The sequence below is a fragment of the Notolabrus celidotus genome, chromosome 7 (genome assembly GCF_009762535.1).
Source record: "Notolabrus celidotus isolate fNotCel1 chromosome 7, fNotCel1.pri, whole genome shotgun sequence".
Taxonomy (NCBI): domain Eukaryota; kingdom Metazoa; phylum Chordata; class Actinopteri; order Labriformes; family Labridae; genus Notolabrus; species Notolabrus celidotus.
In genome coordinates, this window is record NC_048278.1 from 22,423,074 (window position 1) to 22,557,345 (window position 134,272).

Here is a 134,272-nt window from a genome sequence, read left to right on the forward strand (position 1 = left end):
ACAAGCAAAGGGTGAAATGCACCATAATTGCCCTCTGAGGCAAATAGCATCTTGGTGCTGTCATATTATTCAAACATTATATTGTAATAATATTATCTTTGCTTTATTTTGTATATACATATTTAAGAACCACAGAAAAAGAAATATCAGCATATAAAGCGATGGATGGTTAGTAAAAGTATAATGATTATTACTACTTTTAGTAGTTATTGTTTATGTGGTAATATAAGTATTTTTTATCAAAGATGTTATCAAACACATAAGAGTCTAAATGGCATCCATATTCAATGCTTTTTTTGGCCTGTTGTTGCTGGAACATCATCTGCAGTGTCCTTTGCCAAGCCGACTTTGAGATGGGTAGTTAGTGCAGCAACGTTAAATCAAACTCCTGATGCTACCAGCAGCAGTAATCACCACTATTTTAAATTACCCTCAAGCATTCATATTCACAGTTCACTATTTTGAACAATATTTTGCATAAAAAACATATGATGAGGGGTACTGGTTTGGCTCGGTTGTTGGAGCAGAAACTCAATATGCAGAGGCTAGTCCTCACTAGCTGGTTGTACAATCAATTCCAGGTTCTGCCAGTATTTGGTACATGTCATCCAATCCTTACATTTCCTGTCTCTCTCAAGTTGTCCAATCAAATTCAGCCAAAAAGGCCCCAAAAAATCTTTAAATAAAAAACATGATGATGAAAATGTACTACATTGGAAACCAATGTGTAAACTGTTAGTCTAGTCTGACACCTCACAAAAAGACAGTTTCTCACTGGAGAACCCAATCATGTTTTAAATAAATGAATCACAGTCAAACCAAGGATATATTTCCTCTTAGAGTTATTATGGGGTTTGATTTAAATGAGTAGTAATTAAAATGTTGGGGAAAAGAAATCAAATGAGGATAGCACAAAACAAGAACATATTTTATACTTTGAAAGTGCATTTATTCTTCTCTTCTTTCCAGTTATTATCTCCTGACCCATCAAACTTATTGATTGACCTGGAAAAGAGGCCTGTTCACTGGGTTGGAAACCAATGGTGCTAAACTATGCATCTGTACATATGCTCACTCCAAATCACCAACTGTAACAAGTACATTTTTTCTGAAGGTCCAGTAAATTTTGACGCTTTTCAAGTATTTTCAGTTCTTATATTGGTACTTTAAAGAAGTGGAAACTTCTTGAACCACTGCAAATTAAGGAGGGTCCATGGTGTGTATCTGCTGTCGGCCTTTTGTGCAGAGTTTGCATGTGGCCATCTTGTATATGTCTTTCGGTCCAATTTTTCATGCAAATCCTAAACTCCAAGTTGTCCCATTGTGAACATAGTGTCTGTTGTAAGCCACAGCTGTTAAATACTCTTCACAGATCCCTAGGCTGTTTAAAAACACTTGTGGGATCTCCTCGAGAACTCAGAGAAGCTTTAAGTAATGTGATTGCTGACCCATCTCAAGAAAACATAAAAATTCACAAGTGAATCACAATGAGGCAATACACTTCCCATTTACGGAGAGGGTAGTAAAGAAATGGACAAATCCGGCCTCAAGCTACACCACCTGAGGCACATGCACAGCTCATCTCACTTTCAATTTGACCACCTGAATAAGTCAGTACCAGGACATTAATCTTCTTGGACTTCATTAGGCATTTATTCATTCAAATGCAGCAATAGCTGGGGGTATGATAGTGTAAGTATCTGCCATCAAATGCAGAAACAGAGTCAGTGCTTCTTAAAAAGGAGGCAGAGGAGTTACTTATTTTCTTCTGCTTCTGAAGATATGCTGCATCTTGAGCATCAAACCCGGATTTTACAGTTACGATATGTCTCAGTCCTGTTGGGAATTCTTTGTCTCTAAGCAGCAGGTCATGTCTTAACAAAGAAGAGCAATTAGTGATTCATGTAATGAAGAATTTAGATCAAACCACTACAGTATGATGCCGTTTTTTTCTAGTTTTTGTTTGCTTGAGAAAGGTCATCAATATCAGAGGCCAGATATTGAATGCTACTGTTAAAGCATGGAAGTTTATATTCTTGATTCCAAATGCTGTCTTCCAAATGTCATAGGGACACTGACATCATGTCTCATCAGATGTTTTTAAAGGTTTCTTGGGTTTAAAGTAAAAATCAGTAAACAAAGCAGCAAACTGCCTCATACTAATAGTGAGTCAAGGCGTAATTTTTCTCTGACTTGAAAGCTGCCACGTTTAGAATTCAAGTGTTTGTGAGCTTTTAACAAGCTGTTTGAGGTGATATTCTAGCTAAGGATGGCAGTATTTACAGAGGCCATAATCAATATTTTATAATAACAGTGTATTAAATAACAATGTGAGAACAATGTGAGAGGCTTCAGACATAGTGATTAACCCAAAAAATTGTAAGTCCTGAATCTGCTGCCTTCCTCGGCTTTCAGGAGCTTTATAGCGAGTTTCAACAAAATGTAAAACTATTGTGGTTCACTCTTGATACCCTCATATTGCTGTTTCTGGCCTTGGCAAGCAGCTATTTTTTTTAGCAAAAGGCTCTAAGGACCAATTGTATACCACCTGACAAGCACCAAACAGACACAATTAGCAACCATCTGGTGAACAAAGAAGAACTTTTAGCGCCTGAAGGGACAGTTATTTCCCGTGGGAGTCCGTTTGGTCCAAAAACTGCTTTCAAACAGAGCAATTGTTGGATCTACCAGTAGTGGACTGGAAAAAACATAAAAAGGATACCAGCTGCATACCACAGGGTCTAGTACCCAAAGTGGTGCAGGCTAGATGGTACTTTATCAGGTAGGTAGGGCACCCTACAGGGTCTTTTTTTTTGTTGAAGGGATGGTTTCCATTCTGAGGGTATAGTGCATGGAAAGTTGTCTGGACCCTGGAGGGTAATTTTCTTCACTGGACATGCTTCCTGGAGGACATGTTTTTTTCCACTGAAAGGAAGGAGAACACATGATTATATTTTTGAGCATCACCTTGGAGGGTACATTTTCAAGTTTTTCCCACTTGAAGGACCTCAGTGAGGATACAATTTGGGAGGCGGGTTATTTTTTTTAAATTATTCTCAGAAACATGAAACCCAATGAAAAACACAGCTCCTCTGTAAAACTGCTGGAAATAAACTTTATTTATATCTTGAAAATGGCACAAGTGAATATTGCTATCACAACCTGTTTCTGTGTCTGAAAAAGTCAATTACGGGAGATTGAAGAAAAGTCCACATTTACACTGCAACTTCAACTTCACAGTCTGAAACAGTTGTCTTTTAATTGTTCAAGTACTTAAACCCTGCAAGCTCTCATTTCTGTTCTAGCAGTCGGACAATATTGCAAAGCTTTTTACAGAGCAGATAAAAACTCTGTGTGATTCTTATGTCAGACTGGTTGACACAACACCACCCGCAGCAGCAGGAACAACTCTCCAACCAGGAGCGTGGGAGTCATTAGAAATTCTGTGTATTATTTATGCACACACTCGCAGCATCTGCCCAAATACACATTTTTCCGGTGAGTGTGGGGAAAAAACTGTCTGGCCACTACATGCTTGGCATCGATCCTGATTTAAGATAGCACTGAGACCTAATTTCACATTCACACTGGGACTCACAGCATCATCCAGGATCACTTACTGTAGGATTAAATCATCATTTGGGGCTCTGTGCGCACATCCACTTAACTGGATTTACTCTGATAATGCAGCGTAAGAGACCATAGTTAAAAGAAAATGCCTGGTCCAAGTAAACCCAATCCAAAGTAGATGTCACCCAAGACAGTAGACTTTGCCCTAAGATCTCATTATGTCATGTAAATGCATATATGCCTGTTGGCTAAAACAAAGTATGCATAACATGGAGAGTTACTACTTTGTTACAGACTTTGTTGCATTTGAAAACTTGTACTGAAATGTTACTGTTAAATAAGTTAGAGTGTTCTAAACAAACCCCAAATTTGGGTACAAACAGTCATTCAACAAGAAGACCTTGAAGCATTACTTTTTATGGATTACAGCATTGCATTCTGAAAATAGTCAATGTTTGGAATGGTCTGATTGTGCTAGGAAGCCATTCTTAAGCTTGAATACACATACCGACTGTGGGACATTATCAGCAAGACTGAAAGATGCAGACAAAGTCCCTCAACACAATAGGGAAATGGAATCAAAAATGTATTACTCTATGTGTTACTTGGATTTCTTTGTATCTGTTGTGGTCTCTTCACATGCTGGTTACGTCAGCCCAGGCTGGATGCTGGTTTGAGGCAACTTATTAAGATGAGTGACAATGAAGGGATGTGTCATAGCTTCAGAGGATAGGAGGGGAGAACTAGTACCTTACAATAGGAAAAATGCATACTGTAGCCTTAAATGTTCAGTTTATAGCTCAAAGGGACATCTGTTCGAGAGTTTGCTTTAAAAACTTTAGATTGTAGAGTATGTTTGTCCAAGTATGACCAAAGCTTGACTGAAAAAGCTTTATCCATGTGCTAAACTTCTTATTTTGAGTTATAAAAGCAATTTTGTGAGCCAAACAAGAAAAGGATGTTTACAATACAAATATTGGGAGAAAGCATCAGAGAGGAGCAAATATAGACAGAAAAAACAGCCTCAGAAAAGTAATATTAAACTTTGTGTGCAGATTGTCCAGAAAAAAAACATCTCAAGGCTGCTATTGTGAAGGTTCTTTTGAACCCGACCAGCACCCTTGGGCTTTTATCAGTGCGGCTACGTGTTCTTTTCACTGCAGTCCCTCTCTGTTGTGTTCTCACTCAGGAAAGCTAGAGGTACATTTTTCTATGCCGTAGCATTTATAAACCACCATATTTCAAAACAAAAGAGAAAAACTTTATGCAACAGTTAATTGCATGCAAGTTAGAGCCATGCCTTACGTATTTTGTCACACAAGCATGCAGAAAATCAATAATAACAATTGGGAGCATCATCACAGAAAGAGAAATGAGTGGACCACAGTTTCACTAATAGAGGGATTAATTTACCATTTAATTTGTATCAGAATAATTAGTGCTTAAATTTGTATTACATATTACTTCCTACACTCCTGTTATGTGGGACAGCACATTCCTGCATGAAACAAGTGCCTCTCTTCAGACCCAAACTGCAGCCAAACCCCACTCAGAAGTCCCCCCCCTCCAAAGATAAACACCAATGAGTGGTTTGAACATGTTGACTGGCTTCTTTTCAGGAGCTGGAAGAGAGACTGGCAGAGGATGAAGGATTCAACCCAACAAGTTTGACTTTAAATGTGTGGAATATTGGACGTGCACAGAGAGCATTGAATTTGTAGCTGTGCAGAGAAGGGGGCTGATCCACTTAGAAAAGCAGATGGGACCTGGGAACTGGGGTGACAACGTAAAAAAAACAAAACAGACCATGACAGATGACCTGATGATGGATATCTTGGCTATGAGGACTGTCAACCTGCAAGTAATACCTAAGTATGTATTTAGGTTGAACGGCCCTCATGCATCCATGTTGGTGAGTAGATAGTGAAATAAGGTAATGCACATGAGAAGTGCTACCAGTCTGATAGACCTTTGGGATGAGGTTGAGCACAAACAGCTGCTTCCCTTAACAAGTAAAGCGACCCTGGTGATAGTTCTGGGCTGGTGCTAGTGCTAGTTCAGAGTTAGTTCACTTGAGAACCTCCTAAGAACCAGTTTACTTTTCCACAGGCAAGGGCCACACGAGAGCCACTTCATGATAACCCCACCTCCACCCCCTGCTGTAAGCGGTTATTTCTTCTAACCCAGCAAGGAGTTGGTGCTACTCTGGAACAGTATTTTCTGGTTTAGGGCCAGCTCTAAGTTTAAATAATTGGTTCCAGATTAGGCACTGGCTCTGAACCAGCCCTGTAACAGACTTCGTGGAAAAGGGGTAAAAAGAGACTTGCACCAGCCCAACAAGATGCCCCACTTCCAACTTAGGGGTTGGAGGGAAAACGATTTCAAGATTCTTACTGTTAATTTGAGCTGGGAGTCTGGTAAAGCATCTATTACGGCTTAAAATCAAATTTAAGTCATTGGCTGTAAGACATATTTTAAGGAAGTATAAGCAAATGGAGGTGGAGTGGTGACCAAAAGGGGAGTCTGTGTAACCATAGTAAAAGTAAGAGTTTGTCTTTTCTGTGCCAAGTCATACACATGGATTATTTTTTTCTGAAATCAATTTACCTCAAAGTGCCATGGTTGTTATTAAATTGGAGAACTATATCTATTCTTTAAAAACTCCATGCATTAGGCCAACTATTGCACATTCAATACAGGGCAGAGAGAGGCTTGAGATGATCCCATCCTTTGTATACACCCTGAACAGATCACCAGTCTTTCACATTTCTGTTGAACAGAAACAGAAAACTACTTATTCCCATTTGTATACCCATGGGCTAGTTTGATTTGCCAATTTACCTAACCTCCATGTTTTTAGACTTTCTGAAGACTCAAGAGAATCTGGAGAAAATCCAGGCAAGCACTGGGGAAATATGAAAACCCCTCATGGAAAGGCCCAGGCTGGCGGACATATTCTTCTTCTTGCTGTGATGCCGCAGTGCTAACCACCGCATGTGGCGCAGAAGAAAATAGATCTTAAAGGGATTAAATTATTGGATAGTGACTGTTTTTTCACAATAAGTTTGTATAAAAAACCCCAGAATCTGTTTTTAGTTAGTATGTTTAGTTTTTTGGTTAATTTTGTGTAATTTGTTGTTAGCATCTGTGTTTTGGACCCCAGTAGGTTAGAGTTGTTCATAAAATGATACCCTGAGGGTAACATGCCCCAATTATTGTCATATTTTCCTATGACTTGGCTTCCTCAAAACTTTTTCACACACCACTTCACTGTTCTACCCACTTTGCCAATCAAGGCTGGTGTAGACTGTGATAAAAAAGACAATAAAAATAGACTTTGGAATAGAAAAAGAGGACAGCTACCGATCTCCTGATTTGCAAGCTGATTTCAAGAGCAATCAGAAGGCACTTGCAATAGTGTGGCAGCCTGACATGTGGTTCTAATCTCCAAGCAGGCGGTGAGCAGTAAGTAAACCCCCTTTGTGCTTTTTGCATCCACTTGCATCTGTAGGAGCCTACCTGTGTGGTGTCAATCACAAGAACGCATTAGATTAGATCTTGCCAGACATCATTCACAGGAGTGCAGCTGGAAGCAGCACTGGTATTCTCTCCAGGATTAAGCTGCTTTTAAATTGGCTTCCGTGAACAAGATGAGCCGTGGAGCAGAAAGTAAAGTAAGCCAGAGGATGGATGAAAAGAGAGGGAGGAAGAGAAAGCAGTGGATAATGAGCTTTGTTAAGGATAGGGGGAAAAAAAGGTGACGCCGTGTTTAACTTTGAGAATTATGGCCCTGGTTGTGTGAAATGAGGAAAACTTGAGGAAGTTATTCACTGAGTAGTAATTAAATTCAATATGAAACTTTAAATCAGCTAAATAAATTGCTTTTCTAAATTAGCTTTCTTGATTCCTCCTCTGAGCAGCTTTCAGGATCCTATTAGTTGTTTTCTTTACCTTAATTTTGCAAAGTGGGATGTTTCAGACACCTTTGGAAACTACTTTTTCAGCTACTGAGTTTTTGGAGGTTGGAGTATACTTGGTTCCAAAAACCGGATTTGATGATCACATCAAAATAAGAATTAAGCAGTATGTTCTTGTATGATTACTCGAGTGTTGCTCAACTAATCCTTGTATATCAAATATGCAGGAAAAGCCTTAATATTTACATGATCAGGAAGAGATGTACTATTTTGAAAGGAAAACGCTTGACCAGACTTGCAAGTTTTGGGTGTTGCGAAAGTTTGATATAGTTATAGTGTCTTTTTTTAGTTTAACTGTTGTATCTAATACCTAAATAAAGGATCAGAAGAGAAAGATCGTTATGCTTTATTCATATATTTATCTGCTGTAATGTTGCCAGAGATTTATGTCCCTTTACTTTTGTCTTTATGTACACTATTGATGTGAGGCAATACACTACTTATTAAAACTGTGAACAAGTTCACTTCAATATCTGTTCCATTCGTCTGTTTAATATTGTCTTGTAGAGTGATACTTTAATAGATACAGACATAACAACAAAGATGAATACACTGATAAGTTACTGGCTAAGATTGAGGTAGGTAGCAATTGGAGTATGAGGTAGCAATGAAAGGACCCAAATGCAAACTAAACAGGCATGATCAGATCAGTGGTTCAATGAAGATACTTAACCTTGCAGAATCACAAGGCGGGCAAGGGTCAAAACAGAAGACACAGTTAAACTACACTCATGGTAACCACGGTCTGGTGTGCAAAGTGTGCCTGTTGCTCAGGAGGCAGGTCAGGTCCTCTGCTAATTGGTAGATTGGCAGTTCAGTCCCTGGCACTAAGCCAACTGACAAAAGTGTATATACCATTGTGCTTCATACACCAACAAGTCCTCCAACCAATTCATCCAATGTGACCTTTGCTCTTAACCTGTCATACTGCCAAATAAGCACCTCTCAAATCTTAGCATCTACCAGGAGCTGCCAAATAGGACTTGAATCCAAATCAAGGTAGCAAAAGGTAGTAAAACACCCAAAATTAGCCAGTGCCACCAAAATGAAAAGTTGTGATGAAATCATTTGCGGCATAGTCAAAATGTACATATGCTTTTTCACCATGATGGTCGAAAAATTACAGTGTTTATGATTGCTACAAGATCACATCCTTGTGAAAAAGGAAAGAAATACTGGAAAAAATGAAAAACCTGTGGCAGTCGAGTTTAGAAAAACAGCAACTACAATTTACTGTGGCACAAATCACACACTCTACATGTCATAGATTTTGATAATTGGAAAATTTTGCATGTTTGCTCAAATGATGAAAGAATGTTAATAAGCTGTGAAGAAATTGAGAATTTAACTGAGAATTAACTAATCAGATCGACCAGTGAGGCGTATACAGGTGACTTTTGTGCAGATTTGTGGAGAATTGCACTTGTTCTTTCGCACACGTACCAAAAGAAAGCTTGAATGAGTGAGAAATTCTAATCTGTCGTGAATTAAAAACTAATTGTTGAGAGATTTCAGCTGAATGTTGTAAAAAAAAATCCTCTTCTCATTTGAGAATTGAGCCAAATGGAATGAAGAAAACTGTAATTATTGTGTCTGTAATGAAGGCTTTGACTTGCTACAATCATAAATGTGTCTATAATAGGCTGCTGCAGACAGAACTTTAATGGTTGTATTTTTTTGCTTGAGAGTCTTGTGTATACCCACCTAGCTCTATATTTATAGCTACACACATTCTCCTATGATTTTCATTGCTATCATCACAGCAGGTGCTTTTCTGTGATCTTTCCTCTGTTTTACTTGAAACATGAAAAGCCACAGAGTCAAAATATGGAGGTACTAGTTATTATGTAATGCACTAAGACATAAAACCGAACTATCATTAGCCTCAACGGAGCAAAGAACTTTGGAAGAGCACAGTATACTTTTATATTGAAGTTAAAATACAGAGACTGTGTTTGACTGAATATCATTAAAAATCATTGAAGGGAGACACATCATCATCACCAGTAAACCTGTGTATCAGGTATGCCTCACATTGTTTTTGAGATGTAGCAGCATGCTGCTCAGGTTTACATTATTTTCTCTTCATAATTATTTCAAAGGGTATTGTCAACTTCAAAGGGCCTGATGTCGAAAGACGTTGCCTCTCCCTACTGTTGTGTCTGGATTCTCCTGCACAAATATTTCTTCAACACAAATAGAATAGAATTAAATGCTAAGGAGACAGGCAGCTGGTAAGTTGAGGCTCAAGCAAAAACAAGTCCCAACATTTACAAAGAAGAATTTGTTAGTGTCGAAAGAAGATTTCATGTATCACTCAACAGTTTACTCTAGAATATATCTGTCATTTTATATCTGTCCATGTGTCCGCTTTGTTACAACCAGAATCACACACTCTAGTTCAGTGACCTTATGTTGCATAATAACAATGCTTCAGCGTTATCAAGTTAAGTGTTGCCAGGTCTGAAGCCACACTGAAACATAGATCCTCATTAGCATCAAAATCATAAATAGAAACACAACACATGGTCCACAACACATGAGGAAAAATATTTACTATGATGCATTGACATCTCTTTATTTTAGCAAAATTAAACTTCCTCCAAGAAGTGCATCTATTTCATGCATGCATGCTGGGTTATAACACCATGAAACTGATGTCCATTCAGGATGTTCTGCTCTGCCTAGCATGAAATATTTAATGTATCTGTTGTTTGTCAGAAATTCAAATGGAGGTGTTTCAATATTTATCACCTCTGCCAAGGAAGTTATTTTGGTGCCATGTGTTTGTGTGTTTGTGAGCAGGATTTCAGAACGACAACTGCTTGTAATCATAAAACTTATTTGAATAAACTTATTACATTTTTGACTGGATCAGGATTTGATATCCAAAATATACATGAACAATGCAATACAATCTCAAGACAGTACTATTTATACAGTACTTACTCTGCACTTGTCACACTAGTATTGACTACCATGGGTGTTATAGTGGGCGGTATAGCAGGACTTAGTTTTTGACTACTTATTTCTCTTAGTTCTAACTTTCAGAAGCAAAGTAAAACTGCCTAAATACATGACCATGGCTGTGAACTTTTCATCTGGAAAAATGTAGAGTCTCTTTTATAGACCCACCTCCCCACTGCTAAATGAACAAAACGGTTTGGACAGCCGTTACATGGGGGAGTACCATAGTTCCCCCAAAAAGAGCAAAATCAGGATATCAAAGAGGAAAGAGAGAAAGGCAAAGGAGAGAAAGCAGCTTGAGGAAATAGGTTTATAAGTAGCGTCTTATCTAAAGATAGGTGAGCACAACTGACACATTTTAGGAATAGTTTAAGTTAAAACCAGTGCTTTAGATTTCAAGTAGTCAGCCAGTAATCTTGCTTGAATCATCTTGACATTGTATTTATGACCATCCTCTGACAGGAGTGTAGAACAAGCTTCTAAATGATATACAATATATGCCTTTTTACAACCATACTTTACATGAAAGCAGATAAACCTGAACAATTGGCTATACAAAGTAGACACCAACGTGTGGTGGTAAGCACTGATGCATCATGTAGAATATACAAGAATAGTGGTGAGTTGTAGTCTATGTGCAGGAAGGAAAACTTCTAGCAATTCTTATCTCATGAAGCACCTAACTCAATGACACGCTCCTACTAACTTAGTTACATGAGAGCCCTGTGGTCCAATCAGTGACCCAGGTGAAGCTCAAGTTGGCTCCACAGACCAAGAAAGAGCCACTCCATCCAAACAACCAACGACTTCAAATCACTGCCAGCTCCAGAATCTGTAAGCCAGGGAGGACCAAACAGACTGTCTGCTAGGTATGTTGTTGAGGACATGCTTCCCATTTCAAGTGTTGAGTCTGCTGCTTTCCGAGAACTAATTAGCAAAATACCTGTGAGACTAGAGGCAGGGTACATTTGTACTGATGAAAAAAGAAGTACCACTAAAGTTACTTCCTCAAGTAACAAGTTACTTTGATACTGCAGTAACTCAGTTAGTAATTCTGTTACTTTTTAATATCAGTAGCAAATTCTTGGAACAAATGACTTGCCCAACATTGGAACTGATGCCTCAAGATGAGCAGGTTCCTTGCCAAAGTCATAATTGGGCTTTACCATGCAGAGCTAGAATGTCCCCTCAAAACCTCTGGAGAATGGACTGTGCCTTGGAATTGTACTAATGTACTGGAGAGTAGATAAACCTGAACTATATATCCCTGCAAAGTGGTACCATAGTGTGGTGGTAAGTGCTGGGGTCTCACATCGAACAGTGTGCCATTGAACGCACTGGCTTCTTACCCCTGGAGTGTGGACCATGCCTTTTAATCACTATGATGTATAGACAAGTGGATGAAGCCCTGCTAAGCAGCACTTTGGTAATCCAAGCAGGCGCCCACTTCTGTGGAGCAAGACTATTCTCTGGTTGCTCACACTGGAGAGTAGACTGCGCTTTTGGATCCCAACAATGTAATGGAGAGTAGTTAAACCTGAGCAAGTCAGCCATGTATAGCAGCACTGTAGTGTGGTGGTAAGTGCTGATGCCCCACAGCGAGCAGGTTACAGGTTGAATCATTGCAAAGGCCAACTAATTCTAGACTGAAATGTACTTACCTCTTATTAAAGCAATTTTATTTCTGTGAAAGAGTATTGTATTCAGGATCCTGTTGTGTTTTTTAAGTGTTTTGTTTTTGTCTGTCAATGAAAATGTTGACTCCTGCGGTCGGTTAAGTAGTCCAAAAGTAGATGCAAAGGTATATTTTTCTGTCATGCACAAAGCATCTGCTCTACCAACTGAGCAACTAACCAGCAACTTGCTACAGAGACCAACTTTGATACCAGTTTTATGTCAGTGTTTTAAATGTAAAAGCCCCATATTCAGAATACTGCAGTTCTACAAATGATTCATTATCTACAGCAATGGAGAGTGGGTTCATTTCACTTATCACACTCTCACATTTGGCATGGTTGTACTATGCATTTATAACTAATTGTTTTGACCCCCTTTGCAAACTGTTAACACATCCATACCACTCTTTACTGATTTTATGGACAAAACTAGTCATGCTGTTAATCCTTATATCAGCTGTCCACCCACCACTATCAGAGATAATTCCCCTTTTTTAAAAGCTTATTATCTGTCATCCTGGTGTTTTGGCATATATAGATAAACTAAGATGAATGTGGAGAATTTGCTTAATATGGGGGAATTTAAGTTAAATATCCTTGTTAATGTCGGATACACTCATCAGCCAATTTGCTTGCTGAGTCACATCAGTTTATGTGACATGACTGGTTTGCAGTTCTTTCTTTCACATTATGATATGATTCAACTGGTATTTTGTTTCTGTCTTCCAGCTGTGAATTAACAGCTGGTTTCCAAGACTGCTGCGAGGACAACTAACTGAGTGTTTTTACCTGCTCCAATCGTTTACCCATTGTTAACCAATATGGAAGTCACCAAAGTTGGCTCTATTCCAAATCATAAATGAATCACCAGCTTAGATTGCAGACAGCCAAGTCAAATCAAGTTGAAGTATAGCCCTCAATTACATCCTCAAACACAAAGACAGAAGACCACAGATATTCAACATTACAAAATTACCCAAAAAACTGTAGAAACTGCAGAAAGTGTCCAACAGAGAAGAAGCCATCTTCCAAAACAATCAGGCATAAAACTGGCATAGAGGGGGTAAATGGAGATTAAAGGCCTGGTACAACTGGGAATTTATCAGCAACATACAAATTAAAATACAGAGAGAAGACAGGAGAATACTTACTGATCGTGTTAAATATTACCCCTGCAGTATTCTTTCCAAAAATGTAGCGAGCAATGATATTATCATCCGTACATTCTGTTTGTCTATAGTCAGACGAGGAGTGTGACATGGCTGGAAAGAGGAGCTGGTAGAGTTTTGCAAAAAGGGATAAGATAGTGGGTTGAAATATTTGCTTGTGTCATCTAAGCAACTAAAAGATTATTCCCTAAAAAGTTATTCATTATGAAGAACTTCAGTTTTGCAGAAGGAAATAGACTCTAATACTTAGCCCGTCATTTTAGTGTTTGGACTGTTTGACAACTGGAAAAAGAAAACATTTTCATGCAAAATCGCCATAATTAGTCTGCCAGTGCTTTTTAAAATATTTATAATTAACCTTTATTTAGCCTTGTTAGTCCCATTAAGATCAGATATCTCTTTCCTAAGGGAGATCTGGTCAAGTATGGCACCAAAAAAAAGTTTCAACAACAGAACAATTAGACTCCTACATTCGAATTAAAATTTTCAATAAAAGAAGTCAGCAAACAGAAAGCCTTGATTACAAACTTTCACAAAGGACTTAAAAACATTTAAGATAGACATGTTTTGCAATCGAAAATCTGATTGTAGCAAAATATGCAAATCTTAAAAGCTTTCTTTTCCAACTCAGTTTAGACTTTGGGAATGACAGATTGCCTAATGTCCAACAAACAAAGCCTGTGAATTCCATCCTTAAATATTAAAAGGTAGGAAAGGTAGTCTTTAACTTTCCCCTAAATGGCTTTATAGATGAAATAATACCAATGACCGAGCTGACGTTTACTTCAAGCAGTCCAGTTAATTGGCAGTATAATGTAAAATGGTGAGATAGAAGGCCACAGTTTGTAATAAATCTCTGTGCACAATGATACACAATGTCTCGGCTGTGAAGACTTTGAGCAGAGGCATTCATTCACAGCACATCACCATAATCATGGACATGTAAAAAGGTAGACTCTAGTTTGTTTTTACATAAAAGGAAAAGCAGAATTTGTTTCTATGGTCAAATTTAAGTAAAACTTTCATCCTTTTAGTAATTTGCTCCCTGAAAAAGACAAGCTGTCGTAAATTACAAACATTAGGTATTTAAAAAGTAGATACCAACTCAATTTGTCAACCATCTTTTTAAACATTGTCTAAGACAATGCTGTTTCACTGTTCTTGAAATCGTAAAGAACATGTGTTTAGTTTTATCAGCATTTAGAGCAAGCTGCAGTAGATAAGGCTGATCTTATACTAAATCAAATATATGGAAGATTTGAAAAAGCTTGAGGATGTGTAGGTGCACAGCAATAAATGACAGTATCATTGGAAAAGAAGTGAAAAACAGAGTTTGGGACATTCTATCCAATATCTGACTCATCAATATATATCAGTACTGAAATTTGTGGTACCCCTATGTATTTCAAATACCTCTGGGGTAGCACCTTCTTATTGAGCAGCTTGGTAACTACCAGTGGGATAGTTAGCAAAACACCCAGCTGTATGCTCTGAAAACCCAGTAATTTAAACATGTTCTAGCAAGAGGCTGTGGTCAGCAGTAACAAAGGCCTTGGGGAAGTCAATAAACTTAGACAGATAACACCGCTTACTATCTAGGGCTTTAAGAATAGAATTTATAGCTTTCATAGCAACAGTGGGAGCACTACAGTTCTTTGGAGAGAGATGAAGAGAGTAGCTGATTATATATAATCTTGAGAGAAAAACAAAACAAAACTATCACCTTGCAGAGGATTGGGCTTGCAAAGTATGGTGTACATCTTTTAATGACAATGAAGAGGCATACTTTCATCAAAGTTGCCCTGGAGGTGAAACCTGTTTATACTTGTCATTGTCATTGCTTGTCACTTGCCATTGCCAGGGCTGCCTTTGTGATAGATGTTGTTTCACGTAACATCAGGGATTCATTCAAATAGCAGAAAGGGAGGACAATTGCACCCAAAATATGCTGCCTATGGTAAACCTATACATAAATATTCTAGGAATGACAGTGACACATCATTGTTATACTGACACCTTTTAAAAAAGTGGTGGCTATGACTGCAAACAGTTTCCTAAACCACACAGACAACTACACTGATGATTACTTTTTCTCTACTTTTGTAACCATCTTGTCCCGATCTTAAGTTTGTTGTTGGGAATTGGGAGCAATATGAATTGAGGTACACATTTTTCTGCCATTGGTTAGAATACAGGTACATCCAAATATGCCTTCTTTGACTGCATCCTTTGGCTATTACTTTTATTTTTTAGCCGTGGCACCTCATAAATCAGTCTTCTTCAGCGCCCCGTCTCCCTCACAGCGCTGAAAACTACCTCAAGGCCTCGGCACAGAGGAGTGGTCTTTCACCCTTCAACTTCAATCAAAGTTTGTAGAGCCAATGGAGCGTGAGAAGAACTTTTGAAGTATTTTTCTGAGAGTGTAGCAGCAAAGAATTGACCACAGAACACCTGTCACAGTGGATCATCAGGCATGTAGATCACATATTCTAGTGAGTGAAGGTTTACCTTTCCCTTGAGGATTCCACAGTCTGATATGGTTAGTGTATCACAAGATGACATCCTCCAGTTTAATCCAGAGGAGCTGTTGAGGGCTCTGCATATAAAAACCCCTCTGGTGTATCATGTCAGGACAATAGTTTTGACTGGCTGACTGCAATGACATTAAGAAAGGGAAGTCTTCAAACTTTCTGCTGCTCAGAATACTCTCTTTATTTCGCTGTTGCAGGTGGATTAGATTATTGAAATGTCCTCTTCCAAGTCTCCCCAAGCAGGCTGTGATACTGCTGCACGGGCTGAGAGAGAAAATCGCTGAGCACATCACTGCCCTGCCTGGACCTTTCCTTTGGCTCTCTTTAAGCCTCCTGAATTTACTTTAAGATTGCACTTCTGGTTTATAAAGCACCGACTGACCTGGCTTCACAACACATTTCTCACTCGCTCACTGTTTTTCAGCCACAGACCTCTATAATCATCTGGTCGGCAAATTTTAGTTGTTCCAAGAATGGAATCAAAATCCGGTGAAGCTGCTTTTAGTCACAAACTGTGGAGCAGCCTGTAAGATGACCTGAGATGTGGCCCTAATCTTATCAATTTAGAGAGGAGGCGAAAAACATCCCTCTTCTGCCAGGCTTTTTATTAGTTTTTATCCAAAGCCTGTGTGCAAGTGTGAGTGTGCACTCCGCTGTTGTTGTTGTTGTTATGTGTTGTGGTCATGGTGTGAGCGTGCTTGATTTTGTGTGTGTTTTGGCGGCAGTGAGGGGAATGGTTTAATCTTGTGCCATGCATTTTGGACTCTGTATTTTACGTTGGCAGTGTTGTCCTCATATGAATCTGGCTGGATAGCTTTGTATGAATGCACAAGGGGTGGACAAATTAAAAAGGCCATCTGAGGATAGCATGTATGCAGAGTGAAAAACGTTTGAAATAATACCAAGACCATCTTCTTTCTCTGGTCATCAATTACAGATGCTGTTCCACGCCTGTCTGAGTCTCAAACAGACACAAAAGTCCCCTTTTGTGCCTGTTTGAGGTGCACTGAGATGTAAACGAGCACAACTGTAAATGAACGTGCTATAATATTAGATGCTCACAGCACTTGCTAAAGCAGTAAGTTAGGTGATATAGTAATACAGGTGAGGAAACCTGTGTTATGATGTAATGTTGCAGCCCCATACCCAAACACCGGTCATCTCATTTCCCAACAAAAATTCTACATACACATGTGGAATAGTATCTTTAGCATGATAAGTGTTAGGACTTGTGTTTGTAGTATTTACCAATCATGTTTCAGCAAGTTTGGTGTATGCATGAAAAACAGTGGGTATGGAAAGCAAAAGCAAGGGGAACACCACCATAATGACAGCAGGAAACATGATTTATTTGCTCTGTAAACAGATACACCATAACGGAAGTTCAGTTAACAAACGGCTCTAGATTTAAAAAATGTAGATACTATTCTGCTTAATGCTGTTTTACAAAAGCCTAATAGCAGTTTGATTTCCCAATTACCAGGAATGCATCAGAAAATATTGATTCAACTTCAGTTCAAGCAACATGCATTTTGAAATTGGTCTATTTTCCTCTCAGGCCTAACCTGTTTAAGTTTTTATTTACTTTTTAACAATATTTATCATGATGTTGTTCTGTAAACTTAAGACCCTTAAATTCAAATTAAAAGACAAGAAAGTACTTTTTTTTTTGGCTGGTCATACCACTAAAGTGAGCCAGAATGAAGCGTCCGTGTGTCCACTGTTGAGCAGAGACCTACTGTTACTTGAAATAGATTGCCATGAGCTATCCCAGAGGGATGTAATGGACCAAGAAATGACAGTGTTTGTGTTTCAGATGTAAATGCTGTGCAGAAGAAGTAATGTTGGCTGAAATTCATTTTCATGACCACTTACACTGGAATTACTAAGAAAGCTGGCATCCTTTCCCAGAGGCATATCGCCACTCGTCGACAGATGATGATGGCTGATTGGTCACAAGATTGCCCAACAAGTAAAACAGTCATTGTTTGCGTACCTTTTTTCATCACAGTAATACTGCAGATATCTTATTCGTTACAGGTTTACTTTTATTTTCATCTAGTTAAAGCAAAGTGCTTCAATCTGGTGGCTTTTAGAAGTCTTTTGAGGGGCAAATCCTGGATCGCCTGTGGAGGACAGGCTTTAATTTGGGGTTGTTTTTCGCATTCTTAAACCTTATTTGCATTTGCATATTGAAACAATAACATATGTACATGTTTTTCTTACTTATGAATCTTTATTCATAAATAAATATTTTTCAGATACAGGCAGTGCCGTGTAGGTGCAGCTGTAGTCTCTTTCCCTCTTTTCTCTCTCTACATCATGTGCTGTCAGTCTATATCACATTGAAGTTTGAAATGGGCTTATATGTGGATGGTCTATTGTGTGACAACTAACTAAAACTCCAACTAAAGAAAACTAACTTTAATATAACCAAAGATTTCCACTCCTTTCAAGATTTGGAAAAGTCCAGAAAGATCTAATTTTGCTTCTTCTAACCTACACACTTTACTATGTCTCCTCTACTCTTGCTGCTCCAGCTTTTGTCACGTAGCGCCGATCCTCAGAGTACCTTGTCAGCGAAGTTCCTTTAAAGCATAGGACAGAGTATAGCGTGTGTAAGTAGAGCCTGAGGTTACGTCAGGGAACAAGAGGAAGTGCCAAAGTAATAGTGAGTGCAAGCTGAGCACAAGGAAGAGAGAGGGAAGTTGTCACACTGGCAGTAGGTTTGCATTTTACTTTATATTCAGTGCTACACTTGAAACATTCATGCACAGTGTCAGTGTGCACTAGAACCTGTCACTTCAGGTGATTCCCTATTTGGTCTACGCCTTTCGCCTGCTCTGGATAAATCAACAAAGACTGTGATCCAGGAGACTGAATATGTTTAATTACAAACCAGAGTTGATAATTTATTTGAATCAAACCAAGAAATTTTCCTTTACTTAACCCAGTAGCTTTTGTGCCTAACCCTAACCAAACTGGATCAGTTACAGGGCGGATAGACTGCTAAAAAAAAGATGCCTGACAGAATGGTCCAAAAATACAAATGGTACTTTGTGCATCTGATAGAAATGCATGGGAAATGAAATTAGTGTTGAAATGTAGTTTGAAAAATAGTAAAGCAATACATTTATTTTTCGGAAAATGAGCATGCTAACTTTTTTGACTGAAAGAGACGAGAGGATATCTTTCACACATCTGTTAATGTGTCTTTAAGTTGTGTTGTGTTGTGTTGCAATGATGCAGTTGTCTAAATTCTTCAGGCCATAAGTTGTGCAATAGTTGTCATGAATATCATTACTTTATTGTATGAATAGTCAAGGCTGCATGTTTCAAAATGCACAGGCGTCAGTAAGCTATTATATATACTTTAAGAAAGAGAATTAAGCCACTGGAACTCTGTTGCTAGGAGCACAATTGCATTATGCATGAATGCCAGCACCACACACACACACACACACACACACACACACACACACACACACAACCACACACACACACACACACACACACACATTCACACACACACACACACCACACACACACACACACACACACACACACACACACACACACACCATATGGCCATATACTGTGCATAGCAGCATGGGCCTCAAACTTTGTCTTGCCACCAAATTTTCTAAAATCAGGTTTTAGACAGTAGACGCTGCATATGAAAGCTAAGAGAGAAGGTGACATTTCAGGTTCACTGAAGAGACAGGGACGTCTCATGTTTTGAATTACAAAAATAATTTGAAATGTGTCATGAGAGGAGAATGTATTTTACCTCTCAGAACCATTGACACAGATCAGAGAACAGACAGAAAACCGAGGTAAACCCAGATTATTCCTGATTTTTTTTTGCTGATGCTAAAAAGCTGACGGATTGTAAGGAAGTGCCCAAATGAAGACTAAACGTTTTCTTGGAAACATCTGCTGGGTCATGATTGATTCCCAGGATCAGCATAACCATAATGAGATCCCTCCCATCCTTCATCTGATTGATTTAAACAACACTGTCAAACGCTTCCTTCCTGGCCAGTGCTAATTAAAAACAGATGGCATCACCCCTTTTTGGCAGGCACCTTGGAACAAGCCGTGATATTAAGCTAGTGGAGGTATGTATACATTATAAAGGTCTATTGGGATTGTTTTTGTCCTCAGAAGGACCCATTGATTACTTGTCAAATGACAGCAGAGGATATACAGTAGATGGCTGGAGGTCAGAGAATGAGAGAGGCGCTGATTTGTGCTGGAAACCTGAAGTATGATTCCTGCGTTCAATTAATTATTTTCAAATGGCATCAGACGAAAACCTTGCAGTTGAAAAGTATTATATTTGGACTAATCGGCAGGTGTACCACAATCAAACAAAATCCAGTGCATGAAAGAAATATTACTTTCCAATGACAAAGCTAGAAGATGCCAAAGACTCAAAAAGAAAGCTGGTTCACAGAACTGAGTTCAAATGTATGAAGTCCTCAGTCACAGCAAACCTAAAAGAACAACTGAAGAGTGAGGACAAGTATGAAAACAGTCACTTCTGTGGCAGTATAATCACTAATTAAGTCATGAGGGAAGGAAAAAATCACTTTGAACATTATCTTGTTTTTAACATGAAAGTCTGTGAAAGCACTGTGCCATTAGGAAATGCACAGATAAAGGCACTTGAGCAGTCAGCAAGACGCCTGACAGAGTCTGCCAGTATCTCCCTCTGGGTGCAAGCAATCTTGTAGTGCTGCAGCCAAAGGAATGTGATTGAGCAGGGCGGCTCAATGAATGCAGATATATTTACTCAGAGTGTTGCTCAGGGAAACATCAATCCGATAGGCGTTCGCTCCTCCAAAGTTGGAGCATCATTGATCCGCAAAACGTGCTGAATGATTTAAGAGTGAGCGTTTCAAGCCCAGTACTTGTGTACCAGCCAAAGGGCAAGGCTTGTAAGAAGAAGATTTGAAGTTTATGTATATTTTTAAAGAAAAACACAACCTACAAGCTGAAAACAGAATAAAAATCTATGCTATGAATCATCACAGAGGTGTTCAAAGCTTAAATTCAAACTTACCTTCACATAACCTGCTGAATTCATAAAGTAAATAATGTTTTGCTGCCAAGGTAACTGTCTCATATACTCCTATGTGGCCCTCAGTCATAATCATTGAAACAAGCTCCAGAAATGATGTATGATTTCTAATGAAAAGAGGTAGACTGCTTTGGGCTGGATGCGAAATAATGTGGCATCTAAGCAAATCAATATGGAGCACATAGTGAATTTTACACAGAGTTTCTTTCCCAATGATTGAATTGAAGGCACTTAAGGCATTTGTGTTGCAGCCAACTGAGTGATACATTTGTCCCAGCATTTTAGGTGAGTAGTTAAGTGTCTGGCAGGTATTTCTGTGCTCAAGTGATTGAAATTGGCCCAGCAGGAAACATGTGCTTTCTGCCAGGCTGGAACAAGTTGTTGTTGTTGGGATGACATGTTGTATTAGGCTTTATGGTTCATTTCCTCAAACATTTTGTAAGATTGGGTATATTTTGTTCACTGTAAATTATAGTGAGTCATAAAAGTTTGGTGCAGCTCACTGAAAACAATTACTCCAAAGTTATTTTAGCAGAAAAAGAGATGTTTTTTTCTAGTAGTCATTCCACTGGATAGATAGATGGACTGACTGAAAGTGAAATTATTTATATTTGATGAAAGTTTGGTTTATGTGCTCTCTTACCGAACAAGATGGGGGAACATGCCTTTGTCTCACTACAAGTCAAGTATTTGCTGACTACTGTCTAAGCAACAACTAAAAAAACCTATGCTTATGTATCTTAATAGCCATTAAACTACAAACAGATTTGTGCCTTACTACTACAACTACTACTACTTACTGTGGCCAAAAAAGGCAGACAGTCTGCAACAGCTGAATACAAAGCTGTTTCCCTCAGTGCCCCTTTATCTTTAGTAGTTGTTTTCTGAATTTAAATGTTTTTTTTTATTTGCATCATTTGTGTATTTGCAGCGTGGTTGCTGTAATTGAATTGTCTCAGCTTTCTGAAGCTTGTTTCATTCATTTCCAGATAAAATGAAATTTGGACATTTGCAGCACAATTCTCCTGATGAAGTTTGCTTAGGCCACTGCAGATCATCTGGTCTTGTTGGCTTCCATCATAACAACTACGATGTACCACCACTTCTTCTACTACTACTACTACTAATACTTCTAATGATAATAATAATAACTATAAAGTTGCAGGTTTTTTGTGGAAATGGCTTTAGCTGAGAGGAAAATCTGGACATCATCAGCGTAACAGTTGAAATGAAGGCCATATTTCTGTATGTTACCAAGTGAGAGCATGTAGACAATAAATAAAAGAGGACCAAGTACCAAACCCAGGGGTACACCAGGGGAAAGATGAGCAGTGGAGGAGGTGCAGTCACTGATATTGATAAACTGTTATCTGTTTGAGAGATAAGACCTGAGTCAGGAGAAGATGGTACAAGTCATGTTGTCACAGTCCCTCCTCTGTGACATCTGCTCGGCGGCATTGTATTTCTCGCATTTACCGCACTTCCGGGATCCCCGCTCATCGGTCGCACATCAGCCATTTATTTCATCTCCTCCTCTCAGTTCTTCCCTTTAATCATGTATATGATAAATAGTAACATGTATCAGCTCTAAATGAATGTAACACGCTCTGAATCACTGTGGAACAGTAAACAGAAATCATAGCGGGCCTGGAAACAGTAGTACTCATGTCCGCGTCAGCCCCTGCTGCGTAGGGGTGACGTAGAAGTATTATCAGCCTCTAGAGTGAATGTTGATTTCTTGGTGTGTTTTTCTTCTCCTCTTCCCCCTTGGCCTCTGTCAGCTTCAGTTTCTGCTCATCTACTCTGGATCCACAATCAATACACCTGTTTGCCATCAAGCAGTCACAGATTCCCTACAAGAACCCTGCAACAGCACTCAGTCCCTGCCGGATCTTTATGCCAAACAGTTTTTTTCTGTCACAAAGTCTAGCTTAGTTTTGCCTTTATCCTGACTTGAATTCATACATGATTGTTTTCCTGCTTGTCAATGGGACTCATACCTGTTTCCCCGTCTTCAGGATCACCATAACTTGCCAGCCCTTTCTCGCAATCTCCCAAGCCCACAAGCCAGCCTCTTCACTATCCCCTGCAAGCTTTGAATACAATACTTTTTTGACACATATGGTGCCTCAGTCTGCTTCTGGGTTCTGCCATTGTTTGCGATAGATGTTAGGGTAGGATTCCAGATGGGAGAAGAGAGTGGTTTGGCTGATGGTGTCAAAAGTTGTAGTGAGGTTTAGAATGATGAGGGTGATAAGGTGGCCTGAGTCCGCATAGAAGAGGAGGTTGGTTGTGACTTTGAGTTGGGCTGTTTCAGTGCAGTGCCAGGAACAGGATCTACTGTATATTGAAAAGGTCCAAACAGGTTTTTAGAGTTGAGGTGGTCTTTGAGTTGAGCAGTGATGACACATATCAGAATTCTAGACAGAAAGGGAGATTGAAATGGACCAAAAATTTGTAATGATGCCAGGCTTGAGTCCAGGTTTTTTGAGGATGTGGGGTGCCAGCAGTGAGTTTGAGAGGTTGAGGCATGAGATAGCACAAGATCTGAGAGATAAACTGATAATGCCAGTGATAAGTGGACAGATAATTGGAAGACAGGCCATGACAAAAGTAGAAGGGATTGAAAAAGTAGGTAGAGGTTCTCATCCCTGCTATGTTTTTGGATTGGTCCATTGTGGATAGCAGAAAGAACTGGGACAGAGGCTGAATAGTGTGTATATAGGAGGAAGGTGGGGAGGGTGAGGAGGCAGGGAGGTGGTTAGTTTGCTGCAGACTGAGTTGATATTTTTTAGGAAGAATGACAAGAAAGAGTGTTACCCATCTACAGTGAAGGATGAGGAGGTGTTGTTGGGGCTTGAGAAGTTGTTCATGTCAGGTGTTTCATTGTGAAACACTTATCATTACATAATGAGACAAGACTTAACTAAAATTAAGGGGAGCAGTCTTATGACAGTAATGTTGGTGTTGCGTTCTACTCAGCCTTTGAAAACAGTAATTAATATCATCTGTGGCTCTGTGGCGCTCAGTTTTGAAAAATCAGTAGTTCTAGGGCATAAAAGGTCATCTTTTTTTTGTTTGAATAAATAAATGTGTCTCTGATAAGCTCTCTAACTCCATGGAAGTAGATTATTAACTCACTGGAGTATCCCTGTTAGAACGCTGAGTTCCTACACTTCACAGAAGAAACTTAAGAAAATGTTTCCAATTGCCTTCCCTACTGAACTCCATGATCTAAATAAAGAACTGGGAACATTTTGCCATGCAAACCCAGAGGGTGGAGATGTTGTGGACTTGAACCCCCTCTTTGATATATGCAGGATGTTGCACATGGCCAAAACTGCCACATAGAAAAGATGTAACATGTAGAGATTAAGTTAAAGATTTTAAAAGAATATGAACATAATAACAGTCATACACCACTAGTTTTCCTGTTTTAAAACACACACTCAGAAGACTTTCAAACACACTACTAGCAGATACTGTATATTCTGCTGTATAGTGCTTTTTTCCCAAACACAGCTTCGTGATACAACAGTTATTCAGATGTACTTTAATCAAAAGAAACGTTTTATTGGACACAGAGATCCTGTTGCATTCATGTCCCCAGCTCTTTGAAAAAAAACTATTGCACGCTTATGAAAACAGCCGCTATATTTCCCCTTTAACGGATAATTAGCAGAATGAGCAAGTCTGCATGAAGTGACACTTCACTCAGCAGCTCTCCTGCATCATTTCCCCAGGCTGCTGCTGCTGCTGAGAACAGGTAATCTGCTAAATCTGTTGAGCTTATTAGCCTCTAGAAGATCTGTAAACCACAAAAAAATAACGTAATACCAGAGATTGCAAGTATCTTTGGAGGATGGTACCCATACCAACACTCAATAATTTTTGAATAACATTACTGTGTGAACCGTAATTATGGTGAGAGTTCCAGCAAGCTGGATTTCTCTCTCAGCAATGTTGTTATGCAAGTGTTCAGCTCAGACACTTTCTCATTTACAATTCAAGCTCAGCACTCGTACACCCACACACCAAAGCCTCTACTTACTCCTTTTTGTCTCCCCCTGCCCCCCAAAAGCCCTAATTCCCTGTCCCAGAACACAAAATGTGTCCCCATCATACAAATTTTGGGTTGTCATTGATTTGGCAGAATACATTTTGTGTGCTCTTTGGTCTTGTTATCTTCTCCACCATGGGAATAAGAGGAAGCCTGCATGCTGCTAGTTGTCCTGATATTTGTTGACTTCGTAAAGCAGGGTGAGTGTAACAAATGTTAGCAATGCGTGATAAAGAGTCTAGTGTTACACAGGCAATCTTGTCTAATGTTGGTTGTTATCTAATCAGAGCACTGCTCTCTTGCCACTGTCTGATTGCCTTCAAATTGCTTCAGTCTCCAGCAGATTGCCGTGCAGAACACAGTATGTCCAATTTGAATGCCATTATTTAGATGCCCAGGGTAGCAGAAGTGATATCCTTATTAATGTCCCCTTCCATTGTCAGTGTTTAAGTGTTCTCCCAAAGATTGGCAGGCAACCAACTGTAAAGTGAAACAGAATCACCACACTGCAAGAAGCAAATTAAAACGCAGTATGAGTGGTGGGCAGCCATCCCAATTAGCTCTTTTCGTTTCACACCGCTAAAACAATACTCTCAATTTTTTCTTTTGTGGTGTAAATACAACATTTACAACACCTGGCAAGTCGCACTGGGTCAACACTTGTTACACGGGAGAAAATTTTGTTGTCTCTCAGGAACTGTGGGGAAAACACACAAAAAAGATGCACCTTGGGGAACAGGAGTTGTCTTTTGATGTTGGTGTGAAGAGGTGCAGTGATAATAATCCTCACTGGGAGTTGGAAGCGGCTAAACAATTTCTCTGACACCATTATGATATTATAATCACTAGGTGATAGGCATAGCAGGAGTTAAAAAAACATGTTGTTTGTGTCCATTCGATTTTTCAAAAGTAGAAGGTGGTGACATTGATGCTTTACATTATAAATGCAAGACTGTATGTATAGAAGGATGTTTCTGTTAAGAGAAAAAAATAACACTGAAGGAGTAGGCATATAGGCATAAGTATGTATATATATTGACAGTTACAATATGCAGTGGGATTCTTAGTAAGTCTATAGTTGAGATTATTTCGATCAGGCTTTTTAAGAATGTCAATTCAAAGCGGGTTATTTACGCCATGTTACATCTTTTCTGCAGTGTGTAGACCACCAAGGCTGTATGATGGGGCAAAATGGTTCCACTCCTGATCTCCGGTGCGAGGTAGTATCAAAGGCAGCAATGTGTACTGTAAACAGTGCTGTGTGTGTGCATGTCTGAGTGTGTCTTTACATGCCATTCCTCTCACGCTTCTGCAATGCTGTAACGCATAAAAATATTAGCATCACACACAACACCTAACTCTTGCTACATCTGACAATCTCTCTACTCTATTGTTGAAATAACAGTTCACAGTGATAACAGTTTCAGACCCACCTCTTAACATTTAAATCACTTTTATACCCCTCTTGGTTTTAGATCAAAACAGGTTTATAATTTCTAGTTAGATAACATTTCCTTTGCTATCTGAAATGAGAGCTGTTTCTTAGCGGTTGCTGGCTAACTAATCAATGCTAACTCTTGTAGTTGGCTGACTCAATCTCTAATAATTAAAACACTGTAACTGTATCCACACTATACCTAATAGTGTTTGCCTGGAGTCACTTCTGTGTCAACTTCCCTTGAAGTTGTAGTAACTAAATTAGCATTACTTGGGAAGCTAGTTAGTTTCGTCATGACTGTTTTGACTGTAATTGTTCTCCCTCCCAGCCTGGGGTTGGTGCCGTGTCTACAGCAGAATTCGATAGTAGGACCAAACATAATAAATGTAATCCAGTGTCTTATGATGCATCATTGTTACTGTATCAAACATTTTCTCATACTTATTATCTCAGCTGAGGATCTAGAATACTGACCAGGGGATCATTATCAGGAAATAATTACAACAAAGATGGCCCGTTCCGTTGAATTAAAGCTAAAACTCATACCATAACCTGTCCTGACCAGGTTAGGAGGGCAGCCTAAGTTTGCCCTTGGTGATCTTGCTAGGTTAAAATAAAGCCAGCTTGGCACTGAAAACTCTGGCTCAACAGACCCAGCTTACCCTCTAATCTCACTTCACAGTACACCACTCAGTAGAGAAGATAAGCCTTCTTTCTCTAGATACTCTCTTTTCTCAGGTTTTTTCGAATAGGTGTTTTCCCTTTATTTTAGTGAGGTAAAATTGGTCATTGTTGGAGGTGTTTTGTTATTGTTGTTTTGGTATTTCTTACCCTGTGGTTATCTATGCAGGTCAATATGGACTGTACATCAGGTACACTGGTCTTCCTTGGGTGTCAGTAAAAAGGGTTGAGGGGTATCACTTCAATGCTGCGCTCCAGTTTCCCAGAGATCAAAGTTAGACACAGTGACCTTCGCAGTTTAGTCGACAAATGCAGTCTTCTTATTGACAGAATGTGTTTCTTTGAAATGCTCCGTAGAATCAGAAATGATCAAACATTTTTACACTGCCAGTCAACTTATCTTGAAGTGGGTGTTTTATTGAGCTTTTGTGAAATGGGTTTGAAGAGGTCAGTAGTTCACTCAATCTTCAGTTTTGATCTATAACATAAAATATGTCAGGAAATAGCCCATTCAGACATTTCATAGAGTTTACAGAATTCATTATTACATGACCTAAAGGAGGACGAGATGAAGTCATGTTGCTGAGGTGAACAAACTTTATATCCTATAGTTAGCTTTGCACTCATGACTAATGCAATGACCTGGTAGTAATCATCAAAAGTGTTCTTGTTCTCCATCACTATCTAATACCTAAGCATTCTAAACTTCTTTGTGCAGAAGAGCTTTTTTATGCATACAGTGTACCTTTCTTTATCATAAGTGGCTGTAATACACTTTATATTATACAACACAGGAAGACTTCACCTTTCCACTAACCTCAGCTCCAGAAACACACACATTTCAAGCCCCCAGATGCTTAACATAACTGGAACTGCTGCTCGGTTTTACATTTAATTTAATTTGTCTAGAGGTGTCCCATAGCTGCTCTGGCCCTATTGACTGATCCCCAGGCTGCAACCTTTAAGCTGGACCTGCAGCACTAATTAATCTTTGAAGAGCAATACATTCAAAGGTTGAACCAACACGTGACACCGGCAGGAGTCTTTACAGACATACACATATCTCACCAGGAGAAAATGCAGGAACCCTATGTACATATACGAAGGCAATACTCCCTGAGCTGAGAGCTTTCAGGAGAGGTTGAACTGATAATAAAGATTTAAATAAATGTCGAGTACAACCTGTGCTATATCTCGGGGATATAATATCTCCGGGAACAGTTGGCAGAGAAATTCATGAGACAAATATTTGCACCCAAAGATAAAAGTAAAGAGCCGGGGATTTGAGTCCTACACCTCGCTGAGCACTGCTGGTTTGGTATTCATTTCCCAGCAGGATGAGAGCAGAATTTAGTGGACACATAGATTATTCATCTGTGTCTCCAGTACAACCACTTACAGCCTTATATCCCAACAACAGAGCAGAATGTAAAACTGACTACAAGCTTGCTGATTGATGTGGGGTGTAAGATATTTATGAGGCAAATGTACTGTTCTAAATAGGGAGACGTCGGATTTGTTATTGGAATAAATAATTTTTTATTGCAAAACTTGATTATTTCGCCCCTGGTTTCTATTTATAGTGCAGGATTGGCAAGAAAAATGGCATTCACCCAATTCCATTTTTGATGTGATCTGGGGGTTCTTAAGTGAGTGTGAGTGGTGGACTTAAAACATGGACGAATAACTGATGGCTGGAAAACTGCTGAAATGAAAGGGAAAGCTCAGAAAACTGTCTTGCTCCCCCTCCTCTTGCTCTTGCTTGTTGCCCTCGCTCCTTCAAATGCAGCAAAGCATTTGCAATGAGTTACCATAGAGATGATTATTGCAGTTGCTGTTGTGAGAAATTTGTCTCAAAACCTCAGGGACAGTAACAGCATGGCAGATATGCAGAGCGAAGGAGAAAAGATAAATAAACAGACGTGCTTCAGAGAGAGTATGCGGAGGTTTTCTGGGGTCAAGAACATCAAGAACAGCCAGTCTACAAGAATTTTAAATTATATTAATATTAATTTTGCTTTTCATTTTTTGAGGGGTGGTGAATGTTCACTATGCTTCCCCCGAGTAGTTATGTATATTTATGTTTTCAGAAGCTGCATCAGATAAAAAGAAACTGGACAAGGGTCATGTTATGCTTTTGGTGGTCTTGTCACTCTTGTCTTTACTTCTGTCCAGGTTTCCCTCGAGGGAGGCACTAAACTCAGCAGCTCTGCTGGAGACACTCACTGGTCATCAGCTGAAGACTGCGGATGTGCTGAGCTGCTCCCAAGTGTGTATGTGTGCAACTGTACAATGAATGTTAAGCAGGGTAGAGCTTTTAAAGGAGCAAGCATGCTCAGCTGACTTTTCCAAGGGAAATAAAAGTTAAAGACAGAAACAGAAAAAAAAAAGAAAATCCTTAGCAGTGCTTTTTAGGCTATGTCACTGTCAGCACAGTGTGCTGTGAGCAAAAGGGTGACACTTAATCAAAACAAGGAGAAATTTGTCAAAAGCAGATCCAATTGAAAAGGCCTTGCCCAAGCAGGCAAAACCTCAATTTTACTACAGAAAAAGAGCGATGCTCAAACATAAAGAAGTGTGTGATAATAAAAGATTTTACACAGGTTTAGCTGCTGCAACAAGAATTATACAATAAGAATAAAGGAGCCTTGGCTGCTATTCCCTCCTTTAGGGCCAAGCTGTAAACCATGGTGTTAAAGATCATTTTTAAACTTCACAGAAAATAAATTATGAAGCATGGTGATAAACTAACTATGACAGAAAGCATGTTCAAGAAAGAAATATCTGATGAGTTTTGAGGCAATGGTGCCCCATTTGTCAACATGTAGAAGGCATGGTTTAAAACATATGCTGTAGCCTGTCAGTAGAGGAGCTGTACATATTTTGGCTTCACTTTTGGAGAGCTGTCATGAGATGCCTTTTTTTTATACAGCCAATGATAATGATGATTTTATTTGTTCTAAAAAATTGTACCAGGTTGGTGCAATGGTAAACTTATTTACAGAAATGTACTAGTGCCAATGGTAATCGAAAAGCTTTACATATTTAAGGATGTTGACAGTTGAAAAGTATGATGGTTAAGGATGGAGACGGTTAGCCAAGCTTAGCATAAGGCTCTAATCTGATGAAGTCAATAAGCTCTCTGAGCAGATAAACAATGCTGTGACCAACACCTGTAAAGCAAATAAAAAATAGCATCATGGTCATGACATTTTAAGGTCTTTTTATTAGCAATCTTTCTGTTTCTGGTATCACATTGTCTCCTTGAGATTGGCACATTTTCCAATTTCATGGACTATTCCTTTAAAGCTTGATTTTGACACACAGCTCCAAGACACACCAGCTGTTATCATCACAGAATTCCCTGACTCCCAAACAAAGTAACACTTAAACAAATTACCAAAAACCAACTACCACAAAGTGAATCTGGGACCTCTTGTGGCCACAGGAGGTCTCCGGCCTGTTACCTCCCTTTCCCAGTTGGTAATAAAGAACAACAAACTGCCATATACAGTATAGATTTTTTCCCATTTTTCCATAAGAGACACAACCAACCCAGACTGCTGTGTCAGTATGTTCCTAGGTATACTTCACTATGAAGCTGGAGTGTTATAAGACTCCCTGTAGGGTTTAAGGCCAATGAAATTATTCCATTTTTCTTCTTTTGCTGGCATCAAACCTGTGACCTTTAAATTACAGGAGATCCTCTCTCAGCCTTTTTACAAAGAGTTGTTATACAGGAGCCGCTTCCTCCTTGGATTTTTGTCAAACTATACAGATTCCCTGAAGTACACACAGAGGCATTAAATTTAATCACAACACAACACAGAAAAAGTATAAATTGTGTTTAGTCCAACATTAGTGGGTCTGTTGCGTTTCCTTGAGGAGTGATGGATAGACACTAGTGAAGAGATATACCACAAGAGTCTGCTTTAAGAGACTGAATGAGCTGAGGGAGAAGATGACTGCCTTTCTGATGAGACTCTGGGCTGTTTGGCAGGCATTATGCAGCAAAAAAAATTGGAACATACTTTGTGTGTGTCTCTTATCAAAAGCTCAAAACAGGTAAGATTACATCTGTGCTGGGAGGATTTCTAGGGCTGAGATCAATACTTAAATCAAGAGACATCCCCAGCTTGATTCTGCTCTCATCCTCCTCCTCCTCAGCCCCTTTTAGCTAAATGGAAGTAACAAAACCTTTATCATCAGCGGGACTGTGTTAGTGGAGGGCTGAGCTCACATGTAAATGTCTACACAACAACAGCAAGTAGATCAACAAAAACAAGAAGGGTATGTCCAGAAGGATGGCCTGGGGTGTCACAGGCACACCTTGAGAGCTGACCGGCCACCCCTGGTGTAACAACAAAATCCTTAACTATGATTGGTTGTTATAATTGTCTTATGAAAGGCGGGACTTTTGTTTCAATCATGTTTTGCGCTGCAAGTAGCTTTCTCTGCATTTTAATGAAGAATACTCTCTTTTGTTACTTTTGTACTTGAAACTGGTTATTTTATTTTTGAGCCCTTGAGGAATTAATGTTGCTACGCTGCTGCATTAGCTTTTAAATTTATTTAATATACCCAGGAATATAACATATGTCCGATACTTAAATATTAGTGTCATTTCCATTTGAATAGTGGAGATAGAAAGGGTAAATAAATACTATTCATTTGCATGTGTACACACATAATTCTGCATAAATCAGTGCCCCAGTTGGGCCTCCCCAGTCAAAAAGAATCTGGACAAGCCTAGTTGGGAAGTATTTCTAAAAGAGAACCATTGATCCTTAGGGTTGAGTTTTTTGGTGTTTCTCTTTCAAGTATTAAAAACTGATGATGTACATGATGATCTGTATCATTTTCTGCAGCTTCTAAAGTCAACCTCCGGCATCGCCCCGAGCAGCTATTCATGACAGGTAAAGAGAAACATCCATCCCTCCAGCTAACCCGCTCTTAAAGTGAAAAGCTAATAAACATTTAGGGATCAGATGAACCTGCATTCATAGTGCATCATTCTGCAAGCATCACCTCAACACAGAGGATGTGAGCAGTCTTTTGTCTCTCTTTTGTGCAACTGGTTTATAAAAGGAGTAAAAATGTGTTTTCAATAAAGATGTTTGGACAGTTTTATGTTGGGGACAGATTTTTTACGACATGATATGGAGGCACACGCATGATAAGACCTGTAATAATCCTGTCAGCTTTCATTCTTGTCAGTCCTTTTCTCTTTTTTGTATTGCAAACACATTTTCCAGCTGACAAGCTAACTAAAGGCAACCCATGTTCATATCACAAAAATACCCCCTCACATCAAAACTTATCGCTCTCTGGGATTAACCCACACTGCAGTCCTCCCCACTGGGAGGAATCCTGATGAGGAGCCATGGCACCGACTGGTCAGACATGATAACTCAGCATGAGCTCGCCGATAAAGTCATTAAACAGCTACCAGCTGAGATACTTGAAAACTCATACCTCCTCTTCTCAGAGTCCACAGAGCAGCTCACTAACAAGACGGTCTTTACCAATGGTTAATAGGCTCAGTAGGGTTCTAATGCCTTTACATTTTATACTTATGCAGTATATTTACGTTATGGCTCATTAAAAAGCCATTAGCAAGTTTCTTTGTCCAGCACTTTCAACAATTCAAAGTACTTATCATGAGACGGAAAAGGAATCAACATAAAACCTCATATAAATGTCGGGTATAAAAGCCCTCATCTGGTGTTTATCCCCAGTTTTTCTGACCCAGGGGTAACAGGTTCCACTGCCATCTACAGGTCATCAGCAGAAGTGATGTTCAATTATGAATGCTGATAAGCCATTATAGTTTCTTAAAGGGTTATCAATTAAGCCTGCTGTGGTAAATGTTAACAAGATGTTGATAAATTGCTTTTTGTCAAGATGCTCAGCAGTCCTTGTCCCAAAGTTAAATGCTCTGATTTCTTGTTTAATCAGGGTCATTCTATGAACAATGATGCAGTCCAACATGTACAATCAATGATGGGTCATAGTCAGAAAAAATATTTTCACAAATTGTACTGCTATTTTTTCAATTTTTATTCTTGTTGGTTTAAAGTTGACCTGGCTCAGTCTGACACATCTGGCTATAACACGACCCCCCCTTCTGAGTCAATCCAAGCTTCATTTATTTGATGTGACGTAAAAATGTAGTCAATCTTAGGGCGCAAATGTTTTGGCCAATTTTTTTCTTGTTAAATATTTTTTACTATATTTAAGGACTTTAAGCTGAGGCGTGTCTGTCCATAGGAACCACCAGGCTAGGCACTGTACCCCCATGAAATCTGATTGGCCACCCTAGGTGCTCCAAAAATCCTTAGGCATGAATTGCTATTTTTCTTGTCAGAGGTAAATCTTTTGTTAAAATCAGCTATTTTGGGATGTGTTAACAGGTGGCAGTAGTTTTCTTTTTTTTTTTTAATGGAGCACATTATCTTTTGTTGGTGCCTTCAATTCTGACAAACTTTTTTTTTTTAAATCTTTAGAGAATTAAACTTAGAAGATGTATCTGTTGCCATTCTGTTGTGTTTGTTTTTGAAGTCAAGAAGTGATACACGGGTACATAACTGCTGCAAAACACTTAAATAATTGTAGCAAAAGCAGACAAAGATAGAGAGGGTAAATTGTATTAATTTGTGTGTATGTGCACAACTACCGTGGTCACCCCCGCTTATTGTATGTCAGTGCCCCAGTTTGGCCACCTATATCAAAAAAAGTATACTAACTAAAGGCCACGTCATTTGATAATATATAAAATGCATGCAATTTTTTCAACTGCAATGCATATTAAGGGTTTTTATTGTTGTAGTATGTATGGTACTTCATACAAATGGTCATCAGGTGACCTTTGTTGTCATGGTAAAAGTGTGTTTAATGTTATGAATGTTTATAAGCTAGCTAAGTCTTAAGAACAGAAACTATTTGGGTGAAGAAAGATCTGGGTTTCAGTTTGTAAACTAGGTCAGTAAGTTATTCTTCGTCATCAAAAACATGTTAATCAAGTCAACTTAGAGACCTGTATGTGAATTTCATTGACTCAGCGTTGACTTTTCAGTACACAGGAAACCCAGTCCCCTGGATAAAAGCCGTTTTTCTCCCAATTATCTATTCTCATCTCCACTGTGTGGTGCTTTTTTCTCTCTTTATACAACTTTAGATGGAGCTTTTTAAATAACAGGATTCTTGCACAGGAGTATCACGGATCCCTGCACAACACAAGCCTGTGAGGCGGTCTTATGATGTAAAATGCAAAAGGAAATAAAGCTTTGTGATAACATGCAAAATGACACCAGACACTGTGCCGGCTGGCCTGGTGGTTTAAGCCTGGAGGCAGAGGCTGTAGTCTATGGTTGGTGGTTCAATCTGCGGTCATGACCCTTTTCGTCTACTCTTTACTCCCCACATTTCCTGCCTCTGTTCAGCTGTCCTATTTAACAAAGGCAAAATGCCCAAAAAGATAACTTAAAAAGAAACATTAGATGTGTCACAGTATTTCATACTATTAGATGAGATCATGCTGCTTAAAGTAATTAGGTGAGACTTGCTGACGCACAGAAAGTTCAAACAGTGCCAGGTACAGACAGATGATCTGATGGGTTACTTAACAAGTTGGCACTTTTGCACCATCAGCTAAAATTTAACATCTATAATACCCAAAGTTTATGCACAAATTATCTTTGACCTAGCATGTTTGCTTTCTTGAGCACAGAGAGATGAGTTGAGATGTCAAAGTCACATTTTCTTTGAAGTTCTACTGCCATGTAGCTTGATATAAACTTTTGGCTGGATAGTCTGCTCACTTATACAATAAAGTATTTGCTACAACTTGAAAACCCAAGGGAACCTTTTAAGAAGTGGTGAAAGAGTATTTTATGGGTTATTTTAAAACTATAAATGCAAAGCTGCTTGCTTCTCTCATTGAACAGATGCCAGTGATATGAATGAATTTGTCAAAACGTCAGTTATAAAGGAGCAGCAGCTTGCTGTCTTGTGTTTTTTTTTATCAACTTAAGCCGGACAAATAGAAACCAATCCGGTCTGAAGAAGAAACCAATCCTCAGCTGACTTGAAAAAAAGAGCAGGGCTCTGTTCCAGGATCTCTATACATCCTCTCCTCTGTCCTCGTCTTTGCCCTCGAGTCCCAAAGCAATCTAAAGTCAGGCATTCTATTAAAACAATACTGCCTCATGCAAATTGCTACTGTCCCCCTCGGTTTTATTTCTCCTCCTCTTACCACAGCTCTCCAGTGCTCTAATGGAGATAGTGCAGCATCAGGTGGGATCAATGGTATCAATGAAACAATCTGACAATGATCGCTGGCACTTTCAGGCTAAAAAGAGCGATGTGTGACATTGAATGGATGAGCACTTCATCGAGCCGCTGCTGCCAACAAACAAGGTAATTACAAAGAGGGGCAACATATCTAAACTGCACCTGTACATCTTTCAGATCGTACAACTTATTCAAAACAACAACTTCATTATCCTAATCGGCAAGTGGCAGCTTGTGCTATTGTTACATATCAATAGCAATGTCAATGAAAAGCACAGACTCATCCCTCAACTCAGAGTGGAAATTTAGATGAATAAAAAAACCTCTCTAACCTCTTAGCATAAGATTTATCTCGTCTGTTTCATTAGCACACGCTTAATTTAATGACTGATTCACATGCCCAGCACTTTGGCACTGTTCAACCTCTCCTTACATACATTAGTCATAAGGTGTTGCTGTGTGTGTGAGGGCACCTGCAGAGCACCCTGTTGAGTTCATTAGGACTGCTGTCTGTCTATCTGCTCCCAAGAACATTTCTGTTTCTTCCACTCAGTGGATCGACTCGCCTGAGGACGGCACACTTTTAGTAATGAGGTCTTTGCTGTGGGTGGGACTCAGTCAGAAGTTCATGGGTTTATATATAAAGTTGTGCCTGATAGATTACAATGTCAGCTAACTCTTAAGACTTTTTCTGGCCAATACAGGGGCATCACAGTTGAACGCCCACATGATCAGTGCCGCTTTATTGTTGAGGTTGGAGGTTGAAAGTAGTCGCAAGTATTTTGCAAAATGAAACCTTCCTGACATATTTATTGCAAGGTGCTGTTTCTTTTTCAAGTTAATTAAAGCAACACCTCTATTTGTAATTGCAGGTTGTGATTCAAGGGGTCTGCTAATTATTAATGTCTGCAGCCTTGGAGTGCCAAACTTCGCAACTTCTGTTTCAGTTTTTGTTCATTTTCCAAAGTGTCTGAAACAATACAGCATCATGTTGAAGCTATTGTGAAGTTTTTCCAGATGGACGTGTCTGTTATCTTTGTTATTGCACTGTTAGACAACAGTGTCCAGCAGTTCTCGCTCTCTCTCTCTCTCTCTCTCTCTCTCTCTCACACACACACACACACAACATTTTGAATACTGACTTTCGAGAGAGACCCTTTTTGGTGTCTACCAGCTACAGAGTTATCCACTGTGTGGAAACTGTGATAATAAGTGTGATACTAAGTATGCTATAACTTATTTTTATTTATCAAGACAGTTATGTAATGTCAGTGTGTATCAGAGTATTACTCTTCTTATTTCATCATGAACTGTATATGCCTTTAAATACAAATTTTCACAATCTTCTGAGTAGTTTCACAGATGCCCCCCTGTGAGAATGACACAGGATTAACCTCATATTTTAGTTATTTCTTGCCTTTTGTTGCTTTATGATAATTAGCGAGCACCCTTTCTTTGGCCTTCTCCACAGCTGCTTCCCAATATTATTGTGAAGGTTTGAACTGGAACGCAGCATATTACTATAATAGTGCAGCCATACTGCAAGATATTTTTAGATGTGTTGTCTAATATCACCAATCTTAACGAAAGTTATATTTTAAAAAGCTATGTGAAGCATCATCCACTGTGGAAAGATCAAGATGGTTATTTTTTTTAAAACTGGTAATCATCAATTACATGATAAGCTGTTTTTGTGTGCAGAAAAATGACCTAAATTGTCTTATTTAATATGTCTTGATGATTTCATGAGATACTTTTATCTCAGTCCAGCATTATGTACTCAATTTCAAATTCTTCAGGCTGAGTTTGTTGACAGTTTAATTTTCTCGAGTGAAGTTGCCCTTAGGTTGAAAAAAAGTCTCCAAACTGCAGCCAAACACCAGAAGGCAAACTTTGGCCTCCTTTGCATCTCATATAGGAGTCAAACCAAAGCGGAATACAGCTTGGCAACTTCAGTGCGAGAGGTTCTTCTGAGCCCCTAAACAAATGAGCTTTCTGTTCCACCGTCACTCATTATGTTAATTCACTAATGCAGATTAAAAAGTAATTGTTAACAATGTGTACACTGAATAATCTGCCTCGGCTGACTGCTGTGCGGCAGATAAGACTGTGCTGTAAAGATGTCCAGTGTAGGGCATTATATGCTTCATTACACATTTCTGTTCCTTGTGTTTATTAAGAAAAGATTCAGTGGGAGCAGAAGCAACTGTAACCCTATCTCACGTGTTCATTTTTCTTCACTCATTTGTGCGTGTGTGCAGTAAGGAGGTGTTCATTAAACATATAGCTCCTACAGCTCTTACAGTGGTTTGTCTTAATTAGAGGCTAACCTGAAACCTTGCTCTGAATAGCTTCACAGGCTGCTTATTTACAACCTGAGATGTCAGTGAAACTTCTAATTAGATGTTATTAGTTTTTATTTTACAGTACATTTCATTATGATCTTCTAAATTTGTATTAATGTTTTTTATTCCTTTTTTTTTTAAAATCTATTGCTGATTGTCTCTCTGCCTGTTACTGTCTGTTCCTTTGTGAAGCACTCTTGGCTGCATGTTTGTACGTATGAAAGCTGCAATATAGATTTATTTGAGTTGAGATGTTATGACTGTCAAGATCAGCCCCTTTACTTCATCTTAAAGCTGTGAGAATTGCAATTATGGTAAATAATTATATATAGTACAAATTTCTGAAGCTGAAAAACAATTAAAAGTAGTGATGCATGTTGTCAAAACAACTTATCTTACTTGGACTTCAAACCCTCAGGCAGTTCACGGCACTCTGAAATGAATCTGCATCTTTGCACTAGGAGTTGATCAAAACTTACTGAAGGTGTCTGATGTTTCACCACACTGGATTAAATCAAGCTGTAGACGTGGAGCTTTTTACGGCAATGGCGGCAACAACGTAAAAACCTCAAATAGTAAACAGACGTTCCGCGGTTGTGTCTTTGTCACTAACGCACACCGGGGGTAAACATCCTCAATGAACATGAGACAGATGCATGGAGGAGGGGAGAGCTGGTTCATGAAGCACACCTGCTGCAGGTAGAGGCCAAGCTAAAACTGTGCCCCTCAATCTATAAATAACAACGTTGTCATCATCACTTGTCCTGCCTGCTGTCGCCTCTTTCCTCCCGTTCTCCGTGCGTGTTTTGCTGTTGAAAAGTGCCAATCAAGTGAGGACTTACGTTTACGTTCCAAGGAAGTGAAATTGATGACAGAACCGATGACGTACATGGGTTGAGATTAAGGTAATTGGTCAAATTTGCGGGAAAGTTGCGGTGATTGTATAAAATTGCGAGGCTGCAAAAAAATTGCGGATTGGTTGAATTTGCGTTGATAGTTGCGATCGCAAATCGCAACTTCCTGAAGGGACTGTCTTGTTCTCCTTTATCCCTCTTTCCAACCCCAACTCGGTCTCAGCAGATGGCTGTCTAACTTGAGTCTGGTTCTGATCGAGGTATCTGCCTGTTAAAAGAAAATTTCCTCGCCGCTTTAACTAGGTAAAAACTGCAAGGTGCAATGCTCATGGTGGATTGAGATGAGATAAGATCAAGTCCTGTCTGTAAGAGAGGACTGGATCTTATCCTGTCTTGATTGTTGGGTCTTTGTTAATAATTTAACATAGAGTATGGTCTAGACATGCTATGTTTGAAAAAGCATCTTTAGATAACGTTTGTTGTGATTTGGCGCTATATAAATTAAGATTGATTGATTGATTATTGTGGCCCTCCCAAAGTAGTCATCTATAAAATAATGTTTGCTTGTGCATACGTTTCTTCTTTTCTATTCTATCTGGGATTTTCAGCCCCGTAATAGAAACTTCTAATCAAACGGAAACTTACCGTCTTCTACTTGACGAAATCCCCAAATTCCCAAACTAGAATAGTGACATTTCTTTGAGTATGGTTAGGGTACCTCGCTTTCATCTGTGATCGTCTCCAACATGATTTGCGCTGCAGTAGAAAAACGATAGAGGCTCTTTTCTCTTCTGTGACTGCTGCTTCTTTTTCCTCTTCCCTCTGTTTTATTGTGGGTGGCAACCAGTGTAACAAACAACAACTGACCTCTATTATGAACCAACTAGTTACTGGTATAACTATATGCTTGTTTTTTTTGGCACAAAATTTCATCTGATTGCTCATTGGCTTGTGTTGTGGTTTATTTTTGTCCATCAACTTTATTTGTTGTTAAAAGTTGTGATGCAGATCTGGTTTTTCAAGCTCTGGTCAGGAGCTTTTGTCTTTCTTTGACTTTGGCGCCCCCTGTGGACAAAGCATTAACTCTTATCTCTGCTGATCTCATCCTGTGCTTGTGTACAAAGCGTCTCCTGATGAAAAGTCTCATCTTGTTGTCTTTGAGCTATCTAATTTACCACTCACTGTGATTTTTTGCTGTGGAAAAAGTAAAAATGTCTGTTTCAGCATCCTGCTGTCAATCACTTTGTCTGACACCTACTCCACAGCAGTGTTTACAAACTCTTCAAATTATGATAAAGAAAATTATATATCTTGTTGCTTATGGTCTTGTTTGCTTTTGCAGGGTATTTAGAAGGAATAAGTATTGATTTCAGTGTGTTTTATAACCATCTAAAACTCCTCACTGGAGCTTTAAGATGAAACAAATGACTTAGAGCCTAGTTTCTGGTCTTACTATGAAGTGGTACAACTTAATTTATCTGTTTCTGTTTAAGAAACAAGTTTATGCTTGGTGCTAGTGACCTGGGGATTGCAAAAACTAGCAGAAATGATTTCTGTTGAAGTTTCTTTACAATTTTGCTCTAGTAGTTACCAGTAAATTCATCTTCTGCATCTTCTGCATCGTCCTCTATCCCTCCTACTAACCCAGTGGCGGCAGACCGATGATGCTTTCATTGATTTCAGTTGTTTTTGTAATTGATTATGTGTGTTTGTGTTCTTGTTTAATTTATTTAACGTTAGTGTAATCTCAACAGCATTTGAAATGCGGGAAACCTCAATGTTCTTTCAACAAATACAGGTCTGAATGAGTCTGGTCCTGTTTTAGGTTTCTACCTGTTAAATGAAAGTTTGTTCTTTACACTGTTTCCAAATGATAAGCCCATAATAAACTCTTATGGGTCACTTTAATAGTACAAAAAATGGTATTGTGTAGACCTGCAGTTTTATGTAAAGTGTCCTGAGTTAACATTTGTAGTGAATTAGCCCTGTATAAATAATAATTGATCAGTTGTCTGGAACATCTTTTAATTTATTAGAGATGAACAAGGATTTAGACAGATGAGAATAAAATGCTACTCAGTTTATGATCCTCATAATAAACAACGTTGAGGAGACCTTCATGTTCTCTGTATTGTTTTCCTTGAGTAAAATATGAAATGCCTGTCCCCCCTTGATCACAATGTTGAAAACACCCACCTGCAGCTTATGCCTTCCTGACATTCTTCTCCTTGAAACTTACTTTGCAGACATGACACTTTTCTTGACTTCGGATATTGATTCTAACTTTGTGCATTGCAATTTGAACTCTAAACCTCTTGCTAAATGTCTGTTTTTAAGCTTGAGGGCTGATAAGGCTCAGGTTTTAGCAAGGGACATTTTTGTACTATTGACCCTTTGTTCATAGTTACAAACTCTTCCTCTTATGTGGATAAGTTTACAGTCTACCAGAGGAGGCTACATTCAATGTCTGTTGCAGCACATCCAGTAAAGCTTGAGCATCCTAGTTTGAAAGTCTTGATCTGCTGTACTGTCCTTGAATATAGTCAGAACTAAAACCTGATGTTTGTGTTTAAATGTCAAGATTTGTAAATGAGGGGTTATTTTGATCAACTCCTAACATCAGGCTTTGTGGTGGTATCATAACACCTTCATCTCACCTCCACTCTTGGTAATTAATTATGTACATACAATATGTAACAAGCACAGGCTGTGCCAAAGGGTCTTTAGAACCACGCTCACTCACAACATGTGATACCTTTTGAATCTGTGACTGTTATCTTCATCCACATGAAGTTTCACGTTCATGTTACTTCAAAAAGGGAGAAAACCCAGAGACAGACGGATCAGTGTATAATGAGACTACATCTGTGTGATGAAAGCATAAACAAGCACAGCAGGAAAGTGATATGAGAAATATTTCTTATTTAGGTGGACAGCCAGTGAAATGAGTGATGGATTACAGCAGGAGGAGAATAACAGAACCAAACAGATCACCAAGGTTACCATGGCATCCTTCCCTCAGCTGTCGACATTGTGTTTGAGGGAAAAATAAAACATCTATAAAGCTTTTACACTGTGTACAATGAGTTTTTAGAATTCCATTAAAGACACTATGCTTTATTCCTTTGTTGTGTGCAAGGTACAAGATCATGGCAGAAATTACAATATAAACACTGCATGTGCGCATCATAGTTGAAATAATCAGGGTGTACAGCTACCGCAGGGCAGATCCACCTCCAGAATCCGGTTGTTCATCTCAATTTTCAGGGCAGGGGGGGGTAAAAGGTCGAGTTGCCTTCTTGCACAATTTACAACATCTTCCTCTTCTCAAACTCCTACAGAGATGGACAGCAGAGAGAAGAGAAGAAGAAAAGACACCACGTGAAGTGAGGATAGACAGAAGTGAATGATTTATTCATGCAGGAATTCACACGGCTCTGTTTTTTGATCCCGTGCATCAGATCTGCTGTTGAGGCGGGGGGAAAAACAGAGGCAGCCAGAGCATCGGAGAGTGCCTGTTGTTTTTTCCTAGAGAGTGCAAATCATGTAGCGCTGTACGTGTCAGTAAGTTCCGCTTGTCAACATTAAACAGCTCACTTCTTGTGATTGATGGAGGTTAGACGTGAAAAAAATCAGATTTATGTGAGGTTACGGTTGACGTTCTCCAGCACAGTCCAACCATGTGACTACAAATGAGAAAGCATTATGATCGGCATTTAAAAAAAAGCTGAAGCTATTTACATTTCAATTTGGGATATATCACACAAGCCGTAGGATGATAGAATACGTCTTTCCTCTGAAATTTTCCGTTCCACAGGGGGAAAGCAACTTAATGCAAATGTCATTTATCAGGTCTACAGAACACACAAATACTCAAGCACATGTCGACCCATTCCTCTGTGCTCTGAGGATATCTGAAGGTCTACTGCCACCTTGAGGAGGAAACATTATCATGGCTGTGAATGTTTTAGAGGCAGACTCGGCCTCTCTAACCTCAGCTTTCTGTGAAGGACACACTGAATGAAGAGATGTTTGGGTGGATTTTTTTTGCTGATTTTTTTTTTTTTTTTTACATAAGAGATGGAGCAAAAGTCACACGGTTCAGTATTTAGGAAAAGGCTTGAAGGATGAAAAAAAGTAATGGGCCAGGAAGAGTGGCAAGGCAAAAGGATGAGGAGGCTACGTGTGAAATAAGCAGACAGGCAGATGCTTTGTTGGTCCAGGGCAGCAGAGTACTCAAGGCTAGACAGGAATCACGACACAAAAGGTAAAAGCAGAGTTTTGGTGACAGAGAAGAGGGAAAAAAAGACGTTTTTTTTTCCTGTGAGACAGACTCAGACTCTTGACAAGACAAGAAGAGGGGTTGGAGGAAAGTAGAGGTTGCCACTCAAACAGAGACGGGTGAAAATACCAAGCAGAAGAGAGCGGGAGAAAACAACAAGACGTGAGAGAAAAGCAACACATTTACTAGCTGGCAATGACAACCGCCTTGACACGCATGAAGATTGGAATGGGGTGTGTTGTAAATATGGTGGCGTGTGTGTGTGTGGCCTTCATGTTTCTGGATTTGGAATTTATTACACAAACAAAACTTATCATTCTGTTTGTCTGCACACATCTGAATACAAGAAGTTGCCTGCTGTACGGAGAATATTGAGCAGGATGGAATAATACAATCGGCTGCTGCAATTATGAGCCTCAGATGTTTGTAAACAAGTTAAAGGTCGTAATTATTCAACCTTGCACGTGAATGTGGTCCTTTTCAGATAAACACAAGTTTCTGATATCCCACCCTCACTCAAGTGGGATGAAAAGTCAATCCAATATCACTGAAAACACTCCAAGTCTAATTGTTTAGGATCTTGATTCAACTTTTTTGCAATGCACGTCTTATCGTGTTTCTGTGATTCTCACAAGCTCTAAAGTGGGAGGGGCTTTAGACACTACATATTTCCACATAAGACTAGAAATGATTAAGTTCCTATCTGACAACTGCTTTGATGTTTGCTTTATTACCCGTACTGTCCATCACAAAGTTTTCATTTTTCATGTCAAACTCAAACTTGTGTTTGGTGTTACAGCTGTTGAACTTATCTGTCGTTGTCTTGTGCATCTTTGTCATTTCATGTACTTTGAAGACTCTCCTATTGCACATGTGTTGGGCTACAAATGCTTGGGTGTGCGGCATTGGTTATTAAAGCAACAGACTTGGGCCCAACAAAAGAAGATGGGGAAACTACTTTTGAAGAGCTTAACTCAACAAAGCTTATAAAACCCATAGACTGTATAAATAATGGACGTAGTATCCGTGACGTCACCCATCTGTTTTTGAAGCGCTGCTTTGAAGCCAATCGTAGGCGGAAGCCATATTGGAAATGCTGAACTCAACCTAACTTCTGTCGAGCTAGTTTGAGGTAAAGAGGCGGGCCTTTAGCCTCCTAGCCAACAGCTACAGTGTTCCCGCCTGTCAATGAAGTCAGCTGTGCCTCTCATAATGGAAAACTTGTAATCTTAATATCTTCGAAATTACCGCATTATGAAAAAAAAACCTGTACAGTGTGCTGATCAGGAAATAAGCTATCCAGACTTCACTCATTATTTGACCCAGTCTGTAAACATGTTTATTTCTGCTGTTAAGATTGGCCTTTTTGAATAAGTGTATATGTGGTATCCGGTACTTCCGGGGCCAGCCCCAAGTGGACACCCGAGAAACTGAGTTTTAACACTTCCCCATTGGCTTCATTTCTTTCGGCCGGAGGTTGCTGCTTGATAAAACCACAAGCACAATTGCACATGACGACACAGACAGGGTTAAACTAACACAAAAAAAGTGGGCAAAATAAATGTGCAACAGTAAGAGTTCACATTTTCTGTTATTTTGCTTGAAAGACAACATATTCACACAATGAAAAAGCCCCTCTCTCTATCCGGGACACATGTATCTTCCTCCACTAATTGATACAGTTTTGTGGGCCCCTTTCTTTTCTTTTGCTTTCTAGGTCCTATGCATCTCTTTGATACGACTGAAACTTGTACTTTTAATAAATCAGAGCTGTGACAGTATGAATTCAACTACTTCTTCTAAATTACATCACCTTCCTGTGCGCCTGTCTACCAGACGTGCGTGGGACAACACTGTGTTTGATTAAAAAAAACAAAAACTAGACCTGAGGCATTTCATCATTTTAGCTGCTCATTTTTTTTCCTCTTCACCTGAACCAAATGTCAAATAGCTTAAGTGAAAACGTTATTATTTCAACAGAGACAGTGGCACCTAATAGAAATCCTAGCAAGCTACATCCTGTTTACACTTGACCCGAGTTGGCAGTGTGCATCTGTAAGCATTATTATGATGATTGCAGTGGAGTGCCAGGATGTGCTTACGTAACTTTGAGGACAAAAGCATTTTAGCAGTGTTTGTTGCAGTCGATGATGTACCACTCGGAAGGTAGGAGCTTTCAGACTGTCTGGCATTAAACATTTCATTGACTGGAAACATCCCGAACTACAACATGCGTCTTTTGTTCTAAATATACAGTTGATGACGCACAAACTTGCCATTATATTTTTTTTTAAGAAGATGCAACGCAAACATCTAATTAAGAATGAACAAATGTAGTCTGAAACAGAAAGTTGTTTACAAGCTAATGATGACTACATCCTATGTAGCTGTGCTGAATTTATAGAGAATGAACTCTGACGACCTGTGTAGCATCTCTACCTGATTTTCACTACTTTTCAACAGAGACTTAAACAGGTCAGCAACAGCAGAGCCGCTAAGAGAGCACGGTCATCGTTGTTATCTTCCCCCCACACAGAGCGTTTATGTCTCTCCGCTTCTCTAACATGTTATTACGTCGATTACGCCGGTCACTGAAATTAACAGAGATGTATTAACACTGTGTGCGGCAAAAATGAACAACCACATAGCACATTTTTTCATCATTACACACAATGATTATGAATTAAACTTTGGGAGGGAAACAAGTGTGTAAATCTATGGTCGGCGTGCAGTAGCGCCAGCAGTGGTAATGAAAATATAAGATGATGAATGGCCGTAATGCATTCTTTCACTTTTTATACATCTTGTTAACAGTGCTTCCCCCCAGAGATAAATTGGAACAAAGGGGTAGTGGTGCCGACTCAGCTACTGTCAACACATGTTTATTCATTCTTGCCCTTGTCTTCTAGCGTTCTTTATGGCACATTAAAAGTTCAATCTCAACCTTGCTACTCTGAGGAAAAAACATTCACAACTGGTGATGCAGATGGTGCTACTGAAGTTTTAAAAAGTAAGGGATTTGAGCTCCTCTACCACAAGCATTTTACAACAGGCTGCAGATCTAACCCATCACACAGCCTTTCCACACCTCCATCTGTATTTAATCAACACTTAGGCTTATAGTGTATTATAATGCAGACAGCTGTCACTCACTGACAGTCGTTAGCTCATTAAGGGGAGTTCACAAGACAGCCTCTCTCTCTCATCGTGCTAACGGTAATTACTCACAACTCTCCACCTGTGGCTGCATGATGCTCTGTACTGCTGTAGCACAACATGTTGACAGTGCAGCAGTCCCCACTTAACACATTGTGCAGCATCTGCAACTTTCCTGGGCTCCTAAACTTTACTACGCTTCGATCCGAGTCTCCTGATGATGATGTATTATAGCCTACCAGCTCCTACGTGTGTCAGCCCACCCGGAAACTGCCCACTATGCTGGATTGGCAGTCCAGCTCTGGCCGTGGCTCCCTCTCCTCCCTCGCTATCAGTACAAGATGAAGTGAGAGCTGTTGGAGGGGAGGGGCAGAGCACACACTCTGCTGTGAAGGAAGGGAGGGGGCGCCATGTCGGACAAAACAAGCGCAACATGAAGGACTGCAGAGTAATCGTTTAATCTGGAGTATATTTGAAATAGAAATTCGATTGATAGCTAAGGTCTACGAGCTACCAGCATTTAAAAAAAAACCTGTTCTGAATCAGGAACAGAGACTGCTTTAAAGTTTAATGACAAATTCATCAAATTAGTCCCAGTTAACCTTTGCTGGATGTCAGCTTTGCTTAAGCTTGCTAATGCAACTGTCTAACAAAAACATAACCTTAATGTACTTCACTTTTTAAGATTCTTAAGGACATGTCATCGTAGATTAACAGAGATTTCAATCATTATTTTGTTATCAAATCCTAAAATATTTGACTCTAAGCTTTTTTTTTGTGTTCAAATAATCAAAAGTTGACAGTGTGATTATTCTGATGGCAAAAAACACGCAGACATTAAAGTGAAGAGGGATGGCAGGGTTGAGAATAGAGAGAGAGTCAAAGAGAGGAAAGATGACGGCTGAAGCATGGAAAAACATTAACAAGGGAAAAGTCTGAGTCTGATCAATTTGTTTTTTGTATTAACACTAATTAAGACTATACAAGGAGAATGTTCCTATGTTAGTGTGTGATTGTAGATGTTTGTATTTCGTTTTGAAACGGCAAAAAAAAGGTTTAAGGTTGATTTAAATATTGAACAGTTGGGCGGTGGTTTGAATCAGCTGTGTGAGCACATGGCCCACATGTGGAGGCAGCAGCTTCTGCTCTTTACTGCATGTCATCCACGACTCTTCTGTCTTTTGCTTGACTAATAAAAGACAATGAGATTAATAAAGAGTGTATCTCTTTTTAAAGAAGGGTAAAATGCACTGACTTCCCTTATTTGTGCAAAGAAACATGATTGATTTCTGATGTTCAAACATGCAACAGGAAAATGACGAGAAAAAGAAAGTATTGCTGAAATATTCCTTCACAGGAGATGTCCGTAAGTATTATTAATTCTGATTATTGATCATAACATGTGATTGATGATGGATGTCTTGAAAACTTTTAGAGATCCTTGAACTTGAGTTTGCTAAATATTCTGTCCTGTCCTCTTGCATTTTCAAATTGATATCACAGTTCTCAAAAAATGATGGTCAGCAGATCCATGTGAACTTCAAAAGTCTCCAATAGAAGTGAAACTCCTTAATTTAAGTGTTTGCATGTATCAGTTAGACATAAAGTATCACAGTAAATGTAGTTTCTGGCTAAGTATTCAGTTATTATGTACAATCATGTTGTGCAGGATCAAAGTCCTCACCTTGAAAATGGTGCTGCCCAGCTGTGCAGAGACATGCTGACTACGACTCCAGCTGACTGAAGGGCTGCAATCTTCTCTTGGCTCCGCCTTTCCCACCAGCGATGATGGCGCCGGCGTGGCCCATCCTGCGTCCTGGAGGAGCAGTCAGCCCCGCGATGAAGGACACCACGGGCTTTGCCTTGGCACCCTGGGCACGGGGGAGGGAGTGGAAGAAAAACATGAGCATATAATGAGGTGAAAATGCACCCCAAAAAAAAAGGTAAAATAAATAGAGAGTAAGCTCAAAGAAGGAGTGCGGAGGAGTGTTAGAAAAGCAACAAAGCAAGTAAGACGTAGGAAGGAAGGGAGCAAAACAAGGTGGGGATTGAAAAGTAGAATCAATTTCGGCACCTACATTTTATTCATTCATTAGATATTAAACACCAATCTCTTCCAATTACAGAGCCCCCATGGTAACAGGCTTGTCTAACCAGCCATCACTGTCTCAGCCAGCATTATTAAAACAAAGGGTCAATCAAGCCATTTAATTGCATGGGTTGGTGTATGACCAGATAGGGGCTCAGACTCCTGCCATTTCATATCATCTCATTTCTGAGATGGTAATAGTCAGGCAGCCACTGATTAGCCCAGCGCCCTGTCTGTGCTGCTTGCTCATTGATGGATGTTACGTTCAACAGTTAAGATCATTTCCAAGGTGAAGAGAGCTAATATTTCATCTTCAGCAATAACATCATAACCAGCACAAGGGACACAGTGTGTGTGTGTGTGTGAACAGCAGCTAATATTTCATACTTAGAATAACAACCTAATTGTAGAAGACGGCTTTACACACACACAGAGAGAGAGAGAGAGAGAGAGAGAAGAGAGAGAGAGAGAGAGAGAGAGAGAGAGAGAGAGAGGAGAGAGAGAGAGAGAGAGAGAGAGAGAGAGAGAGAGAGAGAGAGAGAGAGAGAGAGAGAGAGAGAGAGAGAGAGAGAGAGAGAGAGAGAGAGAGAGAGAGAGAGAGAGAGAGAGTGTCCTGGGTGTTCAACAAAGGCAGTGGCTCATCTGGGAGACAGTTTTTTTGCAGAATGAATGTGGCGTGTTCAACAGCTGAGGCAATGCAGCGAGGACCTTCAAAGACACCCACTTCTCCTACCATTTCGGCTCAAAATCCTGTCCTGACACTGGCAGGAACAAGATGGCAGCGGCTCATATAAACTGGAGATGACTTTTAATAATTAAGACTAGCAGGACGTGCATCAGCCAAGAAAACGTGGAGGACCTTGGCTAGAAATGCACCACTAATGAGACATTAACACTTAGAGCAGTTAACGTCAGAATGAAGGAGAGAGAGAGAGAGAGAGAGAGAGAGAGAGAGAGAGTGAGAGTGAAGGGGGATATCACTTTAAAGTGCTCCAAATATGTTACAAGCATCTGTGCAGTGTTCAGAAATGTAAGCACAGAACAAATTAGCAGCAAAGCCCTGTGCAGTATTCAGAAGTCGGATCACGTCGTGAATAAACAACCACCTTCATGTGAATCAAGTCTTAAATCTACCTCAAACGAAAGGGGTTTAATTACTCTATTAATCCCTGCCTCCCTCGATACTAAGTGCTAACAATGCATACTGGGAGGGGAGTCATACTATCACTCACTTCTCCTGCATTTTGTCTTCTGCTGTTAGCAGTTCAGATATATTACCTTAATTATGAGACCAATAGGGTAGTTCCCAGAGCTCTGAGTGCCAACATGACTGGAGGAAGGCTTTGTTATATAAACACAGAGCAGCCGGCTCCAAGGTGGGAAACAGTATTAAAAAGCTTAAGAGGCCAAATTGAGACACATTTTTGCCCCTATGAACATGACAGGCATGAATTAATCCAGCATGTGTGCACACGTGGAGCTAACAAACCCATGCTTCAATCTGCCTTCTTTTTCAGCATTGTTTCCCTAGAATTACAAAGGGTGTTTCACTCAGCTTACTCGCGACATGTTGGTGCTGGAATACAGGGGGAAAAAATCACTTACCCCCTACGGTAGCTTAGGTGCCAAATACTCCGACCTACTTGATATGCATGGAGCAAACTGTAATATGTTTATTCTGTGTAAGCCTATTTCTGACTTCAGAAAGCCCTGCAAGGCATTGATAGGCAGACCTTTGATACAGGTGACTTTTAAACCACATTACGTTGGCAAGCACTGCTGACACTGATGAAGACAGAACCTTGAAATATACCCCGCATCATAAAATCTGACAGCAGAACCGAGAGGGAAGTATAAAGATTTTCTCTTGAATTTTACAGAATAAGGCACCTGTAGATAACAGTCAGCAGTAACTCAACTGTAACACTGCTGCATACAAAATCAATACTTCTTCGCCTGCTGGTGTAATGTGTGTTTCTGAAGTGGGAGCTCAATATATTTAATGTTGCATGACTCAAATCAATCATGACTCTGGACCTTATTTTTACTGAGCAGTTTGTACTTAATGTAAATTTGTCAAGCTAATGTGAAACTGTGTCCTAAAAAAACCCAACCTATTTTCTCAAATGACTTCTCGCTATGACTGAGAGCGTTACACATCAAAACACAAGATTCTCACGAAATGAAGTTATTTCAAAGGTTATTGCTGTCCACTGTCTGAACTCTTCTCACTTGTTTTATAAAGGCCACATATGGTCCAATAGCAGCTGTGTATTAACCAGCTTTTTTAAACCTGACTGCTTCTGATGTTGAATCTTCTTTATGTTTTTATAGCTTCAAATGAAATGGACCATATTCACATTACCTACATGTGGAAAGTGCTGACTGCTGCATCATAAAGTTGCAAGAGTGTTGAGTTATGTTCAACTGGAAGCCCTATGATTGGTTTATGAGCAAGCTACCAAGCCTTGAAGCCTACAGCTACCTCACAAATTTTGTTGCTCTGATTGGCTGCACAGTTTGGAGCTGGTTTTGGCCTGAAGCCTTGTTCAAATGATGCTTGGGAATATAAAAAATGAACTGTGGGTGCAAATTATTTGGACAGTCATAGGCTAGTGGTTGTAGTAAACCAGATATGTGATGATGGTTTATAGCTTCATTAAGGATTTTAATTTTCCACCCATGGCAACAAACATTTTGTGCGTGTAAGAAGGAGAGTCAGGGAGGTACTTTGGTGATGGATCCATTACATTAATGCATTTTCGTAGGTTTGAGTCTGAAAAGGGAGAGGAGTTGAGATGTTTGGGAATCAGCTAGTTAGTGTGTTTGGTTGTTTATAATTAACGTTTTTATATCAGTCAATTAAACTAGAAATGCAGTCCTCAAAATCAGACTATCACACCTGTTAAAATTTCAAAATGACCAAAACTGATAACTGTTAACCTCATTGTTTGTTATTGCAAGAGCAATCTGGCAAATATTTTTTTTCCTTCTTAGCGCTTTAAAAGAAAAACAAAGTGCTCAAACAAATCTAAATGTATCAAGATTCAGGATTAAAGGTAATATTGGGTGTGAATTACAGGAAGTACTCTTGTTTTTAGGAGATGAAAGTACTCTTGATTTTAGGAGATCAGGTGTTCCTGATAAACAGAGGGGAAAGAATATATCATCAAGTTTAGGCTTTCAGTATTTTGTAGCTTTTATTTATTTTGGCCGAGCTCACCTGCTGCTCCTCTGTGGTGAGACTGTGCTTTGCATTAATATAAAATTCACACAATGGAGCTGCCCTGGGGTTAGTGTAAAAGTACCCTGAATTCAATGTATTCAAATCAAGTAAAGTTAAGTTTGCTCCGACAGTAAAACAACAGTCTCCAGAATTCTAAAAACAGTACATAATTTTACAGTACGTATTCTGCGCATTCGACTTTCCACTAGAGATCTACAGCTCACTCCCACGTTGGGCTTTTTTTTTTTTTCTTTTGTATGCGTTTCATTTGAACTGTCCCTCGCTGTCAACACTCTGGGTGATTGGTTGGGTGAGGGGAAGAGTTGAGTGGGTGGGATGTGTGGTGTTGGTGTGGGAACTTATTTGTTTGAGTGAGAAAAGTTATTCTCCTGAGACGCCAGCGGGAGATTGCAATGCATGTATAGGAGCCGGGGGCAAATCCAAGGTCCAATCCTGAGCTCAAGAGCACCACAGGCACGCACAAATACACACATGGAGGCACAACACATTCACTCTGAAAACATTAAAAAATCATCTGCAAGACGTGGGAAGAAAAAAAAAAAGAGCCTCGAAAACGACTTGCTGAAGTTGTCAGTGATTTGTCTGCATGAGCTAATCATCACCTCACTGCTATTCATCACATGTAGGGCACCGCTAAATGGTCACTGCTCATCAACATGGCAGATTTCTGGAACATGCTCCATGAATCATCCCTTTATTCCATCTGTCCACGCTTTGTCTTCATCATACCACAGAGAAAACTAAGAGAGAAAGCCTGAGGCAGTGATCAAAAGAAAAACACCTTCATATTTCCGCCTTGTTCTACACGTATGATATTCCGTGTCTGCAGCATATCCAAAGGGACTCGGAGCTAATTCAGAAAATGATAAATATTTAATACCAACACAATTATCTGCTGAGGGTGAGCACTGTAGCAGGTGATATTACAAAGAGAGAGCAGGATAATTAAGAGCTGCATTGTGGTGTTATCTCCTTTACAGAGTTGTGTTGTTGAGGTACTCTGCTGCATTTTCCTCAGCGTTGCCTCCGATCTCTCCGATGAGGATGATGCCCTCAGTCTTGGGTCCTGTAGGAACACTTCCAGACAGTCTCTGAAGTTTGTGCCATTGAATGGATCCCCGCCAATACCTTACAGGAGACAAAGAAAACACTTGTTGTTTACTCGAAACTCTAAAATGATGAGGCCCTGGAATATCTGAGGAGGAAATGGATGTGGAGAGGAATAAGAAGCAGAGTTGGGCTTGAGTTGGTTGAGAGAAGTGAAAGAGAGTGAATCAGGGAAGATGTTGGCCAAAACAAAGAGCTGGAAGCTGCTACAACCCTCAATAGACTCAAAGAAACCTGCACTATGACATAACAATTCCAAGGTAGCATGGTTAAAAAATGTCATTATAGAAATATGGTTTAGAGTTTTGGTGAACTACAGCTCTTCCAAATTAAAAGGTGTAAAAGCAACAGGTTTGAATATGTCCTAAGGCTACAAATAATGAGAAAATACTTTTTGAGTAATGTTAAACAGGACAAGATTACAAAAACATCATTTTCCAAATTGAAAGTCACTTCAAAGTTTGTTTAATGGCATAACCAATCTTAATTCACCATGATCCCTGTGTGGTAGTTCAATCATGCTGTTTCTTTCACAACCCAGACACGGGGCTTTCAAAGGGACCAAAACTCATTTTCAAAAAGTTAATTGCCACTGAAAATGACACCAGCATTCTGAAAATCCAAAGTAAGCACACCTAGGACACAAACTTCACAGACAAAATTGCACCGAAGTTAATATTATTTGAATTAAAAAACCTGGACACACCAAGAAGAGAATTACATGAATAATCAGGGAGGCACATTACCGGCAACACGGGTGACAGTGATGTTAAATATTGTATCACCAGTAATTTGCTGTAGCCTGTAGGTCATACTCAGACTTAAGAAGTCTGAAGCAGAGCCACCAATAAACCTTCTTAATGAACTCTACAATATTTAATACTGTTGCTGCACTAGCTTTATGAAGTCTGGCTGGAGGACACTCTATAATTAAAATGTCTAAATAATAATGAAGCCAAGTTGTTTTTCAGTTAATTCCGGTGTCCAACCAGGCCTTTAATATCGATTTTCTGGTGGCAAATAAGTCAGCCAGAGGAATTAGTTTTTTGTTAAATACTTAATCTTTTATTTGCAGTGTCTAAATGGTGTGTGAAATTAAAAAACAAATATTCTAAGCATGTAAAGCTGCATCAAGAGACCATAAAACATAATTGATTGGAGGTCTTAACAATCATTTCAATCAGAATGACAATGAGGAGGAGCACACCGTGAATTTAGTTTATTTAGTGAGCTATAGTTTTAAAAGGAGGGTCAATCATTGTAATAATCAGTGAATAAGAGAAATAAGGCTGTTAAAGAATTATGAGGAAGAAAAGGGAGGTGTAGTAAAGGTGAGAACTTAACAGCAAGTCATGGAAAATTACATAAATTAGTGCAGTGTCTGCAATGTATACAGTCCTATCTACATACATTTAAAGCTCACTTAAAACTTTGAAGCTCTCGTCTCTCAGTTTAGCTTGTTTGCAGAAACACTGACAACCACAACCCCTTCAGAGTCAGTATTTAATAAAGAGATTGTTGTAATTGAATTACCTCTCAAAAAGTCTCCCTACTTTAGGTTTATTACAGAATATCTCTGGTTTGTACAAAGTTTGAGCCTGGTATCAAAGGAGATTTTTCTTTCAGACTTTCAGGATGAAGAGATTTGAAGGTAGACAAAGTTTCCACTTTCACCCGAGCCTCTTCATCAGTCTGTTCAACCTCTAAGCACTGTTCGAGGACAGTGGGAAATTAAGTGTTCTGATGTGACAGGATAGCTGCAAATATGGGGAGTACTTCTTCAAATACAAAATGTTTGATGGAATGAACTCAGCTCAAACCATTTCTCTTAAGTTAGAGAGAGTTTTCATTTCCTCTTGTATCGTTGTGAAAGACAAGTATCAAACCCGTCACAGTATATTAAATAAAGATGAAAAATGTAAGAATAAATCTGATATTTAGAGCTTGGTACACATTGACCATGATGCCTGCCGCCAAATGCAATACATTTTTAGATTAAGTTATAAACTGTCATTTCTTTACTGTCTTCTTCCACCAACATAAGAGGCACTGCATTACATCAGGATAGATTTGATCTTTGATTGGATCAGATTCAAGACGTCACAGGCCATCGGTAAACTCACCTACGCAGAGGGACTGGCCCAGGCCGACTTGTGTTAGTTTGGTGCCAGCTTCATACGTCAGGGTGCCTGATCTAGACACAATGCCTGAAATCAAAGTTTCAAAAACAATGTTTTGTTAAATCAAATCCAGAAACAGTGGGTATCAATCAAAGGTAATAAATAATGTGCAATGCAGCTGTCATTTTGTCCCAGACGTCAGCTGATTTGTTTTTCAGACAGCACAAACGAACAAGATCATATCACCAGTACAGCACTGTAACAGCTGTTTGGTGCATGCTTTAGGAATGATGACAGAGGATGTACTTTAAAAGAGACTTTCCTTAGGGTTCGCTGGTCAACAGCAGTACAGGTTTCTTATCAAGCTGTCAACAGCATAAAACTTGATGTAGGATTTCAGTGCAGTGTAGTAAAAAGTTTCATTTATGACGGATGGCATTATGTTTTGTATGTATTTACAATATTTTTTTGGGGGAGAAGTAAGCAGGTGAATTTCTTTTCATGGACAAAATAGCTTAACATACCTCGCATTAACTTATTTGTATGTGCATACTTAAATCAAAATAATGAACGATGTAAAAGCAGGAAACCTCACAATTCTTCCTTTCTTGTGGATGTGCCCTGGCATGATCCCAATCTTGCATTCACCAGGCTGCAAAAAAAAAAAATCACTTTATATTTTAACTCCAATAAATTACATCAACATGATTTATGGAAATGCTTCTGCTTTGTATCAACTGAAATTATCTATCACTTGTTCCCCAGCTGAACCTGAATCCAGTTTATGAATCTTTAACTGCAGAGAAGTGTTCCTTTATGGAGCGCAGTAATCTATTATTCAGCTTTCTTCCCTACACCATGAGCTCACTTCAAATAAACCAGAACAAATTCAATGAATATTCACTGCTCAAATCCCCATGAGTACAGAGAACTTCTTAAGTTTTCTTTGCAAAATGATCATGTTGTTACACCCCAAAATCCAGAAAACATTGGATGTTCAAACCGTAGAGCCGTTATTATTATACATGCCACAAACACAGACACAAAATAAAGAAAACAGCAGCGCAAGTAAATAATTCACGCTTTTAACTGTTTCTCTGAAAAGGTACAAATGTGAATGTGTTGCATCTGTCAGCACAGTGTGTATGTGTGTGCTTACATTAATGGACTCCAGGGCAGTTGGGGCCTATGAGGCGGGTGATGCCCTGGCGCCAGCAGCTTAGTTGACTCTAACCATGTCCTGCTGGGGATGCCCTCAGTGATGCACACCACCAGAGGGATCTCTGCGTCGATGGCCTCGATGATGGCTGCTGCCGCGAACGGAGGAGGGACATAAATCACAGTAGCATCTGCCCCTGTGCCCTCCTTTGCCTGAGGCAGGAGCCGGGGGGGGAGAGAAAAAAAGTTATTGTTGGCGCATTAAAAATGAAAATTCAAAAGTTATGAAATAGTGCCACCTAATGTCGCTTTTAAACATCTGAAAAACCTTGCAGTAATTCTGTACTGTGGCACATATTGCAGCTTTATTAACAAAAACATATGACTACATACATAGGATTCACTACATACCTCTTGACTGAGTTAAAGACAGGCTTCCCAAGGTGTGTCTTACCACCTTCCAGGTGAAACACCTCCAACTAACTGGGAGCCATAGTCAAGAGACTGCTGACCTGTGAAATGTCCCCTGCAAGGAAGAGGAGGCAGACTGTGTATGAGTGTGTAATGAAGTGGGGGTGCCGCCACTTCTGCAGCATCAACCTTGAGATATCATTACAGACAGAGAGCAAGGAGGAAATATGCTGCCATCCAGGATTAATCACCTGTGCAGCGGAGGAAGGGGATGGATACAGAAGTGAGGGTGGGTTATTCTAGGGAAGCAGCTACATATGAATACATATATCTGAAAGGGAAAGATTGAAATACTCTGACGGATGCCTGTTAAATTGATCTCCTTTGCAAAACATTTTGCAAAACAAATCAAAAGTTTTTGAATGTCCCCCAAAACCCTATTTAAGATGGTGTGAAAGACACAAAAATACTTGACTCCCATGAAGGCAAGAGGGAACCTTTCAATACTGAGCTGTGTCTGTTTTAAGATACTATTTCACCCAGTCAGAAAGATAGTTTATTTGCTGATAACCCAAACAGAGACGGATCTAATTCAAAACTCTAAATTTGTCAGGGGGTAAGTGTATTATAGAGCCAAGAAGGAACTCAATACATTGCCCTTACAATTAAATTGCAATAAGAACAGCTAAATCAAATCTTTGTTCTTTTCTTCTGTTTGTTTCAAACCTACATTGGTGGGTGCATGCTGAACTTCAGAAGAAAATTTTGATACTTGTATAAAACACGTACCTTTGCAAAAATGCATTTGTCTGAGGGTCTTGAAGTTCTTTTTTTTTGCTGGGATGGAGACAAGTACTTTGCTAACATACTTTTTATATTCAATGTTTTTTTAAATATTTTTGGGGCTTTGTCCACCTTTAATGGACAACTTGAGAGAGAGCGGACAATCAGGGGAGAGAGTGAGGGAGGACATGCAGCAAATCATGTCAAGATCAGGAATCTATTCTACGACTAGTGCAACTATTACTGTAGCCTGTAAACATGGGGTGCCTGCTCTACCGATTGAGCTAAACTGGCACCCAAAAACACTCCATTTAGACAAAAATATCTTGGTAGTAGTGTCAAGTAGGGATGTACACAATTAATCGATTATCGATTAATTGATTGTTAAGAAATTACTCGAAACACGCATTTTTGTTTTCAATTTTCCGTCATGTGGAATAAACATCATGTGATCTCAAATTACACTCAGCTATCAGGGAGTGTTTTAAGTTTTAAAGCATGTTTCGATGTGAATCAGCTGTTAAAGGTGTTGCACACAGTGGAGACTTTCAGCTGGCGGCTGGCTGCGGCTGTGCGTCAGGTCTCCACGTGCACTTTTAGGATCAATGCGCAATTGCTGCCAACATCGACACGGACACGAAGGTGATAATCTTAAACGGGACATTTCCCCACCTTTGGATACAAAGCCAACAGATGGTGGGAATTGCTAGTATGCTATGTTTGCAGACCAGCAACATCAGAGCCATCTGGGCTTTTCTTCCGCTGGACTGATATGACCCGGTTGCGCTCCCGGCTGACACAATGACCGAATACACGTTTTTTTTTTCTCAATAAGAACGATTAGGCAGAAAACTGGACACTGTGAGTTCTGAAGTACTTTTCTGTTAGTATTATGAGCCTTCACATTATAAGACTATGTCCACAGAGAATATCTTTTATGAGCTGATCACTGATAATCAGTGTTAAACATGTACCTGTATTCAATACCGTCAGTTATATGCATTTTGTTGCGGTAGAAAATATAACTTAGGGGGAAAAAACTTATTCGGCTTTTTTTTTTTTTTTACATAAGAATGTTTTTTTATTGATTAATCGATAATTGATCGTTAAGATTTCCCAAAATCGATCACGGAAAATACTTAAAATGTACATCCCTAATGTCAAGTAATTCTTTATATTACATCCTAATGTCAAGTGATCTTTATATTACTTTCAATTAACAAGCCAATACTGGCACATGTGAAGCTGACCGGCCTGGCTGATACATACTCTGATACAGTAGCTTATATTAAACTATATAGTGGAAAAGTGATAACTTCTTATGTCTTGCATTGCCCAATAACAATATAAGGTCAGGATTCTGTTATCCAGCCTAACATACTGGTATACACACTGAAAAGGATGACTCAGTTGAAATTAACTATAAGCTATCGAAGTTAAGGCTGAGTTTTAAATAAATGTCATAATGACCTTCTTGTGTACATTTGTTGCAGGGCTGTTTGACAGTAACTACATTAGGAGCAGGATGTACCTGATAAACTTGCAACTGGAAAGTGGAAATCACAAGGGTTCATAAAAGCTGCTAAATGTAAGAAAAGGTCAATATTATCTCAGCCAGTTGTTATTACTTGTGTTCTCTGTGTGCAACAAATAACACAGGCCTGTTTTTAATAGAAAACAAAGCAGATAAAGTCGTGATAACACAATGCGAACATCACGTATTCTGGGAGCTAAAATCTTCAAACTGAATCTCGTGTACTTTCCAGAAAACGAGGGCATTACTGCGGTGTAAAGTGATGTCCGCTGAACAAATCCTATCAGTGTATAGTCAGTTAATTATTACAGAAGATGCTGAAACAATGTAGATAAAGCAGCCGACGGTCATAACTACAAGTGCAAATAAATGACCCCCGTGTAAAGATTATAAGGGGCCTATTAAGTGGAATTAGAAGCTATGAATCAGCATTTTCTTCTAATTGAAATATACCCCTTAACCCTGCTAACTTTGCTGTTTTTGCCAGTCATTATTATCGCAAATGTTGGGACAATAAATTTGAAAAATTGCTTGCTTATCAGGCCAGAAAGACACCCAAATGTGCACTCAATAGCTCTTGCTTCATTTCTCATCCTTTTCTAATTATCTGGAGTGTCACTGGAACTATATTTAACAAACTTTTATTATGTTGAAGAGAAATTGGAGGATGAAAAATGGAAAGTGCATTGAGGACAGAAGGGGGATATAAATCTGTGAAGCCCACATTTCTGGCTTGTTGAACACGCTTGCCAAGATTTTTATTCTCCTTGAGTGGACACGGTTCATAGTGATGACCTGCGCTTTTCATGCTCTTGAAAAATACTTGAAGGATCCACAACTGTGCACGCAAAGTTTATATTATTGACTGAGAGAAAGGCACGCATGAGGGGACAAAAAAGGAAAGAAGCAACAGTGAAATTATATGCCTTCAGACGTAGTTGAAATAAAATAAACATGAGTTCCAAGGACAAGCCTGTAGCATTTAGATCTTATGAAAAACTTTGTTTTTATCTTACCAACTTTGTATCTTAACACTTTCACAAGCTGCGGAAAAGCTTTAAAGTGTACTTTATATTTACTATGCTCTTATTATTCAAGTAGTACTGAAATGTAGCACTTTAGTGGTCGCAATTTTACTGATATTTTTTCTTTTTACCCTTTATAACCGAGGCAGAAAAGTCCCTGAGGAGTCTATGTTTCAGTGTGACGGGAGAGTTGCAGCAGCCATGAAGGTGAGCTTTCAGAACAAACATTGCTTTCTTTTTGACTGACTGATTGAGATCTTCATTTCAAAAGTATGACTGCCTCAAAAGAAGGTAAAATACATGTTTGGAAAGGAGCAGGATGAAGTTGACGCTTATTTTGTTTTGATAATCATGACAACCATCCACCTTGTGTCTGTGGAGGAGAAAATAACATCTATAATCAGAAAATTGAACCATCGCAATCTTCTTCACCTCTGTACCCGTTTTAAATACTTTTAGTGCAATTTCTTGAACAAAAGGTAAGTTTGTGCTTTGCATGACTTCAATGTTTAAATGATTCCACAAATCATTCTACAGAATGTTGTGTGAGCACAGAGTGGTTTGCTCACACTCATGTACAGAGGCTATAGTTCTTGATAGCAGGGGGCCTGGGTTTGATTTCAACCTGCAGCCCTTTGCTGCATGTAATTCCCCACTCTCTACTCTCTCCACTGACCTCTCTCTCAAATAAATGAAACAAAGTTTTTAAAAAATAAGTTATCCTTCACACTACATCCCTTCTCTCTGTTGAACCAAGAAACTGGTCTTGAATATAGTTTGGAAGCAATCATTTCTTATATAACCATCATTATGCTACCAGAAACTTCAAGACATGGGATTTAAAAACTGTGTGTTCACCATATCCCACATTATTAACTGTCTTTTCAGCCCTGTCTCTTTACGTGGATCTCTATTGGAGGCAACAAAGGATTATTCCATAACTGACTGAGGGTCTGCAGAGAGAGGATATTGTATTTTGCACAGGTTTGAAAGAATTGCAAACTAAACTTGAGAATTTGGGTTATACAAGGAAAACATTACTTGAATGATAGTTGGCAATGCCTATAACACAAGGTGCACAAGAGTTGGAAATAATAAGCATCTCCAGTCTCTTCTTTATGCCTCTACAGAGAGAATTTAGACACACGAAGGATGAGTTATTATTCGGGCTGAGTAAGAAAAACGAATCATGATTGCAATGTGAGATATTTTTTCCCATTTCAATATCCATTCAGACAAAACTGAGGGTCATTCACAATCATACAGATACCTCTTACTGGCTACAGCAGCTGGCCTGGTAGCAATGTAAACAGCATTAAAAGCTAATGTTTCGACGCATTTTGGATTTAGATGTAAAGCTGCAAGAGAATACGTCAGGTCGTAAGCTCAGATAGGCTGTATTAGTGTTTTACGCAACAATTCAATGAACCTTAGTAACCATTTGAGCCAACACTAGGGATGTAAGGATACACTCAACCCATGACTTGATTAGAATCCTGATTTTGGTTTACTATACGATTTACTCACAATTCTCCAACGATTTTCAAGAAAACTGAATGAACTCAAAATTTAAATAACTATATTTTATTTCAATTCTCAGATATGGACAGTTGCACTATATATTTTTTCTCTTATATGTCTTCATAACAAAGTAATCCTTTTCATTTTAAGGTGGCACGAACATGTGATGGTTAGAACTCCAGAGTGATGGATGCCTATGCAACTATCACTTCCTATTTCATTTCTAAGAAGTAAAAATGAATGTAAACTGTTCTGTTAATGTGCACTTTAGAGCATACTGTTCTTTAATATTTTATCCAATGTTTATCAAAGTAAATAATTCAACAGACATTTTGGAGTCAGTTTTCTCTAAACCAATATAACTAATGCACACATCTATATTGGACAAATATCAGATGGTAATGTAAAGCATGATCTGGTTATTTCTGTCTATACATATAAATTAATCAGTATCAAAGCATGTTGATCAATATTGACTTGAATTTGGATGGAATCAACCTGCTGTGGTGCGTGCGTGCGTGCGTGCGTGCGTGCGTGCGTGCGTGCGTGCGTGCGTGCGTGCGTGCGTGCGTGCATCGTCAATGTCAGGAGGAAACCTTGTATCTCCATGTTTCATCTTTTTTATTTTTTGCATTAATCAATGCTATTGATCTAATTGTATGCGTGTCAATAGGCTTTCTAAATCAAAATGCTGGAAATAATTTTAAAAAGCTTTTAAGTTGAATCTCATGTAGTGTTTAGTTACACCAAAAAACAGTGTGTTTTTTTGACTTCCTGGAAAGTAGAGTTTTTGGAGATATAAGGTTTCTTACGGACAATGACGATATGTGTTACAGGTAATTATATGCCAGTACAAACCTGCTTCCCTGTGAAGCCTTGGCAGATGACCTTAGTGTCTTGTCGATGTACAGGTGTTTTCTTGAGGCTGTATAACAGTGCCTGACCCCGGTCTGCTGCACTGAATAGAGAAAGAAACATGCTCAATCTTAGTGACAAAATAATACATCAGTGGATGTTGTCTATCAAAACCCATAGACTGAAATCATCCCATGCATTGTTTATAATGACAAATGATGACAATACCAGCTCCACACTTTTTCAACAAGGCCAGATGTCTTTAGAAAATAAAGATTGAATTGAAATGGCATATTCACTTTTCCTCCAGTGAAGTATTACAGCAGCAGTTTAGTAACATGCAATCATCTAGTATTGTTGATGAGCACCAATTTTAGTTTTGATACTATCTATGCAGCTGACCTTTAATGCACCTGTTTCCACAAACATCTCAGTCACGATATTTAATTTCAAAGTAAGAGATGTTTGCTTAAGTATGGGAATGTGTCAGCTACTGAAAGAGCAGGACATCTACACCGTGTTCCAAATTATTATGCAAGTTGCTTTTTTTGTGAATATGTTAAAAACTATGTTAACAGTCATTTTTTAAATTTGTTAGGAAGTCAGACAGTGAATATATTTCTTCAACGGTGTGGTTAAAATTGTGTTTTTTGGCTGTATTTTAAATAAATGCAGAAGCTGCAGAAATGAGTGTGCCAAATTATTATGCAAGTTGGTGATAAGAGCATATAACTTGTGAGAATTAAAACTAGGCACCATTTTAAACGTTCTATTGAAAATAATAATATTACTACAACTGTAATCACACTTCAACAAAAACAACAGTTTTCTTTACATTTGTATACAAAATAAAATAGTTAAAGTCTTTGAAACATTTCAAATCTGAAGTGCGATCCTCTTTAAAGCCCTAAGATGCCATCCTGTCCTGGGAATAACGTGAGGTATGTGACGGTGCATTGTGCTGATGCATGAACACTAGCATCATTTTCACTTTAGCTGAATGCATTTTCCTCCATGGGAGGTAAATACAAAATAGGATCGCCTCATGAACTGGCCTGCCTGCTCACCTGATCTCAACCCGACTGAGAACTTGTGGTCAATAGTAAAGGAGATAATTTACAGTAATGGCAAGAATACAGCCCAAAGAGCATCTTTGGAAAGCCATACAAGGTACAGCTCACAGTGTTAGCAGAGAAGTCATCAGAAACCCTCACTAAATCAGTTTACCAGTGACCTCTGACCCTCACTGAAAGAAAAGGAGGTTATATTGGACATTTGAGAAACACTTTTGAAATGTTTCAAAGATAATAACAGTTTTATTTTGTACACAATGTAAAGAAAACTGTTGTTTTTGTTGAAGTTTGAATACAGTTGTAGTAAATATTATTATTTTCAATTAATAGAATGTTTAAAATGGTGCCTAGTTCTTAATTTTCACAAGTTATATGCTCTTATCACCAACTTGCATAATAATTTGGCACCCTCATTTCTGCAGATTCCGTATTTATTTAAAAATACAGCCGAAAAGCATAATTTTAACCACACAGTTGAAGAAATATATTCACTATCTGACTTCTTGACAAATTGAAGTGAGGCATTGAACATGGAACATTTCTTCTAGTGCAGGGGGAGAAGTACATATGTTAGCAAATATTTAAACAAAATAGTGTTTTAAAAAAATCCTCATTTGAGTATTTATGTACAATGTAGACATCATTCGATTATTTTATGAATCATCTCTGGAACACCACTCATAACATGGTCAATAGAACTAATAAAAGTGTGAGAAATGATGGCAAAAGTTTTCCCTTGTGACATAAGAATACATTAGTCCATGTTGTCTATCAAAACCCATAGACTGAAATCAATCCATGCATTATTACGTTTATTAGTGACAAATGAGGACAATAACAGCTCCACACTTTTTCAACAAAGGCAAGATGTCTTTAGAAAATAAAAGGTTGATTTGAAACGGCATATTCACTTTTCTTCCAGTTAAGTATTACTGCAGCAGTTTCCCTTTTCTGTTTAGAAGGCTCAAAATGTGACAAAGTTAAGTCCCAGTTTAAACGTAAAGATGTCAAGCCTTACAACTTGAAGCTGTGTTCTCAAGAGCCACTACTCTTCAAGTGCGCTCCAAAATAAGGGGTAGACCGAGTGGGGTATTGGGATTTAACCTTTCCTCTAATTACACAGTTATTGGAAGTATTATGCAAAAATGTATCCCACTCCCAGATAAGATCATGCATTCAATTAAAAACAAACAATGTTACCTGCACACATTCAGGGTTTAACTGTGAGCTATAGATTTCGAAGAGCCTGAATGTGCTATATGGCTATCATTGTATGTTGTATTACACTGAAAATAACAGTATTGTAGTGGAGGGTAAAGATCAATTCAACATCCTTTAAAAATGCAGCAGTGTATGATACATTGGCATTGTATTGAGCCACTTCTAAGTGTATCAATTGTATAAGGACAAATTCACGGGGAGTTGTCATCACCCAGCTTTGCAATTTTCTCACTCTTTCAGCTCAGTGTTTTTCTTTCAGGCACACATGTTTATGCTGTGGCTCAGTTCAATCTTACAGCTCTTATCAAATCTGTCTCCATCAGCTGCAGACAGATGTCTTCAAATCCCCAGCTTAGACACAATACAGCAAGTAGCAACAGACAACCACGTCAATGGTCAAGTGAGAATACTCTGTCAGGTTTCACATGAATGATGTGAGACAGCTGATAAGATGAAGACTACTGTGGTTTGATAACAACCTTACCTTACAGGTTCACTGCAAACCTGCACATAGAATACACAATTCCTGGATTTTAAGGACTTAAATCAAAGCTTTTATATTTAGATAGATTTTCTGGATAATTGTGAGCACATGAATGTTTCCACAGTTCATATTCAATTAGGGAAAAATATGGCAAAAACAATGGCTATTTTAATTTTGTAACTTGAGCTAGCAGCTACACAGTTTAAAGTAAATACTCTTCAATCAATCATCTTCAAGACTTGTATCAGGAAAAAATGCAATTACTGGTTTAACACTAACAAAATGTGTTTACTAATTAATTAATTAATGACTCAATGAAAACTCCAGTATTTAAAATATCTACCTTTCTTATTTCTTTTAGACATAGATTTATCAGTTACAGAAAAAATATATAAGCTTAACCCATAAAAATATCAAAAAGACGTTATAGATTTTGTTTTAATGACATGCTAATTGTGACTCAGTGCACTAATGTCTTATTAAAACCCATTTTTACAGACTTGCTTTTATGTGACTTTATCTTTCTAATTGCTTTTAGTTCTATTTTATCATTATTTTTAGTTTTCATCCAACTAATTTCTTGTCTTAAATTGTATTTGATTATTTATTGTTTAATTTATTATAATTTATTTTTCATATTATTTTAATTTTCCTAATTTATCCTTTTCACTTTTTCAAATTTTCCCAATGTGATGTCGCCCTCTTATTCTGAAAACCTCTTTTATCGTTCTTTTAATGCTTTTACTTACTTACCCATTTTTATTTATTGATGTTATCTATTTACCCTTGAAAAACCTCTCACTCAACTCTTTACTGGTCTATTGTCCCACCACGTCATTCTGTTTAATTTACGTTCTTTTGCATTGTTACAATTGCTCCTCGCTGTCTAAATGCTTACTCTGTTATCTGAACCACGCTTTGTTTGTCAAAGCACTTTGTAAACATTTGTTTTTACAGGTGCTGTATAAATACAGTTATCATTATTATTATTATGTGGATTTAATTGAATTAAATTGAAGTGGACATTGCAAATGAGCATAGTTCCAACACAGAGCATGCAACTGAAGTGTTGCACAGAGTTTATAGCTTTTTTAATGTTCAAATCTTGCCCCCATCTTGGCATTAACATGTAGACCACAGTTTGACATATATTTCGTAGTAACTTTATTTTATTTAATCAGAGGTATTCGAGAATTTGTATTTACTTTGTTAAAAAAAACTAAGTACAAACAGCAGCTGCCTGCCACTGAAAAATGTAAAGGGCAGATGAGGATAAATGAAAAGACAACAACTAGCTGACTACCACTGATCCTCTGTATGCTTGTGAAGGTCAAACACTTGCTTCTTGACAACATATTTGGTTTTTTCATATAGCAGTCTAAAAAGAGGCTTAGTAGTAGCAGTATTCACCCTCACTGACTGAACTTTGTGTCCTCCTCACGAGCTCACTCACAGGCAACTTATCAATGACACTGTGCAAAGTTCAGCTGCTAACACGAGCTAATGTCTTCGCAAAGTAACAAACTACAGACCAAAGTATTATTTTATTTTTAATTAATCCAGCGTCACTACCATGTGTGCGCCACATCTCTGTGGTGCTATATAAAAAGCAGTGTTGCGATAGACTGATTGAGCTGCTACTTTGGCTGCCTACAAACACGGCTTGTTGACATGAAGCAACATGAAGCAAGACATCAAGAAGAAAAAAAATTAGTCTTAACAGGTTTCTCGAAGTCAACAGGGCATGCAAGGTCAACAATCGGCTCTTGCTCTGTCCTGGACGCGGGCTAGCAGGGGTTAAAGTTAGATCTTCACGGTAGGCTATCTGGTAAGGTAGCTAGCAGGCTAACTGTCATTGACTTAAAACAGCTTAGTATGCTAACGTGGCTAACTAGCCTGAATGCTAACTGACAGCCAACCAAGGGGAGCTCTGCTAGCTCGTGCAGGATTGCAAGGAGCCTGCGGAAGTCTGCTACAGCAAATAGCAAACGAGTACACATCTTAAAGAAAAAGACTATATGTCAAACATTCAAAGTGACTGGAAATTAAATAAACAAGTAAACTTACAAAGCAGCCTGGCAAACACCTGCTGTGAGACATCTTCGGTCATTCACCAATGACACCCGAGGTTGAGGACCTGACACACGGAATTTAGCTGTCTATAAATATCCGTCATGAAATTTGTATCATTAAATATACTCGAAAAGTAACACCTGTTTCCACTGATCCGCTGATTTGATCTAAATAACGTATTTTCTTAGCTAGCTGATAATGTTTGTAAGACAGAAACTGTCACTGACGTTATTTCAGGCGGGATTGACGGCTGCCTCGATTTACGAGGAACTCTGGGTAATGAGTCCTCTTGAAGTGGATAGCAATAGCAATTTTATTGATAAAGCACATTTCATTACACGTAAATTCAATGTGCTTTCAATGGAGAAATAAAAAAAAAAAAAAAAATTCAAATAGAATTAATAAAACAGAAAAACAATAGATACCTTATTTATTTATCAATTAGAAGTGTACATAGTGTGTATACATCTGTGATAGTTGCCATATTTTATTTCATTTTACTTTATTTTATTTTATTCTATTCTATTCTATTCTATTCTATTCTATGTTATTTTATTTTATTTTATTTTATTTTATTTTATTTATCTTATTTTATTTTATTATATTTTACCCTTGTCATGTCTATTATTATGGTTATCATATTTTTTAACTAGTAGTACACTGTTGTATTCCCCTGTCCCGTGTTGTAAGCTGCTGTAACAAAAGAATTCCCGCAATGGGGACAAATAAAGTATATCTTATCTTATCTTATCTGATACACCCAACATACATCAGACACCGCAATCAAGCAAACAGCAATTGTTGCTGCACATGCATCAAGTCACAACAGTCATTATATCATTCATACGCTTGAGAAAATAAATATGTTTTGAGTCTTTTTCTTTAAAAGTGCACTGGAGACAGTTGTTATGAACCTGAGGTCAGCAGGCAGTTTGTTCCAAAAAGATGGTCACATCAACTAAAGGCCCCTTAACCAGACTTTGATTTGACTCTGGGTACATTTAAAGACTTCCACGGGGAGCCACTTAAGGTGTTTTGAATACCGGGGGTGATATGGTCATATTTTCTTGTATGTGTCAGGATTCTAGCTGCTGTGTTCTGGATGAGTTGGAGCCGTCCTATGGAGTGTTTGCATAGACCTGTGTACAGTGGATGAATTAAACCCTAACAACACTAGAGGGCGTATAGACCATATGGATGGGTCACCCTGAATTCCCTCAGCTATTTTTAAAACACACTGAACTTTTCAGCTACCCTTGCCTAGGAACCACGGATTTTAAAGGAATCTAAAAGATAGAGATAAATGTGTACATCTTTCAATTACAGATACCTGTTATTTCAGAAAAAATGTGTTATTGCACACAAAAAGTTGTCTGAACACACAATGTGTAACACATTGATGTGATAAAGTGAAATACTGCAGGATAACCATGCACATGTTGACAACAGTTCCAATAATGTGTGGTCATATTCTATAAACATATACAAAGATATGTACTCTTATGTCTTTTTTAAATAGTAGGCATATTTCATTTAGCTTAAAAATACACATCCAACCACAAAATTATTAATTCTGTCCTACTGATTGCAAGACATATTTGCCATACTATTTAGGGGCAGTAACCACATTTTTTTTGTTGCAAAAATATGATTTTACAATAAAAATGGGATGAAACATTATGGAAGCTAATTGTTAACTTTCATCTACTTGACAGATTGACCCCTATGATATTTCAGATTGCATTTGAGTATTGTTAACTGAGGATTTAATACTTTATTCAAAATGTGCAAACTTCAAATTGCTTAATGTACATTGCAACTTGTGCAAGTGAATCATTTTTCAGTGCATGTAATCTTTGCTCTCCATGGTGGCATTTTTAGGTAGGAATCTGTTATCTTGTGAATACTCTACTCTTCTTTATTTGAAGTCGTTTAAATTCATGTTGTCCCTAGTCCTTGTCCTTGACCTCATGCAATGTTAATCTTCATTCATCACCTGCTCTCACCTTGTTCCTGGAAGGTAGATAGCAAAAAATGCCAAAAAGAGATAATTTGTTGGGTTGCCAACTTTACGATACGCCAAATACCTTATACAACAGCATGCAATTAGAAGGACCATATAAAAAGCCAATGTTTGACATTTCTACAAATTTATAAAATCCTATATGCAGTTTATATGATAAGTATATTTTTTATGAATAGAAACTCTCTCATCTGTACTAGCAGGAGGGTACTTTACAAAAGCTTGGGTCTGGTCTGAATTCCAGTGAAAAAAGTCATTGTATTGTAATTCTAAGAGTTTTATTAATCTCACAACCAGCTAAGTATTACCATAGACTATATATAAACAACATTTGCAGATTTTTTGATGCTTAACATTTCTCAAAGTGTCTGCAACAATTGTTAGTCTTATTATTTCTTTTTTTTTAAACCAAGAAGCCAACAGGATGAGCGACTACGATGTTGCCTTCATGTACCCACACAATGTCGTATTTTCCGGTTTTCGAATGAAAAAACAAACAAACATCAGTGTAAGAGCGAGATAATGATTAAATATTTGCACAAGGATACGTTTGAGTCGTGGGAAGGTGCTAGTCTGTTAACAGTTGATAGTTGAGGGACCAAACAATACCGTGGCTTTTAGATTTACATGTGCCTGATTTTTTCCTTAACATTTGTTAAAAGACAAACATATATTCACATTTTTCTGCTAGACCAATGTGACAACCTTTGTAATTATAGGCTATGTGTCGTTTTAAGTTATGAAGTAATTGTTTCAATAATGTAACTTTATTTATATTAAAAGCCAAGTTTACGAGGATACCCTGAAGCAGGCAGAAAACCACCTTCCTCCCGATAACTTAACTGACCAATCAGGGGCCACCAACTCCTAAAACGCTGATTGGTCGCATACTCTAGCGTCACAGGTCCTTGTTACGGATATTCACGACATGATTCACGCACTCCTCCTCCTGTTTCTCCGTTTTACGGTAGGAGTTTACGCACCGGCACTGAACAACGCTAAGGAATTAACGCAATGACAAGAACGAACCCCAGGAACTATCCAAGTCAATCATAAAACCTACTACAATCAGCAATTCAAGATGGTTTTAGAATCTATTTCAAAGATAATAAAAGTCCAGCTTCCAGCGTACCTAAAGAGGCTTCCGCTTCCGGAGAGCAATCACCGGTTTTGCAAGGTTAACAGGTAAAAGTACACTGCAGCTGTGTTTGCACCTTTGACTGAACTGTTGACTTCTGAACTCACTGTAGGCTCGTTCTGCTCATACTGTGGCGTTTTAACTTACTAACGTTAGCCGACCAAAACTCAGCCACGACACTGCAGAGGAAGACATACCAGACCTATTTTATTACGACACTTAATGCTGCGTAACTGCCTCAAAAGTTTTAAACCATCGTTTGCCCCCCCCCCCCCCCCCCCCCCCCATTAGCAGCAGCACTAAGTATTGATTCAAGAAGTAGAGCTAAGTTGTGCCACTTTAGAGCCTAACAGTGAAGTCGTGTGTGTTTGGGTGGTAATTGATTTTTTTACCTTAGCCATACAGTGTCTGTCTAATCCAACAATTGGTCATGTGATGTTGCTTCATATGTACCTCTTGCACAGTTTGTGACATGTTAAGTCTGTCATACATACAAGTGGTGTGTGGAGATATGTCAGGTAGCCCTAGTCTAGAGGATGCACAGAAAACTCAACTTTTCAGTTTAGATCCAAGGAATTTAATTGTTTAATCCTTTTGTTCAAGATAAAAAAAAAAAAATGCCATTAAGGACAAAAGCTTAGGCTGCGCCACAGGGGTCTATAGTGCACGACCCCACCTCCCATAAAAAAAAGATTTTTCTCAAGGCCATAATGTTATATTAATATGTTAATGTTGCAATATTTGGGTTGCACCTGCTTCAGCTGCATTTATGCCCATTGAAATGAAAGCATTTTCGCACAATGCAAATACATTAAAGAACCATATATGTGTGTACTACTGAGCATTAACGTGTTTCATAGAGTAGAAGATATGATGACTAATTGCCTAGAAGTATTTTAATGGTGCAGAAAGTCAAACTTCACAGGCATGTTATCAATAACTTTATTGGAATGTCAATATACATAAATGTGCTTTTTTTTTTTTTGAAAGAGGACAAGCCGGAACGAAAATAAGCCGAAATGAAATAAGAGTAACAAGGCTATTTTTAAAATGTAAGGAGTAGAAGTAAAAGTTGGCTGAAAAATTACTACAGTAAAGTATAGATACCCCAAATTTCTACTTAAGTAAGGTAACAAAGTATTTGTACTTCGTTACTCGACATCTCTGCCTTATAGTATGTTGAATGTCCATGTGTTTTGTACCATGTTGAGCAAACAAGACCCATGGGAAATTCAGAAATCAGAAAACTTTATTTATCCCGGGGAGAAATTCAGTCATTAAAGCTGCTCCTATACACAATAATTAAGAATATCAAATAATAGTAACAGAAGAAGTAATTAATAAGATATAAATATGAATACAATGAAAATAATGACAATACAAGTATGTACAGAAGACAAAATAAGCTATGTAGAAAATAAATGGTTGAAGTCCCCGGGGATCAGGAAGGGGGCAACCCTGGGGGTGTGTCTGGAGTCTGGCTATGGCAGCGTTGTCGGGTAAAATTGTAATTGTAATGGACCCTTCCATTTTTTCTGTATGCAAATAGGCGATTTCTAGCGGGATTATATTCTGAATGTTATTTTTTAGTTGAAATAAATAAGAAATATCAATGCTTCATCCTCTAGTTACCCGCCACACTGATAGTGTGACCTAATCTGACTCTATTTGGTAGAAATAGCCATGATGATCTATAATAAAAAGTGTCTTCACCAATCGTAAGAGAATTCTGGGGGTAAACAAAGTGCTGGTATGAGTCCCCTGTAGATTCTCTGGCTTGACGTTAAAATAGTCCAAATTGAAAAAAGGAGACGTTTGACCACTGCTTCCTTGTCAGTTTCAAAGTACTCTTGAACAACTGTCAAACTTCACCGGACCAAATCATGGGAACTGTATGTCCTATCACATTTCTCACATTTGTGAAACTGAGAACAAGAAGTGTTTTACTCACATTTTTCACAGCCACACAAGCAAAATGCATTGACTTTAACAGCTGCCGGAAATACAGAGTTGAAGTACAGGAAAGCAAACCTAGTATGACATTTGTTGAAGGAACTTCTCAAAGTCATCCATTCAAATACCATGTTTACAGCTGCACCAAGTGACGTCTCACATTCTGAAGTGACAGTCCATCTTGGAGCTCGATGTGGCCTCTTAGCCGACACAGACCCATAGAAAATGTCAAACAGAACCTAAAAATAGCCCCAAAAGGTAAAAAAGCTGAGCTAGCCTGCAGTACGGAAATGCTTAAGTGGCGATAACCAAGCTATTTCAGTAGTTCCTCACTGAGTGGCTAAAGAAACCAATGTCATGGTTGGAAGACTTTAGTGTTGTGGTACTAATTTCCAGCAGCTTAAGGCAGTAGAAGACAATGTCATAGTGCTAGAAGATGTACGATTTATTAAGCCCTCCTGTACATGTGAAATATAATTCATTAATTGGATTATGGAGAAGCAAGTCCCATTAAGCATCTGAACCTTTGATTCAAAGTTTTTTAATAGCTCTGAGAGCATTATAAAATCTTCTAGGGGCCAGTTTATAACCCTCAACTAGTGTTAAAATTACATAACAGAGGCTAATCCTCAGTGTGCTTTCCCTTGTCTGTCCTCTCCATGCATGGCAGACTAAACGATGGGTCTTTCCTAAAACTCTTTTCTTGGCTCAGTGTGGCATTTCCCTGGATAGCTGCCATGTGAGATAATACTATTCAGAGGTCACCAAGCAATGGAGTCGACATGTAGATAAGAGGTGAGATAGTTCTGTCATTTCAGCAAATGGTGGGACACTCTTCTTGTAGTGGTCTCACCGTGATGAGGAGGAGAACAGAGGTAAGTGTAGGACAGGGGTTCCAAACTTTTCAGCCCGTGACCCCCAAATATAGGTGCTGAAGACTCGCGACCCCCACTGTCCCTCAAAGTGATTTAATGTGGCTTCATTTAGCTGGTCTGCAGAAAATGACCCTACCTATATGAGCATGTGGCTGTGTTTGCTGTGCTGTTATGAATTAACCTGATGCTACTGATGCTTTTGATATTTAACTGTTCACTAACCGTAAACTTAGGAGTCATCTGGCAAAAAGAAAGTCAGAAAACTCATTACATTTTCTATTTACAAGGTTGTATTTCAAGGTTAGCTACTATTTTTGTAGATAATTTTTACTATAAATGGGTAAAATTTAAATGTTTAGATAACTTTTGTCATTCAACTTTTTTATTGCATTTTTTCAGTATATCTTTGTTCACCACAAGTAAACAAATTATATAAAGTAATGCAAAACCAACAAAGAGAAGAAAAAATAAATAAATACAAAACACTACATAATAATAAGAATAATAATAAGAATAATAATAATAATAATAATAAAGAAAGAAAGCCTAATAATTAACAAGGAACAAACAAAAAGGAAGATAAACATAAGAAAATAGGTAATAAAGAAAAATAAATAATAATAATAATAAATATTTTTAGATAACTTAAAAAAAACATTTTGGAAGACATCTCACCCACATGTTGGAAGCCCCTGGTGTAGCAGAGGGTTGAAGTATATTCTGATCGGGACTTCAGACATGCATTAAATGCTGATTAATCTTCTGATGATTTAAAAAAATGATAAATCTAATACTTTTAGTTCTCATTTAGGGTCTCATTAGGATACTCCAGTAATCCAAACAAGGCCCTGTCCCCTCACAGCTGCCACTTCCAGTAGCACAACACATGCTAGCATTTTCAATTGTCCCCCTATGTTTGCTAATGTGTGTGGTATCTGCTGTGTTTGTAGTGTCTGAGTGGCTGCGGTTGCTGCCTCTCCTGGGTATCCTGGCTTGCTTGGTTATCTGACCATTCGTCCATTCCTGCCCAAGAAGAAGAAACAGAGAGACAGCCTGATCAACCTGAAGATCCAGAAGGAGAACCCCAAAGTGGTCAACGAGATAGACATTGAAGACCTGAACAGTGCAAATGTGTGCTACTGTCGCTGCTGGCGCTCCAAAACTGTAAGTGTACAGGATATTATTAGATATCTTCTCACCGTCAACATTGTGTGACATGCCTGTGGACAAAAGTGTTATGTTTTTTTTAAATGTTTTCAGTATTACTCTGATTTACTTACATAAAAGAAGTAGATTGTATTTATGTATTTGTTCAACTTAAAGTTAAGGCAGAGTGAAGTGTTCTTCTTTTTGCTGATCAGCTAATATGAACTTGTTTCCTGTTTTAGTTTCCTGTTTGTGATAAGTCACACTTAAAGCACAACGAGCTAACTGGAGACAACGTGGGACCGCTCATTCTCAAAAAGAAGATACTGTAATTGACATCTGATGGGAGTTTCCTTACACCTCTCCAGTCTGTTGTTTTTTTTCCTTTTCTTAACAGTTTGTACAACTTTTTTTTCTTTCCAAGAATCTTGATGTTGCCTTAGTGTCATGCTGTTGTTGGTCAGAACAATGACCATGACCAGAAATTGACTTTGTATGAAGTACTCCCAGAACACCCCAAAACAAAAGTTTCTAGTCTGATTGTTGCTAATTTTTGTAACAGAACAGCCTTTTTAAATGACGTAAATTCTATTAAAGTCATGTTTTCAAACAACTGGGACCACTTTGAGGGAGGACACTTGGAACATAACAGCAGTGTCCAATAATGTTGAATCAAAACCCGCATTTTCCCACTTAAAAGTTGTTTAAATGAAAAGAAAACTAGTACTAATCATATCTTTGTACTGTATACAGTTGTGCTCATAAGTTTACATACCCTGACAGAAAATGATGGTTTCTTGGGTAGTTTCTGTGTCATTGGTATAAAAAGAGTAAGCACAGTTGTTTGACAATAAATGGCTTCACCCAACCACTAACCATGAGTTAAAAAAGAAAAGGTTTTCTGTTGAAGTTTTTCTCTCTGAAAAATGGCCCAAAAAAATCACAAATTCTGTCAGGGTATGTAAACGTATGAGCACAACTGCATCTCCATTTCTGGTACTATTAATAGACAGCCTGTTTTAGTGTTTTTCTTTCTCCCGTTTCAGATTGTCTGTGTGCCATATTGTTAACATGCTGTTCACACTGTTAGGATATGAAGCATTCTCCTATAAGTTATTTTAAATGTATTGAGGTTACTTATTCTTCTTCAGTTGTATTTTGTTCATTGCCTTTAACGTTAAAGCATTTCAAACCACTGCACTACTGAGGAATATCCAGTTATACAGTTTAAACCTCATTACCATGTTAATGAGGACATATCTTCTGCTGCAAGAAACTGGCTCTATATCATTTCTTGTAGTCTCTGTTATGTCATAATGGTTGTATATATATTTGACTTCTGCTGGAGGCTTCCTTTTTTTCATCAGAAACATTTTATACATAAATGGTCTTATGTCATAAACTTCTTTTTGTGATTTTGTTTAATAATGACATTAGACACACATAGTGCCATTAACCTTTGTGAAAAATGGTGGGAATTTATTCATTCTTCAGGTGGAAAGGGAAATGTCTGAAGAAATAGCCAGGAGTATTAACTCAGCAGTTGCCAGCTTCTTTGTGAGGCTGTACCCTGAAATGAAAGCCTTGTAGCTGAATGCTGCTGAATTCAAGCATCCTAACATGCTAGCATAAACAATGGTAAAATTGCTTGTTTTGTAGGCATGGTTATGCTCAGGCACTGACTTAGTTCAGTCTTAGCTTGGCAGACCAACATTCTGAGATTAGCTCTCAGAATTGAGCACATTTTAGGCTGCTCATACGTCAATACACCTGTGCATTACACATAATGTTAAACAGAAATGTTGACTAGATCGAGGTTCCCAAAGTGTGGGTCAGGAGGCCCTGGGGGGTCGCAGCACACTAATGGGGGGTCATCCAGTATGTTGTTTTTTTAAGTAATCTAAAATTGCATATTTTACCCATTATTGTAAAACATATCTACAAAATAGTAGTTACATTGCAAATACAATATTTTGTTACCAAATGACTTATTATGTTTGGGTTAGGGTAATTTAACAGTTAATTTACAGAAGCATCAGTAGCAGCATTCATGACAGCACAGGAAACAGCCACATGTGCATAGAAGTAGGCTAATTATCTGCAGACCAGCTAAATTAAGTGGGAAGCAACATTTAATCACTTTGAGTGACAGTGGGGGTCACAAGTCTTTGGCGCCTTTATTTTAGGGGTCGAGGGCTGAAAAGTTTGGGAACCCCTAGTCTAGATGACTGTGCTAGGGGATCACATGTAAACAGTCGTTACAATCAAACCTGAAAGTGACGTATTTAAGTGGCCAAACGTCCTTGGTCTTCTTATTTGGTATGGGGAAATTCTAGCCCTCCTAAGGGCACTCGAATGTGTAAGTAATCACCCAACATTCTTATCGCCAAGGAAACATGGTTATCTGTTCTTTATATGTTGTGAGGACTCATTCTGCTGGGATATTTCAGACTAGACCATCGTGTTGGACCAGGATAAAGGTGCAGTCCCCAAAGCCATGATGGTAACATTAGTGAAAGCAAACATCTGCAATTGGAGGTACATTTTAAGGAATACTCACATGAAGAAAGAGGAATTCCAATCCATTAAGGGAGTCGCATCGTATAAATATGTTTCATAGTGATCATATACAGAATTGCTTACTACACCAAAAAGATAGACAAGTTCTTATGTTTTCTCATTTATTTTTAAAGAATATTTGGTAAAAAACTAATGCTCAATTATGTCAATCTAACATAAATAGTTGCTGACAGTATAAAAGATCATTTTAAATGGATTCAAACAAATCAAAACAAATTTTAAATTAAACTGCATACTTTGCAATAAAAACAAGCGCACATGTAACATAAAATCTCTATTTTACATCATAATCAAACTCTAAAAAGTGGGGTTTGAGTGGATGTTTGAAAGGAGGACCTGATTCATGTTGATTGCTCATCAAATTAACAGCAGACAATAAATGTACATGATTTGAGTTTCAGCAGCATTGTGTTTAAAGCTAACAAAAGTATTGTTTTATTGAGATAATTTCCTGAGTCTTTGTAAAACCTCACAAACCCGTCTCATAACCAAGACACAGCTAATTCATACTTAATCATCATAGCACACAAAAACACGAACACAAAGCTGTTAAATGTTGTACTTAGTGCAAAACATCTAAAACTCATAGCAAAATAGTCAACCTCGAAGCCTAATTAAAAACAGGACAGTGTTGCTACAAAAATACCACCTTTAGGTCCAGACACAGCAAATTGTTTACAGAGACTTTAGTCATCCAAATAAAGGACTCGTTGACAATGACAAGTAGGAACAACTTTCACCTTTTTAAAAAGTAAACTACATTCATGCTACACAGTCATTTTATCAGATTAAACATTCATTTGACAGTGTAGCTGTGCCATGTGAGTCATTTGTTCAGAGCCTGCCGCCTGAAAAACCCCTAAAGGCTATAAATAGAGATTCTTGTGTCCCTGCAGCATGGCAAACATCAGGAGCTGATCACAGACAGACAGACAGACAAAGAGAGCCACTTGGTGGCTAAAGAAAAACTCAACTGTCTGAGGTATAAAAGCACACCAGAAGTCTCTTATAGTGTTTTTTCTTGCTGTGTGAAGACAGGTGATGTCAAAGAGTACTCTCATAGGTGACAGGAGTTTCATTGTCATCTTCAGCTCCTGCTCCAGATCCTGGAAAGACGGAGAGAATAGAGAGGGGAAAAGAGTAATTAGTAAATATTTAGGTTCTCTGGTAAAAAAACAAAAACAAAAACAACACAAATAAAAACTGCAGAGTTAAATCCAATGCTCTTTAATTTTAAAAGTAACAATGCCACCATTGTGTGGTGTCATGAGTGCATGATTGACAGGGAAAGTAGAAGCTGTCTAAAGCTATGCAAATGCAACCCTATGCAGAATCAGGTCACTACTCAAACACAACTACAGGGTGAGGTTTAACTGCAGCGTTGAGTTGTTGAGTGTAGGACTTCACATACCCAAGAAAAAAGCTGATAAATTTGGTTTGACTCGCTCACCACAGGATGAGTTCTTTGGTTTTTGCAGCAGGCGGGGCCCAGTGAGCCCTATGATAAGAGCTCCTACAGGAGCTGTGAGAAGTATGGCCAGTACAGCCACAGTCAGTACGTCCATGCCGTACTTCTGCATCTGCACGTCACTCCTCACCCTGGCCATGTCTAAAGCGGTGGAGCCTATAGCTGCCTGTTGGAAGACAGAGACAATGGTGAGAATTTTACCAGCAACCTGGACAAAAACAATGTCTTTACTGTTAATAACTCTTTCCAAAGTAAAATATGAAGTGCTACAAGATGACTTATGGAAAAAAAAAACACAAAATGATGAGTGGACAAATATCTCAATATACCTGCACTGTTGCTTTGGGCATCCACGCCAGAGCTATGAACACTTTCTCCTTCAAGCTGAAGCCCGCACACATCACACACACAAAAGTGAAGAGGAGTCGAACCACTAGGGCGATGAGTAGAGAGGCTATACCTAGAGCTAAGCACAAAAACAGACAACAGTCATAAAGGGTGTCAAAACGCATGTGGCTAAAATGCAACGGTTGTGAAAAACAACCGTAACCTGGTCACCAGTTTTTCTTTTTGAACTGTAGGCAAGGTGGGGCACAGAAGTTTGGAAAACAAAACACACTGTCTAGATGTATGGTAATTATAGAATCCCTTCCTTCCACAATTTAGGTAATTGTGGGCTATGTGTAGCGTCAGTGTTAAGCTAGCTTTGCAAAGAGTCTTCCTAGATCTCTAAAGGTTAGTCATAGAGAATTCTGGGTAAAGAAGACAAAGGGAAAAGTCTTTTATAAAGAATAAAGAAAAACAATGTGAAGTTGTGCTTCATTTGCAGCTATTTGCAAAAAACAAATGCTTTTCTGTAGGACAAACAGGATTAGTTTTATCATTTCTTTTATTAGTTAATCATGTTGGTTGGGTTTTTATACTCTGCTCTTATGTATGTATGTCAAAGCACTTCAAGTTCTGAGGCAAAGAAACTTATACGGCATAACAATATATGAGTGCTAGCACAAACTCAGGTTCAAATATTTGCTGGACACACAAAGAGATAAACTCTCCCAGGGCTTACTTTCTGGCTAAGCAAATATATTTACATTGGTACATTCATATTTGAATTTCTCAGACCGATAACAGCGACCTCACTGTATTATTTTCAAAGTGTTTGTGCATTCATGTGTGTAGCCGTCTCACCGACTGTGTGTCCTTCCAGCTCAGAGACTCTGATCTCTGCTCCTATCAGTCCAAAGAGAAGAGGCTGAAAAACATCCCACGCCCACCCCACCACTTCCTCCACACGGGCCTGAAGAAAAACAGAACACACAGACAAAAAAAAGTTGACTTTGACATGCAGCAGTGTGGATGTTCAATCTCCAATGTACTACTGCTTCAATAACACATTGTGGAAAAGAAGGATGTTTTTACCTTTCCTCCTCCCCAGCCGAGGCCAGCCAGGAATGCAAGTACCAGGGTGCAGAGACCTCCAGAGCCGGGAACCCAGCCACTCCGCTTCCAAATACAGCAAAGACGGACAGGCCCAGTACCAAGAAGGAGCGCTTCATGACTAAATGTTTCTGGATGAAAAAGCACAGGATTGAGGATAGACTATCATGACATCTATAAGCACAAAAAGCAACATATAACAGCTCTGATGTGACAGCTGGTACAAAGTATTTGAAACGGTGTTTGAACTGTACAGACTGTTCTTCAGTCCACTTTAGGTGTTCAAATACACTCAGTTTGCCATTCTAATTAGAAGTGCACCTCCTGACTGACTGTTTTTTTTTATCATTTTCCAGGGATGTTTTGATAAACAGACTGGTGTCAAGGATGAGTAAGTAAGCAGTAGAAAAACTGTCAAGTAGCATGGTGATAAATCCATCCCTACCTGGTCAACACTGGGAAAGTATTGAATGAGGAAGCCAAGAATAATCCCAGCAATCATCCCCCCTGCCACCTCCAGTACCCCTCTCAGGAGGTTGTACCAAGTGGAGCCTAGAAGAATCAAAAGAGTATACACATTTTAAAAAATGTATTTCACTGAACCAAATTTGAATAATTTTGTAAACGATGACAGCGTATGGAAGTAGCTAATTAAACAATCTTTGTACTATTGAGTGTTTTGAATGCGGTTGAGTAAATCCTTCAGAGGTAATACTGCGGTCATGAACTCTTGCTGCATTAGCAAAAAAAAAAAAAAAAACTCTAACTATTCCTAACAAGAGTAAACAGTACACTAACACCCTCTGCTGAGCTCCTGCCAAACTACACACAAAAGCAATAACTCATTTCCAAGTTGATTTCCCCTGCAGGTTGCTGAACCTGCTGCCACTTCCCCAGAGATAAGGTGGTGCGTTTCAAGAAAAAAGCTATTAAATTCAGCACTTAACCTGAACCCACACAAACCAATACTGTATATAAATGGGATTACCTGTTGCAAAGGCCATCCCCAAGCATGTAGTGAACCCTGTGATGGCAAGAATGTCATCAAAGCTTCCTGCTGCCATCAGGAGGGTGGGGATGCCCTGCTCCACGCCATAACCGTCCTTCTGCAGCAGCAGCATTGAAGGAACCACCACTGCTGGAGAGACAGCGCCCAGCACGAAGCTAGAATGTGGGAGAAATGTTTTTTTTTAATTAATTCAGACAGACGTAGCTTGTGAAGATATCTGGATACCGTTGAAAGACATTAACATGCAAACACAGGTTCAATTTGATTCTGTCCTGAAATGTTTGTTAAAAATGTTCAAGATTAAGGCCCTTCACTCTTTTGTGGTGGTAATAATCTTTATTTTAGTTTGTAAATGCCTAAACTTTTATCTAAAATTACTTTTTAGTTGCATTCAAATAGTTGAAAAGGGCTTCATCCACCCTTCAATCACTGATAAGCAGCATACAAAAGAAGAACCAAAAGCCTGATATCATAAGTTTTATTTCAACTATTGACAGCAAATGTGATTAAAAAAACAAAAAGGTCAGAAAATGTGTGATGTGATTGAGTGATTTTCAGGGAGAAGTGTGTTTCTAGTCTCTGCATCATGGGAGCATGCGTATAGTCTGAACAGTTTGTTCTATAGTGTTAGTTTAACTTGTTTTTGAAATAACAGTTCAGCCTGTTGCGTCATGTCTACAAAGAAAAGAAAAATCCTTATTTACTTTAGTGCATATCCTTTACACTGCTTGGCAGTACCTGCATCCAAATGGACTTGAAGCACTTTGTTACCCGTACTGATCTTGTTTCCTCTTGTCTAGATTTTTGCTTGTGTTGTTCTTGTTCTCGTATGTACGTCGCTTCGGATAAAAACGTCTGCTAAATGACATTGTAACATTGTAACAAAGCAGGACTGTCACTCTGTTACATTCTGTTCATATGGAACTGAGAAGTCCACTCACACAGGGAAATTTGACATTCTTCCTGTGTGACCTTCAATATAAAAGAGATACTGTTGCAAATAAGTCTGCATTTCAAACTATGTCCTATAGAATAAAGGCATTGTTACATGTTGCACTGTGTTTGCAAACCAAGAAAGAAATTGTCAAAGAATAATGTTGAAACTAAAATGTCTAGAATCGTGTCTCAATGTCTCATCTGTATGAAAGTAAAATGACCTGGGAAGTGGAAAAAGCCAGTGGAGAGAATAAACAGTGTTCTAATTACCCAAGGATGAAGCCCCACACCCAGGGCAGGCCCATGAGGAAGTGAGAGACCAGCGCTGTGGTGCATGTCTCTATGATGCAGGGTCCCGCTGCCACTCGTAAACACACAGATTTTAGTTTCTTCAGAGCCTGAGAAAACAAGCACAGACATGATTCATGACTTGATAAGAACTGAGCCCTAATTTCTAAGCAAAATTCAACACTCAGATTTGCTTGATTTTCCCATAGACTGCATATAAGAGTTGGACAAACACAGCAACTATTACATTCAATTTCTGTTTTTTTTATGCAGTTAGATAAGTGAGGGAATTGAAAACATCACTTGAAACTGGTAAGCTCTTCTCCAGTATAATAATTACTTTAAAATAATTAGTCACATTAAAGTTTTAACAGTTGCATAAAAACGTATCAATCGTAATGAGTATGAGTATGTGGCATACCGTGGGATCCAACCCAAGACCTGCTCTGGTCAGTATAACAGCCAGGGCGATGTTCCTCAGTGATGAAGACCATTTGTGGTCAATGTACACTCCATCTGTTATGATTGGGATGTTTCTCAGCGTGAAACCCATCAGCAGCATACCTGCAAAACAGCAGAGGGCGTGAGAGAGGAGAGATGATCCTTCAGAACTGACTCTGACACAGATACAGAGGGAGTACACGGATCACCTGTTGCTTTTTTGAACTTACTTTGCTTATGTTGGATACCTGAGACTGAGACTCACTGAGGGACACCGATTGTTTAAACCTCAAGTTTCAACAAACCTCTAAAAACTTGTTTTTTCATCAGCTCATTATGTTCAGAACATGCAACGTGACCTCACTCTTAGCCTTCTGCAGGACACACTTTATCTACTATTCTATCTTAACGAATGGCAATCCTTTCTGCAGTTGAAGAAAAAGTACTTGAAATATAAAGAGACTGAATTGGTAAACAAATCAACTCTAAACAAACCAAACTCTTGACTGAACTTCAATCTACGTCTAATGTTGTTTGTGACCAAGGAGTGCCTCCACTTCCTTGATTTTCACCTTGTTATAGGTGCAGCTGGTGGCTTATGATCTTAATTTTGAGATGCATAACACCAGTGTAGCTTCACCTTGTATTGTATTTCAACTGTTGCCAATTTCTTAAATAGACTGATTTGAATCTGTGGTCTGATCACTGCTGTTATTTATTCAAAGGGAGTGCTCAAGATGTAAAAATAACAGCTTTGAAGGCAATTTATCATCGTATGCACTCACTGACCCCTATAAAATTTGATTAAGGTGATAGAACCATCATAATACGGGCTATAAAAACATCAAATCAAAGCATTACACAACAAAACATCAACAGAATACAGGGCATCAGTGTGCTCGACCGTGGTAGAACAAGGGAGTACCATGATTGTATTGTTTATCAGGAACTTCCTCTTGACCTCATGATATTTTTCTGAATGACAGTAGAACAAATATGTGGATGAACATATCACAAGCATGCATTATTTTATATACTATTTCCTATCTTGAGGTAGTGCTACACTGTAATTTGCTTTACAAAAGATGCACAAAACTTTCAAGCAAATGGAGCAAGCTAGAGACATTTGAACCAGCGTTTTTGCTGACAAGCCTCTCTGGCTCATGCTTGAGTGAAGGATTTAATGAAAGAAGTGAGATGTTTGGAGAACTGAGAGTAAATCAACGACAACACACAGCACCCATTTCCACCTAAACCTGCAATTTTGCTTAAAAGTCTCCCTGATTCAAGCCGAAAAGTGAGACTGATCTGTAAGAACTATAGTGGTAAAGTGCTAGCCATTACGTCATATATTTGTTTTGAGCAAACTATATGTCAGGCATTTGCCAAGTTGAATAAGCAGTTTTCACACTAATGTATAGTGTGACAAAATATCACCCTGGTGGACACATCTGTGTCATTAAATATAAAATAAAGGCTTGTATAGGCACCAGCATGTAGAGCATAAACACCAAATTTACTTTAATTTTCAGCCTTACCCAGGAGTGGTGGGAACGGAGGAAGTTTTGGCAGACGGATGAGAGCCACCACTTTCCCACCGATGAGTGCACAGATGAAGAGGATTGTGATGCCAAACAGGTTGCCCCCTGGAAGACATTCTTTCTCTGTGATGGACCACACTGCTCCAAAGAGGACAGCTGCCAAAAGGCCTGAAACAGACACAGAGGACAGGAGCTAGGTTGGAGTGTCATGATTTATTGGCATTATAAATAAGAGGATGATAATAATGTTGTTAGAAATTCTTAGTATTGATATCTGCCAACTTCTCAAACTTCTTAAATAATCAGATTTTACAAATGTGACTCTTAAAAGCTCCTTATTAACCATTTGTGATTGTGTTTTATGATGGGAACATCATAAGTGTGTGTGTTTAGATGTAATTACTTAGATACAAATTCCCTCAACTTCTCAGATATTTGAAGGTATTAAAGAACTTTGTCGTGTGCTGATTTTCAGTCTTGTGTGTGGAAAAAGCATGCACAAGAGCTTTGTAAGGAAAAAACATCACCTTTTCCTTGATTTACCTTTGGTAATGAGAGAGGCAAGAAGGCCTCTTGGTGGACATGGGCAAAATCTATGAAGCAGGGGGCAGCAGACCACAGGGGGGTCAGTGTTGGTGCCAGCATCCACAACAGGGTTTCGAGGAATAAAATATGTGGTCTCCTCTGTGACATTTGGACTGGAGCAGCGCCGTACGACCACCTGGATCTGGTTCACACTCAGGTGCTGGGGAAGGAAAATCATGTCAGTGATAACATAAGCCTTATGGATATGTTTATTGCAAGATAAGTTAACATGATATCTGTAAAGGCTATGCATGACTGAGTATTTTTACTTTTAACACTCAACTTTTTGTTTTTTAATGATTTGTAACTGAATAGTTGAAATTGTGTCATATATCGTAAGAAAACCAACAAATTTGAAGGTTTCACACTAGAGGAAAATATGAAAACATCAACTACGTACAATCAAAAGACTGATTAATGTCCCTGCATCCACTTTGATTTCAAAACCTCTCTCAAGTCCCATGCTCCATCAGTATTGTTTACACAAAGGTACGTCATACCAACTGATTACAGACCACAATTTCTTGGCAAATAGTAGTGTGAAGATATGAATTTGCTCAAGAAGGTGATAACTGCAATCTCAGAGAACACTTTCTTTGTTACATTGTTCACTTATAAACTGTCTTGGACTTTGCCTTTTGCTGCATTTCAATACATTTCTAACATGAGAAACACAGAAACAAATAATAAGCAAGGAAGATCATGGTTATATCACAAGGTTAGAGAACTGTAGAAGAAACACTAAAGCATACAACAAAACAGTTGAATATGTTTGTACACAAAGAAACAGAATCATAAAACAGTACCACTTAATTACTGCAGATTTAGATATTTGTATTAATTGAGAATTAAAAAGCACAAAGTACCAGGATCAAATATGTGTTGCCTTGATTTTAAACACATTTGAGTTTTATCAAATCATTAGATGTAACACAAGAGTTTGAATTAGGAGAAAAGATAGTAATACTTTACCTCCACATGGTTCGGTGAGGGCAAACCAATCCTGTCTAGCATCGGGCTAGGTACCGGACTGGGTACTGGACTTGGTGCTGGAGTGTGAACAGGGCTCGGCTCTGGGGTGGCAGGTTTGGGCTGAGATTCCTCCATGGCAGTTGACTACAGTATTTCTGGTCCACTCTCTTCTTTATCACAGGACATGAAGCTGAGGGGTGGGGTTGGCCATTGATGGGCAGTCCCTTCACTTCTGGGTTTATATGTCCAGTTCTCCACAGAGGCTCCTGTCCGTTACACAATTTTATCAACAGAAAGAGAGTTAGAACAAGTGTAAAAATTGGCATGGCATGAAATTGAATCTTTATTTTCACCTGCATAGTCCTCTTAAGTGTGTTTAATAAAACAAATACTGCACTGGATTTGAACAAGAAGTATGAGGGAAAAGAGCATAGACAAGCCTTCATGCCATGGAAAGCTGGGTGGGTGTGTCAAATGTAGTTTGAGTGGTAAGAATAAGCCACTAAAGGGTCTAAAGGTGAATAAAACTGTCTAACCAGCACATTTGAGGTTGTAGCTTTAAGGAGTACCACACTTGTAACTGAATTTAGCTAAATTTGGGTCATTTTAACTTATAGTATATCCAGGTAAACATATATCTTTTCAACAAAATATCAGAAAACTGTCCTGATTTGTTTTGCATGTCTGATGAAGATAGACTTCAGTACTTGTTTACACACAAAGTGTTCCAGTTTGCTTGGTTTGTGTTAAATGCTGTTTAGCAGCATAGAGCACACTTTATGTCCGATTTGGTTGTTGTCGCTGTCAAATGTCTGAAGTGTACCACTATGCTTTTTAATTATTTTAAGTCATTGCTATGTGCAGTATTGTAACTGCTCTCTTCTTTTTCTTTTTCTTCTGATGTTGTTCTTTTTTTTTTTAGTGTCTTGTAAGTCCATATGGGCTGGGCACCTTTTCGGTGCATGACACAATGAATAATAAATAAACTAAACTAAACTAAAACTAAAAATATACAATTACCACTTTAATAAGAAAAAAAATGGCACATGAAGCAGTTAGAAATGTCTCATTAAAGAGATATATAAAAAGGATAGAAAACTAGGAAATAAAGAAACAAGGAGGTAAGGTATGGTCTCATGTTTGCTACTCCATGTCTCTGTTCACTTAACATGTAAACTAGTGGTGGGGGTATCGGTTCTGTGGCATCGATATATCGATATTTACACGCTACTCATTTGCGTATCGATTACTCTAATAAATATCGATACTAATTAAAAATGCAAAATAAAAGTTTGTGTGTCACTTCTGATTCTTTTAGGGTAACTTACTCCAAAGTTTTGTACCGACAAATTCAGAGACATCATGATAACAGTGTCATTTTAACAGTAGTCATGGTGAAGAGGCTGTTTTAAGCTTTCCACAGAGAATTTAAATAGAGGATGTTGATTATTTATTATTTATAAGATAAAATAAGATAAGATAAGATAAGAAAAGATATTACTTTATTGACCCCCCCCGGGGGGGGGAATTCAGTTGTTACAGCAACCCAGACATAAGTACAATCAATAAAGAAGTTTCAATACGTAAAATAAAATAAAATAAGATAAGTAAAAATAAAAATAGATAAATAAAGCTAGAATACAATTTAGATATATACAATGTTACAATGGAACTTAGATTAAATAGCAGTAATTACAGGCAGTATTAAAAAAGTTTCAGTGGTGACAGGTTGACATTGTATGATTATGGTTGGTAATGACAAATTAAGCAAAAAATAAAAATAGAAATGGGTATTTAGTATGACCATGACTTTTACAATAATAATGTAATATAACATAATATAATATAGCAAGATAATTATAATACAGTATATTATGCATTATACTGCCAGCAGCAGTCAAGAGAGTCAGTTCGGGAGACAGTTTATGTTTTTTTCTAAATGTATTCCATTGAATAAAAAAGGCCAGCAAAGGATTTGCATATTACAGTTTTTGTCAAGGGACTTGTCTTTCAAGGGTTACATTTTATTTAAAACAAATAAAATACATCACTGAAAGTATCGGTATCGGGTATCGAATCATAAATGTGTAGTATCGCCCAGCACTAATGTAAATATGGCACACTAGCCTGTTATTTACTGGGCTTCATGTATTACATTTCACAAATACTGAACCCTGGCTTATTCCTAATGGGTTTACTTCAAGATATGAAATACACACAATGTTGTAAAGTCATTTACAGTCAGCTAACACTACTACAATGTTTTGACAGTTGCTTATAAGGCAACAGGCGTAGGTTAATCCAATTGTGAGTAGACCACACTAATCAATGCTTACAGCTCCACCATATGGCACATCTTGCTAGCTTTAGCTCAAGTACGTTACTGCGGATGTCAGGACAAGTAGGTTAGAGTTAACTAGCAACTGCCAACCCCAAAGCCTGTCCAACTGGCATCAGTTTCTATCAGGTCTGCTCAGCAAAGTAAATGTTTACAGGTCGGGTTGTCACGGCATGTATCTTACAACGTTACAGGCACACAAGGCAGCTGCAGCCACAGCTCCACTGTAAAGAAGACAAATTCACGCCTCTTGGTACACTCTGTCAATGGACCCATTACCGGATAGCGTGTTTGCTCTGTAGTGAACCAACGCTGACCATTAATACCTCACTGACGTCTCAAATATTAGCCCTCCTTTAGTCCTTTTATCACAGTTTACAGTGAACGTACTGCAATCAGGAAGGTCTTAAGTTGGGTGCCTACGATACACGAAGACACCGTGAACGCTACTGGACCAACACATAACTATTAGCCGCACACAGTCAACAACATATTCTATAGTTAGCAAGGTTAAGTCCAGTTTCTTTGACAGACCTGGAAGTGCGTAATATTCAAATATCGTCAACAATAGAAGGTCTTGTCCGATAATAGATTCATCACCAGGAGCTGGCTCCATGCTTCCGATCAGGGAGCTGTCCCTGAACTGAGCACGGTAGCCTTCTAGAGAAACCGCTCCCCTGACCCTCTAACGGGATCCCCTTAGATATGCAACCCTGTTAAAGAAAAAGCAGCTCACCTCATAACGTAAACGTTGTCATCGTCGCCTGTCAGCGGCAGCGTGTCTGGCACTAGTCCTGTGGCAGATAGGGCAGCTGGGGAATGGGAATCAGGCGGATTAGTGATGGCAAAGCAACTATGTACCGCGCACTGAAGTGCCGCTTTGTTGGGGGGGTGGGGGTGAGGTTACATGCTAAAGCCACTCAAGAGAATTGGTAAAGATTTTTTTTAATACAGTTTAAATTATATTTCATCATAAGTCAGATTGCCATTTGAAATACATTGAAATACTTGTACTAATCAGTGACAACACCAGTATGATATGACACCATGGATTTCGGTCAAAGAATGGAAAAGTCCCTCACAGGATCTATTTGCAAGATGAAGGCAATATTTGTGAACTTTATTTAGGCTTCAAATTAAGAAAAGGTCCGACTGCCTCCAATCGCTGCCTGGATAAGCTTTGTGAAGATTTCTCAGAGTCTCCATCCTCCATCGATGATTTGCTCTGTCCCAGTCACATAAGCTGACTGTGAAAGAACCAAAAACACAGGTTCACTGTTAAATACTTCCACTGATGACCAGTCCATACCAGCTCTACCTTCATTTATAATAATCAAACACTGACATTTTTATTTATTTTTAATGCAAACAATTTGAGCAATACAACTCTATAGTGAACCTTTACTTTTTTATTGACTTTACATGACTTAAAGCTCACAATAACACAAAAAAGTACTTATACAATATTTTAAATACCCACCGGTATATAACTAGCTTTTATTGATCATATCCACTTGGTTGCAAAGCCCCTTAAAGCTTTACAGCAAGTGCAAAGCACCCGGACCAGCATTTAATCTGTCACTAGCCCTGTAAATACTTCCTCTTTGTAGATAAAATGGGCAATAAAAATCTATGACAAGGATCAGTTGTCTGCAAGCACTCACCTCATCTGAGGCCAAGTACACGCACAGGTGCGCCACCTCCTCAGCTGTGCACATCCTGCCTGTTTTTTGCCGTGCCATGAAAGCCTTGTAAGCCTGAGGAGTGTATGTTTTTTAATTCATTATTTTCAAACTCTTACCATCAGGATTTCTTCTTGTAAAAACCAAGATGTGATGATATCACTTTCAAATGTTTTCAGACAAGAGGAAATTATGCTGTTCATCATACCTCTTCTGGGTCAGGCTGGGCCTGGATCCTTCCTCTGAGTGATGGAGTATCAACAGTACCTGTGAAAATATGAGTGCTCAATCTTAACTTTTGGGGTGTTTTTTGTGACTTCATGTGTACTTTTAGCTTCATTTCTTGTTTGAATAAAAGGAAAAAGATACTGCATAGCAGTAATTTAGAATGGTGTTGAGGGGACAAACTCAAGGCTTGTGTGTCTTTGAGAAACACACTGTATTTTAAAATAAAATATACTATGATCATCTGCTTTCAAGGATGTCTACAAGTGTATCATCTACTGACGTGCTAGTAACCTTGAGGAACACTTGTGACAAAATAGAAGGGCTCGATGACAGGCTTTTTCTTTGTAGGGGCTTTCTTAACTTACCAGGACAAACACAGTTACAGCGAATGCCTTTGTCAATGAAATCTGCTGCTATAGATTTGGTGAGCCCGATCACAGCTGCCTTTGAAGTGCTGTAGACACACCGGTTCACCACACCTGAGACAAGGAGGTGCATATATGTCACATAGACACACACACACATGCAAACAATTGTCTGAGATAAGAGGATTATATTGGGCCTACTTAATCAGTGTAATATTCATGTATTTTGTAGTTTAGTATTTGTTCAACACTCATCAAAACCAGATATATTTATGGATGATTTTTTACCCTTGATGCTTGAGGCAACAGATGCCATGTTTATAATGTTTCCTGACTTCTTTTCCAGCATCTAGAATGACAAAAGTTATAACAAAGATGGCACAAAGTTTGAAACAGTCGTTGGCTTCATTTTTAACCCAAAAATAAATGACAGGTATGCCATGATCCAAGGTAAAATTCTTCCTTTGAGACAGTTTGGTGAGTTTGCGAGCTAAAGCTGGATTAGTGATTGGGCAGTCACCGCCCATCATGGCACAGGCTCAGAGTAATACAGCTAATCCCAGCGGACAAAGGATGAGAACAAAATCAAAGCATATGTCGCTCAGTGTACACTAGTACCTCTCTCATTCTCACAACAACAGGATAAACAGTGCTGGGTGTTTGGTAAAGTGGGCAAAGGTCACCTTTGGCAGGAAAGCCTTGCTCATGAGGTACATGCTGCGGACGTTAGTGTTCATTGTGAAGTCCCAGTCGGCCTCCTCGCAGTCCAAGATGGAGCCGTGGTGCACAAACCTGTAGACAGCAGATGATATGCAACTATTGAAGTGGGCAAAAAAAGCCTGATGGTATTGTGTGTAATCATACAGACATGGCCTTAGCATAGAGGTTAATCATCTAAAATGTCAATCTGATTAAAAGCAGATGGCATGAAGAGGTCAATATGAGATACAGAACACAGAACTAAAACTTTATGCTGGAGAGGAAGTTGAGTGAAATCCCCTTCTACATATTACTTAGTCTTAAAAGGTGTCAATTCAGAGACCTTTGTTAAGGAGCTTGACAAAAGGCCAAGTAGAGGTTAAACCTTTACGTATAGGGATTTTGGAAATGTATTTAAGGGGGGGTGAATAAATGTACTTAATGTGAGGACAGCATGTTGGAACCATGAGAAGACCTGTCAGGCACCAGTTGTATTCCAGATAATAAGGCTGTTTATTTGACCTTTTTAAATGGAACTAAAAATAGACTGTATTTATATAGTGCTTTCTCTGCTCTTGAATCGACCATTCGTAGCACTTTTTCCATTACATTAAAAATCACATTCATCCATTCACACCACATTCATAAATTGATGGTAGAGGTTTCTATGTACAGCACTGAACAGTTTTTACTAACCCTATTCAACCACTGCTGGCACAACCAACAGGAGCAACTTGGGGTTCAGTGTCTTGGTCAAGGACACTTCAGCATTGGATTGCAGGACCAGGGATTGAACCTTCCATTGAGAGATGCCTGTCTGTACCGCTAAACCACAGCCGCCACTTTACTACTAATACTTTGCTCTGAAATTTCTCTGGCTCGAAACATGTTGCAGTTCATCTCTGTTACCATGCACTCCCATAAAATATCAAGCATTTTTTTGTTTGTTTGTTATATTCCCAACAGCTGGCAAAAGATTATCTAATAGAACGGGGAAGAGTACCCAGCTACGTTGAACAGCACATCTACACGCTCATGTTCCTTCGCCAGGGCTTCAACTTGGTCTTTCTTTGTGACATCAACAACCTTGATCTTGATCCCTGTTGGTTAAGAAAGAGAGGTCATTGTGTTAGAGAAGTAGTTCCAGTAGTTTCAATGACATTTTTACTGCTTTAGATAACTACAAGAACCATATCTTCATTATTTCATGTTTTTATAAAGGAGACACGTTGAAGATTAAGCAATTACTCCAGTTAAATAAACATGAATTACTGGAAATGGTCTGCTTCACATCTGCACAATTATACACATTTATAACTAGCTTCTACCCAGTACCATCTTTTTTCTTTCTCTTCAGCAGATCTAAATATAAGCAGCAGTAGGTTTAGTGCTTCCATTGTGAGCTACACTAAATGGCATAAGTTAAAAATATTAAAAGAACACTATTCAGCATATGTTTGTTAATGATTTGATGAATTGATGTCCACTAAACTGACTGTTTGGAAGACCATTAGGGCCTTTTTCCTCTAAAAAATTAGAGGAGAATACTTTTTTTCAGTATTTGCTTTCAGAAAACCACAAAATATTTAGAATGAAGGGAAAATTTGAGGAAAAAGCAGAAATACTATTACTAGAGAAAAAAAATGGTTGGATTTTTATATTTCCATTGTGCTGTAGTGCTTTGTTCATCGCTGCTTTCAACAGATCAGAAACATTCATTACATATATTTTTTTCTAATAGGGGAGAAAAGAGATGATTGAAGTCTATCATTTCCATTACATTCTGAAATAACAGCAAACAGCACTGCTATAAAGATCTCTGATGTTAGCAGGAAGCTATGGGTTAATCTGTAAACATATTATGCTAGTTATAAATGTATCATACACTGATAAGATTTACCTTTGACCTCATAAAGGAAGATAATGTAGACATTTGAACGAAACGTTACAATTCGCTACATTAGATACAAAGTTGTGTAAATGATCAAAGATCACCCACAGTCAGTGCCCAGTTGTTCACCCTCTGCTTATGTGGTTCCCTGCATACAGGAACCTTTAAATAAATGAAAGAAAGGATGCTACATATCAGCCAGCTGCTTAGTTTACAAAAATGTGCAGATTTTGAAGATCTGCAGAAAATCAAGCAAAAAAGGGAGACGAGATAACCCAAATTATGTGTAACATAATGTTATATAATATTAGCCGGACTAGCTTGAGCTAAATTGAAGGATAACAGTGTTGGATGACAGACAGATGATGTAATGCTTCTTCAATTAAAAGTAAACTGGCACAAAGAGCAGCAGAGATCCAATGTTTAATAGCATATGGCCGAGTGTTTCTACTTTGAAAAGTTGCCACTTAGGAAATATCAACTTTTTGAAATTAAGTTTCAACTTTTTTTCTTGACATTTCAATTCAAACTGTTTTTCCACTTTATTCTCATCATTTTGACTATTTTCTGCATATCTTCTTTTCTTTCAAAGAGCATGATGAAAAAAATCTTCCCCCTCATATTATTTTTTTCTGATCTCTGGCCCTCATACTCTTCAAGATTCTGTTATAATGAGGACAGCATAATTCATTTGTGGTCCATTCAGAGTTTACTGACTAAAATCAGAGAATTGGGATAGTAGTGGTATATCCTGAGGGCACTTATTTGCTCATGTAGCAAACATATCCCCTTACAAATATGCAATATGTTCTTCATTATTGTCTAATTTCAATTTTAATTTGATCTTTTTTATGACTATTCTCTTTATATTTGTATTCATTAATCTATTGTACATTTCCTTTAGTATATCGTTTACCATTTCTGTCTGTTAATGGGCTCTAATTTTCTATAGGTGTGAAAACTTTTTCCAAATTTTAAAACTACATCAGGTCATGTTTTACAGGCTGAGAAAACTAACTTTAGAGCCTATATGGTTGGTTGGTTAATTAATTGATCAGTTGATTAACAATAAATTAAATGAACACTTTTAATTTGTCAGAGAATTTGGTCAAATTTCTTTACAATGTTTCTTTAAAATGTAGCTCATTTTAAAACTATTGTCCGATTATACTCATGATGAGGAAAGTAAAACATGTTTGAGGGTTTCTGGCTGCATTCCTCCAGTTACCCAGCAGATGTCAACCTCAGACAAACAGAGACGAGTCTTGCCTTGAATGCCATCCAGCTCCTTCAGCTTCTCTCCATTGATGTCTGTCGCTGTGACTTGAGCTCCCTCCTTTGCAAATGCCTGCAGTTGGAAAACTTGAGTCAGTTCAATGCACTTTCTATAGTGTCTGCACAATTCATCATGGTATAACGCATGCAGCTCAGTATTTCTTAGCACAGAGGGACCCTATGATCCAAAATCATTTACAAAAATCAATCAACTATTTCTTGTAATTTATGTATAACTTTTTGGATTGTTAATACAAACTAAAACCAGGGATCAGTGACAGTAAGGTTGTTTTCTCACCCTTATCATTTTTTTATTGCTTCCTATATGCACACAGACACTCTATTTCACCTTTGATCAGGTGATAGCTGTGGAGTGTCTGCACCATTAAGCACAGAACCCAACGCATCGACAGCAATATACCTTTGTAGTCTAGCTGGAACATACTCAAAAGACCCCTTTCATTTTGAATACAGTGTTATTTGTGTCTAATGACCTGAGACGTAAAACAAATGTGTGCGAGTTCTATCATACTCAGCAAACACTGTAAACAAGGCATGTTTTTACCACAGGAGGGCATTAGTTGATGGTATTGAACCTGTACCCGAATATATGTGAGGTTTTCATGTGTTTTCCTGTCACCATGGTGAGAATATCATCAGGGGAATGTGCATATGGAATGTTCTCTTTTCATGTGAAGAATAACTATTGAGGTGCAGTTCTTTACAGAACATGCATTGAAAAACAGGGCATAAGAAGCACGCACAGAAGGACGTCTGCTAGTTTCATGCAAAATAAAATGAACGGATAAATATCTCTAATGGTTTTTGATGATTCTATAACAACTTGTATGACCTTACTCAAGCCATTTATTTTTGCACATAGCGCATGTTTCTAAGGCTCTGAAATTTGGTAGGAAAATTATTAAAAATCTATGTTATGTTGTAATGCTCCACTTATTACCTCTCTAAATGGCTTTATCATGAGATGTAGCACATCAGGGTGCAACAACATTGAAATCTTCTGCATACGTGTTAAGCGAGAGCTGATGGAGATATGTAATGAAGTGGAAATATACATGGCTTTGAGCAACATAAACAATTCAATAAACAATTTTCTCTGTGAATTAAGGGAAGATATATCAGCCAGAAGTTCATATTAAAGCTCATTACTATTGCCGCAGCACGGCCGATCCCCTGTGCGGCAGCCGACAACACAATCACTTTCCCATCAAGACGACCCATAGTTCACCTTTCACTGCTGCTGTGATGAAAACAAACAGAGAGATAGAGTATTGAACAGTAATAACAGCTTCATTCTGAGGAAAAAGGCTCCCATTCTTAACCACAAATACAAACTCCTGCATGTTTTTATAAATTATGTCAGCTGTAAGGGTGCAGAGAGGAGAGAGAGATGTTTCCAAAGCAGAGACTTATTCAATTACAGAACATTTTATATAATTACGAACACTTTATTAGGAAAATCATCCATTGAAAAGTTGTCAAAACTTTGAACACACAGAGGATGTGATGCTCAGAGCACCAAAAGAATAAGCTCTCACCAGATTTCCCACTTGACATGTGCATTAGTCTCTGTCAGGCATTGAAGATTTGATTGACAGGCTATTTTTCATCAGCTTTCAGCAGAGACATCCCAAAATTACTTCAGAGAAGAAATGAAGATGATGGCCTTTTCCTGACAAGCATTATGGAACTTATTGCAAAGTTTGCCTGGGGTAGTGTCATAATCTGATTTACTTGGGCAGCTGTCCACATGTGTCTTTAAAAGTGTGCTGTAACAGATGCAGTGGTTCCAAAGTCCTAAGCTGTTAATATACAAGTCAGTTATATGGCACTTTCTCACAAGATAAGACCTTCTGATCTCCAAGTGCAGGCTTATCACTGTTTTCTTGATGTCTATTATAATTTTTAAAATAAATAAATCAGAGTTCCCTTTGCAGATAAGCTCCTCCTAAATAGAACTGCTCCCTTAATGTACTTTTTAAAGCTGACACAAACTTTTGAAAGTGTGTCCACAGGGAAAATTTCCCCACAATGCAACTTACTTTGAGATTTAAAAATAAAGTATCCAAACGTATATTGTTTTCATTTGGGGCCCTCACACGGTGTAAAAAGTGTGCTTTCAAGCATCATTAAGCTGTGGGTGCCAAACAGTTTTCCTCTTTACTGTAGAGTGTTAAGCACAGATTGAGGCAGTCAGCTTGAACAGTTTCAGCAGGAGCAGTCTGGACTACTTTAGTTAGTGGGACTTAAATGAGGAGACGTTTGTTAAGGACAGCTGGATGTTTCAGTCAGTTAGTCAGTGTATGTGGAACTTTTTCTCCACCTCTGCCTCTTCTTTTCTTATCAGGCAAAAGGCTGGAGACAGACAACTACAGCCTGGAATTAAGAAAAGTGAACTAAGAGACTCCTCTGCATTGTTCTTTTAATATAAGTATAACTGGGCTATGTCATGCTCATATGCCTAGTGCCCAAATATTTCCGTATTAATCATGTGTAGGACCAACATTGTCAATAAGGGCCTATGAATATTACATCAAGTTTTTGTTTATGAATAAATCTTTGCTTGAGTTCATATAAATAACAGCTGCAATCATATCCAGTGTTGTCTTAAAGGTTCAGTCTCTAGAATTTAGCAGTGTTTAGCAGAGCAGACAGAAATGGAATATAATATGCATAAGTATGCTTCAACGAGTGTATTATTTTAAAACGTATTTAAAAGTGATTTTGAATTTGTTTACTTAGAATGAGCCTTTTCTATTTACATAAGGAGAGGGATCCCATCCATGGAGACCACCATTTTGCTCTGCAACATTTCTACAGTAGCACAGAATGAACAAACTATTCACCATAAAAATTTTTTTATAAAGATTACTTGATAAAGGATGGATCATTCTTATGCATCAATGGATCTTCTTTTCAGGGGGTTTAGCAATACCGCTATACATTCGCCTATCTTCAGACTGTAACTTTAAGAGTGACAGCTTCAATGGCTTTCATATTTAGTTAGATTTACAAAAAAAATACGGTGGCCCTGAAGTGCAAATCACAACGGCAATTCACAAAACATAACCGCAAATCAGAAAACACTATGGCAATTCAGAAAACACTATGGCATTAACCAAATAGGAAGAAGTAGGTACCCTTGGGGGACATGACTCATTGCTGATTGGACTGGTCTATCCTTTGCCGTTGTGTTTTCTGATTTGCCGTAGTGTTTTCTGAATTGACACAGTGTTTTCTGATTTGCCGTTATGATTTGCAATTCCGGGCCACCGTACAAAAATGACCAGGAACAAAACTAGTTTGAGACTTTGGCTGTGTCCGAAATCACTCACTCATTCCCTACTCCCTATATAACCCTAACCCTACTCATTATATAGTGAATTAGATGTAGCTGACTTTATAGTCTATATATATATATAGTCTATATAGTCTATATAGTCTATGTATTTAGTCTATAGTCTGTAACAGTATGTTTTGAAATTCTAGTTTAGCAAATTGAGAACAGCAAATACAGAACAACTGTCTGCTTTACATTTTCTGAGCAGCTGGTGTAAAAACGTTTAAATATGGTTAATATGACGGCATTAATCTGTATTTTAGGCATTACATCGTTATCAACTTTAGGAAGAAAGCCTAATATTAAAGGGTAACTTTATCAGAGTTTGTTTTTTTTATAGTAGCCTGCACGTGTCTTTAAGCAGTTGCATTAGGAAGACTGCCTCAATACAGTCGGATTGACTGTTCGTTGCTAAACTTCAATGTGTTTGTGCTTCATCAGCTATATCCCTAGCTGCTGTTGCAATTGCATGTGGTTGTAGGTTTACTTCATAACAGCTCTCCATCTATAACAGTCTCCGCAGTACGAATTTGAACCCTATATTATATGTTGCAAGGTACAGACGACGAGCAGAAAAACACATTTTCCAAAACTTACCCTCGCTGCTCGGGTCAAACCACCAGAACGTCAGTGACTAGGGGAGAATCTCACGTGACCTTCTTGCTTGTACCGCTATTGGTTCCAGACCAGGAAGTTGTGAATGGCAGAGTGCAGTGTGTTCTTGGCCCAGCAGGGGCAAGTGCAGTCAAATAAATGTATGTCTAAGTTTTCCTGCAAGTGTATTCATGTTATAGCCATGTATCTGAGTTTTTCTTTCAGCTTCCTCTGAAAATGTTTGATTTTACACAGCCTTTCAAGTCTTTTTTTTTTTTTACTTCATTCATTACAAGACCTTTTGTTTCAATGAAAAGACTTGGGATTGAACTTTCAGTTCTGCACAGTTTTTTTGCGCGCCCATGTTTCATCCCTACTCATTAATGGTTTGCAGAAGTAATGTTTAACATTAAGTTAGGTTTACTTTTGGTGTAAAGTGTAAAGTATAGCCAGTTTTAGAAGAAAATATTTTAAGTTAGACAATGATTTGCTGACCATACAGCACAAAAAAAGAGAAAATCCAGTGCATATTAGAAATCTGAGCATAGAAGGTCATTTTTGAGGTTTAAATCTGACATTTAGTCTATGATACTATTACATGATTTTCACATGACCTCGTCAGATGGAGTTTGACCTACCATCAGCAACCCATCAAAAGTTTTAAGACCTAACTTAACTACAACCTCAGTAATGAAAAGTTAGTATGCTTTCTAAAGGGTTAGTATAAACTGATTTTGATGATTAGACATTCATTTGAACCCTACTTTTAATTGAAAATAGTGCAAAGACAAAATATGAAATATTGAAACTGAAAAATTGTAATGTTGCTAAACAACAAATCTGGTGCTGGGATAAAATTTAGGCGGACTTAAGCACCTCTTAAAATGACCTTAAACACACCCATGCTAGTCACATAGCCTATGTAAAGAACAAGAGATGAAGTGATCAAAAGCAACAGAAAACTTACCTGTGATGTGTCTGTGTTGTTAACTGCTGCATACTGGGTACAGAATTAACTTTGAAACTCCATTTCTCTATATATATCACATTCTCAGCACGGTTAAGCTAACTCATTTTAAAAGTTACACCTCATTTTCTATTGCTCCGGGTGATTCAGTATGTTTTCAGCTGTTTAAAATCTAGGTACCAATTATTTTTCACTGCTGTTTTTCAAATTAACTTTTCACTTTTGTGTTTCAGAGAGACTACCCTGTTGTCAACTTAAAATACTTCAATAAGAATTCAGCATTATGGATAACACTCCATTTTCAAGTCATTATGGTAAACACCCAAACTGTGAGCTGCTGGAAGATGCAGTGAGCCATTTCAATGATAATATATGTATGAACATTTTTGAATACAAAAGACTTGACCCGCCTACTGGCTGTTTTTGAATACAGCCAAAAGGGGGGTAAGGACATCATCATTTTCTTCATCAAGCCAGATAAATGGGTTGTGAGCAGGTCAGTTACACACACAGGGAAACTCTTCAATCAGACAATAACACGCTTTCATGCAGAGATCGAGTTCAAGCACAACAATTTGAACAGTAGTGGCTTTAGAAAACTCTTAAGATCTACAACACTTTCTCCTTATTTCAGGTTTACAATACGAAACAGAAACGTTTATAGCTGTACATATTCTGAGTTAAATACTGTGTATCATAGTTTTAAAAGGTAAGCAGAATTTTCTCATCAGTACAATTACACAATTAAAATTACATTATCCTTTCAAGCTGTTAGAATATGTCCATGCATGTGTAAATGTATTACTTTTTGAAGTGAACAAATAAAGCGTTATTTTGAATAATGTTTTTATGTCTCCTTTATCCCTTTGCTCTGTTGGACTGTGGCCACCAGGATGGCCAGCCTGTATAGTTTTCCAATTCAAAGCCCCTCAGGTGTCTCTTTGGTGTCCACAGCAATGCTTTCTGCTCGAGTCGCCGCGGTCTTTTGAAAATCCCATGCATTTCTTCAAAGTAAATTATACTAACTGGCTCAAATTACCACTGCCATAGTAATGGAAACTGAGCCAACCATTTGGTGGAAAAGGGTTTGAACCCAGGACTATGCAGCCTGCATCAAGTGATAGCATTTTATGAGGTAATGACATTTCAAGGGGTTGTGGGATCTGTCCATTGTACTGCTGCTATGACAAGATTATGTGTGTTTATTATTTGTGTGATGAAAACATAATTTCACCTTGTCCTGGCAATAAAAAACTGATACTGTTGGTAGATTGTTATTGCCACTACAATTCCCATAGATTCTTTTGTATAATTTTGGGTAACAATGCTTGTTATTCAAGAGAGTTAGCTTGCAAGTTCTTCTCTGTGAAAACTTTTGTTTAATCTTATTTGGCTCTGGATGGGCTTTGTTGATTAGAGGAAAAAAGGTTGAGATACACCTTAAAGAACTAGTTTGTAAAAAAAAAAAAAACAGAAGCATTTTGAATTCAGAAGTGTTCATACCTTTTCAGCATGGCTACACATAATGGCAAGATAAGGAGCCTGTTGCTGTACTGAAAAGAGGGATGCAACGGTTGGAAATAGGGCATCCAAATCGCAAAGGTATTTTTAGTGTTACATTTAACTTTACTGCCTACTGTTTGATCTTCACTGTTTTTTTTTCACCACATAACCTCAGACTGTGCCCGAGTAAATAAGGTGTAATGGTTTTGGTAGAAAAATTAAATCATTTGAAAGGGATATTTCATTTTGAGGAGAACAGAGATAGTAAAACTATTTCTGCTGAACTGCAGGCTGAGATTTTATAGAGTGGGCAAATGAGGTCTACTGGGTTGTTAGCTGCACTTACAGGCTGTTTATATCTTAAATTAACATATAGATTTTGGCAATAAGATAACAAGTGACAGCTGTAAGTATGAGTGTTCACACTTTGCATCAACCATGGGTTTGCAGGGATCACTTGTGATTGTATCATACTTCCCTGCTTCAGACATAAATTAAAAGGAGCCCCCTTCACCTTCATTGGACTATGAAAAACATTAAATTACCAAACAAACTTTTTTTTTCCAACACAGGCTGAAGGCTGTACTCTCTAACACATGCAGCATGATCAGCAGAGCAGAGCAGGCAGCCACAGTTCAGTGGTTTATCTTCGAATTAAAAGGAGTGAGCAGCAGACTGGAGTCTCTGGTTACACTGGAAGATTAAGACAGAGATAGACGCTTTGTTGCATAACTGCATTATAGTCTACGGTGGCCCTGAAGGCAAAAACACAACAACAATTCAGGAAACACAGCAACATTTCAGGGAACACAACAACAATTCAGGAAACACAACATTTCACAAAACACCACAATATCTCACAAAACACAACATTGTTTCAGAAAACGAAAAGAGTAAGGACAAAACTTCTTATTTCTGATTGGGCAGAACCCGACAGCTTGATGTCATTTCCTGTTCCTATTTCTATGACTCAGCTGAGTCCCCGCACGGATTTTAAACTAAGGTGAAAGGAATGGAGGAGGAAGTGTTAACATGATCAAATGAAAACTGTTAAGTCAAATAAACTGTTCTATATTGTTTTTAAAGTATTTAAAATGGAAAGTTACTTTAAATCTTCATCTTACCCCACATTGTTAATGTTGGAGTCTTTTTTTTTCTATAACTGTATTGTTTTTTTTTGCATAGTCTTTAAATTCAATGCATAGAAGTGAGCACACACCATTTTTTAATAACATTAAAGAGAGAATTAATTTTCAATCAGCACAAAAGCGTTGCTAATTAAATGCTTTGTTTAAGTCTTTGAGGTTTTTTATATAGCCCAATGAACTCCATACAGAAATGGGACTTTCAAGAATTCTCTCATTCACCCTGTCTTCTCTCCAGTCTCTCATGCTGTGAAGTGTCCTTGCAATTAATTTTCCTCGACAAGCCTTTTCAAATCTTGATAAAGGACCTCATTGTCTGGTGGTTAGGACTAGAAATCCTATTATTTCCCACCCTGAGGTGAATGTTTGAATTCTGAAAAAGATTTATCTTTAAGCCTGAGGAAGAAGTAAGCAGAGTCTCCTCTTTGAGACAATGGTTCTGTGGCCAGAATATATTGATTTAAGAACTACTCAAGTACTTTATGCCACACTGGATATTATTTCAATAGCATGGTTAGTTTGACGTCTGCAACATTATTATTGCTCAGGTCAGGCCACCGTAGATTTGAACACATTAAGATTTAATCACACAAGAGGAGGCTATTACTGGCACTGAGGTGAATTACATAAAGAGCTTCCTGCACAAGCCAGGGTTTCTATAAGAAGTCAGACAATATACTCCCCCAGTGATAGACAATACAAGCACTATCTAAACAGGCACAATGACTACAAATTCTCACCAAGGACATTTGATTTGCTCTTTTGTCAAGCATAACTAGTATTCTGGCAACATTATGATTTGAAATATTTGAATGCAGTCTCCTGCAAAAGGATTTTTGACACTTGAAAAATATAGTCGGAAATATTTGTACATTACTGTTCCACACACTTTCATTTTCAGAGAAATGATTGATGAAGCACATAGAAACAAGGTTTAAAGACATGACTTGCATCTCAGGCTCTAAACTATATGATGATGTATAATGGGGGGTTGAATTTCAGCATCTGACCTTAAACTCAGTGTTTGAATTTTATGAATCATTGTTGCGTGTGTTCTTTTATCAGATGACAAATGTAAAAATGAAAAGTTCAGTGGGACTAGCATAATCACTTCAATTTCATGCATTAATAAGCATGGATAGTGTAGGAGTATGACTGTCCCAGCGGGAATTTCATCTACAGCAACAGTCTGGCCTGCTCCTTCACAGTCTTCTCTTAATAATGTGTGGTACTATGTGTAAGCAAACAATTTCTTATCTCCAGGGGCCGAGGCAGACTTAAGTGTCTGGGATGGCAAAACTGGGGCAAAGACTTTTGCAAGGGTGGCATAAAGACACTGTGTGCACACACCAAAGAATATAATTTATTTACCATTGATATCTTGTTGCCAAGGTGGCATGTTAGAATAGCGATTAGCACTGTCGCCTCACAGCAAAAGGGTTAAGGGTTCCAAGCTGGGGTCTTCCTGTCTGGAGTGAAAGTGTAAGCACTTCTTATTAACACTATAAACCCCTTTTTAAACACGTTTTGAACTGCCTTATCCTTGTCTGTGGAATTTGAATCAGGAGTTTAAATATTTTATAAGCTCTTTATAATGAGCTTTATCCCACAGGTGCTTTGTGGTTATAATTAAATTAATTCAACAGATTCCTTCAAAACTAGTCATCCCTGTCTAAGGGGCTAAGCCAGACTGTTTTGACTGGGGTGGCCAAACTGGGACACTGACTTTTGCAGAGGTGGCATAAAGACATTGGCCCTCATTTATCAAACGTGCGTACGACCGAAAACAGGGTGTATGACCATTTCCACGCAAAGGTCGGCATTTATCAATTTGAACATGGGTGGAGAATACGCTCAAATCCCACGCCAGCTCTCAGTCCATGTACACAAGATTTCATATCAGTTTGGAGCGTGGTGCAGCAAAGTAAATCTGTCTGTGGCGGAGAATTATCATGTATTGGTACAGTGCATTTTTAGACATGATACCTAAAATGTATTTTACGTTTCGCTCTCTATCGAGCCCTGCAAAATGCTTTTGAAATGATGTTGAGCAGCACAAGCTGTCAGCTGATTCCTTCCTATAACAAATGTGTGTTTTCTGTAACGATTTACTTTAAAAATCTACAAAGCTTTCAGTACCTATCAACTCTCCCATGTGCACAGTTAACTCTCTATAGAAAATATTGTTGGTGATTTAAAACAGAAAAACACATATGTAAATTTACCGGAGGACACAGACTCAAACTTTTATCACTTGAAATAGTTTTTTTTTTTTTTTTTAAGAAAGATTTAATTGTTGACGGGACTTACCATCAAGATTATTGTTTTACTCCTGATTATTATTTTGAATGAATGGCCTGTGTGTGGCAGCTGACCATTTAAGAACAAAGAACATTCATTCACATGAGATCAAAACCTGTCGGCATGTCTGGAGTTATTCATAATTAATGTAAAGCAAAATGAACACGGTTGGAGTTGATTAAAAACAATTGGTAGGTTAACCAGTGTGCGGTCTACGATATTGAATATTTGTCATCATCTGCAACGGACACGGACTGTCTGCTCAGACATGTTTCCTGTTTTTTATGCCGTAGAGCATCCCTCCATGTCAAAATTCTGTGGGCGAATAATTAGGGGGATTCAAAGACACTTTTTGTTGCTGGCTGGAGTTACTGCTGCATAGCCAAGGACTTGAGATGCAGTCCAAGCATCAAAAAGTACACAGACCGCCATGATGCCACCAATTCACACCAGAACCGAAAGGGGAGAGGTAGAAAAAAATAAACTTTCAGACGGACAACAACAGGTGACTTAGTGAAATTTGATGGCCTCATGGATAAGAAAGTATACCACAACATCCTGGTGAGGCATGGAGTACCATCTGGGAGTCGTCTTATTGGGCCTAGATTTATTTTCCAAGAGGACAATGACCCCTAGAATTCTTCTAACTATTGCTGGAACTACCTCCAACAGAAGGAATCTGCTGGAACATTGATAATGATGGACTGGCCCCCTCAAAGTCCAGACCTCAGCCCCATCAAGCAAATTTTGGGCGAGTTGGAAAATAAACTTGACAGATCTATCGCACATTCAAAGGAAAGCCTTTGGCTTGAGTTGCAGAAGGCATGGGATAAAATAAGTGTTGAAGCTCTCAGGAAATATAATGACACTATGCCAGAGAGACGTGCTGCCGTAATTGCTGCAAAAAGGTGGACAAACCAAATACTAAAGTTAAAAGTGGATTAAATCAGTAAGATAAGATAATATATACTTTATTGGGGGAAATTCTTTTGTTACAGCAGCTTACAACACAGGACAGAGGAAAACAACAATGTACTAACATAGTTAAAAAATATAACAACAATAATAATAGCAATGATAAAGGTAAAATAGAATTGAATAAAATAGAATAAAATATGGCAACTATTACGGATGTATACACACTATGTACACTTCTATCTGATAAATAGATAGGTATGTTATTGCACGGATAAAATTGCACCAGGTTATTTAAAAAAACATACACAGTAGGATTCACTTCATCTGATTTTTTTGTGCTCAGGGCAACCATCTGCATGTTTCATGAAATTTATGAAATGAAATCATGTTTTGGGGGCAAAAAAGGGTCAATATATTCAGATCTGTCAGGTGTTCTAATAATTTTGGCCACCACTGTACGTGACCCTGTCAGTTTTACATCATCACTCGACCAATTTTTGGTGTAGAAATACTGATACAGCTTAAATATGTTTCAGGAATACAACTTACACAGGAAATCCATATGCCTCCTTGTTGTATATCTGATGCCTCTATAACAGGACACATTTGTTTCAATTTTCATCATCCATCTGCTCATCCATCTGCTCTGCCATCATCAACACATGGTATAAAGATGCCATGGTTTGATAGACTTTTTTCAAACTTCTGAAAATAGGGTCTTCATTCATCATATAAAAAAAAATTGAATGTGATAAGTATATGAAAATAAGTAGGGTTTTAGTGGCACTCCAGTTAATGAACTTAACTTCCTGGTGGCTTATGTGGACATGATTTTCCTTTCCTGCTAACTCTAACTGTCATAGGTTTTCAGACAGAACATGTTATGTAAGAGGCAACCTGGCTGATTTCTCAGTGTGTCATCAAGGGGCCAGGCAGCAGGAGCTATCGACAGATGTTGATTGCCATAGATTCCCAGGAAAATCCCATCATCAATTTTAAATTTGCCACAGTTGGATTCTATCATCACAGGAATATGACAACACTGAGCAAAGATGGGCTTGCTTGTATTTCTTCTATAATAGTAAAACTGCCACCCAAATGTCACACAGCTTCTCTTTACACTGGGCTTATTTCAAACAGCACCCGGCCTTTTTGAACGTGAGAAATGTTGACTTTGATTCAAGGTTAGAAGATGTCACTCCACAAAAACAGGAATGAATCACAAGCTATGGCTTTGCTTAGGCTTTAATTTGACAATTTCCGTATACAACAGCTCTTGGACATGCCAGCTTGAAAAAAACTCATATGTGCTCCAGTAGCCTACTGCGAAAACAGAGAGGGGGATCAGGGCCATTCGTGGTGCAGTCTGTGGCCTCTGTTACTGTTTAACAGTCTGATGGCGATGGGCACAAAATGTACTTCTAGCTTATTAAAGAAACAGCTTCTAACACACTGCATTATTTTTAGTTTGAGTAGTAGAAAGGAGATATGTAATGTTAATCCTATTTGGCCCAAAACAGCTGTTGATTAAAGATAAAAACAAAGATGAAAGAATTCAAAATATAGGTTATCAAAATTATTTTAGGTATAACTAAAGCAGCCTATCCTAAAATATGCTTTGGATTTGCATAAACCAAATTTACTTTAGGTGCATTTCGACCAAGAGTTCCAGGGTCTTTTAGCCCCCAGAACTACTTTACCGGGAACTAAAAGGTTCCTGTGCCCCCATTGTTGTCTGCGTTTCGACCGCGGGCTGAAGTCCCGGGTAGATTGTGCAAATCAGGCCAGTGACGTATGGAAAAAAAAAAAAAGTTAAATAATACTTTGAAATCTTAATAAAAAACTAAACTAGTATGCATTCGCAGGAACTCCCTCTGTGTTTCAACAACTGTGTAAACTTCACAAACACCGTTAGGTTCAACCTAAAGTCCCAGGACCTTTGAAAAGTACTACCCCCCAAGCAGGGGCTTTTCTGGGGGGAGATTATCTACCCCTGAACTAAATTTAGACCCTGGTTCCTCCAGTCCAAACACACTTAGTTCAGGGGTAAGGTCTCTAGTTCTGGGGTAAAGTTCCTGCGGTCGAAAAACGCCTTTTCAGAATAACTTCTTAGAGGATCAGGACTTAGCAAACTTGTTGACAGTTGTTATTGACCCTGCCTTTACTCCCAAAGATTACTTGGATGGTTGCACTCTGGGATACTCATCCTGTTGAGAAAAACATTACAAAGTGCACTATTGGCTTCTAAGTGGGCCAAGAAATATTCTGCAGAGATTATAAAATGCAGTGCCCCAGCTGAAAATATTACAAAGTACACCACACTTGTTCACACTACGGTGCCAATGATTTTTCCCTGTCTTATCTACTTTACCAGCACTCTGAAAATGTGCAGCTCTACACTTTTGTTAGACTGAGCAGAAGTTGTGTTGTCAATATACAGATAAATAGTGCTTTTCTGAAGGAAATGTGTTCAGAAAAAAGGCAATTACCCCTTTTTCCTGTAAAGTAAAGCATCAAGTTTGGCATACTGGTTGTTGCCATCTTGTTCTGTAGAAGAGACCATATTTGGATGGGGTGTAAGATATGCATGTCCTAATTAGCTTATGTGGTAGTGTTCATCACAGGTTCCAAACTGTGCTCTTCTTTATATCACCAAAATAAAAATATAAAACAAACACCAGACTTCATCTAGCAAGTAGGCCATTAACTTGTGAAGATAATATTTACAGAGGGAATTAATTCACTGAGAGGTAGGGTCATTTTCTGGTAAGGTCATATACTATCAGGTCTCTCTGTACAACCACTGAATTAGCTCACTGTTGACTGTTAGAGACAACACAGACAGATAATAAAAAAAACCCCAGCTTCTTCCAACCTTACACTGTAGGACTTTGTTCTTTTTTTTACTTTAACTGGAGGTTAAAATGTTTGTTTCTGTGAGCTATGGGACTGTCTTGATCTCTATCCAGAGCATGTCCTGCAGAGCTTTGGTATAAAGCCAAAATAGCTGCAGCAGTGCCAGACCACTGTGGCAGGGGAGAGAGATGGACATGTGCTAGTTGTGGGTCCTATGAAGACATTTTTGTTTGGATCACTCAAGCTTAACAAATTTGGATTTGAAGTGACAGTCAAATATAGTTTCGTCCCATTTCCAAAAGACTTGTCCAGCTACCCCATAGAAACCACAAGAAGAAAATGTTCCAACAGCTGAGGTGATATATTTATCCTGTGTTCATCTTCTTGCACCTTTTCAGCTGTGAGGATTGCTAATGAAAAACCATTGTGCTCTACTGAGACATCTATTCATCATATTGAATGTAATCACCTACCTGTTGTGATTAATGTTGCTGTCATATTAGATGCAGCTTCAGATGTGAGAAATCAGAAAAGTCAAAGTCTGTACTTTGACTTGTAAGGTTTCATTTCTGATTGTTATGACTAGAGATGAGGCTGTGTGCAGGTCAACTGGGATTAACTGCAGACAATCAGAATGAAACATTTAGTCTGTCCCCCTTTATTCTTTTATGGACTATGAATTAGGTGTTGTGTAAAGTGTTGAAGTGAATTAGAAACTTCTGTGCTCCAGTGTAGGAAAGAAAAACTCATAATTCACTGTGACATTGTGACTAACACAGAAGCCTTGAAATACAACCTGGAACACTCATTAAGTCTACATTAGATCATGTCAAACTGTAGTTCAATCAATAAAGCCGGTGTTCTTGTTCAAGGTAATTGAACAAGTGAATTTGCAGTATTTTATGAGGTGAAGCAGAAAATTATATTGATGTTTTTAATGCATATGGAAGAAACCAAAGCACAATAATGTAAGCATGGTTCTGGAAATCTATTAATTAAATTGGACTACATCAACAGGGACTGCAACATAGATGTATAAAAGCATTACTTCTCCAGCTTACTTGTAATGGATGTCCATGGTATGGGTTGGTAGGGTAAAATGTATCTAATGCACTTTGTTTTGTGATGATTAGATTCTGTTTTAAATCAAGGAGAACCAACATGTGTGATAAAAAAGTCTTCCTGAGGGCTTGTTCGAACCAAATGTGAAGCTAATCTTTTATGCAGCATGGTAACATCAAATAATTTATATTTAACTCAAAGCTTGATCTGAAAAGGCAACTGGACTAGTAGAACCTCTTGTAAATGTGAGAAGACTGGATGAATGTCTGAGAACCTTCACTGACATATTGCTTTGCATTTTGGGAAGAATACCCTTACAGTATACAGAGAGTATGATAAGACAGCCAAGAAAACATGTATTCCAGAATATCTACCAAGTCCAGTTGCCTTTTCGGATCCAGCTTTGAATTACCTGGTTGACTGATAACCATCACAGCCATCCAGTATATAATGAAGCAATTTGTGTGACACATCTATTGATTTTAACTTGAAGAATTTGTGCATCAAATGATTGCACAAAAGTGTTGATCAGAAATGCATTTTAAAATGAGGCATTTTAAAAGCTGTCTGTTTGTCCTCCTCAGGACAAACCAAGCGGCAACCTCTGGCCACGAGAATTGAAACCAATTTTCATTATGAGAGGCACAGCTGACTTGATTGACAAGCAAAAACACTGTAGCTGTTGGCTAGGAGGCTCAAAGCCTGCCTCTTTACCTCGACAGAAATTAGGTTGAGTTCAGCATATCCAATATGGTTCCCGCCAACGATGGTCTTCAAAACAGCACTTCAGAAACAGTTGGATGAAGTCACGGATACTACGTTCACTATTTATACAGTAAATGGGACAGACCTAAAAAGCGTGTTGTCAAAGTTCAGATGAGATCCACGTCCAGAAATTTGAATGAATCAACAAGCAGAGCAGAGTACAGTCCGTTCCAAAGTTCAAAAATCCAAAAAGCAGTCCAGGTACAGAGGCAATAGGCAAACTCCAAACAGACAAACAAGCAGAATTCAAATTAAAATAATTCGCACTATATACAACATGCTGGATATGAGGCAGGCAGGAGCACAAACAACAATCTGGCAACCAGCATCTGAGACTCTCCGGTTTGAATACTGAGAAGTGATCAGCAAACAGGTTACAGGTGTGTAATTGAATGAGCAAGCTGGCAATTGATAGGCCGGATATGCATGCAGATATGTGGCATTTGATGTGAATGGTGAAAAGGCGGGAACAACTTGTAAATGCTGACAAGGGAATGAGTAGAGGGGTGTGAGTAGGAGAGAGAGAGCATGAGGGTGGGCCTCATGGGGATTTTTTGCAGAATTTCTTCTTGCAACAGTCATTTTAACACCTTTTTAATAACTTCATGCAATTAGACTACAGTGGTATAGTTTATTTTAATTCCATACAACTGCAGTAAGCCAGATTGCAGCCTGTGTGACCTGCTAGCTACAGTGAAATTGACATTCTACAGGACAAAAAGAGGCTCTTTGCAGCTGATACAGATATTGGTAAATGGTTCCTATAAGGAATTCAGGATATAATTATATATTTTTAGCTGTTATAGATAACCAATAATTACCTGCTTTTGTTGGCTGATACCAATAACATTACCAATATTTTTTTCTATAATTATGGATTTAAAATGAAGTTCCTAATCTGTAGTTTAAGCACACCTGAGGGGACAAAAGGCCAATATTTAGTGGGCAATGATGTATATATATTGATATTCTGTACTTGCCAATTCTAACTGAAAACACTGTTTTTAAAGCACACAAAAAAGAAAAGTTCTGTCTATTTAATCATTCATCAAATTAAGTATTCAAAAAACTTAGCCAACATGCATTTGGTTTCATTGAGCATTTGTTTCAAGAAAAGTTAGAAGCTGAAGCAGCAACTTAATTTATGATGTCTAATACTCAAGTTATAAACCTTAAAATATTTGCAGCTGTCTTTTAATTCATCAGAGAACAATTTATTCCACATTCAAGCCATTTCTGAGTGCTGTAAAATTCCAATTATGCCACAACATCCTGCAGTATATCACGTTATTCCAAATCCATTCACCGCTGAAGTTTGTATGAAGTCCCTGCTGAAAGGTTCATTGCATCTGAATATCCTTTTGATGCTTTAAAAGAATTGCATTTTACCTCATTAAATATTCTAGTCACTACTTACAGAAGAACAACATAATTCTCTTTCCATAATTGTGTTCTCAAAACACCAATAACTCAATTCTGCATTTTCAGTCTACCGACCCAAGGAATGACTTTTAAAACTACCCTCTAAAGAAAGCATCAAAGAAGGAAAGTTCTTCTGAAAACTGTCCAACACGGTAATGTGGAGCTGGCACACAAACCATTTCCTTCAGTATCCAGGTGAGAATATACAGAAAAAGGACAGCATGCTGAAGAGTCTTTTTGAATCGATTGCAGGGCAACCAGCAGAACTAGCAAGAGTTTCATGAAAATTTAATGTCAAAGTATTCAAGGGTGTTCATCATTTATATTCCTATTTCATACTGAAAAAAGAAAACCAAATACCAGTTTACCATGTAGCAAAAACAGTTGACCTTGACATACAGTATGTATGTGTTGAAAGCATCTAACCAAAATTCAGCTTCGTGTAGAGCAGTACAAGGTAATGCCACCTAATGGAAAATCAAAATTGTGTCTCCTGTTACCTGTCAGTGTTGTCAGAATTTACTTTTGAGTCATTACAGTTCATCATATAGATTTTAAGCTTAACCCATCAGTTTGGTACTTAATATTTATGTAACAGTGGCATGAGTTTTATTTTTGGTATTTATAGACTAACATTTTACCAGTCATCATCAGTTGTGTTCATTTACAGACGTTCAGCTGAGCCTGACACAGTTTCTGTCATTTCTTTGTAAAACTGATGAATGAAAGCAAACATTTGGCTTGCACAGTACATCAAAACAGACCTAACTGTCTAACTAAGGGGAGCAGAGGTGCCCCTGGACAACTTGTATAATCTAGCCACAGTAAGTGTCAGTGAGAAGTGATGCTGACGGTGTAAACATAAATAAATGAGATAGTGGACACAGACCCTTAATGTTCCAACAGCAAGCTGACGATGTATCTAACATCCTTGTAAATGTTTGTTTTAGCTATAACATCCTGTAAAAATATTGCATCTGTGAGCACAAGCCGATTCCAGGGGGTTTCAGTGCAGCAAGCAGTTAGCAGTAAAGAACTTACATCTATTACTTCCTTTCCAATTTATATTTTCTGGCATTTTTCCCTTTATTGGATAGGATAGCTGGAGAGACACAGGAAATGGGGGAAGAAAGAGGGGGAAGATGTGTAGCAAATGGTCAAGGCCGGGAGTCAAACCAGTAACTGCTGTGATGAGGCTTATAACCTCTGTACATGGGGCACACACTTAACCCTTTAACAACCCCACCAAGAAATTTTTTTTCATGTTGACAAAATCTGTGTAAAAGTGCAACAACACAAATTCTCACATGCATTACACTTGTGATTAAATGCTACTGTGCAAAACATTCATGTTTGCATTCAAAAACTAAAAGAAGAAATAATGCAGAACAGAGGAAAAATGTATTTGTCTTCAATATCTCAAAACAACTCAACTGTAGTGGTGCAACAACACTAATGCTTTTGAGGCACAAGATCCGTATTTTTAACGAGATGATTGAACTAGTCTTGCTGGTTTCTATTTGACCTTTGACCTTTAACCTTTGAAAAAGATCTTTAAACACGGTAAATCACGGCCAAACCAAGCGGCAAACTCCGGTCTCAAACGATGAAGCCAATGCGGAAGTGATATAAACTGCAATACATCGAAAATCCGCTTGAGGCTGGCTGCAGAAACACCGGAAACCACATAGATATGAATGGGAAAAAGACGATCTTGCAGCATTAATAAACATGTTTACAGCCTGGTTCAAAAAACGGCTTGGCCCTACAACGCTAATCTCTCTAATGGCATACACTGTACGGGGGTGAATTTTTTTCTAACGTGACGGTTAAGAAGATATTAAGATTATGAGTTTTGCCCAAATAAGGACATGACTGACGTGACTCCCGGTCGGGAACACACAGCCATTGGCTAAGAGACTCACACTACGTCACACTCTGCCTAGTTGAGTTCCGCATTACCAATATGGCTGCCGCCGTCGATTTGCTTCAAAACAGCTCTCAGGAACAGATGGGTGACGTCACGGATACTACGTCCATATTTTTTACAGTCTATGGGCCAAACATATCAAAACCTTCTGTCTCCAATCTTTTCACCTCAACACACCTCGTTTGTGTGACTGTGCAACAGCACAAATGCTTCTTGAGCATTAGGCCCACTTTACTTCTGGTGATATGCAACAAAGCATTCCTGGTTTGAGTTCAAACACAGGAAAACTTTGCATTTCTGACATCTCCACCTTGACACACCCTTTTGACAGAGGTTGCATCGTCCCCGCTTGTCACAGTGAAGAGGCCAGTGTCCCAAGTTGTCATAGCGCACATCTGGTTGTGGTTTTGGTCGTGAGGGTCTGGGTGTGTAGCCTTTCTTCTGTCGTGGTGGAGAGCTCAATGATGGTCGGCCAACTTTGGATGCTGGCTTGTGTATTGATGCAAACTGTGGGCGACAGCCAGGCGGAACCTTTTCAGAGACATCGGTTTCTGCTTCAGCAGGGCACAGTCCCTCTTGTAGACCAGCCAGGCGTTAGCGATGCACAAGTCAAGGACGTATCCGAACAGGGGAAGATACCATCTCCTTGACTTGGCTGGGGTCTTGTACAAGTGTACCAGCATGTCGGAAAGATCAATTCCTCCCATGTGCTCATTGTAGGCAGGGATGAGTGATGGGCATGGGATTGCAATCTTTGCTCTGGACTCTTGCTCCACCGTTTGACAGTTGAATGAGGCAGGATCCCACTGGCATTGCTCAGAAGGTTGACACATTTGTTGTCAAAACCATTTTACTGCAATCACTCCTTCAGCAGACCTGTAGTCACAGGCTCCACGGCCCCTCTTCATCAGGTCTTTGTCTGCCATCAAGGGAGCTCCACCAGTGCGGTTTGGTCGCACAGTACCAATGCACTTGACACCCAAGGAGCTGTGCAAGCTCTGAACCAGGCTGAAACTTGTGAAGAAGTTGTCACAAAAGACAACAGACAGCCGAGGGTGTTTTATTGTTTTGCAGAGTGTTCTGAGTGCTCGGCAGAACAGTTTAAAGCCCCACTTATCTGGCTTGTTGGCAATATATTGGCGGAGAGTGCCAGCCCTCGTGCCTTTATATGCCACCATGACTTCATCCACACTGTGCTTGTTAGTGGATGGTATCAGGAGACACTGGTGACGAAGCATCTCAAAGAGGGGACGAATTTTGTAAAATCGGGTCCGGACTCTCACTGATGTGCTGATTATCACTGAAATGAATGTACCTGCGTAACAGCTGGAATCTCTTCCTTGGCATGATGTCAGCGATAATGTTGAAACGGGACTCATGGTGCCAGTAGTCCTCCAGCGATGGGAAGTTGAAAACACCCATGTAGAGAAGGATCGCTAAGAAATCCTCAATTTCTTCAGGGCTAGTCTTTATGGGATCTCCCAACTCCTGAGCAGAGTACAGGTTTGTATGATGGGCAATATGCTCTATCATCTCATCTGTGAGCAGCATTTTATAGTACTGTAAGGGTGTGTGTACAACCTCAGGGGGTTCAAATCTTGAATCTGGAACCTCGAATTCCTCTATGTCTTCATGCTTCCAGATTCTTCTTGTGCTTTTGTTCGGCCCTGAGCAGTAACTTGGGTCAGGAGAGTCCTCTGTCTCCTCCAAGGAAACTGTTTTTAAGGTGTGTTTACCTTTTCTGCTCTTCTTACGAGGTGGCTGTGTAGATGATCTGCTTGTTGAAGGAGACTCTTCTTCATCCAGAGATTCAAAAGAACTGTCACCAGTACCTTCTGCTTGTGTAGGCTGATAATCAGGATCCTCAATTGGGTCATCATCACTGTCACTCAGATCAGCGTCTGAGTCTTGAGGATTTTCTGGTACGAGTGCCAGAGAAATGCGTGGTCTTTTGCCGTAGAATGTTTTAGTGTCCATCTAGTAATTGTAAAACATGAAATTATAATTGACAAGATTAATTAATGGTAGTAATATTAGCGTTGCACATTGTGTCATTAGTTTCAAGGAAATTAGCTGTGATAATTATGATTTCCACATGTTTACTCTTGATTTTTACGACATTATCTAATATGAACTCAGAAACTGACAAATATTACTCACTAAGGAACTTTTCAGATTATCATAATGTGCTAATGATGATTTGTCATTTCTACAGTAATGGGTGATCTAAAAGGGTCAATTGGGTTGGTTTTATGGCAAATAGTCAATTTTAATTGTATTAGCTTAATTTTGCTACACACACCATGAAGCAACAAATCAACCATTTGGTTAAGCACGTTTTAAGAAAATTATTAGACATAGAATTTTACTTTTTTCTGCTATCAAATAACATATTCTGTTCAGTAAGCCTCTATCACTAATACCATGTAAAAAACCCTTCCTACCTTTCAAATTTTCATCATAAAAAGTCAAAAGGTCTTGGATGATTTTCAAGTTGTGACTTCCTTGTTGGTGGAGGGGAGGGGTGACCAACAATTACAGCCACAGTGCCATCTGGCGGATTTCTTTAGTTTTGCATACCGCTACCAAGTGGTAGAGATGGCTAAATCAGTTTGTGTTCAGTTAGGCACTCCTGTTATTGAAATATAGTGACTCAAAATGTGCTAAACTATTTGGTCGAGGAGGCAGTTTAAAGGGTTAAACCGCTAGGCCCCATGATTTCCTCTTTTGTATGTTGCCATTGTTTACCAGCAGCTAGAGTAACAAGAATAGGGTCAGCATTTAGTGATGACTACTTGAATTAGACGGTTAGCCTGTTGAGCATGCAGGTATCTGCCTATAAAGATAAACTGAAGCTGAATCAGTTTCAGATGACTTCTTCAGCCTTCCAGGATGACACTACAGCTGAAACATTTTACCTGTGTTGCCATCCACACAGCCGTTTTCCTGCAGTCCAATAAAAAGATCCATCCATCATCTTGACCGCTTATCCCGTTAGGGGGTCACGGGGGGCTGGAGCCTATCCCAGCTGGCTGCGGGCAGAAGGCACGGTACACCCTGGACAGGTCGCCAACCTATCACAGGGCTAACACAGAGAGGCAGACAACCATTCACGCACACACTCACACCTATGGGCAATTTAGAGTGATCAATCAACCTGGTGAGCATGGTTTTGGACTGTGGGAGGAAGCTGGAGTACCCGGAGAGAACCCACACATGCACGGGGAGAACATACAAACTCCACACAGAAAGGCACCTGCCTGGCCGGGGATTTCAACCAGGAACCTTCTAGCTGTGAGGCAACAGCGCTGCCCACTGCACCACCGTGCACTCCCCAACAAAAAGATAGTGAATTATAATATTCAGACAGTGAATGGAAACCCAGTTGCTACCAACACCATGAAATGTGTCTCTCTCTGCAGATTTGGCATTTAGTTAGTCTTTATTGGAATTTACATGACACTCACATGTCTGGAGGAGGCAGAGACTCATGTATTGGTACACCTGCTCTTTTCATTCTTCACTGACTCTTGAAAATAATGTGGTTTACAAGGTGCTCAGCATTGTCCATCAGACACTCAGCTTATTTACCTGCTTGTTGATCTGGAACTGCAAAAATTGACTTCATGTTCCACACTAAGGCCACTCTATTAGCTACAGAATGCATTTGGACTTCTAATTTACAACTGCTGATTTTGTTTTCATTATGAACATCTGCTTGCAAGTCAGGGAAGATCTGAATTATTTTGCCACAACCTGAAGCAAACAACACACAGAACATTAACCTCATGTTCCAATCCAGGGAATCTATGAACAAAGAAGCACAGACAGCACATACTAGTTAAAAAAGCATAAGGCAACACAAAATTCCTGATAGACACCAAAGCCTTACTTTTCTGAAGCTAGCCCTTGGGTTTGTAAGCCCCAGAGTGGGATTACCTGATTGAACAAGCAGCAGCACCTAGACAGAATGAGAAAGGACAGAAGACAACACAGGGACTAATCACAGGAAGCACGAACAGCTGATACAGAATTGAATGTTATTTGGAGCATTTATTTTGACATTTCTATGTTGCAGGCATCTTGGCAGTTTTAAAATATTAATTTGTATAAAGAGGGTTTGTTCTGGAACTGTGAGGTAAAGATAATCATGAGTACACCAAGTCACTGCAAACCTAAAGCATTTATCCTATAGCGAAAGCTCAATTTATGAAAGCCTTTGTGTATGACCTTTAAGTAGAGGAAGAAAATTACATTAAACAAGCTGATGAAATCCCTATATAGTATGTATCTGTAGTTCTTTCAATAATAACCACCGACTCACCCACTCAGTGCTTGGAAACACGGGGCAGTTCAAAGATAGATGGCTTCTGTATCCATGTCAAAAGCAGCAATTACTCTTACAAAACCTCTGAACCACAACTGTGTACAGAGGCTGATCACACAAACAAGCCGCAGAAACAGCTCAGCAACCTGTGATAAGTGACGATGGGTATAGCGGTAAAATTATGAATGTAGATAATGGAAAGCTGGGAGAGGACTTTCTTTTCTTGATGTACTCTGAATTGTTCCCATTCTGATGGTGTTCAAACGCAGAAATATGGCACACCCTTATATTGCTTGGACAGTTTCATGCTTCAAGAGGAATACCTGTGATGGTTATCTTGTGGAACAAGCGCAGAGAAAAGTATGCAATATACTTTGAGAGGCTTTACGGCACTTGGATTGCCTGTCTTTTAAAATACATGCACATGGTCCGTGCTGGGAGCTGGGGACCTCTGTGGGCTGCACCTGAGATTCTTTAAAACAGGAACAATGAATGTTCAAATTCAAATGTATTGCAAGACCATGAAAGTTGAAGCCCTTCAGTTTATTATTACTCTCAGTGCTTCACACCTTACTTTGTCCAAGAGAAAGTGGGATTCACTTTTTCAACATCTTCAACAAAAAGAATATTCACATTCCTTTGTAAGGAATCAGTTCTGCCAAATAGTGACAACAACTACCTTTAGATGTCACAGAGTCCTTGAAAAAGGTTCTGTGTTTGAGACCAGGCTGCAGTGTATGCCCCTCTGCCAAATAATACGTAGAGAATGATACAGCCGAGTGCAGATATTGAAGGACGTGCTCTGGCAACTCAATGAGATTCGTTCAATTCCTTTATTTTCATGCTCTTATTACAAAGCAAGATGACTGATATTGAAATGTACTGCTAATGCATTATTTGCTCACAGCACTACATCATGCTGACGTGTCTGAAATGTTCTAAACAGTTATTACATCTTGTGACATAGATGACCCATTTCAGCCATTTTAACCATTCTGCTTAGATGCTGGCTTCTTGAAGTTGTGTTTCCCCCTCTGATAACTGACAGCTTAAAATGTCAGATAGACTTATTCACGGAAAGGAGAGTGACTCAATTCATATATCAAAGGAAACAACAACACCAGATGTTGTAAAACATTTACTATTTCTGCCTTTTGATATTTCTTAGACTGACAACCAGTTCAGCCTGAAGCTAAAATAAGACTAGATTCATTTCACAGTCCAGTTGAGTTCTCCTTCAGTCGTGAGAGACTGTGTAAGGAAACATTCACTGAGTGTCTGTTTCAAGTAATTTCTTCGCCTGAGGAAGAGCTGGTAACCAGCAATCACTAACTATATCCCAGCATGCAATTTTCTCATTTCAATCTATGTTAACTGTTTTCCAGTATATCCATTATGCTAGAGAGCACTTAGAGAAGATGCTATAGAGATATTTAAAGCCCCACGGTCTAAAGAATCGGGCCATTTACCATCTGCCATATTCAGCGGGTTAGGAGCGCATTAAGGCAGATAATCGTTTATCTACTGTTTCTCTGTTTTCTTTGCAAGAATGTGTTCATGTAAGTTGTCTTGATATCTCTGCTTATTTTTCCCGTTACTATGGGGATGACAAAGATATTTTTCCATCCATTACAGATGGATTTTTTGCCATTGTCTTGAGATAATGAAGCTTGTTTTGTCATGATAATGGGAAACTTCTCTAGAAAACAAGATCCTGAGTTGATTACTGTAATGGGTCAGATGACTTCCCATGCAACAATCAGAACCTTATCAGACTGATGAGGGAAGTCCCTGACTCACGTGGTTTGCCAGCGGGGGGCGTGGTTTGCCGGCTATGGAGTGAGGTGTGTTTCACTTGAGCTCCCGATTAGCTTCTTTTTTCAATTAGTTTTAAACAGTGCATTTCTTTCAAAAGATATCAAAAGATCTTTCAAACCAAGTCTAAAGAAGACGCAGACCCGCTGGAGTAAATGGATGGCATCAAGCTTGCTAAAATATAAATACACTGTATCCTCGAGCACTATAGGCCGAACGCTGCCTCGGACCAGAGTGTCGCCAAGAGTCTGGACAAAATGACCCAACCCTCACCTGACGCCAGAGAGATGGACGACCTGAAGTCAGAAATCATTCTTTCTTTAAAGGCTGACATCTCAGCGGTGATAAAGTCGGAGGTGAAAAGGGCTCTCGCTGATGACTTTGACTTTCTAAGGAGTAAACTACAAGCGGTGAAAACCGAGACAATTAACAGCACCGCTGCGCTCAGGTCAGATATCGATCAAGCCTAAGGAGGTGGTGGTGGTGGGGGGGCTGTCGACGTGATGAGGTGGTTACCCCACAAACTACGGTGAGTGACCTGATGACAGAGTTGGCAGCCCTGAAGGAGAAATGTGAGGATATGGGCTCCAGCTCTATTGTTGCCAAACTATACTACTATCAGGACTGAATGGAGATACTTTGGCGCGGTCCGCTCCGCTTTAACAGGGATCCGGTCACCATCTTTCCAGACTTCACCGTAAGTATTGCCAAAGCCTTCACGGATGTCAGAAAGCTTCCTCTGTGACAGACGGGCGTCCGGTATGGAATACTGTTCCCAGTTTGACTTCGAATTACTTACAGAGGAGAGGACACAGAGTTTTTGGACTCAGATAAGGCTATGGCTTACGTTATGAAGGCTGATGAGGGAAGTCTGGACAACTATATGGTTACTTTTTTAAATAAAACATAATACATAGGAATAACAGTGGCAATAATAGTTGTTAAAGTAGATGGTGAAGACAGAGAGGGTATATGCTGGTAAACTGTGCGTGTGTGTGCACGCACATACCCTGGCCACCCCTGTTGAATTCAGAGCCCAAGTCAGGCCACCCCAGTCAGAAAAGCCTGGACACACCTCTGTGTAGAGCTTCTGACACTCACAACATCTGCAATACAAATTTCAGGTGAAACTACTTTGTGTGGCATGAAATTGCTTATTCATTTTTTTATTGGCACCAGCCACCCTCAAACACCACCTCCCTATGACACTGAATAGTACAAGATCATTGTACCTTGTGGAATGGAAAAAGTCATTTCAGCAAGCAAAATTCATGCAGCGATATACAATATGTTTCATCCAAAAAGTAATAGCCGCAAACATTTAGTAGATTGCAAATAATGTCTTGGGAGACGAGGTTGACGCCAAACATCTACTGCCAGACAAAATCAAAGCAAGAGGTCAAGAAAATCCAAAAGTTTTGGACAACAGCTCATGAATTAGCATTTTTGCCCTTATTCCATCACATTCATCTCTTCTGGAACCGTCAGGACAAATAGTCTAGCTACCAATATAAATATACCAAAGGCCAACAGTAACTGTCAACATTGTGAGTGCATAAAAACTTATGGTTCCCTTTGTCTCTTGAACCCCATCATCAACATCCAACCTTCCTCATCCATATCAAGCACAATCTGCACCAAGAGTTCTTCTAATGATGGAGCAAGAAAAGCTGACTTTAGCCCAGGCAGGCCAGACTGAAAAGATAGAGAAGTTACCAAAAGTTTACCTGCCTGGCAAAAAAGTGGACAGAAAAGCTGCAGAGAAAGTTTCTCTAATGCAGTCCTGGCAAGAGCAAAGAAAAAATCAATTGACTTTTATGCACTATAGGTTAGACTAATCTCACTTTTTAAATAGAGGTGGAGCAGCTTCTCTTGCTTTTTTCATTAAAGTTAAATGATTAATCACATCTTTTTGACTTCTGAGATGACACTGTGGACCTTCTTTCATTTTGACTGATTCTGGTTAATTCGTTGTGGTTCAATACCCATACTGAAAAACCCCAAGGACAGCAGGGCTGAAATATTAACTTGTATTCTGAGATATATACCGTTTCAGCAAATTGTGCTGCAAAGGCCACAGCATGGATTTAATTTCTTTCTTAAGGTTTAATATCTCAAGAAAAGGTCTGTGTCTGTGATTGCATTGAGCACTTCTGAGTGTCTGTCTAAGAGTGAAGGAGCTCAAGTTTCTCAGAAACTTGTTCATAAGTAAAGATAAATGGAGGATGAGATATTCAGCAAGGTCGGTGCAGCATCAGCAGTAATGTTGGTGTTGTATTGGACTAGTGAAGGGGGAGCTGATCCTGAAGGCCAAGCTTTGAGTTTACTGGTCAAACTACATTCCATCAACAGTTGTATCATAGATCTAGGGCTTGCTATAGGGTTTGTCCATCCTTATATTTGAGGATCTAGGAGAGAGGAGGCTTTTGGAGGAGCTCAGAATGACATTACACAGGTGGATGCTTTGCAGAATTCATTTGACAAAAAGTATGACATTTTTGATTGGGCGGTGTGGCATTTCAGGAAAGCCTAAACTGGCGAGTCATTCATATTTGGTATTAGAAATCACAAAAAATAACACTGATCTGTACATAAATTTGTTGATTTTAAACTAAGATTCAATTTTTGAAATTAAGAACTAAAAATATATTTACAACTTACGCTGCTTAAGACTGACACTGCAGGATAATGGATTTATCTTTCAATAAACTTTCCTCCACTGTCCTCTTTCTCATTTCTCTGATGTAAGGGGAAAACATGAGTTAGGGGTGCAGGGAGAAACATCAGATTAACTAACAAACATCCCATATGGCCTGGGCCTGCATTTGAGTATCACCAACAAGAGCGTGAAAATGTTAATGGAAAGAAGGATGTCTGGATCACCTTGTCCTGCTTGCTGCCACCATGACCTGGCCCTGTGTCAGTGGGAGAAAATGAATCGATATGTTGATGGATACATTGTTGTGGTGCAGTTTCTGAAATGACTTGTGCCCTCTTTTATGGTTCACTTGTGGTGACAGATAGTCAAATTATCTGTACCGCTATATCAGAGGAAAATAAATCAGCATCTGCTACAACATTCAACACATTTTTTATCATGACTCATTGATTTCCTGAAGTATGGGGCCTGGTAAAAATTGTGCTACATCTACAATCTGGTACTCGCTGCATATAATTTATTGCAAGACATCAGCCACACGGTGTAGTTTTCTCTTATCAAACTGTTTACATAAGACCTGGAAAACTGCAATTTAGATAACAAAAACAAGAGTTTAACAGCTTAGGTTTTAATAAGTGCACGCTGAACGAAGTCCATCAATCAAACACTTAACAAAGGATTAACACTAAGATAGGAGACCTGGATACAGACTTTATACCAGGCATATTGGTTTAAACACAAATGGAGAAACATGCAAAGGTTTGTGGTTATACAGGGAAATCAAATGTTCCCAGGACACTTACAGTGTCTAACAAATCAGGTAAAAAAAAACACTAGAATATCCATAAAATAAACAAAAGTGAAACAGGTTTATTAAATGAACCAGCACAGAAGGAAAGGGACACAAAGAGAGACAACCAGACACTTGGGCGAGGACTTTACAGTCAGTCTCTGTGTTTATATCCCCTACTTGTTTTACCTCACTACTTTTCTTACTCAGCAGCAACACATAAACTGTATTTTCTATTCATGTGATGATTGTCTGTGAAACATCTATTTTCTTGGTTATCTGGATGACAGTCCCTGCCCCATATACAGTACATAGTCTATGAGTGACTGCAAAGAGCACTGACATTCATCTCACTGAGCAGTAGAGACATCCGGACTACAGTCATTTCTCTGCAGGTATTCACATGCTGCTAGTGATGCTCTCTCATCTGTAGGAACAGCTTTGCAAACACTGAGATAGACGAATAATAATTTGTGTTATTTGTCATTCAAACTAGTGTTGTTGTGATGAATGCTGAATTATTGTTTATTGATTTTTGCTTAGCTTGTCAGGTTCAAATTTATGCTTTTACTACATTTCAAAGGAAAATGTGTGAACACTTTACTCTGAAACTAAAAGGGAGATAAAGGGAATATGACATCTGGAGGTTACTCAATAACACCTTACGGCGTGATTTACCTTATGTGCTGCAGCATTTACTTTAAACCGGACCCGGCATCAGTTCAGACATCTGCTGTGATAAAGGTGTGTGGAAATGTCATTAGATCTGACCTCCCTACACTATTCTGTCTTGTATGTAAATGTGGGTTGGCAGCTCATTTAAAAACAAGGCTGCTTTGGTAATTTTCTACCCAATTTACATAACAAGATGGATTTCTGAATGAGGCTAACTGTCAACAGTGCAGATATTTTGTATTATTTGACTTTACATCGCCAAAAGAACACAGTACACAGACAATATTGTTAAAACCCTGAGGGATAATATTTATCAAACCTGCTTAGGCCTGATTCATCAGCACAACAGCAGTAACTCTGAATTAGACTGCTGAGGTTCTCATTGCATTGTTTATTTTTGTTTATGAACTGTCACTTGGTGATATTGCCTGCTCTCTCAAACTGCCAGCATGGTGTTCATTTAAATTAATATGATGTTAGGTGTGATAATGATGCTTTAGTATGAGACAACAATACAAGGATAGCACACATCATGATGTCTGTGCCCTTGTTCATACCTGATAACACTTCAGAAGGTGTTCTCATCTTTAACACCTGTTTTACTCTTGTTTGGGCACAAATAATTTAGCAGTGTTTAATTGACTTTATTGAAAACTTGCCTATGAGTTGCTTATATAAGGGTTGAAAGATTTTTTATTTTCCGAACACCTTTGTGAGGAACTTTCTGTTTGTGTCAATTTTGGTGCCCCCTGTAGACAAAGCACAGTGCCAGCAGAGAGGAGAACAGCAACAACAGAGCATTGCTTTCCCAATACTTATCTGGTGTATCTGAGAAATTCAGGAGAACTTTCAACAAACACAACATTCTGGAACACACCGAGACCGAAACTGGTTCCATACACAGACAAAACACCACATCATAAACAGAGCAATTTATTTTATGCCATACAGTGCAACAAAGACTGCAGGGAACTGTACATGGGTGAAACTAAACAACCTCTCCACTGACACATGGCCCAGCACAGAAGAGCCAGCTCCTCAGGCCACTACTCAGCTGTACACCTACATCTCAAGGATAAGGGACTCCTTTGAGTACAGCAAAGTTAAGATTTTGGACAGAGGAGGCCTTTGGATTGGAAGTCATCTATGTTGAGCTTGAACGACCTTTCCTGTACAGAGGTGGTTGCATAAGACACCACTTATCTCAAACACACAGTTCTGAATTCTCAATCCAAACAAGTAATGCTACACTCACACCAGGGTGACCCAAATGACTCACTGATGACCGAAGACCTTACGACTCCCAGGAACTAGGTCAATGACTCTGCTAACAACCCCATGTGACAATGATTAGTGTCGCTGTGTCCATGTAGTGATCACATCTGCGTCGGCCACTGCAGTACAATGCCGAAACACTTGAGGGAAGTGTGGTCTCTATGACAGTTGGGTCGCATGTTTCCTTTTCTGCTGAATTTTCTGCTTGCTTTTTCACAGCAATTCTGAATGTATTGTGTTAATTAAGAGCTAATAATGTTGCCATTTATCATACAGCTATGATTACATGGAAGAATAGAGCAGAGACATTGGATGAGATGAGATGCACGGCTGGTGTATGGCCAATGGATAGTGATTCCAGAAGTGCTGTAGATACAGAAAATGCAATGCTGTGGAATGGATCAATCACAGGGCTTGTGGTCTGTGTTGTTTCGACGCAGAATTAAAATTCTGGAAGAGTTGCATGGGAGGCTACGCGCAGAGGCTTCTGCGTCACAAAAGAGCCAGGCAGACCTACAGCGTAAAAGACGGTGTTCATTCAACACAGAAGTAAAAACCAGGCGTTGGACATTGCCTAATGAACAACCGGGAGAAAAAAATGTCATAAAATATCAACATTATGATTATATGGCTCTAAACACTGACATGAAAACTTGCGTACACAAACTGAGACCTGGCGTGGGATTTGAGTGTATCCTCTGTCCATGTTTAAATTAATAAATGCCGACCTTTGCGTGGAAATGGTCGTACACCTTGTTTTCGGTCGTACGCACATTTGATAAATGAGGGCCATTGAACATCCATGTTCCCAAACAGTTCCATCAGATCAAAGGATGGACTCCCAAAACTCATCTTTACCTTTCAAATGTTTACGGGCAAACATCAGTCTTGCTCTGATGTGCCACTCTTTGAGTAAAGGGGTTCCTCTGAGAAGATGGTCCTGAAGCCCACTATGATGACGATCCCTCACAACTGTGTTCCTTCAAACATCAACTCCAGAGGAAGTCAGGTCAACAACAATCATTTTGGCAGATGTCCGGGGTTTCTTGCTGATATCTTTGACTATTTCCTCTCCAGAGTTCTTGAAATCATTCTACCATGCCTAGGTTTGTTTCTTACATAATTTGTCTCCTTGTACTTTGCAATGATTGCAATATTGTAGCTGTGGTAGACACTGCAAATGCTTAGAAATGGCAGTATAGCCTTCCCATTTGTTATGAGCCTCAATTATCTTCATTCTGAGCTCAGGACGGATTTCCATTGTCCTTTGCATGGTTAGTAAGAGTAGTTCCTCTCAATAATGTGTTAAAGTGCACTGCTTGGAGTCCCTTAAGTAAATTTCAATGCTGATTGAATGCTCAGGTGTTATTTGGACACCAGCTGACTGCACATGTGTGTTTTGAAAGCAAAAATTCACATGGGGGCTAATATTTTTGACCACCCATTTTTCACTATATTTGATATAAAGCTTGCCTAATAATGTATTTTAAATTCCAAAATGTACCAAAGCTACTAAATAGCACCGGTGAATTTGTGATTATATCAAGTTTTATCAATGATGCAAACGTTGTGCAGAATTTAAGGAAAATGTTCCATTATTCCTGGGGGGCTAATAATATTGGCCTCAACTGTAGTTACTGAGTCTTCTTCTTTTTTATAGTGGGTGGCAACAAGTATAAAGAACCACTAGCAGCTCCTACCAGGAAGAAATTAGAATTACTACATGCTGTTTTTGAACATTATCAGCAGAGGTGAAATGTGGTGGGCCCCTTTCTGTAAATTCACTGAAATGACAAGTATGATCAGGTACTCCCTGGCGTCGCTTTTTGCTGTTTAGAATTGATTACCATTGTTTTTGGTGTTGGACCAATCAGAATCAAGTTTTAAACTCAACTCGGCTATTAGCCACATAGAAAATACAGCCACATCAGAAATCTGGCAGAAAAATTAACAAAGAAAAACCTGAATGAATGTTTGGAGGAACATGAAGGATGGGGAAGATCCCACACAGGTGCACTGCATAGTAGAATAACAAAATTAAACAAACACAACAATTGGCTCCGTGCATGTATAAATGCCTAAAAGACACAGATGATTCTGATTGTTGTATAAAGATGGCAGGAGGAACGCTCAGTGACGTTTTTAAAAAGGCTTCATTTGGTTGGCTCACAGACAGCAGGAGCTTTAGTCACAGACTGCTCATCTTGTTACTGTTTTCAAAGGGGAAAAAGACTACAATGAATATGTAGCAGACCCAAGGGAATTAATTATGAAGAAAAGTTCACAAATTGTGGTTTAGACAACAGGCACACATCAATGTCATCAGTGTCTATGCATCAGTGTGGGGTTTCAATACAGGTGATGATCCTAGTGTGTCATCAGGGGCAGTCATGGAGGATGAAGAATGAATGTCCATTTGAGAATAAAGTGGTTCAAAAGGTCTACAGGCACAGCTGACAGAATGATAATTCTTCATTAGTGTATACTTTGTGCCCCTGTGATCTCCTTTAAAAAAAGCTGTATTTTATGATGCTATTACTTCAGACTCTTTGGGTCACGGCGCTCCTGTCTGTTATGTCTCAACTTAAAACTTGAAGTCTTTATTTTAAATCCCTTCATATAAATTGAGTGTTCATGGCACCCCTTCTTAAAGATGCAGAAGACTAAACATGTTTAACTCATGAACGGCTTACTCAGTAAACATTGTTTAGACAGACACTGTTTAACTCATTACTTGAGTTTCCTGTCACACTTGCAGACAAACAGATACATGTCAAGTTTTCCATTGGCAGCATTTCTTGCAGCTAGTATTGTGTTTGTCAAAGTGGAAAAAAATGTATGTAAAATCTTGTAATATAATGTAGGCTCTGTATAAATATGATGTATTACCACCGCCCTACAACATGTGTTGAGAAGTCAAAATGTCTGCTTGTCCAAAAACTCACACAACAAACAATATTCTCATTACTTACTTATGGTTTTACCTTGCAGGTTGACAAATAAACATTTCTTACCAAACCAAAAGAGAAAAGGAGAGATTTATCAAGATAACCTTTCCAATGGAAAACAATGCAGGAGCAACAGGATCATTTTAAGATGTGTAAGACAGGGATAAGTGTTCCTGATAACATTAACAACAGTGGCACTTTGTTATTTTTCTCTCTGTTAAACTTGTTTGCTCTTGGTTTATGAAGCTACTTGTGCATTGGTTCACAAAAGTACAGCACTACATACAAGTATAAGCTTCTATATCTGTGTGACAAGCTGGAGAGGTGACACAACATGATGGTTTTTATTTAGGATGAGTCGAACAGGAACATTTTTCTTTCTTTTTCTTCAATCCTTTTACAGCTATTGGAATCTTTAAATCTCTACTGCTGTCTTCACTCTTTGAAGCTCTTCTCCGTTTTCTTCATAGTTATCAGCTCTACATCAGATTTACTAGCCTTTTCTGCAGGACTGATGATAAATGTGTCAATGATAAAAATTTCACCTATATTGTACTCTATATCTTGGAATCCTACCAGAATTCTTGGTCTACATCACCTGTTTAATAACATTACTGAAGCTTACAGTGTGTTAATGTCATATGTACGGTGGCCCGAAGGGCAAAACACAGCAACATTTCAGAAAACACAAACGACATTACAGAAAAAACAGCAACATTTCACAAAACACAATGCCTATCCTCAACACAACAACATTTCACAGAACGGAGAGGGGAGGGGCAACACGTCTTGTTTCTGATTGGACAGAACCTGACAGCTCAACATAATTTCCTGTTTCAATTAATACTAGTCAGCTGAGTCCCTTCACAAATGTTAAACTGAGCTGGAAGGAATGGAAGAGGAGATGGAAATAATGAAGGAATATTTCAACAAAGGATACACATGTAATGTAGCCTAATGCCATCAAATCCCACAATGGGCTTCTAATGTGATGTGGAAATGAAACATTTCCCTCACAATGTGGTTGATCTTTTTAACTACGGCAGCAAAATTGTGGAATGAAAAGACTGAAAAAAGCATGCACTGCTAAGCAGCTCTGTGGTGTGGTGGATATGACTGCTGCCTTATAGTCTGATGGTTCGGGTAGTACACACTTAAACATGTACAGTATTGATTCAGTACATAATCTAACAAGTAGATACATATAATACTCATACTGTGCTTTTGAAGAATACAATCCAACTGGTGGAAAGCAAAAACTTACAAAAGTAAATCCATCCAAGCAGCTCTGTAGTGTTGAGGATTGGCCTTCTACCTTTCAATCTAATGGTTCTGGGTTCAAGTCCCACTAAGGGCTTCAAATGTCAGATGGAAAGAACAGTTTCCTCACAATGTGGTTGAGCTATGGTTTTTAAACAACTACAACAAAGAAATGGAATGAAAAGGTCAAGTCAATGAAAAGTGCAGAACAAAAATGGACCCGTTGGGTGAGGCTGTGCTGCCAGGCAGCTCTGTGGTGTTGTGGATATGACCGCTGCCTTTCAATGCAAATATCCTGGCTTCAAAACCCTGACATGAACTGCCCATGGGAGATGGAATTAACACACTGTAATTAGAACTGTTTTTTTAAGTACAATATCTAAATGGTGGAATGAAAAGACCAACAAAGTATGTTCATCAGGCAGCCCTGTGGTGTTGAGGATAGACCAGCTACCTTTCAATCTGATGGTTCTGGTTTCAAAACCCACTATGTGTTGCAAATGTAAGATGGAAATAAAACCCCATTCTCACATAGGCATGAGTTGTGCTTTTGAAATACTACAAACATTTTAAAATGAAAAGACCTAAAGAAGCAAGCACTGCACAGTTCCCCTATGATGTGTTGTACAGGGCTGCTTGCCTTTCAATGCAAGGGTCCTGGGTTTGAATCCTGGTGGGGAGTGTCCATGGGACATGAAATGAAAAACTTTCCTCACAGTGGAGTTTGAATTTTGCTTTTGAAGTACAATAACCAAATGGTGGAATCTTGTGGTGTTGAGGATAGGCAACATGTTGTTGTGTTTTCTGACATGTGTTGTGTTTTCTGTAATGTTGTTGTGTTTTCTGAAATTTCGTTGTGTTTTGCTCTTCAGGGCCACTGTACATATGGCATAGCATGACTGTTTTACATCTGTCTGTCTACTGGACACTTCTCAATGCACACACATTCTTCAGATTTCATCACTATCCTCTTTCAAAGCACTGAGGATGTACATCAACCAGAATAGGATTTTTTAACACACTCACACCGAAATGAGCACATCGTGGCTTCTGAGCAAGCATCATTTAAGCCACGTGACACATTGCTCTATGACTAGAAAGTGTGGCACTTGTGTTCCACAGCTGATTATTAGCTAAAGGTTTTGATACAGGGTTTTGGAAGCTACTAGAAAGCCATTTGTTTATGATGGTTAGGTAACACATCTGGTGCAGTGCATGGATTCACAGTATCATTTATTCAGTACGAACCTTTTAGAAAGAGCAAAAGGACTTCACACCTTGCATATGGAGAGGTGAATTATTCCAGCATGTGCTATTGCATTTCCACTTTATGTGCAGTGGGAGTCCTTGATTTTTATATACAGACATGATAAAGGTGTAGTGAAAAAAGAGCTTTGTGGCCTTTTGTTGTGCTTGTTTCTGCAAGTGTAAATACTTAACAGTTTGCAGATCAAAGATTTGTGAGTCTGGATTCACAGTCACAAGTCTAATCCAGACTTTTAGAACAAACTGCCCACCTGTCAGTGGGAAAATACACTGCATGGATTGCTTTACACTTTTCAAAGTGACATGTAAATCAGATATGTGTCAGATGTCAGATCACATGGTTTAAATCAGAGTTCTGAATCAATGCTGTACACCAGCTGGCAGGTTGCTTGTGTCTGACTCCACACTTTCCCATCATGACAAGTATCTATTTTAGATGACTGACAGGGATAAAATGAGAACTCTTCTTCTGAATCGCAACGTCAAGACACATAGTACAGGAAGTTGTATGAACAGAAAGTACAGAGTTATTCTGATGTCTCCTATTTTCAATTCCTACCGCTAAGCTTTTCAACACCTGGTTTTGTTGCTGTGTTTACAGACCTTGCAGCAGATTAATCTCACAGCCTGTCAGAATGTGCCTTAAAGTTGCTGTCTCTTGACACAGTGGGTGTGATAGGTCCCACTTTATCTCCTGTTTTAGGTGGCAGCACATCACCCAGTAGGCCCTATCAGCATTAATGATGTATATTGCTAAGGGATGGAAATGTGTTGGTCATATTAACCATCCTCTTTTTCAAACTCCCATTAAAATGATTCTTGAACATGTCTTCTAAGTGCCTACATGACTTTCTCTCCAATATGATATGTGAATAAAAAAAAGATTGCTGGGATAATCATTTTGAAACAAGCACACACGAATCAGGATAATAACTTTAAGTCTACAATGTTTATCCTGCATGATGAAGATGAACTGTAATAATTCCCGGAGAAATGTACAACAGGATTCAGATTTCTGTGGGGACAAATATCTCTGATAGGGAAGGTGTTGCAGCACATTTTGTCTCCCCAGCTTCAGTTTCTTGGAGAGAGCTCTTTAACTGTTGGTAAATCCCGTCACAGTGTTTTGAAATACTACTCTGATACTTGCTGATGTGGGGAACAGGCTGGAATAATCGCAATGTTCTTTCAGCTGTGAAGCAATGAATTCAATAACAGCCCAAAATATCAAGATATGTAAATTGTTCGAATGGCTACGATGAGAACTGATGAAATGGGATTGCAGATTCCACACAGGCCCTGTTAGTCTTTTTTAGTCTAGGCTATAACAGAAAGAAAAGCAAACGACTGACTGACTATTTATTGCTGCTATTACATACTTTCAACAATAACATGCAATTACTTAAAACAGATCTTGCACACATAAATTTGTGGCAATAACATACATTTACTTTGGAGAAATACAGAAGCAGTGAGCCACCTGACATTAAGTACATGTTTTGATAGATAAAGTGGAAGACAGCTTTATACGACCACACTCCTCCATGTTGTTGGTAAGAAGCTGCTTTTTAAAGCGACTGACCTGCCAACTGGTGTGACACAGACCAGCAGAGCAGCACTCCTCCTGAGATATCCACAGCAGACACGGACTGCTGTTTAAGAATTGCCTTATTTAGTGGTGCAGAGCCATGCTTCCTTGCAGGCTGTAACAGCACTTCTTTACAAACACTTCTGGCTTTGGTGTCAGATATCTGTGTGTAAAACGTGAGACAGGTCAACAGAACTGGCTAAAAACAAAAGTCCCTTGTTAATCTATTCATGGCAAAATGTCATGTCTCTATTGACACACGATAAAGGATGCATGAAAATGTTTATTCAGTTTGGATTTCTAAAATGTTTTTCTCCTTGAGATGCAAATTCATGCACTGTCACAAAGCAGCAGATTGTGCCACAAAACAACGAGCAGCAGAGGCATGCCGCTGCATACATACTGCCTCACAGAACAGTTCTCACTGTGGAGTAAACTCCACGATTATGAATTATTTAACATTCTGAGGAGATATGTGCTTGTGAAATTTATATCCCAGCTCCATATGCTAAAATCTGCTTCCCAAGTAGGGCCTCACAGCATGAGGCAGGAATAATCCCTCTTTTTCTATTACTTTTCATTTGCAAAACCAAATGAATGTGGAAGAATTTCAGTAATGAGAAATCAACTGGAAAAGACCAAAGTCCCATAACAGCCATGTTTCTGATGCCATCAGGCTTCAGGGGGAGGTTGGAGTAGTGTTAGCAAAGTGGCTAAAATATGAAAATGGTATGAAGTGGCCTAAAAGGATGAAAACCATATTCCAGCACTTTACTTCAAAGAGAATAAACAGACAAATTTGCCAATAGGGACTCAGAAAAAGATACATTCACTGGATTGTGAAATAGTTCCACAATGTTGATGGTAAGACCTCCAGCGTCTGCTAGTGACTGTAAACACTGTATTTTTTTGCTAGCATGGTGTAGAATTGAACGATTACACCAGTGTAGACACAACTAAAGGAGTCAGCCAAGTGAATAACTTGTTCCCTGGTGCATCAACATTTAAATTAATAAATGGTTCAAGATGAGTGTTAACATTTAGAGTTAATATATTTCTTCCACGTCTTATCCGCAGTTCTCAAATGTTAGCTTGGAAGTGGCTGAATGCTAATGTTAGCTGTGCCCTAATGGTGGCTAACGGTCTATCATATGTGTTTTTTAAAACTTGAAAAGTGGCACGATGTATCACCAGATTTGTAGTATCCACTTACTTTATGGTTGCCCATCAAGCATTGAATGTATGCAGAATGGACATCAGTCATTTGAGCCCCTTGTGACCTTTAAAGCCATAGACCGCCTCCATAGGAGTTGACATTTTGAGCTTGTACAGCCCAGGCAAGTGCAGGCACAACCTGGCTGGAAGCACCACAGGACTGACGTCACACATGCAACGCTAAACAAAATATGCATAAAACTTACTGATAAAATACCTAAGACCCCTCAGGTTGGTACAGTCAACAGCAGAACGATTATTGTGTTCATTCGAAGCAGACACTTATGGCTATGGAAAGTTAAATGGAGGTTGTGTTAGTGTTCATTTCATTTTCTCTCTCTCTGTCCTCCTGTATTCTTCTAATCTGGTACAGAACGACGAAGGAGCCCCCATTCATCAGAGCTGTGAATCATGATTTCATGTCCCCTGTTTTTAAAGTTAAATTAAACTAATTAAAACTATATATTTTTTGATTAACCAGCGTGATAGCAACTAATTATAAAGACAGAAACCATGTTTGAGAAAAATTATTTGACTTGTAATTTTAATTTTATAGTTTGGCCTGTTACCTCTGATAACATTAAGGAGGCATCACATAAACTACAGCCAGTTTATGACATAAACTACAGTTACTAATATACTGTCAATGATCAGGAGACAGTACAAGTAATAATTTGTGAGATTCTCTCAATGGACATGACTGATAACTTGGAACAAAATAGTAAGTCTGGAAGCAACACCACTGACATTTTTTGGACATCTTTCTGCTGATGTTTTAATGCCATGTTTCCTCCATAAAGAACTAAAACATATGTTACACCATTTTATTGAATTCTCTCTCCTTTTCCCAGCATTTAAGTCTACCAAAGCATCAACTCTCACTTTCCAGGATGTGTCTCAACCTTCACCTCTGGTTGTTAAACCGTGGTTTTCTGAAGGGGGGAGGTGTCTAGGGTCTCCAGTAATAGATTTTCTCAAAGAAACAAATGCGTCATCAGTATGTGATTTGCGTCATTACCTTATTTTAGGGGTTCGGTAAGTGAGCTTTTCTGGAAACTTATCATGAAAGTCATAATCAAGGTAAAGTTAGGAAGAAAAAGGGACACATTATAAAGGAAATATCAAAGGTTGCGCTCTGATGGCTGTTGCCTGGTTACACTCTCTTCTGTCAGCAGAAGTATTCGTTTTTTACTCTGAGGACAAGGAACCTCTCAACTCAATAAGTCATTGTGACTCTTTGTACTTTGATTTCATTAAGACAGCTTCCTGTTATTTTTTATAGTATCTCCTCATTTGGTCATGCTCATGTGACCTTAAGCCCAATGTCCAAACACACTTTAATTTTTATAACAAAGACATTTTCAAGTTGTGTCTGCATCTCTGATGTAGTACTGAAAAATTGCTCCCATATTAGGCTTCATCACTCATCTGACGCTGTGAGCAGAGAGCTGTGGGGGATCAGAAAGTTACATCAGTTTTGTGGAAATTTAGAACTGCAGGTGAATCCCTTGACAGATTATCTGTTATGAGGACAGAGGCGACAAATGAAAACACTGGGGGACTCTGATTTATGAGCTCCTAGAAACTTCAAGAATCTGCCGCTGGAATCCTTTCAGTCCAGTGTCGCACTAAGAGTTACAGTTTGAATGATTTATTGACAAATTTTGTAAAGAAAGACAGAAACAGCAACACACTGACACTTCAATAAAAGTCAACTTTATGAAACAATCCACAACATTTGTGTTCATCTCAAGTTTTGGTGAGTCTTTTAGAGATAGAGTTTCAGTCTCCTTAATGTGATTCTGTGAAAAGAAAGGGTAGAAGTTAAAAAAATATAGATATCAGTCATTTTTGTGTTTGTAGTTTGTAAGAGGTAACATAGTAGGTTGTGTTTTTATCAGTTTTTCTGCTTGTGAAGCGCATTTTTCTGCCTATTCTGCATAGAACCTTGTTTTAAATTGCTACCTGTATGACT

At 38.7% G+C, this 134,272-nt stretch overlaps 4 protein-coding genes across 6 annotated transcripts; 1 reads left to right on the forward strand and 3 right to left on the reverse strand.

Moving 5' to 3' along the window:
* Positions 1 to 41,548: 41,548 nt before the first annotated feature.
* On the reverse strand, positions 41,549 to 67,023 carry suclg1 (succinate-CoA ligase GDP/ADP-forming subunit alph). The gene is given in 13 exon segments (XM_034687879.1): positions 41,549 to 41,981; positions 47,769 to 47,797; positions 47,800 to 47,847; positions 47,850 to 47,955; positions 52,399 to 52,412; positions 52,415 to 52,483; positions 52,486 to 52,548; positions 54,651 to 54,735; positions 55,243 to 55,299; positions 55,807 to 56,018; positions 56,217 to 56,331; positions 61,938 to 62,037; positions 66,780 to 67,023. Coding segments are annotated over 9 exon segments (474 nt in total). The 5' UTR covers positions 55,276 to 55,299; positions 55,807 to 56,018; positions 56,217 to 56,331; positions 61,938 to 62,037; positions 66,780 to 67,023; the 3' UTR covers positions 41,549 to 41,954.
* A 2,685-nt stretch (positions 67,024 to 69,708) lies between these two features.
* On the forward strand, positions 69,709 to 75,322 carry cisd2 (CDGSH iron sulfur domain 2). Its single transcript, XM_034687702.1, is given in 5 exon segments — positions 69,709 to 69,967; positions 69,969 to 69,993; positions 73,725 to 73,763; positions 73,766 to 73,938; positions 74,163 to 75,322. Coding segments are annotated over 5 exon segments (405 nt in total). The 5' UTR covers positions 69,709 to 69,889; the 3' UTR covers positions 74,253 to 75,322.
* Positions 75,323 to 76,761: 1,439 nt separating this feature from the next.
* On the reverse strand, positions 76,762 to 88,376 carry si:dkey-162b23.4 (sodium/hydrogen exchanger 9B2). The gene is given in 14 exon segments (XM_034687698.1): positions 76,762 to 77,606; positions 77,951 to 78,134; positions 78,298 to 78,434; positions 79,157 to 79,265; positions 79,388 to 79,458; positions 79,461 to 79,536; positions 79,851 to 79,957; positions 80,394 to 80,569; positions 81,621 to 81,748; positions 82,060 to 82,202; positions 83,618 to 83,788; positions 84,164 to 84,365; positions 85,178 to 85,443; positions 88,252 to 88,376. Coding segments are annotated over 13 exon segments (1,701 nt in total). The 5' UTR covers positions 85,313 to 85,443; positions 88,252 to 88,376; the 3' UTR covers positions 76,762 to 77,544.
* Positions 88,377 to 88,444: 68 nt separating this feature from the next.
* On the reverse strand, positions 88,445 to 97,733 carry bdh2 (3-hydroxybutyrate dehydrogenase, type 2). 3 transcript variants are annotated; one of them, XM_034687699.1, is made up of 10 exons: positions 97,614 to 97,733; positions 94,826 to 94,916; positions 93,650 to 93,728; positions 91,493 to 91,589; positions 90,474 to 90,582; positions 90,079 to 90,139; positions 89,791 to 89,904; positions 89,406 to 89,464; positions 89,180 to 89,272; positions 88,445 to 88,762 (listed from the first exon to the last, which is right to left on the reverse strand). In XM_034687699.1, the coding sequence occupies exons 2-10, from the start codon at positions 94,895 to 94,897 to the stop codon at positions 88,709 to 88,711; spliced, it is 738 nt and encodes a 245-aa protein (XP_034543590.1). In that variant the 5' UTR covers positions 94,898 to 94,916; positions 97,614 to 97,733; the 3' UTR covers positions 88,445 to 88,708. The 3 variants fall into 3 exon arrangements, with proteins under 3 accessions (XP_034543590.1, XP_034543591.1, XP_034543592.1); XM_034687700.1 differs by having other exon boundaries at positions 94,826 to 94,913; positions 97,614 to 97,686; XM_034687701.1 differs by lacking the exon at positions 97,614 to 97,733 and adding an exon at positions 95,215 to 95,327.
* Between the last annotated feature and the right edge of the window lie 36,539 nt (positions 97,734 to 134,272).

Coding starts and splice junctions, on each gene's coding strand:
- bdh2 (XM_034687699.1), bottom strand. CDS start 94,897: ATGGGTCGTCTTGATGGGAAAGTGATTGTGTTGTCGGCTGCCGCACAG. Junction 90,140..90,473: donor GCAAGGCTTTCCTGCCAAAG/GTGACCTTTGCC, acceptor TTGTCATTCTAG/ATGCTGGAAAAGAAGTCAGG. Junction 89,273..89,405: donor CCCAGCCTGACCCAGAAGAG/GTATGATGAACA, acceptor TACACTCCTCAG/GCTTACAAGGCTTTCATGGC.